Source organism: Apodemus sylvaticus, chromosome 19, assembly GCF_947179515.1.
Source record: "Apodemus sylvaticus chromosome 19, mApoSyl1.1, whole genome shotgun sequence".
In the NCBI taxonomy this organism is placed as follows: Eukaryota; Metazoa; Chordata; class Mammalia; order Rodentia; family Muridae; genus Apodemus; species Apodemus sylvaticus.
In genome coordinates this window covers 19045603-19189781 of record NC_067490.1, presented here as the reverse complement: position 1 = coordinate 19189781, position 144179 = coordinate 19045603, and the positions used below count along the sequence as shown (strand labels likewise).

Genomic DNA, 144179 nt, shown 5'->3' with positions numbered 1-144179 from the left:
GCAAATAAATTCTTAAGGAAGTGCCCAAACATGATAGTTGTATAGGAGGCCCTCATCGTTTTAATCCATCCACACCCTGCATTGGCTGCTACCACGAGTGAAAATAGGCAGTTTCCTGTCTAGCTTCCAGCTAACCTGAAAATTCAATTAAAGAGCATCCTTCTGACACCACAGTCCATTGATGCTCAACTGTGCACGTTCTGTGTGGGAAGGGCCAAGCTAGATGAAACTAATATTTTGAGAGTCGCATTTTGCGCTGAAATAGAAATTGAAATAGGAATGTACTTTTTTTTGCTTGCTTGCTTGCTTGCTTGCTTGTTTTGGTAGGGCTTTTCTGATAGGATGTTGTGAGAGGAAATGGTTGTGTTTATGATCAACGTGTATTTCCCCAGCCTCCCTCACTGCATTCCTGAATGTGCTCTGTGAAATTTATGGATCAACTTTGGCTTTCAGTGGCTACTTCCTGTCCTGTTTCTCAGAAGATCTTTGGGTAGTTGAAGGTTAGAGCCACTGGGACTATTGCTGACTGGCTTTCCAGGGTTTCTCTTAAATCAATCGCAGAGTTTGGTGACAGACTTAATGCTGTCCTAGGAAGAGGGTGCATCTTACAGGGCACTGTGGCAGGCTTGGGGAAGAACCCTTGGCTTCGGTTTCTGAAGCCTTGTTGTATGGGGTTCCTTTTGATAGTGAGCATCTCCTGTCACAATGTGTCCCCAAACTCTAATTAGGCAAGCCATTCATGTCACCCTTTGGATATGCTTACGTGACACCAATCTCTTAAATTCTTGACACCGAAAACATCACACACACCAGTGTTGCCAAATCTCTGGAGCAAATTGTCCTTAAAAAGCAAACACAAACAAGCAACCATACCAGCAACAACAAAACCGACAGCTTATTCAGTCTCCTGGTAAAATTACAACTTGGGAAAAAAAGTAAACTGGATAGAAAGAGACAAGATTCACTGAGTGGCAAATGCTGTCAAACACTACGGCCTCTTTCAAGGCTCCTGGGGGGGGCTGCTGGTTTGTCTGCTTTTGTTACTCCTTCTTGATGGCATTACCGTCTGCATTTCTTACCTCCTTGGAACATATTTCCTTATTGTTCCAGGCCTTGAGGGATGTGTGTGTGTGTGTGTGTGTGTGTGTGTGTAGGGAGTGTCTAGAAATGTAGACATTATTTTTTTTTAATAGTCTTGAAGGAAAGAAAAGGAGGCCTCCATTTGTTTTTGAGCTACTAAAGAACAGTTCCTTTCCCTAAGGCTTACTGCAGAACTAAGAACCCTAGAGACAGGATGGGATGTGCTCCCTCCCTCCTTCAGGCTCAGAGCCGTGTCCTTGAGGTGTTCAGCATTCACTGGTAAGAGTTATTTCATGCATTTTAGCAGCTGTTCTTTTTAAAATTTTAGTTCTATTGCAGTGACCCTCAACCTTCCTAAAGCTGTGACCCTTTAACTCAGTTCCTTATGTTGTGGTGACCCCCCCCCCCCCACCGTAAAAATCAATGTCATTGATACTTCATAACTATAATTTTGCTACTGTCATGAATCATAATGTAAATATCTGATAGGTAGGACGTGTGTATGCAACTCCCAAAGAGGTCTCCCCACAGGTTGAGAACCACTGATCAACTGGAGGCCCCGGGGAGAAATAGAAAGGTTTATCTGTATGTAGTTGTTTGCACGTGCACACATATACATATTTGTGAATGAACATGCACTTGTGTAGAGTGTTGTGGAGTCTAGCGGTCCATCTCAGGTCTCTCAGGCATTGTGTCACTTACTTTCCTGTTGCTGTGATAAAACACTGTGACCAGAAAGGACTCCAAGAATGAGACCTTTATTTTGGTCACTGGTTCCAGAGGGATAAGGATTCACGACAGCAGGGACGCGTGACAGCAAGAAGCCGAGAGGTTACGTCTATTATCACCATCATGAAGTATAGAGTCCACTTCTATAATTAAGATGCAGCCATGTGATCTCAACATCCACCCTCAATGATGGATGCTTCTTTTTCCCAGCAAGATCATACTTCCTAAACCTCCTCGTCTAGTACAGCGACCAAGTGTATAGGAGGCCTTCCTCATTCAAACACAACCATGCTATCTAGCCGTTTGTTTACTCTGGCCTGGATCAGGTAGGTTGGTAGCCAGTTTATGCCCATTTGTCTCCGCCGCCTGGTTCTGAGCATGCGCTGTCCCTCTGAGCATGCGCTGTTGCTCCAAGCTGTTCCGCATGGGCTGTGCAGATAGAAATCAAGTTACCACGCTTTTCCGTGTAACAATCACTTTGCCAATTAAACCATCTTCCCAGCGCGTAAGAGAACCTTTCTTAAACTGAAGTCATTTTTTGAAGGTTTCAGGATGGAAAAGGGCTCTGGTTAATCAAACGGCTCCTCTAAGATACTGGAGCCAAGTTGATCCATAGTTTCAGAGAATGTTGTTACAAAGTTCTTTCTTTAAGTGAGGTAACCAGCTCCAAACTTCTAGGAATCCTGTGCCTTATGTATTTAGTGTGTGGGACACTAAGGGGCCTTTCCAGATCCAATATTATGCAGAATCATTGATTCTACAATGTCTCTCTCATGTATAAGGTATTCTATTTGGGCCTCAGATATTTGCCCCTTAGGAAACTCATTCCATTAGCAGTGCCGGTCATTTGGGGTTTCTGTAATTATACATATTAACTCCCCTCAGGCAAATACCTCTCCCACCTTCTAACTTCTGTGGAGCCACATACTCTTCACATGATGGGTATTTAATGTGTAATATTTCTAGATAATTGATTTTTTAAAAATTACACACACACACACACACACACACACACACACACACACACACACATATATATGGACATACACAGTGAATGTGAGTTGTGGTGTGTGTGGGTAGGTCAGAAGAAAAATTGCACAAGTTATTTCTTTCTATCATGTGGGTTCTAGGTCAAGCTCCATGGCCTTCCCTGTTTATATGTTTTTGTCTCTGGGGCTTCTCATCCTTGGGTGTTCGGTGTTGTACAGATTCTATTGTCTTGACCAATTGTCTGTAGAAGATGCTACTGGTGTGTGGGGGCATCTTTGATAGAAGGCACCATGATGATCTGATAGTGTTCAGGTCCAGGATCAGGGTGGGATGGTTGGAACCTTAGATGTTATAACCAGGGAAGAGCAAAGGCTAAGGAAGTACTTTCTAGAACCTTCTCACATTCTCAGTTCTTGAAGAAACTCCTCTCTGCAAACACCAAAGTGATCAAGGGTCCTAGGCAATATCTATGACTTCATAGTTCTACTTAGATATCCAAAGGTTCATATGAAGTCAGAGTTCCGAAATCTAAGTCATGGTCTCTTATCTGATGTCACTGCTATGTCCTTGTTGTTCTAAACAACATCTCTTCCATTTCTCATGACATCTCTTCCATTTCTCATGACATCTTTTCAGCTACCGCCTTTTCCCAAGAGCTTCTCATTTCTCCTCCACGGATTGCCCTGATCTTCAGCCCCAGTTCCTTCTCTCAATTCCAATCCAGCCCACATCTCAGTCATCAGAATGTATATAATTATGGCCGCTCCCTCAAAACTGTAAAAACTCAGCATCCCTCGGTAGGTCAAGTCAAGGGGGGCTTGCTACCTTACGGCTGGCAATCTGAACCTTCCTCTTCCTAAACATACATCCCACTGTGAATGCATTCTCGCAGACAGCAGAGAGAAAATGGAAGTTAAGAGTTATCTGTTTCTTAAAAGGCCCAGTGTTGGAAAGGCTAGGAGAGGAACACGTTCTCAAACTGAGCAATATCTACAACATATGGCTAAAAGCAGAAGAGTTCCTGGGCCGTGGGCCATGGCTACACTGAGGGAGTGGGGCAGAAGTTTTGATTGAGAACTTTGATTCCCCACAGATTGTTTGGGTCTTAAGAGAAATTTGGAGAGGTGCCCTTCACATCAAAGGCTGTTCCTTTTGGCTAATCGATTGAGTATGTTGCGCCCATCCTCCCTTGAGCCTTCCTCCCCTCCCCAACTCGAACATATGTCTGATTCTTTCATTGCCAGTGATTTGGAAGCTTGGGACAATAAACGTCCTTTTTGGTTTTCTTTTCTTTTCTTTCTTTTTTTCTTTTTTTTAAGTACTAGGAAGGGTGGTCCTGGGGGCCATTAGTGTAGCAGAGCTCGGCCATGATTTACTTTTCTCTGAGAAAATATACAAAGTTAAGTCAGTCCTTCCTTATCTAAATATTATCTCCATAATTTGAAAATAACTGAGGGAAAGGAGCAGACCCCACCATGCTCAGTCTGTTCACATCTGCAACAGCTGCCCAGGCCTCTCCGAGCAGATTTTTGTTCTGTTCTGCAGGGCTGATTTGAAACTCAGGCAGAACATGAAAGTGAGCAAATTTACCCCTGGCATTCAAAGAGATGCTTTTGGTCAAAGTGTTTCTGACCATGACTCATTTTCAAAAGAAGCATTGAATTCACTTTGTCATCTCCGTCTGGATCGGGCTCAATCGGTCCTTTTACAATTTTTAAAATACCTATATAGCTAGGACTGCATTTATTAGACTCTGGCTATTCAATATTGCATTTCAATGTATAAAAGTCACTGTTCAATTGAATATCGAGGTTTTTCTAAGGAAATAAACCTACAGAAAAGAAATTTGCAAGAATCTAAAATAAATGAGTTTGAGGAAGATCAAACTGTCCCTTTGGCTGTTTCAAAGATCAAACGAACTCTTCTCTGTAGAAATCAGGAGCAGTTTGAATAGCTTCCTCTCCTCCACTGCAAAGCACTGCTTGGCCCTGTCATTGATAGCTTGGGAATTATACCATAATGGTACGAAAGGCCATGGGGTAGAGAGATGATGGTTTCATTCTCTAGAACTTTTGCACCTGAAATAACAAGCATTTTAATTAATTTAGTCTGAATCCCAGGAGAAGAAGCTCTGAAAATATGTCCTGTGCTCTTTTAGGAAGGGATGATGAAAGTCATGTTGGACTCAAGAGGATCTCCTGGGAATTATTCTTACAGGTCCCACCCGAGGGAGACTATAAATAAGAACACCATTGGGTCACGCCTTCTAGAATCCTGCCTCCCCTTAGGGAGGAAGTTACTTAACCTCACCCCATTGCTTCCGGTGAAAATGGAGATAGCATGAGATAGCTCGTTGGCTTAGCTCCTTCCAACTTGAGCCACCATGTTCCTCCAACTGAGTGGGGAAATAGGCAACCAATGTTGTACATCAGCACCTTATAGGAAAACAAGAACAAAATGTTGAGGTGAATGAAAGCCATAAAGCCTGGCACATTGTTGGAGCTGCAGAGATAGCAGGTCCTCTTCTTCCTTTGTTCTGTGATCTCTTAGGGTTTGGGGTGAGTTGACACGAACAAAGGTCTTGCCAGTCACTACTGTATCCACATAGGCCTTGCCAGTCACTACTCTATCCAATTGCCTTCTTCCCCAATTTCTTTTTCTTTTTTAAAAATCATTTCATTCATTTACATTTCAGATGGTATCTTCCTTCCCTGTTACCCCTCCACAAACCCCTCATCCAATCCCCCTCTATCCCTTCCCCTTTGACTCTATGAGGGTGCTCCTCCACCTACTCACCCACTCCCACCTCACTGCTCCAACATCCTCCTATGGATGCGTCCTCCTGGAGCATCAAGCCTCCACAGGACCAAAGGCCTCCCCACCCACTGATGTCAGATAAGGCCATCCTCTGCTGCATATGCAACTGGAGCCATAGGTTCCTCCATATGTACTCTTTGGTTGGTGGTTTAGTCTCTGGGAACTCTGGGTGGTCCAGATAGTTGATATTGTTCTTCCTATATTCCTCTGATTTCTTATCTCCAAGGGCCTTAGGACAGCACTGTCCCTTTCTGCCTGCTGAAACTGTTCTCTTTTGGGGGAAGATTGTCCAGGTAGCTCCCTAGGAGATGTCTACAGTCTGAAAAAGCTGGGTTTCAGGGTTACGAGGCATTAGAGAACTGGAGTTAACTGCCAAGTCTTATATCCTAAGATGGTTCTCTTCCATCTTAAACATCAGCAACCACAGTCACCATTATGAACTTCCTCAGAGTTGGAAAATCCAAACTCTCATCTTCTGGTCTGAGAATACAAAGGTCTCTATCAACGCTGGAGACCATGCTCACCTGAATACCCATTACTGCGACCTGTTTGCTTGGGTCAGGGTTCTAGGAAGAAGTTCTTTGTTGATACTAGCCACTCACAAAGTAGTTTATTAACTAATTATGCGTGAGAAGACAAAGGTTCATATATTAGTGCATCTGGTGGCTTAAGGGGAAGGGGAGATTTCTGCCAGTTTAGACTTTACACAGGCTGTTTAGCAGAAGGAGTTTTCAAAAGAAAAGCTAGAATAGTGGGCTACGGGCAGACATCCTAGGAATCCTACCTCAAAAGAGGTCCTCAGACCTGAGTAACCGCGAGAGGTCATTCCTCTATTTTCAAGTGGGAGACCAAGGAGGTCATCTTTAAACTGATACTCTTGAACACTGCCCTAACCTGTGATGGTAAAACTTCTGGGTAAAGGAAGTTAGAGGAACACCCTTTGTGGGACTTAAGATGCAGGGAATTCTGGGAAATGTGGCCATTTTTTTTTTTTTTCAGTCTATGAGAAGCCTGGCATGGACTGGTAAGGACCACTTATAGATTCTACCACATAAGCAGGGCAGTCAGGAGACCATGCTTGTGGGAGAAATAGATGGTAAAAGGACTGATTTGAAGCCATTTTTCCTGGTCTCTTGATGTTGCCCAAGGTTGATTCTTCAGGCAACACACTTTAGGGATTCCACAGCAGGTAGCCATTATTTTTCCTTTTGGATAGTTGATCTTGAGGCTTTCATATCTACTTGTTGAATATATCTCCTCTGTGTCCTGCATCTTGGCATTGATGGTGGCAGTGGTGGTATTGGAGCACTTGAATTCCTTCCTCAGCAAAGGAAGAAAGGCAGGCTTCTATTTTGGGATCCACCTTCTACCTCAGGCTGCTGCCTGCTTAGCTCAGCAAAGACCTCAGAATAATGAGTGGCAAGAGATGGGTACACACATCATTCTTATACACAAGGTAACTGTTTTCCCGATGCAGAGAACCAACGGGAGCCAGAAGATGCTGGATTTGGTGGGTCCTGGGGGCCTCTGGGGATTTTGAAAGCTGGTATAGTCTGTGACGCTCTCCCTCTACCATCTTTTTAACATTCAATTCAGCCAAACACCTTAAGCTTTAATAAACAGCTTCTCCTTTAATAGTGTTGACTCCAAGCTAATAAGGCAACGGGTGAATCAAGCGAAGGTAAATTTTCTCATTAACAATTTATTTAACTTTGTTGAAGAGAGCAATTTCAACTTCTGCTAATTGAATCTGTAGCAAAATACAGGCATCCATTTTACTACCACCCTCAGGACCTTAATCAAACTCCAGGAAAGGTAAAGTCACTCTCACCAGCAGAGGAAGAGCTGAAAATCCAGGATGGGGCTGAAGGTATCAGAACATTGTTAAATCCCAGAAACGTTAACAGGCTTGTCACGCTGAGGCAGAGACTGGCATTCTGAAGTAGTTTGAATATTATTTGATGATAGAAAAATCCTGGCAACATGGAGCTGGGGCTGGACACCTATCAGCCTTTGAAGATGCTGGTTGGAGTATTTGGGTGCTGTGTTTAACTTGTGTAATATCTCCCCATGAAACCCGGAAAAGGCCGCTAGGGAGGCTGGGAAGAGGAGCTACCTCTTTCAGCTCATGTGTGCCTGATGCTCTGGAGGTGGCTGTATTAGGAGTTGGGTAAGGAAGGGTTGAACACGATTGCCTAAAGTGACAGTCCCTGGGGCAGAGGGCATGCAGCATATTTGCGATGGAGCAAGGATTGAATTAAAAGGGATTTAATAATTCTTCTATTAAAAATTCTGCTTTTTCAGACTTTCCTCTGGAAGCCTTATTAAATGTGTATTATTTCTTAAGTGATTTTTCGGGTCCTTTATTTTGGATTTATGAGCATCAACACATTTTAGAAGGTATTAGGGAGCTGTTCTGTTGGGGCTTGACCTCTAAATCATTTACCCTTTTCAATAACTCCTTTTCCATTATACGTTTATATAGGAAACAAGAGTTTGAAAGCATGGACTGCGTGCTAAGAATCGTTATAAGGCCTAGAAATACGTTGGTGAGTAAGAGAGGCTTTTGACTCACCCTCTTTGTGTTGTGGGGACATAAAAATTAGCTTGGAAATATCTGTACAATTATAAAGCTTTGAGAGATGGGATAGTATTTGGAATAATCTTGCCTGTCCATTCAAGTCTACATGCTGAGATACAGTCTAGAGAGGAGAGGCCTGGGAAGAATAGTTCCTCTGTGGTGCATGTGCACATGCATGTGTATGTGTACATGTGTGTGTGTGCATGTGTGTATGTGTGCTTGTGTGTGTGTGTATATGTGTGCATGTGTGCATATGGGTGTGTGCATGTGTGTGTATGTGTGTGTGCATGTGCACACACACACATGTGCATGTATGCCTGCAGAGGGGTAGCAATGGAGGCCAGAAGGCATCCTAAGGTTTTTTCCCCTTTGGTTCTAGTCACCTTTTTCTTTGGGTCAGTGTTTCTTATTGGTCTGGACCTGGCCAAGTAGGATGGGCTGGCTGGCTAGTGAGTCACAGGGGTTCACATCTTCCCTGTGCTGGAATTATAAGCATATGCTACCATATTTGTCTTTTTTTTTTTTATAAGAAATATGGGTTCTGGAAGTTGAACTCAGGTCCTGGTGTGTGTAAAGCCAAGGCCTTCTTTTGGGTTTTTGGCTGCTGCTGGTGTGTGGCTGCATTTAAGGTAGACATGAAGGCGGGTGACCACGCTCAAGTCATGTCCTTACTCATCCTCATCATCTTCTCCCCAGATACCTGTCTCATAGAATCATGAATTTATCAGTTGTCCCAGGTCTTTAGGTCGAGAGAGAGAGAGAGAGAGAGAGAGAGAGAGAGAGAGAGAGAGAGAGAGAGAGAGAGAGAGAGAGAGAAAGGGTCACAGTGCTATGAAAATCCTTTGGTTCTTTGAGAAGCACATTTGTAGTCTGAGTTATCTTTCCTCTCTACAGTGACAAAACACCATAGCAAAAGAAACTTCAAGACTAAACAACCTGTTTGGCAGCCTAGAGTTAGAGCAGATACTAAACCACAGTGAGGAAATCAGGGCCCTAGAAGCAGCTGGCCACATTGTATCACAGTCAAGCAGAGAGTCCTGAGGCCACATTGTATCCACAGTCAAGCAGAGAGTCCTGAGTGTTTACTGCTCAGCCCACTGTCTCCTTTTTTTATACATTCTAGGCCACAGCCTAGGGAATGGTGACACCCATAGCAGGCAGGTCTCCCTACCTCAAATAACTTACTCAAGATATTTGCTTACAGGCCTCCCTGGGTGATTCTAGAGCTCATGAAGTTGACAACTATCACCTATAAAGCATTTTTTTTTTTGTCTGTGGCTCATTCTCAGAGCTGGGACCAGATAGAGCAAGTAAAGGAAGCATTGGCAAGTGAGTCCTTTGAATCAGGATGAAAATGATAACCAAAAGGTTTGGAACAGAATCTTGGACCTACCTGTTAAGCTGGAATGCTGAGGAAAATGACAAAAAATAAAATAAAATAAAAGCATAAACAAAAACAAAGCAACAACAACAACAACAAAACAAAAGCCAAAATGTCAGGATCCAGGTGGCCAGGAAAGTGGATATTTATGCAGATCATTTATGGACATGTATAGGCATGTCCTGTGTGAGACCCATGGGCAGTATGTAGCTGCTACAGCTGAGTATAGTTATCACCAGAGCCCAAGATAATATTCAAAATATACCTAAAAGGTTGATGTTTTGCTTTTTGGTTTTTTGTTTTTATAATTTTATGTGTGTGTGTGTGTGTGTGTGTGTGTGACTTGATTGCACATTTCTCCAGCATCAACTTTTTAGATGACAGCATCATGCCATGGAATCCAAAGTTTTGTTATATGTGAAAACCGCGTCTCTACATGTTGCGGGTACCCACATGTCAGTTGAAAACTTCTTGTTGGGGTTCATACCAGAAGTGGTCAGCTACAAGTGAGTCCCCAAGGACAGCTTGTCCATTCCACTTATGGTTTAGGGAACCCTGAATAAAATATATAGGAGGAGAGTCACAATGCAATTTCCTCTTGGGTGGAAATAGAGTTAACCCAATACAGAAGACAACTGAGTAATGATGAGACAGCTGAAGACATTCATTAAACCCCAGGGTTCAGGTGATTATTGTTGCTTAGTAACTTGGCACAATCCAGAGTCACCTAGAATTCAAGCTTCTGCGCATGCCTATAAAGGATGGTTGGGTTAACTGAGTTGGGGAAGCCTGGCCTCAGTGGGTCACGCTATTCCCTTGGCTTGAGCCTCCAAGGGAGGGCAGGGGCATCAGTGCTTTGCTTCTTGATGGTGGATGTAACAGGAGCAGCTGCTTGAGGCAATGATTCAAAACAAACTCTTCCCTCGGTTGAGTTTTCTCACAGCAAAGCAAGACAGAGGGGTAGCTAGAGTAAACAGTTCTTCCTCATCTGACAAGGGGAACTGGAAACTGGCACAGTGGGCAAGGCCATGTGACTAGGCAGAGCCCCACTTAAAGCCGAGTCTAAGTCTCTTCGTTATATTTTCATCCTCTTTCTCCTTATGACCTACTAATATTCTAATAGTGTATAAATAAAAGCAAGAGATAAAACAGAACACTGCAGGATTGTTGATACATTGTAACCATCTCCCTGTGATTTCCTTATGGGAGGGAGAAGCTGCCCCTGGCTAACTCTCTTTTTTGCTTTCTGACCCTTATAGCACAAGGGTATTTCTCTACATTCACTACATTTATTTCCCCTGCACACAGTTACATTTCTCCCATCATCAAGGTAATTAAAATGGCAGGAGCCAGGAAGCACTCTAAGCAACAATGTTTCACCCATTTGCTTACACAACTGCTGAAGTATCTTCCAGCCACAAATCAGAAAGCCGTATTTGCCTGTCTTCCTGGGAAATCCGAGAGAAATGGGGTTAATTCACCGCTAGATTCCTAATTAAAACTTGGTGTATGTGGTGAGTTGAATGGAAACGGCCCCCCATAAGCTAATCTGCATGTTTAGTCCTCAGCTGATGCACTATTTTGGAAGGATTAGGAGGTATGGCCTTATAAAAAGAGCTGTGGCCTTGTCGGAGGAGGTGTGTCACTGGGCGTGGGCTTTGAGGTTCCAAAAGCCCACACCGTATCTGGTGTCTCTCTGCCTACTTTCTGTGGATCAGAATTTAAAACACTCAGTTTTTGCTCTAGCACCATGCTTGTCTGCTTCCCGCCATGATGCTAATAAAATAATTTTCAAACTGCAAGCAAGTCTCCAATTAAATGCTTTCACTTTCCATTATAAAAAGAAAGTGTGTGTATATATGTGTTCACAACAGAATAGCAACCAAGACAGTACATTTCAAGCTTTACACACACACACACACACACACACACACACACACACACACACACAGAGAGAGAGAGAGAGAGAGAGAGGTTCTATTGAAGACAACATTGAGAAAATGTGGCTTGTGTATGATTTTCTTGAGAGTAAGAAAGGTTAAAACACAAACACACACACACACACACACACAGTGGGAGAAAAGGAGAGAGAACATGTGGCTCTGTTCATTTTTGCTTACTTAAAAAATAAAACTCAAAAACATCTCCAAATGTAGTATAATCCACTTTCTGATGCTAGACATTATGCGACAAGATTTTGTGCAAAAGGAATTTGCAAAGGAGCACTTGCATCAGACCACTTCTGTGGATTAAATCTGCAGTTCAGCACATTAAACTAAAAGTGTACAAGGCGCTTTGAGAGCCCTGTCTCTTTGTGTGTGCATGGCCCCTATTTGAGGGCAATATTAAGCAAGATTGGATTCCAGCCATTCTCTTTAAAGAAATTTAAAGAAATTAAGGGAGGATTTTGTCTACCTTCCATTTGTCTTAGAAATGACTAAAACCACTGAAGAACATGAAGGATGGTCTAGCTAAGCAGTTCTGCAGAATCTAACGTCCTTTCATAAAGAGCTGCCACTGTCTGAGGTAGATGGATCATGAGAGACGTCCCTAAGGCAGACTACCTACACAGCTCCCTTCCACAGGCAAACTCACCCAGCTACAGCTTAGCGCTACATTCCCACTGTGCAGAACATCTGGATGGGAAGCGTAGCATCCACAATTCAGATGTCCTCAAGATGGAAGGGATGCTGGACATTGTGGAAAGCCTGGGTAGCATTAACTGCATCCAACAACATGGACTACAGGAGTGGATGCTTGCAAGGCCAAGCCCATGATGTTTCTCTTTCCTGATGCTTACATACTGGATTCTTTTTTTTTTTTTAATAAAATATTTTTATTTTCTATATTCTTTGTTTACATTCCAAATGATTTCCCCTTTCCCAGATCCCCCCTCCCCATATGTCCCATAAACCTTCTTCTCTCCATTCTCCAATCACCTCCCTCCTTTTTTCTCTGTCCTTATATTCCCCTCCAATGCTAGATCAATCCTTTCCAGGATCAGGACCCTCTCCATACTTCTTCATGGGAGTCATTTGTTATGCAATTTGTGCCTTGGGTATTCAGGGCTTCTGGGCTAATTAATATCCACTTATCAGAGATTGCATTCCATGTGTATTCTTTTGTGATTGGGTTACCTCACTTAGGATGATATTTTCCAGATCAAACCATTTGCCTAAAAATTTTGTGAATTCATTGTTTCTAATTGCTGAGTAGTATTCCATTGTGTAAATATACCACATTTTCTGTATCCATTCCTCCTTTGAGGGACATCTGGGTTCTTTCCAGCTTCTGGCTATTATAAATAAGGCTGCTATGAACATAATGGAGCATGTGTCTTTATTGCATGCTGGGGAATCCTTTGGGTATATGCCCAGGAGAGGTATAGCAGGGTCCTCTGGAAGTGTCATGTCCAGTTTTCTGAGGAACCGCCAGACTGATTTCCAAAGTGGTTGCACCATCTTACAGCCCCACCAGCAGTGGAGGAGTGTTCCTCTTTCTCCACATCTTTGCCAACACCTGCTGTCTCCTGAGTTTTTGACCTTAGCCATTCTGACTGGTGTAAGGTGAAATCGCAGGCTTGTTTTGATTTGCATTTCCCTAATGAGTAATGAGGTACTTCTTAAGGTGCCTCTTGGTCATCCACATTTCTTCAGGTGAAAATTCTTTGTTTAGATCTGTACCCCATTTTTTAATAGGGTTATTTGGTTCCCTGGGGTCTAACTTCTTGAGTTCTTTGTATATATTGGATATTAGCCCTCTATCAGATGTAGGGTTGGTGAATATCCTTTCCCAATTTGATGGTTGCCGTTTTGTCCTTTTAACAGTGTCCTTTGCCTTACAGAAACTTTGTAATTTTATGAGGTCCACATACTGGATTCTTGAGAGCTTGATAATTCTTCCTCGCACCCCAGAATCCAGGCACCACTGGAATAACATGCCTTGTAGCAGTTTTGTTGAGTCTGATTCACCAAGAAAGCCCAGTTGTGTGGTCTTAAACATGAGGGTTGTGGATTGACAGGCAGAGACTGACCCTTGAGGCTCCAAGTGCCTATAAGCCACAGGCTATCTCAATAGTCCTGAGGACATCTGAAAGTGTGTATTGTAACTTCCAGTTTTCCAAATGCCGAAAAGTTCCCGGCGGTGTGGCGGTTGCCTGGGATACCACTTAGTGTTGACAGCTCTGGTCCTTTCCTGGCAGCTGAAGGTCTGCATGGCAGCCAATGAGAGAAGAGCATTCGGCTCTGAATTTTCCATTAGGCTGGTGATTCATTTGGAAACACGGATTTTATGAAGGCTGTGAATTCGATGCAATGCGGTTGTTGAGGTGTCTAGATTCAAATTGGATTCCATTAACTTTATGGAGTGATTAAGTACCTGAACCATCAGACTTAGGGATTGACTTTATATGCGTTCTGAAAGCACTTTTGAAGACTGGAAGCTTTGATGAGTATAATTTGATTCAGGAGTTTGGAAGAGGAACCTGGAGAGATGTCACCTCCGATGTATTGAGGATCTGAGAACAGAGTTCTATAGAGGGTGGGGTGGTCACTCGCATGTAGGGTGAAGCTGCTCTTCTGCATGCATTTTTTTCTCCCTCTAGAGACCTTGATTTTTATAGGAAGATTTAGTGGACTGCCATGACAGTCATTTTCCAACATTAAGCCACCTGAGTATTAATTGGGGGCTCTTATCTATGATGCCAATTAAGGGTACCAGAGAGATAGATCAGTTGGTAAAATACTTCCCTTGTAAGCAAGAGGCTCAAGCACAATTCTGAGAACTCATGTTATAAAAGGTCACGTGTGGTGGCATGCACTTATAATCCTCACAGTGGGAGACAGGTGCCTGGAACTTGGTCCAGGGAGAGACTCTGCCCTCATTATAGAAAAGGGAGATGGTGCCCGAAGAACCATTCAGCTCCGCCCCCACCAATTTGCATACATGTGTATACATACCCATACACATGATGGAGCACACAACTTGCTAAAAAAGTGGGTGTGGGATCCAGGCTTCACTGACTCCTTTAGAAATAACTACCATGCTGTTACTATGCATGTAGAGCGCGCACGGTTGGTACCCAGATCTAGATCTCTCCGTAGCATTGCTCAGTAATTGTTCACTTACGTTCACCCGGATGGATATTTATGACATGGAAATTATCAGTGGTGTGAAAGTCACACATGCCATGTTAGGAGGGAAGAATGTGGGCTGGCAGAAAGAGTGAGTGGCATATGGCGATTCCCCGAAAATGAGCCCGACATCTCGCCAGAAATGTAAAGCACTCTTTAACATGGAGAGGTTAAACAGGGGAGGCACATAGTTCTTCCATGTCTGGGGCAGTCTTCATTCCTGTAGAGCAGTGCGACAGATATTGTAATTTCTGTCTTCCTCTTGAAAGATTTCTTTGTGTTGAAATCATTTAAATTGTAGCGCATTTAGAGTCGAGAACAGTTGAAATCAAATACCTTGCTCTGGTTGATAATTTGGATTTATTAATTCATGATTTGTTCAGAGCCTTAGCAATTTTCTGTCCAGTTATTGACATCGTCTGTGTTGATTTCAAAGGGTTGCTTCTATATCAAAGTCACTAATTTTAATGCTGGTGGTATCTTCTCAACTTTGCTTCTTTTATGTTTATGGTAAATTCTTATTCTTTTCCGTGGAAAGGTTTAAAATTTTCCACATGAATATTGAAGTTTATTTCTCCAAGGGCTGGAGAGATGTCTCAAATGTTAAAAGTGTATTTATTTCTTCTTTTGAGAATGTGCTTAAGTGTCCAGGACTTTATGTCCATCACATAAATGCAGGAGCCCACAGTGGCCAGAAAAGGGTGTCAGGTCTCCTGGTGTTACACTTAACAACAGTTGCGAGTTGAGTGATGCAGGTGCTGGGAACATCTAATTCCAGACATCTGTCCTCTTACGTCCTGAGCCATGGTGGCTGGAGAGATGGCTCAGACATTAAGAGAGCTTCTTTGCTCTTCTAGAGGACCTAGTTTCTGTTCCCAGCATACATGACTCTCAGTTAAGAACAGGGGGTGGAGTTTGGTGATTCCTAGCATTCATGTCAGGGAGTTCATAATGGACTGCTTCTGGCCTTCCTGGGTACCCATAGGAGGTACACATGGTCACACATGCACGTCCACACATCCAAGAAGATAAAATAAATCTTAAGAGCTTTGTCTTTTTTCTTGTCCTTTGCAATAATACTGTATTAGTTTCGTTAAAGTTCACCACTCTGGAGAGAAAATGAAGCCCTCAGATTTCCTTATGCCTATTTTGTAGTTTTATGTGTTCTGTAAAATTCCCACACATGAAAACACAAATGTTAACATGTTCCCCGTATAATTGTTTTAACATCATTCCTTATGGGATACGTTCCCACCGATTCCTTGTTAACTGTCATTAGATGGACTAAGTTGTATGTTTGGTAATAGGCTGAGACATTAGGTCAAATCTTTGCGGAATAGCTCCCAAAATTACAGACTTTTCTTCCCCCACCCAAGAAATGCTTTCATAAGATAAATCTATAATCCTTGGCAATTTTGAAGCCCTCCAGTGTGATTTGAGAACTTGGTTTCTATTTCTGTGTGATATCCTTCTAAGAATTTGAGTTTTTATGTGTTTACCTCTGGAAAAAAAACACTGCTGCCCTGGTTACTGGTGAGCCTTCTCGTGTCTTCTCTCCCCAACACTGCCTCATTATTCACAGCAATCTCAGACCAACACCAGCAGATACAGAAATACTGCCTGAGACATTTCCAGCCATTGAATTTAAAACCCAGTCTTTCTACTATACTTAAACACTGTGCCTTGGAGAGTGTCCTTTAGAAGAATATCATTATTTTCTTTAGATAGCTTATTTATTTATTTATTTATTTATTTATTTATTTATTTATTTTGCTGCCACCTCAGAATATTGTAAGGGATTTTTCTCTACCCTGCTCTGTTCCTAACCATTATTAATTTATATAAAACTTAAATGATTTAAGTGTCATCCTACATCTTACGATGTCTGCAGAGTCGCTTTCCTCACGGGTTTTCGGTTAAGTAATCTTATTATTTACACATAATAATGATTTCAGCTGCGGGTTAATTACAGTTCTAATCTCTACATGTTGTCTTATTGCAGTCGTAAGGAAAGCAAAATAGTGGGGCCTGGGAGTAGTCAAGCAGCCAGCGAGTCTGTCTGCCATCTGCTGCTTCTTCCACAAAATATTCATGAAGTACCAGCTCTGAGCCTGGCACAGGCGCTTGTCCCAGAGAGATCACATCAGACGAGATGGGAACAACGTGCTCCAGAACAGGGGTTTTCAACCTGTGGGTCGCGACCCCCCATGGAGGGGCAGGGAGAGTTGTAGATCTGATACTTACAACACGATTCATAACTGTAGTCAAATTACAGTTATGAAGTAGCAATGAAATCATTTTTATGGTTCAGGGGTGGGGGGTCCACCATGACCCTAGTACTGTATTAAAGGGTTGCCGAATGAGAAAGGCTGAGAACCACTCCCGCTCTAGAGCATAGGCTGAACTGGAGGCCAGCGGTAAACAACAGCATGTGGTTAACTCTTGTCACACCCATTAGCTCAGTTCCTACTAGAATACACCTGCTATTCAAATTTTAAGGCACCTTGAGATATTCTTTAATGGTGTACTTTTCTGTGACAATTGGTTTGTGTGTGTGTGTTTGTGTGTGTGTGTGTGTGTGTGTATACACATACATGTATGGATATGTGTATGTGTCTGCATGCGTATGTGCATGTATGCACATGCATGTGTATGGGAAAGCCAGAGGTTAACCTTAGGTGCCATCCTTGGGTTCTGTATTCTGTTTTTCTGTTGTTTGTTCGATGCTTTTAAGACAGGACCTCTCACTTGCCTAAGGATCTTTCTGTCTCCGATTCCTCAGATTACATGTGTGTTCTTTGTGTTTTGGTTTTTAATTTTTTTTTGTCACCTACGTGGTTTTGGAGGGAGCCCAAGGACGCACCCTTAGCTTCTCAGAAGCAGATCGCCAGGCAGCCTCACTGATACCTGTCACAGGAAGAAAAAAATTAGTGTGTAAGGCTTCCATCACTGTCAGAAATATGGGAGACAACAACCTAAGCACATCTACTTGCTTTGGCCCCTGTGTTGAGAGGTCTCTGTTTATATCACCTGTTTCCGATGTTCCTGGGCTGGGTCCAGTGCACTGCTGTGCACGGTACAGGAGAGCAGAGCGGCACAGCTCCTGTTGGCCAGGAATGCCTACCCCAGCCTTCTGGGCTCCCAGCTTCTGGGAGGGCACCAGCCACCTTCAGAGTTGTTCGTATCTTCCCAGCTGCCATCTTAGGTGACTGTCTTCCAGAAACACCCTCCCGATGGGGCTGAGTCGGCCTTAAAGTTGAGCCATCACAAACTACTTGTACGGAAAACGGATGAAAAGAAGATTTCTCCTGCACAGTCAGGATCAAGCACCCACCACCATCTTCCTTGTATTTATCTAATTCCACCTCAAGACAGTATAGTAATATGGTATGTGAGAGCTTCTGCCTTTTGCCTTCTTAGGTCATAAGAAATGTCTCAAATGTCCCAAACGTACGGCATGCTTTTGTCTGTCTCCTCAGTTTGGGCCAGGACCCAGGTGGCTTTGTAATGTCGCTGGTAATCCATCTGGCTATCCTTTTGTGGAAATTCTAGGGAATACATGGGTTTTTGAAGAGGCCTTGAATAAAGTAGCTGAATATGATCGCAGAATACTGGATAAAATTAGTGATGTCTCTGTCATCCAAGCCTCAATCGAAGGTACTTGCCCACCAGTCAGGATGAAACCAGTGCCCTACAAACTGAGGAAGGTCCTTACTCTCCTTTCTATCTTTCATAGATCTGTTGGAACAGTAGCTTCTTCCTCTGAGACAACCTTAAAAAAAAAGCTCATATCCACACACATTGACAATGACCATCAGTAGTAACATAGTATCTGAAAACAAGGAAGGGCAGGCTGTAGCTATGCCCTCGTTATGGGCAGCACCTATATATCTTCCTTCCACATCTAAGTTTGCATCTAAGAACAGCCAGAGTGTTAAGACATTGCTGGTGCCCATGCAGCAGCAGAAGATTATCCTGAACACTGGACATGATCACAGCCCACCCTGCTAACAGAACCACCATTTTGTTCAAGGACTGGCCTGACCAAGTGTGAGGAAGCCGTCTTCAGCCCCAGCTGATGAATCCTGCCTCACCCAACTCACTGATAACTTTCTTCCCTTTGTCTCTGCTCATGTGACATGGCTTTGGCCAAAGGAGTACAGGAGGCTATGGGGAAAGTTACTTTTGTTCTTAAATAGACACACGAGGGGCTAGGGAGATGGCTCAGGGCTTAATAATATATATACTCCTCTGCCAGAGGACCAGAGTATAATTCCCAGCACCTAGATCAGGTCACAACCATCTGTAACTCCATTATAGGGGCTCCAGGGTCTTCTTCTGTCTCCTCAGTACCCCCAGGCCCTGAGAGACATGCTTGTGCACACACACACAAATAAAATGTGTTTTAAAAAAAAGAGAGACACAGTTGTGGTAATGTTTTCATTTCCATCGTTGATATTAATTAAATTTGTCCCTTGGCATTCTTCTACATGTATAAAATGCATTCTATGTTAATATTGTGGTTTTAGGTTTGTACTATTGTCTCATAAGATGTAATTAGGCAATTCTTGGGTACTGTTTTTATAATTACATATGATTATAATTATTTCAAAATCAGGAATTTCAATTAAAAAGAGAGAGAGGCCAACAAAGAGAAATCTCTTTTTATTTGAGTCTACGAAGATGTGATTGTCGCCCCTGGATAAAACGGGGACAACCTTGTGGATGAAAACCAGGAAGCTGACTGTGTGCACCACAGCAAGAGGAAATCAGGGTTCCCAAGGACGCCCCCAAAGCTCTCTGTGTTCAAGTTTTTTCCTTCTGGTTATGCAATATGGCATACACTGGTCAATGTTTAAGCCATTTCGAGATTAGATTTCACTGCTAGAAGTGCTCTGTGTGAGTTTCATCACAACAGGTAGACAACTGGTTAGTGGGTGTGTTTGAGGGAGGGAAAAAAAATCAATTTTTTTCTATTTCCAACTCTGAGCATGCTGCCCTTTCCTTTAAGTGACAGCTGCCGACTTGCAAAGAAGAATGATGTTTCAGAAGTCCATGTCAGTCTTCTGAGCAGGATATAATTTATATCTATGGCAGCCAACATATCAATGCTCGCTTTAGTAAAGGCCTCGTGCAGAGACCCGAAGTCTCTTTAGTATGTAATTTGTAGTGAATTAACTAGTTCATCAACTAGAGAAATGTCCTTAGCAGAGGGTAAAGAATGTCAGCAAATGGGTCATTTTAGTTATAAACTTACTAGTCTTGCTTACAGGAGAATAGGTTGTAGGGCAAGTGGGTTGTGTGGGCCAGACAGGCTTGGTGAGGTTGAGTGGGCTCAAATCCTAGGAAGCTCAGAGATTTGAGAAGAGCAGGAAGTAGAGCTGCTTCCTCCTGTTCCCTGCTTTGGAACACATAAGTACACCAACCAAGAGAAGAACCACAGGTCCTCAGTCACATAGTGTAGCCCCTGGAGGTTTTCTGCATGCTAATGAGGTATCTAGATAGCATTAGCCTTCGACCAATGACCTTGACTTCATGGATATCCTAACGCCCTTCCTGCAAGATGTACTACATAACCCACCCCAAATAAAGTGTATGAATTTACATCCACCCCTATAAAGCAATATGAACAAGCACGGGTCATCACAGAGAGCTGCTTCATTAAAGATGAACCCCGGGGGAAGGCCTTTACTTAAAGGAGCCTAAGATACCAGAAGAAGGTCTTTTCTCTTCTCTTACCTCTCTGGTACTCAGCACTCGCTCCCAATCAGAACAAATCCTGCAAGGCCTGGGCTCCACCTTCCCCGCTAGCATGCAGACAGCCCAAGGGAAAATGTGGGCCTTGAACCTCCATTCCTGACTTCCTCACCAGTGACATCAGTGGCATCTATGTACCCAGACGGGAGACTGGGAACTACAACGTTCTCCCCTTTTGGTTGGGGTGTTCTGGCCAGAAGGAAAACTCAAGCTGTGGACTTTCTCTCTGTTCAGGCCTTTTTCTGCCTTCTCCAGACCAGTGTGCAGACAAATTCTGGATACCCCAGGCAGAGAGGCAGTATGTGGTACCACAGAAGGTGTGTTCCTGTCAGAAAATTCCTAGAAGTAGAACTCATCGGAGGACTGGGCCACCTATGCCATAGACAGCCAGCTTGAGAGAGAAACTCTAGCTAAGGTGAGTGAAGAAGCAGTTACTTCACATGCTACAAAGACACACAGGCTTCTATCTAATGAATTAGTCAAGTGTCACATCTCTCACAGTGATGAGGAGACATGCTGTACAAGTTTACACAGAGATGAACACATTGATCCAATACAGTCAGGTTAGGCAGAGGCAACGATAATCAGAAGATGGCCTCTCTAAAGACCAACTCCCTAATGCCCACCATGTGCAGAGCAGTTTTGCTTCTCCAGACAATGGTTGTTGTTTTGTTTTGTTTTGTTTTGTTTTCATCGTGGCAGGGTGACATTTGAGACTGTGTTGGGCAGGGCAGTCCAATAGTCTGTACAATAGAGAGGCTGAGAACCTCCTCCAGCTGCTCAGGGTACAAAGCTGGGTGTCTTAGCAGTTCCAACCCGATGCTCAATACTTGGGGATTATTGGAGAGTCTCAGGTCTTCAGACCCTAGTACACTGAAAGGTCAAAAGACTAGGTAATGGTGTCACAGACAGACTGCATCATCCTCATTGTCATCATTCTGCCACCAGCAGAGCCAGGAGGAGAAAGAGGAGAAGGCAGAGGAGGAGGAAAAAGAAGAGGAAGAGGAGAGAGGAGAAGGAGGAAGAGGAGGAGGAGAAGGAAAAGGAAGAGGAAGAAGGAAGAGGAAAGAGGAGAAGGAAGAGGAAAGAGGAGAAGGAAGAAGAGGAGGAAGAGGAGTTGTGAAGAGAGGGAGGGTATGGCACATTCAACAGCAAGGAGCAAAGGCAGATAGGCAAGGACTATACCATTCTTGGACCTCTTAATATCGAAGTTGCCCTTTGGAGAGCACTACCGACTGTGAGGAGGGTCTTTCTTCTCAGATAATGCTTCCTGGAAATGTCCTCATAGACTTGCCTAGAGCTGTGTCTGCGGAGAATCTCAGATTCTGTCAAGCTGATGGTCAGGGATGAAGGTCAGCAAACGCATGGCCTTCTTGGAACTGAATCCTGTGTGCCACATCCATGGGTTGGTTCCAACCAGTTCTGCTTCCTTGGCAGACAGAAGCAGTCAGGAGTCTGGGAAAATAGAGTGAAGACTTTTCCTTTTTGCGAATCTCGACTACTATAAATTTACCATGACCGATTGGCTTTATCCTGTCCCCAAGATCTAATTACAGCCACATAGAACACTGAAGAGTTAATGAAAAATAACAGCCCAAATTATAACACCAGAAAATACCAGAAAGGAAAGCATTGCTGGTACTAGGAGCAGCTGGGAGACTGGAACCACGTGATGGAAGGGTGGCTTCTTTATTCAAGACTAGCTAATTGACTGACTGTATTATGGTGCTATCTGTAGAAATGTCAGTTCAACTGGAATTACAGGTGTGTTATGAGCTGCCTGGTATGGGTGCTTGTTAAGGAATTTTAATTCAGCAACATGGCTGCTCTGATAAGGGCATATCCAAAGATATGATACAGCTGGAGTGCAGACACACCACACACCTCTTATCCCTCTGGCTGGAACACAAACTTGACCTTACTACATACCTTTGATCCCAAACAATGATGTCTAATTGAGGGGCAGACAAAGTGATGAATTAGAGAAAGATTTGACAGAATGAGTCAGAGATAGAATATGTTCAACTTACACAGGAAAGAAAGGAATGAGAGGCTATTTAAAGAGGAGTGAGGGAGAGAGAATTCAGTTTGATTCACTTCAGTTCAGTTGAGTTTGGAGCAGGTCAGGTGCAGTCTTTCCAAGCAAAGCAATTCAGTCAGAAGCCAACAGAAGCCAATTTGAATCAGTCAGCTTGGAGAAGAGTTTGAGCCAGAACAGTTGAGTCGAACTAGCCAGCCAGCATTCAGAAAGAGCAAGAAAGGTGAGTTTTTTCAGCAGTAAGTCTCAGAGGCTGAAATATTCTAGGTCTAGGTCAGCAGATGGAAGCTGGAAGATTAACCCTTCAAGTTCCTGTCTTGCAGAAGACTAAGTTGTACTGAGGCTAGAAGGTTCCAGACCTAAGGGTAGTTAGAAGAGAGGAGGAAACACTCTGGGCTCAGTCCAAACTGTGTATTCTTGAAAGCAGGGTATGGCTCGTGTATCTCATCCCTTCATCTGAGGAAATAGAAGGGGCGTTCGCATTTATAGTAGCTGGAAAACAAAGTGGGCCCTCTGCAAGAGCCTTGGGTGAGCTTAACTGCTGAGCCTTTTCCCCAGCACTGAAGTTTTAGTTCTAAAATAATTCAATAATACTCTCTATTTACAAAGTGAGTATATTTTCAGAAAGTTTTGAAAGATTCTTCCACAGAATTGAGAGGAGTGTGGGGGGATACGGGAATGTGAGACATCTACCCCTCCTTCAAAAGGGTAAGTGCTCTTATCACTGTCTTCTTCATGACCCTTTACTCTTTAGTTTGCAAGATAAGTATATTTAATTTCTTTTGTGTTGTTTATAAGGCAGGGTCATTTCATTAATGACAAAATGTGGCCAGGATCATTTTTCTTCCTAATTACCTTGTTTTATTCTGTTCAATATTCCCTCTTTTAATTAATTATTAGATCTTATTTTTTTGTAGAACCGTTTTAGATTTGTAGACAAATTGGGCAGGTGTCTCGGACTCACATAGTCTCCCCACCCCTCCCTCCCAGTTACTACTAATTAGTAACATTGTCACTAACCTTACAATAGTATGATGCATTTGGTGATGAAGGATTTTCTTGAGCAAACCCATTATTTATTCATAGCTTCTATACTTCCTCTGTGCTCCCCCCCATCCAGTGACCAATGCACACGAGGCCATCCTATCTCTTTACACTCCTTTTGGAAGTGATATTTTCTCATCCCTCGCTTATTTCTGATGACCTGTGAGGAGAGCATTGGGCAGTATCTCTGAGGTAGAGTAGCTCTCTCCAGTGGAATTTTCTTGGTATTTTTCTCATGGTATTTTCCCTTCCTTGGGGAGGGGTTGTTAGCCTCATGACTTGTGATGTCTATTATAGACCTGTCCACTCATGTGAAACAGTGTTGATCGTGGATGTCCACCAGGAGGGGTTGATTCCCACCTCTCTCTCTTCTGCATCTTGTTCTTTGGAAGCGACTCACCTGGCCCTTCCTTACTCAGTGGGACAAATATGGCTCCATCTTCAGAACCATATACCTACATAATTTATGTGTAATTCTCCTACAGGAGAAATTTCATTGATGATTTTGTAAGTAGAGGGGCCAATTACATTTTATGGGTCTCATGTGTTGACCATTTTGAGGCAACACATCAGCATGCTCTATGGGACAAGTAGAGTCAAATCACCACGCTGGGTAGAAGCACTAGAAAGAGCACTTGATTGGGAGTGCTAGTGTTTGAGATGGGAAGTCAGGACAGACTTTTTTTTTAGGATTTATTTTTTTATCATATGTAAGTACACTGTAGCTGTGTTCAGACACACCAGAAGAGGGTACCCGATCTCCTTACAGATGGTTGTGAGCCACCATGTGGTTGCTTGGATTTGAACTCAGGACCTCCAGAAGAGCAGTCAGTGCTCTTAACAACTTAACCAGCTCTCCAGCTCTCCATCCCCAGGACAGACATTTTATCAGGGGCATGGTCCTGTATCTACTCCTCTCTCTCAAAGCTGCTTGAGTAACAAGAAGTTCTACTTGGCAACGAAGCAGAAAGGCTACTCCTCTTGTATCCTTCCTTTTTGACTCTGCCCATCCTCTTTTTGACTCCAATCTTCCTCTTTGCTCTAAAATCACCACTCCAAGCTACCATCATCAGAGCATTTTTGGCTGAGTAGACTCACGTTCCGTTTCTGCCTTGTGCATTTCTGTCCTTCATTTATGTCATTGCTATTGTATGAAACCACCTGCTTTTCTACTTATTTGTCATCTGCCATTGGATGGTGATCATTTTTAGCTGCATGCAGTCAAGGACTTTTGTCTTATTCACCACAATACCAAGAAACTGCCCCAAATGAATTAGATTAGATTCAAAAGAAGATGCAGACGTCAGGCTGACCATTGAGGACAATTCCAGGGAATGTTCTCAGAAGCTACAAATTAATATAAATGCAAAAGTCCTTGCATATATAAATTAATATAAATGCAAAACTCTGACCAATGGCTGTACTTCCACAGTGAGGGGAGAGTTCTGAAAGCAAATTGTATTATTAGCATCTGATCTCTGTTTGGGCATTTGCAAATTTCAACAAGATGTGCTCATTCTGATTTAGACTTTTTTTTTTTTTTTTTTTTTTTTTTTTTTTTTTTTAGGAAACTTAAATTAGTAGGTAATCTGCTTTCCATAAAGGAGATCTAACTTAGTTATTTAAAACATTAAGGAAAAACTCTTGATTTGTTTATGTCAAGTGGAAGATAGCCTCCTGGGACACTGAAAGATTCAGAAGAATAATGTGGATTAAACACCTGTCCCTCCCCTGAATTTACTAAATGCTGGTCATGTGAGTAGGTGTTCCAGTATCACAACTTTATAAAAAGGGTGGGGGAGGGGAAGGTAAGTTTTTTTTTTTTTTTTTTACTTTAATTACTCTTCACCACAAGATAGAGGGAGGCAAAGGTTGACTGTATCAGCTTTATGATGATGTGAGTTCAGGTTCGAAGCCTCTTTTACCATTTGCCAGCTGTGCAATAATGGGGAAATTACTCTAACATCCCCCACCTTCCACCTGTGTCCTCTGCAAATGATGTCCCACTGGATTTGAAGCTGAGGCCACTGACTTGCCTTTAAATATTTACTTTATACTTATTTATGTGAGTGTTTCCCCTGCATCTGTGTATGTGAACTGTTGTGTGCCTGGTGCCTGCAGAGGCCAGGAGAGGGTACTGGATCCCTGGGAATGGACTTAGGGCCCAGTGTGAGCTAACATAGCCATGCTGAGAACCAAAATCTGCCTCTTCTGCAGTTCTCTTACCCTCTGGGCCAGTTCTCCAGCCCCTGACCCACTAATTCTTAATTATGTTTGGTTTAAATTATGTCTGTGACTTAGGCTCCAACCAGCACTGTAAAATAAAGCTCATAATACCTACAAAGGCCTCTCATGGTTACAAAGAATATTAAATCTGCCTATCCATCCATCCATCTATTGATTTATCTATCATTGATCTATCTATCCATCCATCCACCTATCCATCTATCTATACATCCATTATCCATCCATCATCTGTCTATACATCCATCATCTATCTATCTATCAATCTATCTCTATCTATCTATCTATCTATCTATCCACTATCTATCATCTATCTGTCTGTCCATCTATCTATCCACCATCCATCTATCTATTGATTTATCTATCGTTGATCCATTTATCCATCCATCATCTATCTATCCATCCATCCACCTATCCATCTATCTATCTATCCATCCATCCATCCATCCATCCATCCATCCATCATCTCTCTATTTCTCTATCCATCCACTATCCGTCCATCATCTGTCTGTCTGTCCATCTATCTATCCGCCATCCATCATCTATCTCTCTATCTGTCTATATGCCTCACACTATTTTTGATTTGGTTTACATGCCTGCAATGCTTGCAATCCTTGACCAAGGACGCCATCTTTTAGGTCCACTCTCTAACCTGATTGCTGTGAGAACTTTGCTTAGTCATTTCTAGAAGGTTCCTTATTAACTCTCCTTGGTGTCTTCAGAGTCGCTGCTGTCTCTGGTGAAAAGACAGCTAAGGGAAGGCAGGCCGTTCTCCTACAGCTTCTCCTGCTTTCTATAGGAAGAGGAGCTGAGGGAGGAAGGCAGTCCCAGGTCTCTGCATGAGAAGCAAGCGTACTTCATAAGAATTCCTCACGTCTCTGGAGTTGGGTATTTAACAGTGCTGTCAGCTTCATCTCTGTCGCAGGAGAACATGTTCTGGGTGGTTCCTTAGATCTATCTATCCATCCATCCATCCATCCATCCATTATCGATCCATCATCTACCTGTCTATCTATCTTACTGAGAGAGCAAGGCCTGCCTTGATATCCAACCTCGTACCACCCAGAATGAGGTATGTGTACCTCAAAAATTCTTGAGGGACCCCTCTCCCTCCAGCACATTTGTGTCTCTTTCTAGAATATGAATATGGGAAAGAGCTTAGGTAGTGATTTAATTAATCTTCCTAATTATGGACAAACCATTGGCACATAGCTATTTTCATCTTGGGATTGTATTTTCATAAGGGTATTTAAAGGCTCGACTTTTCTTTTTTTCTTTTTCCTTCCATGAGTGTCTCATCATCCCTGTGCAGTATAATGGTTAATTTTAGGAACTCTGAGTTTGATTTGTATTTAAGATTTTTTTACAATCTATATATAGGTTGGCCTTTAATAATCATTTATACATTGCTTCTTTTTATATAGGTCATGTGTTCTCCTGGGAGGGTAACAAGATTAGAAACAGCAAATACAGTGCAGAATAAATTAAAATGCTTCAAACTGCATTATATAATTTCAGAAAATTGGTTTCACACTGAAACGTTTAAATAAGAAAAGAAAATGAGTTAAATAAGAAAAAAATAAACCCACTCCCTCAGTGCATAGCAGTATGGCCATTGTTTAGCAAGTTTGACCTTAGAGTGAGGATGTCTGGCTTCTCCTCCTAGAGTGATGCAATGCTGCATCAACCTGACCCATCTGGCCACTAATAGGTAAAACTATTATTATTTTTCTACATTTTTTTTGTTATTACAAAAGGCTGGTTTCATTCTTGTGGAAGAAGAATAATATTTATTAGTCAAAACACCATCCTAACAGTAATTATGTTTTCGTATATAACTCTCCAAAATCATACAAAGCAATGCTCTTACATTTGGCACTGTAAACTCAGAGGTGGGTGTGGAATGGGAGGGGCGGGACAACGCACTGCCAATCAGTCCGGATAACCGGAAGTGGATTCTCCCATCCTGCATGAAGGTAACACAGCGCTCTAGGCACACTATTATTCTGGCCGGTTTTGTTTGTTTCTCTGAAGTTCAGCATCGCTTTGCTTGTACTGCATCCTCAGGGTTTTTTCAGTTTCTCTATTCGCGCGTTGAAGACCTCTTCCTGTACTTGCAGTTTTTCGTTTATCTCGTTCTGTGGAGACAATCATATATATATATATATTTTTAAAAAGTGGTTATGATGGAGATATCTTTGGCTGCACATTGTCTTGTGGTTTTGACATACGATAGTGCCTAAAGACAGACATTATCCCTCACGCACACCTTCCTGTTTTGCAGACAGAGCTGTGTTCCAGCCTGTGGTGATTGGATAGCACTTTATCGTATTTCTCTGCACATTCCCAATGTAAAACATGTCCACCGTGGACAGGAAGTGGTATTTGGACAGCCATTTTTTACATAGTCTCATGGTGGAAGATAGGATAACTGATCTGCATTTTCCAGACGCGTTTGCCAGTGAGGGCTGAATCAGAGAAGCTACTCTGGACTTGGTCGGTGCGGTGTTGTGGGCCCCTTCTCCCCCTTGTTTTGGCCTGTCCTCTAATGTCCTCTATATGGGATTCCTGGAGCCTTCAGTGCATTTAATAATAACACAAAAGAATCTCACAATTAGGATAGCTCTCATAACTAAGAGTATTCATCCTACAATTCTTGCATGCATGCCATATATATAGTTGATATGGGAAACATATATAATGTATAGTTAAATTATATTAGTATATAATATATAATATATAATGTTTAGGAATAAATACACACATATATCAATATATTTATATTTATGTATATATGTAATATTATATGTTTTATAATATATAAATATATATTATATAAATAACTATTATATATATTAATATATAGTTGATATGGGAAAAGACAAAACAAAACCTCTCATAAGCAATTGGTGGCAGGCTTTAGGGGTCATGGCAGCCTCTGGAGATGATACCATGCACCCTGTGCACACTAACATCGCTACCTCTGTAATTCCAGAAATGCAACTCATTACATTTGCACATTATCTCAACGCTAGAGGCTCGGGAAATGCTTTCCTTTTGATCAAGGATGAATGATACAGTTGCATACAGGGACAACACAGTTGGGAGGCTTGTTACTGTCTGTCGGAGTGACTAGAGAATAGGACAAATGTATGGAGAACACTTTAAACTCCTGTGTGTGACTGAGTCAAAGTCTAGAACCTTTAAGCACGTCACGTAATTTGACATCTTCAGGCTGTGTTTTAAAAAGGGGAAAGACCCCAGTTTCATGAGCAGATATGATTAAAAATATTTTTATGTTTATGTAATTTTTAAGAAAGTCATTGTAATAGGTAATTTTGAAATGTTTTCCCTGATTACCATTTTAATGAGGTTGGTTTTCACTTCATGGGAAGAGTTGATATTTCTAACAGCTCACATTGGTGTCAACAATTGTAGATTTGGGATTTATGAGTATAGAATGAGGCAGGGCTTTTAAGGTTGTTGTGGTTGTTGTTGCTGTTGTTGTTGTTGTGGTTGTGGTTGTTGTTGCTGTTGTTGTTGTTGTTGTTGTTGTTCTTCTTCTTCTTCTTCTTCTTCTTCTTCTTCTTCTTCTTCTTCTTCTTCTTCTTCTTCTTCTTCTTCTTCTCCATTTCCTCCCCCTTCTTCATTGTTTTTCTTTGTTAGTGGTTGAGTGGATGAGGCAGGAGGAAGGAATAAATGGTCCCCTAGTTGTCCTCTTTCAGGGATGCTCCCATGCAGTTCTTTGGCAGAACTAAAAGGATCACGGCTTGTGCACTATCATCTAGTCCATGGTCTGGTTTGGCTAGATCCCTCTGGACAAGCCCCGCAACCTTTTCGACTTTATGTGGAACACGGAATAGTGCAGAGTTAACGCTGTGCCTCAGTTTTGCATTCATAATCCCAACTCCCGATTTCACAATTTACTTCACTAACGGCACAGTGCACTAAGGTATTATCATGAAATATTAAAAATTATCATGCCTTACGAACTGGCACAAATTTATGGAATAGTGCACCATGTAGGTGTTGACACGGTCTGAGGAAATAATTTTGACCCAGTTCTGAAGGGTTGGGATGACACGTTGTAGCCGGGAGGTGGGCTTCTCCTTTCGAGGAGGCACTTCCGTGTCCACCCATCGTCTCGTGATTTTCAGAGAAGCATGGTGGGGCTTCCACCTCCCAGCTTCTTCGGCATCTCACTGAGGTTTTCACAAGGATCTGGAAACTCTTCTTCTTGTGTTTCCCTGGGACAGTTTATCACACTCTGTGTGGGTTTCAGAGAGAAGGTTCCTGAAGGTCACATGTGGCTAACAGGAGTGGAGAAAACTTACAGGTCTTCAGACCTTGGTGGTTCGTGCGTTAGTTTAGCTACAAATAGCAGAGTCAGAACGAAAGGAATCCACGTCTACCCAAAGGATCCCTTGGCTTGCTGTCTCCTTGTTCTTCTTTACAATGCTGCTGAGCAGACCTGTTACCTTCAACTTGGGGCTGAGTCTTTTTCTGTCTCCTTTAGGAAATGTTCTGAAACCCCTGCCCCGTGATCAGTCGCTTTCACCCACCACAACCTCGGATGACTTTTCTAACGTGTCATCCAAAGCTGTCGTAATGTAACTTACACAACATACATAACTTTTGTAATGTAATGTAACATAAGACTTCATAAACCGCAGAGTGGCAAGTTATGGTCACATTATTTTCCCACATTATTTTATTCATTTGCTGTGTCAGGGCCAACAGCCAACCTTTAATGCCAGAGTCCAACATTCTCATTCCCAATTTTCTAAAATATGATTCTTTAAATACATCAAAGTTGCTTCCATTGGATCTTTTTTTTTTTTATTATGCAGTTTGGGGCCAAAGTAATTTCATTTCAAATGTATCTTTAAAATGAAAATATCTAGACTATATTGGCTTAAAGTGTTTGGTCTATTCCGTGTCATTTTAATTGACATCTGAGGGCCAAGAGAACTTCATTCTTAATACATCTCTGAAATTCCGAAGTGAATTGTAGGAAAAAAGGAAGTGGGTAAACATAAAAATTGAGGACTTACCCTCCATTTTGGGAGGTTCTATATTAGGGAAGTGGATATTGGCTTGGAATCACGACAGAGAACTAGCTCTGATCTAATGTGCTGAAACATGAAGTCTCTATTGACCTTTTCTGCAAAAACTGCAATAACACTGTGGCTTTTAAATAAAGAGGAAGAAGAAAACCATGGAGCGATCACAAATGCTGAGAGGAAAAAAAAAACTGTATTCACTGAGTGCTTATGTCAGATTCGTGCTTTCAGTGTCCACGCAGGAGCAGTTTTGAAAAGGGGCGTGGCAGGTTTTAGAACAAGGATGTCTTAGAAGTGGAAAGTAGCTCAGCCCATCGACACAGGACAGAACTGACGGGAGGCTCAGGGCAATCATCAGGGCATTTGTCCAAGAGGGAGGTAGGCGAGGGGGAAATCCCAAGGCCACAGGTGTATTAACGGAGTAGCCTGCACCCTGCGTTAGACGTGTGTGTGGTTTCCTTGGATGGCGCTGGAGTTGCAGCCCGGATGAAGCTCATAGCACCTGCTGAACCTGCTAAGCCTGGGAACCATCGGCAAATGGCAATCTGTCTGAGTCCCATTCTTTTGATTTGTGGTTGGAAGCGTCCTCTTCTCTTGCGTGGAGCTTAGCAGGATTGCAGAGAGAAAATACACATGGTGGTTTGCTATCTTGAGACGTTGTAGAAATCCATTATCATTTTGCCATCTTGCTGGGGGGGGGGGGGAACAAACCAGCAGTAATTTGGCCCATGCTGATTAGATCCGCCCAGTATGGAGAGGTTCACAGTGCCTATAGGGTCTGCGGGTCTCCCTTCTGCTCCACGTCCTCCCGCTGTGCATACCGCACTCAAGTGTGGAAGTTGTTGAACTTCCAGGGTGGCTTTATGCTGAAGAGAACAAACACATAGACTAATCCTGCTCACTCTGTCAAAGAAGGGAGGTACCGATGCTGCAGACTCTGACGCTTTTAAAAGAAAATCATCAGCGGAGGGTTAAAAAATACACAGCTCCCTTCACAGAGCACGGCTTTGGTAAAGATGGTTTCAATTGTGGGTCCTGCAAACAATTCTCTTGCTTGTCTGGTAGTTCCTCGGCGATAATTTCAGAGCTGTGGGATTTGCAAAGGAGCCCCGGGCCATGATTATACGTAAACTATATTTAGAGGAAATGTTATCAAATCTAAAAAGGAGGTATGTTCCGAACTCAGCTTAATTCAGCTGCACTCTGCCCTTCTACACAGTAACTAGTTATTACGCTCACAGGGCCGTTAACAATAGGCCTTTGTGTAAAACGTGTTCTTCCACTGTTTCTGGTAAACACTAAACACCCCTTATTAAGCTGGGGACTTTGGCTGATTCTGTTGGCACCAGGTCATTAAACGCTCGTGTAAATATTGCAATAACGATTGACGATGAAACGAGTAGCAAGGTATGCTAGGGACAACCGAAGTTCTTTTGCTCTTCCCAAGTTAGTTATTAATACAGTGTGCTTTGTTTATGCGGGCCCCGAGTGCAGATGAAAGAAATAAATAAATCTTCCCCTCAGATGTATAAGTGTTGTTGTGATATATGGTCATTTCTCAAAATAGGCAATTTACATCGTTTAAGCATCTGGCTTAGTTAGGAAACACGTGGATTCCTGTAAGTCATTACGTGAAGGTAGCAGTAGGTATTTGTTCCTTGGACAGAACGGCCAAGTATTAAACACAAAACTACCCTCCGAGAGGTGACGGACAGCTGCCTACTACTTATTTGGCAGGGCACCCTTGGCACAAATGGCTTAGCAATTAGTGACCTAAGAAGACAGGAAGTGCCTGAGAAGAATTGCAAACCTGATGCGGTGTGAGGTGACTTAGTTAAGCACGCTGTGGTTGTCTTTTTAGGAGCCCTGGTCACTCAGCTCTTGAGTAAGGCCTGTTTACAGTGTGGTGTGGCTCAAAGTCTTCACCTGGGGCTCCTTGTCTGGGGTCTTGGCGGTGAGAGGTTTGGCAGGCTGATAACACATGGCACATGAGGTACTGCTGGCCGGCTCTGTTTTTTATGATCTTGCTGAATCCAGAAGACTCAGCAGAGGCTTATGTAGCCTTGTGATGTAGAGTGTGCAAACCATAAACCCCATCGCTCTTGCTTGGCCAGAGCAGGGCAGGGTTTACAGAGGTCGAGGCTGACACTGCCTAACTCGCCAAGCATAACGGGGGGGGGGGGGGGGGGGACATCACCGTCCTTTCTCACTCAAGTACCTGCATGCTCATCAGAACCTCGTCGGTCACTTGCTCCAGGGCTGATTTTACGTCATCAATGGTGAAGCCACCTAAGGGATCCTCCTCTCCCATTTCGCTCTCCAGCAGGTGTTCCTGAGAACCTTGCTCTTGATCTAGCGCCTAAGACAGTGGAAATAAACACATTCAGGCTCTGAAAGGAAGGGATATTGAGGGGAGCACTTGAGTGCTCAGGGATTTATGTGCAACCTCAAACTCCTCCACCATGTGGCCCTACCAGGACCAGGGTCGAACTGGAAGGAGGCACTGATTTTACATTACCACCTATCTTAAGGGATGACGAGAGACTTGGGGGGAATCTTAGTGGTGAAGCCTGGGCAGGATATGGGGAGGAAAAGAAAACAAACCCTCCAGACCACCATCATCTGGCCTGTGTGTGAATCAAGTCTAAAAGGAATATTGGCCGGGAAAACCATCAGAGGCAGGGGCAAAGGCATGGCCAAGCCTACCTTCTGTTCCGTGTCCGGCATTGGCAACGGCTCGATGTAGGCTGAATACGTGTCCAGTGAGATACCTTCTTCCAGGGGGGCTGGGAAAGGGGAGTCAGCAGGCTTGACAACCTCTATGGTTTGCTGGAAAAGAAGAGCTTTTGGTGAGGGGGCTGTTCCCTCCCAGGACGGTCATGCAAAATTTGGTGTCTTACTTAAGTACCATCTGCTTCAAGCCATTGAGTCAGTCGCCCTCCTCGTTGCCTCCATGCACCATCTCACACTCACGACTAGCATCATCTTCTTAACATTTCTGGACTCTACGGTTGAGGGTTCACTCAGTTGCCTCCATCTCTGCACCATGCCCCTGCCTCTTACTCCTGTTTACTAGCTCTTTGTAGGGGGAGAGCCATGCCTCAGATCCCGTCTATCTGTCTTCCCCATTTGCAGCAGAAAGTTTGGTCCCGATCGAGACAATTTAGCGGCATGCCGGAGCTCCTGTAGGTACAAACAGACTGGCTATCACCAGCCTGGGGCAATAGGGCCTGCCTTTGCTGAGGACCTGGGTTGGAGCCTCAGGACCCATATGAAAAATAAAACAACCGCAATAAAACAAAACAACAACAAAAAAAACCCAAGCCAAAACAACAACAACAACAACAACAAAAACAAAGCTAAACATGGTGCTATGTGGTTATAATCCCAGTCCTGAGGAAGCAGAGGCTGGAAGGTCCCTGAGGATCATTAGTAAGCTCCAATGTCGGAAAAGAAAAAAAAAAAAGAAAAAAGAAGAGAAAAGATAAGACAGTGCTATACAGCAAGGATATATATATATATATATATATATATATATATAGAGAGAGAGAGAGAGAGAGAGAAAGACAGACAGAGAGAACCTAGCAGTGGACACACTAGAATTTCTGAGGCTTGATGTATATATAAGACCAGCACACAGACTCGACAGAGGGACTCATGGCAAACTCATGACAGAGTGGGACTTCCCTGCAGGCAGCTGGTGGTACGTTGCCAACAGGGTGCAGATGCAGTGGAGGAAGATTGTCAGAAACAGCACTGAAAGATATGGAGAACCTTGGACGGCAGAGTCCGTCTAGCCACCGCGGCGTGGCGTGGAAGAGGAGATGGGGTTACTAAGGGCATCGAGCCTCTGCATCTTTTAATCACTTCCTCTTGTTCTAATTCTGTGATTAGCAGGCAATGTTTTTAGCCATAATTTAATTTCCCATCTCAGTTGATCTGCAAAGACATGGCCACTTGGGTGTTCTGGTTTTTATGTCTTCTACATACCTCAGTAAAAAAAAAAAAAAAAATCAATAGCTTGTTCCAATTTACATAGCAAACACTCATGAGCTCGTCAGTGAAGTTCTGAGATGAAGTCACTCAGTGCTCTGCTAACAAGAATTGGACCTGAGGATACGGAGTTTGAAGAACTATGGAAAATCATCCCCTACCCCATTACCATGTTAGGACACTTTTGGGGCGAGAGAATTGCACAGGCATTTCTAACTTCTCTGTTATACCCTATCATTGAAATATTAATATTAATATTCCTTGACAGGTTTTGGATAGTGTTAGAGAAGAATTTGGTGGGTTTCTCAGCATGCATGCATTTGGACTGAATTCATCTCATTAATTTTTGCATGAGCATACGAGAGGTTGCCATTTAGTTAGTGGTTGACATATAGAGGCAAGGGTATTCGCAATGGAGAGGTAAAGGGATTGAGCCAAGATCAAATAATTATGTAGTGACGGCAGTCGTATTAGAGCCCACGGCAGTGGCCCTAAGCTTTGGATGTTTTCCGTAAACTGTAATTTATCATCAAGTGGTCATCCTGGGAAATTATTGATATTGCTAGGCCTTTAATTTTTATTCTGGTGGATGATGTCATTCCTGATGTTTATCTCTGGTAGATTAAATGTTCACTAGAATGTTGAGGAGACATCAGGACAGTAGCGTTCTCTCCAGGTCACTTTCTTAAATGTTCACTAGAATGTTGAGGAGACATCAGGACAGTAGCGTTCTCTCCAGGTCACTTTCTTAGGGTGTTATTTTCTGCTGCATGAGGGATCAAGAACCCACGTCTCTTAACTGTTATATGAAGTCCCCCCACCCCCATCATGATTGACCTGCGGGAATTGGAGACCCGGGAAGGAATGGGGTGTTAGCTTGGAGGCACGGACTTTAACTTATGGTGAGAAAAACACAGTGTATGTAGTGCAGGGTGTGTTTGGGGGTGGCAGTGACAACCCTGACACTGGAAATGAAGAATCAGAGTTCACTGGCACTGAGCATGCGCTGATGGGTGGGTTAAAATTGCTTTGCATTTCAAGCAAATAGGATGCTGTCTTGTTTACTATCACCATGTTCCTGCTGTGCTCCGGGCACACAGGCTGGGGTCTTCTGCTTGTTGACCCTCATCTACTGACATTCTTTACAGAGAGCCTCTCCTTTTGATGAAGCAGAGGCCACGATCTGCCCTCTGCTGTCCTGGTCCTTCTCAGATTCTGCAGTTTACTGCAAACAGGTGGTTGTGTTCAGCACGTCTTATATTTTCTTCCCCACACCTCTGTGGTCTGGATTGATCAATTGACTTCTTTTTAAAAGATATGTGTGTGTGTGTGTGTGTGTGTGTGTGTGGTGTGTACCGGGGTGTCTTGGATGCCAGAGGAGGGCCTCAGATCCCTGTAGAGCTGTAGGTAGTTACAAGGATTTTTGAGGTACCGAGCATGGGTGTTTGGAACTGAACTCAGATCCTCTAGGACCCTACCCACTGAGCCATTCTGCCCTCCCTCCTTTCTTTTTTTTCACTCTGCCTGTCTCTCCCCCTTCTATGTGTATGTGTTTATGTATGAGTGCATGTGTGACTGTATATGAGTGTGTATATGTGTCTGTGTACATGTGTATATATGTAAATGTGTACATTTAATGTGCAATTGTATGTGTGCCTATGTGTATGCATATATATGCAAACTAGCATATGTATGTATATGTGTGTCTGTGGGCATGTATAAATGATGTGCATGTGTATATAAGTGTATACGTGTATGAGTCTATGTTGTGTTTCACTTGTGTGTGTATGAATGTGTGTGTTAATGTGTGTGTGTGTGCCCTAGCACACGTGTGGAGACTTGGGTCTCCTCTGGTTTCACATTTCCTTTCTTTGAGAGATCGAGGCTTCCATTTATTCCCAGAAGCTGAAATTATGGCTGACAGTTGAGGTTTTTCTTTCTCTTGATTTTTTAAATGTGTGTAGTTCATATAACTATTAAATTGATTCAATTCATGCACAGGAGGGGGGGGGGTGAGAGTTTCTTTTCTTCGCCTGCTCTGCATACTGTTAATGAACCAAACCGCAGCTGTTTCTCTCTTTCACGAAGAATTAAATTTAGCTGTGTTAGGCAGTAGACGAAGGTGCAGTTTTAAATACAGAGTTTGAAATAAACAAAAGGCTCCCAAGTATCACAGTGAGTTTTTCCTTATGGAAAGTGGTCCCCTTCCTTAAAAAACAAGTCCAAGGGAAATTGGAATCAATAATTGTGGTGAGCACACGGAACCGGCAACCATGCTTAAATGAAGCCGTCTGATGCAATACTTTCTTTAAAAAATACAATTAGGCCTTTGTATTTTTTTTTTTAACAAAACCTCATGTTTTACAACATTGCTGGCTCTGTAATAAAATCTATTTAAAACCGAGAGACATGGTCAGCTTTATTGAGTTAGATTTTTCTCGGAGAACATTATAATTTCCTCAAGTCTATGAATAGTTGAAGCAAATTAAATAAAGCCAGTTTTATAACTATTTTTATACATTCCTGTAGGATGGCAATTTTCTCATGTTTCCCCCCCCCACTCAAAAGTCTGAATATGTTACCTTTTAAATCTGGAAAAATAAACCAGAAAACGGAAAAAGTATCTTTATTTTTTTTTTTTAAACAAGGCAAAAAACAAAAACCTGAATCCTAACCTATTTGGTCTGAATTTACCCATCTCATATCCCTTTCCACAGAAGATTAGCACCCATGACATTCAGACCAAGAACCAAAGGGAAATGCTTGGACTGACTTGCCTTAGGCATAAGGCTGAGCTTAAAAGGTAGTACTCTCTGATAGATACATGTATCCATTTGGCCAAATGACTGGGTTTGCTTGACTTTCAAATACCCCCTAAATATAACTTTGGATGTCAAGCAATCAATGTGTTTCTCTTGCCGTTTCTGGATGCTTGCCCGCAAACAGATATAATAAAAACAACCACTTTGCTTCATGTGAACTACATAACTATATATATACATATATACACATCTATGTATATATATTCTTATTATGATCAGGCCATTTGAACCAAGGTGAGCACATTAAAAAGCTCTAATAAACAGGAGAAGAGATTTCTAAACAGAATAATGGACGGCTAAGCGAACATGCAATAAATAACATCCACAGATGTGGTCACTTGCAAATTAGTTTTGCATAACTTACTTTCTGCATTTCCCCCAGATGTTATCTGTTACAGGGAAATTACCTGAAGCTGGCTATATTGTTCTTTGTGTGCACATTAGATTTGCGTTATTTGCGATGGCTTGTGATCTGTGTTTAACTTGACTTGTGCTACGGTATTTAAGGAATATCAAATGAATGGCATAATTTAATACTCATCAGCACAAAACTCCACCATCAAATATTGTGTCTTTTTTTTTTTAAGTAAGCCCTTTACTTACGAGCCAAATGAAATCACTAGAAATCTTTTGAAATGTTGTGTTTTCAATATGAATTGGATAGCCACCATGGGAATAAATGCTAGGAATTTCAACCTCTTCTGGAGGGTCAGTTTTGCTCTGAAAATATGCTTATAGGGAATAAGACTCCCTTTCCAGATCTTCATGTGCCTGAGCATCCTGTGAGGATGGGATGTCACATGTTGTGGTACACTCCATTCCTTCTCCTAGACGATGTGAACTAACATACCAACAGCATTGACTGCCATCATCCACGCATCCTCCTTGGAGAATGGGTGAGCCACGAGAGGCTTGTGGGTTATGTTTGTAACATTATCCTTACGGTGGTACATTTGCAGATCTGTTATTAGATCGTCTGTGATATTAAAGAATCTAAGGAGACGACAACATTCTATTATTTTGAGTGGTTAGAAAAAAGCAAGAGTAAAAAAAAAAAAATCTACTTCTGTTGTGAGCCAAAGACAAAAAAAAAAAAAAAAAAGTGGGCTTGCTTTGAAAAGACATTTGTTTGGAATTGTTGAAGGATGACTTCATATGTAAATCAGAACTTACTAAAATATGTCAAAAGTTTCAGAAAGCGAGCTTGGTTGCCAACTTTCTCCACTATTAATGGAAGGGAAAAGACACACACAGAAAAATTCCTGTAAAGTTTTAACTGTCTACCCTCCCCGCCTCCCCCCATCCCTCCTCACCTCTTCCCCCACCCTGCTCCCTCTTCCACCCCTACTCCCCTCCTGCCCCCAAGGAGAGGCATGCCTAGTTTACAAGTCTAATGAAGAAGAAGTGCTGTGTGCTTATGGAAAAACTTTAACAACAACAACAACAGCACCACCACCAGGAATGGTGCCCTGTTGCCCACAAAACACTGCATCTAAATGACACCTGCAAGGCCACAAGAAGGCCATAAACTGAACGTGAAAAGAGGAGATTCAAAGGCAAAGATGACCAGAGAAACTTCTCAATCCATTTCTGGAGTAGTTTTCCCTTTGTGATCCACCCCTTACAAACTTATCACTATACCCAATGCTGCAGATACCATTTCCTCCTTTCCCCCTTCCTCCTCCCTCCTCCTCTTCCTCCTACCCTCCTCCCCTTCCTCTTCCTCCTTTAGTTTTTTTTTTTTTTTGAACTTGGAAATGCACAAGCAGCAGATTAATTTTTCTCTCCTATGCTTAATATGCAGTATTTACATTTCGAAAAGGTTCAGAACGTTGCCAGGCTCCTCCTGCAGGCTGTGAATTGACATCTAAGAAAGAGTGCTATTTTTACCCATGGCACAGGCACCCTGGTAGTTGGAACGGTTATAACTTAACAGAGCTTCCAGAGACCAGCAGATTCACACACTTGCTAATCACCTAAACCAGGACTAGGCTACTTCAGCACAACAAGTCCAGACAGGAAATGAAGACGCCCCACTCCAGCTGAAGTTGCAGGGAAGAATTTAAATTGGCAAGCCCCAGCGAACCAATTTGCAATCTGGTTTAGGGTACACCAGTTAATACCTTGGGCCCATTTTTTTTTTTAAAAAACAAATGTATCTTGACTTGGTCATGTTAATCTTAGGCTTGAAATATATATATATATATATATATATATATATATATATATATATATATATAAAGTTAGATAATTAAACTGATTCTAGAGTCTTTTAGAGACTTTTGGCATTTGCAAGGGTTCTTCTGTTGGGGTTGGGGGGCAGTGACACTATTTGATAGACCCTGACTGTGCCTCTCATCAGGACCACAGATCACCAGACGCTTGCTAATGAATCCTACCTCTTCTCTAGGTGTCAGTACAATTTAGAAGCAGAAGATGTTTTGGTCTGGCTCAGGAACAAACATTTCCTGAGGGGTAGAACTGTTCTTCAGATGCCCAGATATTTTCTAAGGACTCAATAATCTGGAAGACAGAGAGAGCTGAATTATAGGCTCTGGGCTTGGCGCTGTTCCTAATTGTGTGATGAGAAGAAAATCCCCAGGCCTCAGTTTATTTATCTATAAAACAAGGGTAATGGTAATTGCTACCTGGCTGCTATATCGAATTGTTTCAAGCACAAATTAGATAATGCGGATAAAAATGCTGGGCGTTCTTCAAAGGGAGAGGTATTATTAAACCTTATTATTATTTATAATTACTGCTATTATTGAAGGGATCGCATTGCTGATGGGGGTCATTGGAAGACAGACTACAGCAGCCACATTTGAAGACGTGGGTCTGTTGTATCTGTGTTCAGTAATGTCGCATGGGCCGACTGATACACTTCATAGGATGAGCTGTCAGGGTGCCATCTATTCAGTGACAGTCTCTCTGATGTCAAACGCACCAGGAGCCACCTCACTGGATGAGTTCCCTGGACCTAAGATACATTCTCTTTGGTAGCCTTGTGTATTTTGCAACATTTGTGTTGCCCTATCAGATGTTAAGCAACAATTCCGCTTTGCAGAGGAGGGGGTATTTACTTTCTCCCTTGCCTAATTTATCAGTCTATCTTTTGTTTTTCTGTGTCAAATGTGGCCTTTGATGGCCTGGCCTGGCCTTCCCTTGGTCCCTTTAACACATTTTTTTTTTTTTTTAAATCTAAAGCAAATTGTTTGAGCATTAAAAGGCAGGCTTGCAAGGTCTTTCTGGTGAGTGTGGAGTATCAGTGATTTTGAAAGTACTAAATTTGGATTTGTACTTTTTTGATTCTTACAGTGGCTATCTGGCAACTTCCTCAGGGTGAGAGTCGAAAACATGGTTATAAATAGCTGGGAAACACCAAATGATTTTTCAGAATATTTTTCTGTGGACCACCTGCAGTGTGCTTGTTCACCCAACCATGTTATACTCTATAATAGGGACTCAGGAATAATATGAAATATTAAAAAATTAAATATTAAAAAAATATTATGTGCTTCCTTGTTGGCTTTCGTTTGGGGTTTTGTGTTATTTCTGAGAGTTTTAGTATTAAAAAATTGAAGTACGTGGGCTGGAGAGATGGCTCAGTGGTTAAGAGCACTGGTTGATCTTCCAGAGGTCCTGAGTTCAATTCCCAGCAACCACATGGTGGCTCATGACCATCTGTGATGGGATCTGACGCCCTCTTCTGGTGTATCTGAAGACAGCGACAGTGTATGCACAATACATGAAAATAAATCAATTTTTTTAAAAAATTGAAATATGGTTACCTCTTTTTTAAGGGTTTGAACTTAAACAGCACCGTCAGTCACTGAGTCTGAAATATAAGGTAAGGTATTATCATAGCGGAAAGCCTGTTTTGAATCATCAGATATAAACTTAAAATGTGGATTTTACCCTTTCTCCTTTTGCATTTCCGTTGGCCCTGAGGAGGGCTTGCATTCAGATGAAGCTACCTGGTAGGGTTTTCAGATTGGGGAATATTCTCTCTTTCCCTGAACAACTACCTACTTACCTGTGGTTTGCAGAAATTACTGGAGACAACACATCACACTGGATAGAAGTAGAACTGCAATGGAAGATACTAAATCTTTTTGGTTCTATTCTTTTTTGGGGGTGGGGAGCAGCAGGGTGGACAGGGATCCTCTTGTTATTTTGACGGCGTAAAGTCCCTGTGTGAGATGAGGCTGAGGCAGAGTTTATTTGGAGGAGGCGTTTTTCTTAACTTCAAAGAGATCTGATTGAACTCCACCTCAGCCCTAGAGTCATCAGGAAAATGGGAAGTGGGAAAAAAAAAAAAAAACCTTCTTAAAACCGTAGTAAAATGAGTTTCAGCTAGAAATCTAGCTTTCGGGAGGCTAAACGTTTAGGAAGTTTATAAAGTGCTAAGAAACTTCGAGAAAAGTCAAAGCAGTGATTGTCCCTGACGTTGAAGACCCGACATATCTATTTTAAGTAATCTGACATTAAAAAATGTGCTGACAAATATAGATTTGAAAAACAACACAGGAAGTTGTAAATCAGCCTGTAACCCTTAGCATCGAGGAAGCAAGAGACCACGGAAATGTAGCCATTTGCTTTAGTCAACCCCAGCCCTTCTTTTAAACTAAAGAAACTTTGCCAAAGGCATGATGTTTACATTTCAGATTTCTTCCCCCCCCCCCCCCCCTTACTCCTAGTTTTTGTGTTTCTCTCTTCTCCAGTAGGCCCATAAATTATTACTAGGAAACATGTTGTCATAGCTATAAATATTTCCCTCTCTGGTTAGCTCTCCATGCTCTCCCTGCTACCTGGTTTAATATCTGCTAGTTGATTCTTTAATTGTATTAGGTGCAGTCTTCGGGCAGGAAGGGAAAGGGTTTCCTGTGTCAGAGACACCACTGCAGTTCAATTTCTGGATCTTGTTACTGTAAAGGCAGATTCACTTTGTAGGAGCCTGGCTCCTTCCTCTTTCGCAGTCAGCTCTTTATTCTATGTAGAGGGTGTGTCTGCGTGGCAAGCATCGGGGAAATCATGAACTTCCTTGCAAAGAACAGGCTAGAAGAAACTTTAAGGTTCTGGAGTTTTCCGTCAAACAAGGCACCTCAGAAAGTAAGTCAAAGCCGGACTTTGTGGGCAGTGTGGTTTATACACACAAAGTTCTCTAAGAAGACCTCTTGCCTATATTTAGCAGATTCTGCCGGTTTAGTCTTAAACACAGCTCTCAAGTATTTCGGTGATTAATCTAGATTCTAGGCTGGAATGTTCTAGAAATCTGGGCTCCCTTTACCCCACTTCAACCCACCAGAGCGTATACTGAAATCCTAGTTTGACTCCTCCTGCTTCTACTGAGTGAGACTGAGAGCAGTATCTTTGTGAAGTCCTTCTGAACTGCTTTAGGTCATCTCTGTTCCGGTTACAGAAGGCACATTCCATGTTGCTGAATTTCAAACGGCCTTTGCTCTGTTTACACAAAACAGAAGCTGCCCAGACCCAGTGTTTTCCTGTAGTGATGTAGCGTATGTCAGCTGTACATTCCATGCATACTGGAGATTTCCTGGGCAGGCCTGGGCTCGCCCACTTACCCTGCCTGTTTTATTGTCTTCTCAAGTCTCCTTCTCTCTCCGGCTTCTTTACCTTACTGATATCAGTAGCTTCACATCTACTGGACCCAAAGTAGAGCTGTTATTCCCTCTGCCCCATCTAGCACTCAGTCCACCAGGAAGCTCTTTGGGGACAACTGATGAGAACTTGAATCTACGTGTGTTTGACAATAAACCCGGTACTCTCCGATGCTTGGTTGGTAATTCCAACACTACACTGGTTCTAGGTTGACTAGAGTATTTGTCTGAGGTTTAGGGGTAAGGAAATGAAAGCTTAGAAAAATAAGTGCGCGTGCGCACGTGTACTCTCTCTCTCTCTCTCTCTCTCTCTCTCTCTGAGGATCTGAAAAAGAGTTCTCAAGTATATTCAGAAAGAGAACTTGTCCCCAGATTAAGCCCTCACTCAGCCTAAGTAATGCATCAGTGATTGAATTTTCTATTAAACATGGCACTGTATAAAAATCACTGGGGTTACCCCTAAGTCTGAGCGCAGGACTAATCTGCAGTCAAATAGGAGAGGTTCACCAGTGGTGATTGGAAGGCATGCATTGTTCCTCTAGCCATTTGCCCCATCCAGTCCCTGTCACTGTCATCTTTGTTGCTTTTATTGTTGTTGTTTGTTTGTTTTATTTTATTTTGTTATTGTTTTTAACTGGGATCACAGTTTTCTCTAGGAAGAGGAATATGGAAAACCAGCCAATAACTTAGACAGTTCGGAAAACCTTTTTTAGGAGTGGGCGTAGTTCTCTGAGCTGACTTCTCCCACCCTGCCCTCTATTACACTTAAAATCTATTTCGATATTTTTAAAATGAACACTTAGTTTCAAAAACAAACTTTCTGGAGGCCATTTAAATCACAAATGGCGGTGGAAGTGGGTAGGGGAGCTAATTTTACTTTATCCGGAGATTGACTAAGGATTCTTTTGGTGGATTTTGAAAATTATTTTTATATATTAATGATTGAAATTAAATATGGCCTGGTGACTCAGGACCGGAGACAGTGGGAAAATAGTTTTCTCATGGCTGGATAGGATTTTCAAGTCAAAGCTGTGTGAATGAGATATTAGTTCTGTTGGGGGTCAGTTTCCTTGCCTCTTCTGCAAGGAGTCCGAGGATAGCACCAAGCGAGCCTCCCTCCTAGCTGAGGGGTCTGGGGTGTCCTGGCATTGTGTCGGCTGTCCCATGGGGACTGTGGTACTGATTTTGTCCTGTGGATTTTAGACTCCCATTTTCACTTTTCAAATCATTCCCTTCCTCCCCACCCCCATCTCCCATGGGGACCAGTGGAGAAAAGTTTGTAACACTCCACTGACTGTATTTGAAGATCCAGCACTGTGGATGGTGTGTCATCACAGTGGACAACAGGTGTCATGGTCACAAGTGAGGGGCAGACAGCAGCCTGGAGAGCACCTCCTCATCACTGATTCTAGGGCCCGGGTAGCCTATAAGATGGAGATGCAATGACTGTCCAGCCCAGGGCTTTTAAGTGAGATTTAGATCAGTGTGTGAAAAGTACCTGCACTTTGTCTGGCGAGTAGGAAAATGTAAAAGGATGCATATATTAGTGTATGCATATGTGCAGACAAGTGGCTGATAGTGAGACAGTAATGGTATTTCTACAACAACTACCGGGTGTATTAGTCAGGGATCTCTAAGAGTCACAGAACATATGCTAGTCTCTATATAGTTAGGGAATTTGCCGATGACTTACAGCTTGCAGTCCAATTCCCCAACAATGGTCAGCAGCAGCTGTGGATGGAAGTCCAAGGATCTAGCAGTTGCTCAGTCGCACGAGGCAAGCAGGCAAGGAAGAGTGAGTCTTCCTTCTTCCAATGTCCTTATGTAGGTCTCCAGCAGAGGGTGTGGCCCAGATTAAAGGCATGTGCCACTGCACCTTTAATCCCAGATGATCTTGAACTTGGAGATCTCCTTGTCTTAATCTTCTGGGATTCATAGCCACTATGCCTCAAGATCTCCATGTCAAGATCCAGATCAGAAACTTGTATCTCTGAGCCTCCAGATTAGGATCACAGGTGAGCCCTCCAATTCTGGATTGTAGTTCATTCCAGATATAGTCAAGTTGACAACCAGGAATAGTCACTACACAGGGTAAACTCATGGCCCATAAGTCTCCATTGCCTGACATCCCTGACAGACATTAGAGTTTTAAGATCCTCCTCTCCCACTGTATGGTATCCACACCCTGAGCTCAGGCTGTTCCTTATTTGAATATCCGGTGATGCTCATTCAGTTTTAAGGTTTCTTCTCGTGATTAGATTCCTATGAGGGTTGCCTTACACTATGTGGAGTTACATAAAGTGAAGATATGCTGGCAGGAGCCTGAGACTTTAGGAGGATGGAACTCGCTCTCCAGTGAGGGACTTAGAAAGTCTGGAAGACCCTTGAAGGGCCTTTCTGGTTTTCACTCTTGTGTGAACCTGGCGGAGGTATGAAGGGTTGCTAGCATAGTCCCTGGCAACGGAATATGGTCCATGGCAATGGAATATGGTCCATGGCAATGGAATGTGGTCCATGGCAACGGAATGTGGTCCATGGCAATATATTATGGTGCATGGCAACGGAATATGGTCCATGGCTATGGAATATGGTCCATGGCAACGGAATATGGTCCATGGCAACGGAATATGGTCCATGGCAATGGAATATGGTCCATGGCAATGAATATGGTCCACGGCAATGAATATGGTCCATGGCAATGGAATATGGTCCATGGCAACGGAATATGGTCCATGGCAATGGAATATGGTCCATGGCAATGGAATATGGTCCATGGCAATGAATATGGTCCATGGCAATGAATATGGTCCATGGCAATGGAATATGGTCCATGGCAACGGAATATGGTCCATGGCAATGGAATATGGTCCATGGCAATGGAATATGGTCCATGGCAATGGAATATGGTCCATGGCAATGAATATGGTCCATGGCAATGGAATATGGTGCATGGCAACGGAATATGGTCCATGGCAATGGAATATGGTCCATGGCAATGGAATATGGTCCATGGCAATGAATATGGTCCATGGCAATGAATATGGTCCATGGCAATGGAATATGGTCCATGGCAATGGAATATGGTCCATGGCAACGGAATATGGTCCATGGCAATGGAATATGGTGCATGGCAATGGAATATGGTCCATGGCAATGGAATATGGTCCATGGCAATGAATATGGTCCATGGCAATGGAATATGGTCCATGGCAACGGAATATGGTCCATGGCAATGGAATATGGTCCATGGCAATGGAATATGGTCCATGGCAATGGAATATGGTCCATGGCAATGAATATGGTCCATGGCAATGGAATATGGTCCATGGCAACGGAATATGGTCCATGGCAATGGAATATGGTGCATGGCAATGGAATATGGTCCATGGCAATGGAATATGGTCCATGGCAATGAATATGGTCCATGGCAATGGAATATGGTGCATGGCAACGGAATATGGTCCATGGCAATGGAATATGGTGCATGGCAATGGAATATGGTCCATGGCAATGGAATATGGTCCATGACAATGGAATATGGTCCATGGCAATGAATATGGTCCATGGCAATGGAATATGGTGCATGGCAATGGAATATGGTGCATGGCAATGGAATATGGTCCATGGCAACGGAATATGGTCCATGGCAATGAATATGGTCCATGGCAATGGAATATGGTCCATGGCAATGGAATATGGTGCATGGCAACGGAATATGGTCCATGGCAATGGAATATGGTGCATAGCAACGGAATATGGTCCATGGCAACGGAATATGGTCCATGCCAGTTTACTCCACTCAAGGAAACTGCTGATATTTATGAATCAATGCTGTGCATCAGGCACTCACAGTTATGCAAGAGCAGCCTGCCGTGTGCTACGCTGCTTCCACGTACCTGGCAAAAGCTAACATTGCCTCGCTATTCAAAACCGAACAGGGACAAAGCGGCCATCTCAAGATTTCCCCTGCTAGAAATGAGAAACCAGGACGAGAAACGATTGAAATAATAAAAGGTGCACTGTGAAACTGAGCGATCTCATTAATTGGGTTAATCTAATTATACGGTCTGCAATTAAGCCTTAACATATCTGTGATTGTGAGCCTTGTAAACACCGGCCACCCGATCTTCATCTCTGGTGCTGAAGGTGTATTTTGGGGAGCAGGGAGCCTATCAAAGTGCTATGAAAAGACACACTCTGTTTCTTTAGCTTCTGGGTGTCCTCATGGGGTTTGATGGTGAGGTGTATATAAGGACATTGGGAAGACAATACTCTACATTCCTAAATCAGCACTCTTCTGTACAGTCTATGCAGTAGCTGGTTCACCTTTTTGCTTATTGGTGAATAATTTCCCTTTGGTCTCAGACATTAGAGTATATAGAACATTGTAACCGATCTGTTCTTTTAGCAGGGCCTTTTTCCTCCATCACTATATAAGAAGACGCTTTATTATGTTAACAAGAATTTTCTAAGGTGTCTGCTGGTGTGCCTCTGAACTCCACCATTCCCCCAGCATCTGTCAGATTTCATCACCTCCAGAGGTACCTCTACCGATTACCTTCTCTGAAGTGCCATCTCTCGGAGCTTAGGTGTGAGATCACAGAGCAAAGCTGGTTGCACCAACAACTGCCGTGATAATTTATTGTAAATTATGGTTTTCTTCTTGTTTGCAGAGAGATAAGATATGAGAAGTGTTTCTATTTAAATTCATTTCCTATCATTTCAACATAAATACCGAATAGCTCCATGGGGGGAGGGAGGTGAGAACACAGACTATCCCTTTAATAGGTTCTAGTGACAGGGAAATTTATTTTTCAGGCTATGGGCAGCAGTAACAGCATACTGCCCCAGGTACTGCACCACACAGCACAATTAAGACAAAACCCAGGTGCTTTGCGTGGTGCGTGGAAGTTTCCGGTTGCCGAACAGAGACCAAGCCTGATTTATAGGATGCGAAACGGGAAATAATTGTGTTACAAGTTGGTCTACAACAAAGCTTTAATTCACTGTCTGACGCTGTAAACAGCTAATCCAAGAACCCAGAACCAGCCATGATAGGCTACAACTGTTTCCCCGCGCAGAAGGCACGCCCCCTTTCACGGATGGTCTGCAAACTGTAGTCTGTATGACCCCAGTTAGAAGCGGTGGAAAGGCTTTAACCAAGTTGCTTCTCTAAGAAATGAAAAACTCATGAGTTATATTATTAAAACCTAGAACTAGATGGCAGTGAATCACACATGTAGTTATCGCCTTTAGATCAACCAAGAGAGTGCAAATTGAGCCCTAAAAGGCGCCTTTGGCCTAAGTGCACTAACAAGACAAATCTCGATAAGCAAGACTTTACTATCATATTTTCTGCTATGATTATTAGACGGGAGTAAAATGTATGGCTGATAGAAGTGAAGGGTTAACGTGGCTGGCCGTGAGGCGTGGAGCGTGGACCAGGATTCTGTAGACTTCTCTCGGCAGTTTGGCCGGGGGGTATTGTGTCCCGGTTTTGTTCTTACGCATGCGTGCTTGAGACGGCGTTTGAGCGATCTTTAGAGCATCTGCTTATGGACCATGCCCACAGCTCCTGAGATTTTATTTTTGGAATTTATTTTATCTCTTGTTGCATATGTGTGCGTCTCTCTGTGTGTATGAGCACGTGTGAGTGCAATGTCCAAAGAAGACAGAAAAGGGAATCAGATGCCTTGGAGGTGGAGGTATAGGAACTTAGGAGTTGGGCGTCGCGGCGTCCAAAGGTCCAAATTCCAGTCCCCATGATTGACTCTTAACCATGGAGACATATCCCTGGCCCTTTTGTATCCCTTTAAACTTTTTCCCACTTCTGCTTTTATTGTTCTTTTGGTGTGTGTGAGTGTGGTGTGTATGTGTGTGTGTGTTTGTGTGTGTGTGTGTACATGTGTGTGATGAGTGATGTTGATGTCAAATCAAGCTGTTGCTAGGTCCTTTGTGATCTTGCTAGTAAGTTCTACATTGTACTATACACAGTTTTGCCTCTTGTGTAGGATTTAGATATGATCTGGGCATCTGTCATATATTAGGTATGAAGTAAGAATTCTGTCCTCACAGGGTGGGGAGTAGCGTAGAGGTCTGGAGATGTTGTTAGAAGGCTGGAGAAGGAAACGCATCGATGCTGCACATAAGGGCTGCCGGCAAGGGCCACCAGATTATTTATACTTTATGCCAGGGACAATGGAACAGTGTGGCAGTTAGGGACAGCCACAGAGGAGGAGAAGGAAGGGCAAGGTATGGATGGGTCCTGAGGACACCTTTGTCAGACAGCTTTTTAATCATTGTCTGACCCAAAGTCAAAGAAATGAATGGCAATAAACAACTTAGAAAAAAAAAAAACATGTCGAAATAGATTTGGCTCTCTAGAAATTTCTGTAGAACTATTAATCTCTGAGACACATTTCTTTGATTATAGAGAACAAAAGAAATACTAGGTTGGCTAATGATTATTTTTACTTAAAATGTTTATCCTTAGCAGGAATGATGATAGATTAGAAAAACACACTCGGATAGCTAAATATTAAAAATAGAATCCAAATACTGGTAGCTACTGAAATGCATATAGTTAGTCCTTCTCCCCAGCAGATCTTGACAATAAATTACTGACTATATATACACACGGGAATAGCACTAGAAGGTTTCAATGCTTTCAAAGGACTAGATATTGATCCTAGAAAAAAAAAAACGGTCCAAATAGACAATTTACTTAAAATGTAAGTTGCCATTTTTTTTTAAATTTTTGAAATATTGATCTCATCTACCTCTATTGTCTTTCTTAGACTCATGCTGCGTGGATAAATTTTTGTTTTTTTCACATGAGCTCCCAGGTGATCAAGGGTTGCTGTGTGTAGGTGTGGTTAAAAGCACAGCAAGGTTCCTCCTTTGGAAGACAGTGCCTCTGGCTCTTTAGCGCCTCCGACTGTGCAAACGTGTGATTTGCAGGTATAGGCCTACCATCTGCAGAAGACTTGAATTGAGGATGCTTGTGGTTATCTGGGAAATAGCACCTGTCTCGGACCAGTCTTGTTTATAAAACATTTCATCAAAGAAATTGTTTCTGAGCTGCTTGGTGACGTTGCTAAGGCAACACTCTATTTCTCAGGCTTGGGTTGGATGCTATGTAAATGATATGGCAACAATAATTTTTAAAGGCTGGAAAATAGAAAATGTTTACCGTACATGCTTAAGGTTCTTCCGGTAAAATATTATTTTTTATTACATTCTCACAGTGTGACTGTCAATGACAGAAATATAATTTTTTTTTTGTTTCTTGCAATGATGTTAAAATTTGAACATTTCATTTCAGGGTTTATTTCAAATAACTGATTTAAAATTTTTCACATCCCCTGGCCCACCACTGCAGGTCACGTGTGCCTTTAAAGTCATGTGTAACTACTCTAAGCATTTGCCTAAGGCTTTCCTATATATTTTCTCCTTTTACAGAAATAAAAAAAAAGACCACCATGTTTTTCAAATTTATTTATTACTATATATGTCAGCATATATAGCATATACTATATATGTCAGCATATAGAGATCTGGGACTCAGCAGTGAAGAGCACACTTCTTACTTTCAGAGAGGTCTCCTTTCGGTGTGTGGTTTTGCCGCGAGGTAAGGATGACAAGAGAAATAATGATTCAAAGTATATGGAGAGAGTATCCTAGAAACACGGTGGTGCACCATCGGCAGAGGAGGGAAGAGAGCCCAGAATTCTGAGAAGCTTAGTGAGCAGGTGATGCCCAGCGCAAGTCAGGGTGAGTTAAGAGAGTGCCACCAGGGTCGAACAGGGTGGAAGATGGAAACTGGGGAAGTAATGCCACTTTAAAGAACAGAGCATTCCAGAGCAAAAGATTTACATGGAGTCTGCAAAGACACGAAGCCAGTGGGTCTGGGTCCCGGCCCAGCTTTGACAGCTAACGGTCACGGGACCTTTGAGACCCCCCCTTATCTGATCTCCCCAAAGCCTTAGGTTTTTTTCACCTCTTCCAAAGGTAAGCAGTCTTTTGGTTGACAGTCATGCAGTCAGCGGAAGCAATTTCTTGGAAATACATCAGAAGTTCCAAAATTAGAACAATGAAAAAATTTTTTAAAATGCTGCTAGAATTTAACAATGACAAAGTAGTTTAGTCCAGTCAAGGCTTGATAACATTTAAAAACACAAAAAATATGAATGTTTGAAATGCTTCAAATGCGACTTGCAGACGTGTCTAGAAGTCAGTGTGTGCTTGTCTTTTGTTATGGCTACGATAAAAAGATAGAGGCAAAAAAAAAAGTGAAGAAGAAGAAAAATAAACCAAGGAGCCTATTTTCCATATGTTTGAATAATATCCAGCAATTTTTTAAGGAATGAATCTAGCAAAAGTTCCAACAATGCAGTTCCCTCATTATTTGCCGAGAGGAAGCCTCTTGATTAATGTAATTAAAGGGTTGCTTGTAACTCAAGACTCAATTAAGAAAATAAATTTGGCCTTATTACTTTGCTTCCAACTGGTGGTTTTCCTAGTGTGATTTTTGAGCTAAGATCTGTGGCTGCTTTGTTCATGACACATGAATTGTCTTAGCACATCCTTTCCCCTGCTGTGCATATGATTAAGAAAGCAGAGGTTAAATAGTGCAGTAAAGAATTGGGTAAATTCATTCTATTTTTGCCACAGTGGCTTCCAGTCCCCTCCCCCCTCCTGCCTCTCCCTTTAGGGCTGCAAGAGTGAAGAAACCTATTATCTTGTCCTGAAATTATTTAAGATATGTTCTTGTGCTCAAAATATGTCTTCTCTCACCTCACGCTTTTCCTCTACACCGATTTTGTGGTACCCGTGCTGAAGGTATGAGATGAACTAGACAGGATACCAGATACGAGTGCATCCCAGTGTTTATTGAGTGCTGGTACATGCTGGACATCTTGCTAAAAAATTCGGATGCTTTTTTGTTGTTTTATTTTTTTAACCTTATGATAATCCTAGGTGTGCATCCGTTCTCACTCTCGAACGAGGAATAAGGGGCCAGGAGAAGCTGTACTGATGTTCCAAGGCTCCCAGAAAACAGGAGACAGAACGAAAGCTGTCTTTATCCTCAAATATCCTGGAACTCACTCTGTAGACCAGGCTGGCCTTGAACTCAGAAATCCTGTAGACAGGCCTGCCTCTGCCTCCCAAGTGCTGGGATTACAGGTGTGCGCCACTACTGCCTGGCCATTATAATTTTTCTATTAAGGAAATTCAAATCTAGTTTTGGTAGAGCATCTTGTATGGAGTTGCTACCATACCTGGGTTTAATTTCAACTGTAAATAAATCTTGTGCTTAGTAAGTGGGGACCGATCTATTCTTGCCTTCCTTGTGTTTATGGCTAAACACAGTGTGGACTGGTGTATTCTGGGCGAGTGCTGTGGGATGTGAGGCGAGACCGAGGGGAACACATGACAAAGCCACCTGCTTTGCTTCTCATAAGCATGGCCAACCATTGTTCCGGGTCATAGTGTTGATATCCATCCAGTTGTCAAATTGAACCCTGGGAAGCTTCTTTGATCCTCCCATTTTCCTCCTTTGCACCACTTGATCAGGGAGTCCTTCTAGAGCTGCTGTGGACTATATCTACAAACAACTTCTTTCCAACCTATTATGCCTCCACTCTGTTCCAAGACATCCGAATCACAGCTGTCATGAAGGTAACATTTGGTCTTCTGAGTTTCCTCACTTACCCATGGACAATAACACCCAGAGCAGACCACAACAAGATTGTTATCGAAATATACAAAAGAGTGAGTGGTGTGTGTATGTGTGTGTGTGTGTGTGTGTGTGTAAATGTGTATATGTGTTTGGGTGAGTGTGCATGTGGGCATGTGTGTGGTGTTTGTATGTGTGTGTGTGTTCAAATGTGTGTGCACATGTGTGCATGTGCATGTGTGTGAGCTTATGTGTGTATGTATGTGTGTATGTTGAGTGTGTACATGTGTGTGTATATACATAAATGTAAGTATGTGTATGTGCTGTGTTTGTGTGCCTGTGTGTATGTGTGGTGTGTGTATGTATGTATATATGTGTGTATGTGTGGTGTGTGTATGTATGTATATATGTGTGTATGTGTGGTGTGTGTATGTATATATATGTATGTATGTGTGTATGTGTGGTGTGTGTATGTATATATATGTATGTATGTGTGTATGTATGTGTGGTATGTGTGTATGCATGTATGTGCACAGGTATATGTATGTGTGTGTGTGTGTGTGTGTGTGTGTGTGTGCATGTGTGTGCTCACTGGTGTGAAGGTTCGGGTCCATGACTGACCAGTGGCACCACTGTCACAGCGAGCTGGCTCATCACAGTGGGGGAGAGTCAGTCACCTCTTGGCCAAGATGCAAAGATAGACAAATGGACCAGGATCACACAGGTCCAATCCAGGGTATGCTGTTGCTGACTGAATGATCTCCTATAGGCTCCCTTCCTGCTCAAGAATCTTCCACAGACCCCTCTTCCTGAAGGATTCACCAAATTGCAGTAACAGCATTCCAGGGACAAAAACATTTAGACCCTTGGGAGACCACAGTTTGAGTCACAGTATGTAAAATGTACAAATCTGAGTACACAGAGTAATGAAAGAATTGATGAGTTACATTTTTTTTCAGGACTTGAACATGTATGTTCTAAGAAGACCCAGTTTGGATCATAGCACTCTGTGTCTTCATGCCTTTTTAAGCCCATTTTATTATTATTATTATTATTATTATTATTATTATTATTATTTTACTTATTCACTTTATATCCCACTCACTGCCTTTTTCCTGGTCACCTCCTCCCTATTCTTTTCCCCAAGCCCCTCCCCTTTTCCTCTGAGCAGGTGGGGGTCCCCTGGGTATCCCCCCAACCCTGGCACATCAAGTCTCTTTGAGGCTAGGTGCTGCTTCTCCCACTGAGGCCAGACCAGGCAGCCCAGCTAGAAGGACACATCCCACTCACAGGCAACAGCTTTCGGGGCAGCCCCCACTCCAGTTGTTCAGGACCCACACGAAGGCCAAGCTGCACACCTGCGACATATGTGTGGGGAGGCCCTAGGTGTGTGCTCTTTGGTTGGTGGCTCGGTGATGACTTACATTATTATGAAGCTAACAAATCTTAAAAACTACCAAACTGAATTTCATCAAACGTTGATGGCTTTATTTATATTTAATGCTACGTTTCTGCAGGCTTTTTTTTTTTTCAGCTTCAGACCCCTATCATACCTGGCAGTATTGAAATATTTTCCGTCGACAGAATAGTCTGTCTTTCCTCTGGCTTGGCTAATAGGAACATTTTAAACCACGAATGGCTTAGGGACATCTCAGCCTCAGAAGTTCTCATTGGTAATTACCAGTGCGTTTTAGGACGGATGCGAAATATCAGCAGACATTAGTGAGCTGCCTTCAGATGCGGGGGCGGGGGTGGGGGTGGGGGTGCAGGGATTGAAGGTTCTGATCAGTTGAGACGGTCTGCATTCTTGAGTGAAAGACAGCCATTATCCAATTTTGTGCTGATGCCCCCATTGTGCGGGCCCGCCATGCATGTCAAGTGATCTCATAGATAGTAGGATTCTTTTCACTAAGAGGGAAGAAAGTTTAAAAGGCTTCTCCAGTACTGCCTAGTGAGCTACTCTTCTCCGTTAATGACTTTAAATGGATTGAGAAGGCTGCCCACTGGTCCTCTTCTGGGCGTCTCTTACGGCTTTACTGCTTCTCCCTTCATAGGAGTTTAGGGAAATCACACTTTAGTTTTTGTCGTTGGAGTGACTTCTGATGATTTATATTACTCTTGCTTCCTTTTTTATTATATGTTGATTTTTTCCCTCCATTTGTGTGTGTATGTGGTTGTTTTGTTTTGTTTTGTTTTGGTTTGGTTTTGGTTTCTCTGTGTAGTCCTGGCTGTCCTGGAACTCACTCTGTAGACCAGGCTGGCCTCAAACTCAGAAATCTGCCTGCCTCTGCCTCCCAGGTGTTGGAATCAAAGGCATGTGCCCCACCGCCGGGTGTTTGTTTGTTTTTTTTTTTTTTTTTTTTTAATAAACCAATTTTCAGATGACAAAAGATGCCTTGCGTGGAGACCCAAGTCAGAAGACATCGTTTCTCACTTGTTGAACTAAAACATTCCACGAGTCTGTCCAAATTACAGTCGAGATGGTATATTCAAAAACGTATTGAATCAAATGTTTGCATTTCATTTGCACTTTGGTTTTCTTTTTCTTTTTTTTTTTTTCACTCCGAGTCTTCAAAAATATATTTTAGAGTTCTTAAAATGTCATTTAGCTCATGGCAAGACTCGACTAGCTTTTCACGCAGCTGATGCTTGGAAGAATTTCCCACAAGCCTTGAGTCTAATTTCATGATCTTCCCCCCTCTGGTTTCTGCTGCTCTGTTCATGTGTACCCAGAGTCTGGCCACAAAGGATATGGTCACACAATGGGTGGGACCTTGGTAGGAGGAACCTGTACAAAGATGGCTGTGAAAAGTTTACTGGGCGAGTGTCCTGCCTCCCAGGGGAATTGATAACCTTTCCCAGTGCTTTCTTGTGCTTCCTGCCTAGTTGGTGTCGCCTTTCCGCTGGGCTTACCCAGCCCACCACCTCTCGTCCTTGGCAGGACACTGTCGGTGTTCTGCAGTCTCCTTGTGTAGAATTTGATGCAGTCAACACTAAACACAGCATAGCAACTTTTCTCAGCGTTATGACAAAATGCGGTTTTACTAATTATGCTGACGGTATAATCACTCTGTTACGTAATGGCTCTTCCAGACTCTCCCTCAGAAAGGCGCCGACTTTGATTTGTCTTGAGGTCCCAGAGCAGCGGTTGTCATTTGTTGCCACTTTATAACTATAATTTTGCTAGTTATGGATCATAATGTAAATATTTAACATTTTTGATAGTCTTGGGTTACCCCTGTGAAAGGAACATTTGGCCCCCAAAGGGGTCGTGACCCTCAGGTTAAGAACCACTGCCCTATAGTTTTACATCCAAGTGGTTGTTAACTTTGGCATCAAATTTTCTTTACTGTATAATAGTTGTCCCTCCCTTCTTATTGTTATTGCCACATCCTGGCTAAGTTTGGTTAATTCCTTCTTTTGTATCTCCCTAATTAGTCTCTCTCTCCCTAATGGCTTTCACTTCAAAATGCTGGGTGCACCAGAGACAAGTTATGTTCCTCAAAATACTCCTTTTCTAACAGTCTCACGCTCAGAATCTACAAGCTAAATTGCCATCAGTTGCTCGTAGATCAGTGAGCTCTTAGGATAGACAGACTTTTAAAGTGACGCCACTTTTCCTAAGAACTAAGGCTATGTTTATGCTTACCAGATAGATTTATTCAGGTGAGTTGGCCTGGAAAGCCAGTTGTAATTTGATGACTGTCTGTCTGGCTTGTAGGATGTTTTCTAAACAGACAATGTACATTTTCTTACTTACTTACTTATTTATTTGTTTGATATTTTCTTTATTTACATTTCAAATGTTATCCCCTTTCCTGGTTTCCCCTCCAAAAACCCCCTAACCCATCCCCCCTCCCCCTGCTCACCAACCCACCCAACTCCAGCTTCCCTGTCCTGGCATTCCCCTATACTGGGGTATCGAGCCTTCTCAGGACCAAGGGCCTCTCCTCCCTTTGATGTCCAACAAGGCCATCCTCTGCTACATATGCAGCTGGAGCCATGGGTCCCTCCATGTGTGTCGGGAGCCGCCCGAACGCTCCTACGACCTCCATTACAAGATGGCGCCTACATCCTGTTCTTGCTGAGCTGTAAACAGGCCGAGTGCGCATGCCCGAGCGGAATTTCCCGCCACTGAGTCTCTGCCTACCTCGTGGCATCATATGGGGTGATGAGCCGCAGCCAACCAGGGTATGCCACGTCCAAGGCGAGAGGACCTGCCTATATAAGACTTGGGTTCGCGCTCCCTTCGGGTCTCCGCCCTGTAAGCTTATGCTCTCCCTCTCAAGATGCATTAAAGCTTTCTACAGAAGGATCCTAAGTGTGCCGAGTCGTTCTTGCTGGCGAGACGGAAGCGCAGGACACATGTGTACTCTTTGGTTGGTGGTTTAGTCTCTGGGAGCTCTGGGGGTACTGGTTAGCTCATATTGTTGTTCCTCCTATGGGGCTGCAAGCTCCTTCAGCTCCTTGGGTCCTTTCTCTAGGTTCTCCATTAGGGGCCCTGTGCTCAGTCCAATGGTTGGCTGAGAGTGTCCCCCTCTGTATTTGACAATGTACCTTTTCAAGGGGGGATGAGTATTAGTCTCAAGCAAGATTGTGCAAAACCCAAGAACTGACTGCTTGTCGTGAATTAGTTTCTCTCCCATGTATTTGCCGTCTATACGTACTATCCTTCGAAGAATTAAAAACATTGATACTGATTTTCTCTGGGACACTGATAGAAAAGATTACTAGGGTAAATGTAATTACTAGTAAAGTGTTATAAGTAAATATTCTGTGGCCACCGTAATGACTTAGACGGCAGAACAGAAACAAGAACCACTTACAATTAGAAATGTCCATTTGCATATAAACAGCAAATGTCAAATTCCAATTCCACCTTATTAAGAAAGTAAGAACATAAGAAAATGCAACCAGAGAGAGCACAGAGGTCCTGGGGTATCTCTCTCTCTCTCTCTCTCTCTCTCTCTCTCTCTCTCTCTCTCTCTTTCTGTGTGTGTGTGTGTGTGTGCTACATATGATCCAGTTTTTCTATACTCCTGAAAATAAACTGCTCTAAGTAATAGTATCAAAATTGTAAGTGTCTTTATTGTTTTATAGATCGGAGTTTATTATCTCTGCAGTCACACTGATTGCCTGAAATTGAAAATGATTTTGATTTAAATTAATAGCGTCATACTGTATGTAATTTGTAAGAAGATTTAAACTACCACATAATTTATTTTCCAGTGTAGTTGCTAAGATATAATATAGCATATGTTAGAATAATTCTTTTGATAGGGTAATACCGAAATGTCTCCTTTTCTGGTGGTGATGGGGGGTGCTGGAGATCATAGGCAGGGCTTAATGAATGTCTCAGAAAAAAAGGTATTTTGAGGGAGGAGAACATATAATTGATGTTTTGATTCTGACCCTCTAATCAAATATTTAAAATAATAAAAATATTGAAAGCTATGGAGACACAAGAAATGGCCCAGAAGATAAGGACGCTTTCTGTTGCAGACATGCGGGTCTGAGTTCAGATTCTAGCAATTGCATAAAAGCCAGGAAAAAGCCTCATCTGTCTGTAACCTGCACGGGGCAGAGGGTTTGCTAGAGACTGTGTCCCATGCCGTCCCCATAAACAGCAATAACATACCACCCTCCAAAGTTGACTGCAAAAATCTGTTAGGTCACGTGACCTCGGTTTCCCTAACTGTCCCCGCTATTAACAGTTTTTTTTGTGGCTAAGAGAACAAGAAATGAATGCTGAGAGAAGATACCTAGACTCTACTGTCAGATCCCGTCTGTTCTCTGTATCCCTAGTGGCAAAATAATAAACTATAACTCCCTATATTATTCTATCACCAGAGGAGGGAATGTTAGGAGGACTTATTTTAGCTGATCACATCCGGTTACAGCAAATTACGGCTTAAATATGGTTAACTGATTATTTTTTTTAGCCAGACACTAAGGGTGTTAAGCCGCTGCGTCCAGGAAGTGCTGCGACATGCACCAGTCCTCTCTTTTTCGTTGTGCTCCATGAGACTCACTCCAGTGACCAGGTTTTGCAGACAGCACGTTTGTACTTCAAACCACAAAACTTCCCACCTGTTTAGGGAAAGTCGGAGCTCTGCCTTCCGGCACTTTCTTTTTCTCTCTTCTGCTTTCCTTACTCCCTCATTCAGGATTGTTCTAGTTCACGTGACAGGAAACGCAGCGAGAAGAAGAGTCATTTGGGAATAAACAAAATTTCCCCAAAGGGACTGCAGTGCTAAAACAACATTAAAATTCCCAGTTGAATCTTGTGCTGTGGAAGGAAGACCTTTGCTTTTTGGACAGGACCCCTCTGGGACAGTGGGGTGCTCCGGAAGGGGTGTGTGTGGAGACCAGGACTATCAGGATCAGAGCTTGCAGCTCCCTGAGACTGGCTTGCCTGGAGTTTCTTGGTGGGAAACATAGACTCTGTATTTAAGGATCGCAGTCACCCAGTCTTGATGATTTCACTTGTGTGACGGTGTCCAAACTAATTGATAGAGATTGCATTATTATCCTGGGGTCTAGGAAGGTAACCATCTCTTGGATGCTGCTTAGCTTTCTGGAGAGGGCACACCCTAAAATATGGGATGCCATGAGGTTCATCCTGAATCTATTTGAGGGACGTCGTCTAACTGTGACCCAATTTTATCTTTTTTATTTTAAGTCTGGTCTGTTAAATACTTTGGATATCACTCTTGTTTCCAATTTCATTTTTCTAGATTTATTTATTTATTAAAAGAATCATTTATTTTATGTATATGAGTACGCTGTAGCTGTCTTTAGGCACACCAGAAGAGGACATCGGATTCCATTACAGAGGGTTGCTAGGAACTCAGGACCTCTGGAAGAATAGTCAAAGCTTTTAACTGCTGAGCCATCGCTCCAGCCCCTAGAATATTTTATTTTTAAACTCAGAAGGCAAAAGATGCCAGGCACTGAAATTATTTAGCCTAATATTTATTTATTTTAAGTTTCATCATATATATTCAATATATACAGCTCTGGGTTGTATCTGAAAATACAATGATATTTTCATACAAGTGTGTATTATACATTGAACATATCCTCCTTGCCCCTCCCCAACACCAACCTTCTTTTTCTGCGATTTTTTTTTCATTTGGTGACTCTTTGAGTAGGTTGACTTTCTCAATTCTGGTCCCACTAATTAAGTCTTTTGTTTGTTTGTTTGTTTGTTTGTTTGTTTGTTTTAACCAAAGGAAGCCGACACAGTCCCAGTCCCAGTCCCAGTCCCCGACTTCGCCACACACGTTCTCAAGCTATTTTTGTTTTGAAGAGTTCGTTCTACACTTCTAGCAGGGATGTGCTTACTCATAATCTCTTGATCATGGCTACGGCTTCAGACAGAGCTGAGCTCACCTCTCAAGTTTTGAGCGCAGCAGTTACCTAATAGTCTGTAATTACAGCACATTTAGACTTTGAAAAATCCCATGTTTTCCCGTTTCCATTCGCAGGAGACAGATTTAAAGAGATTTACATGAAGAGACCAAAAAAGAAAAAAATCCATTGTATTTTAAAGTCAAATGCTGTGGGTAGCTCTCCTGTTTTCCTTTGAGTTCCCTTTAGTCAACCCCACTCCTTAAAGAGATCCGCAGTGGTTCTTAACCTGTGGATCGAGACCTCTTTTGGGGATCAACTGACTCTTCCGCAGGGAGCTGCCTAAGGTAATTTGTATATCAGATATTTTTTTACATTATGATTCATAGCAGTAGCAAAATTACACCTATGAAGTATCAATGAAAATAATATTATGGTTGGAGGTGACCAATCATTCTCTAGTGGTTCTTTAACACCTATGAAGAAGAAGGTAAGTTCTGAGCTTTGAGTAGTTAGTAGGGGTCTTCAGCATTAATAAGTTTGAAAAGGGTGCACAGGGAAGCAACAGAAGAGAAGATGCAACAGGAAATAGAGGCTGAGCTCCTCAACTGGGGGATTCTGCATAGACTGAAATCTATTCAGACATTTGTAATCAAGAGGGAAGAGATACTGGGATGTAAGTGAGTGCACGCATGCGTGTGTCTGTCTCATACAACACGGATCACATTTCCATACCAACAAAATTGAGCATAAGAGAAGGATCAGTTTTGGTGAGAAAAATGTAAATGTAAATATAAATAAATATAAACAACTGTGAATAATATAAATAATATAAATACATGTAAATATAAATAAATTATTTTGAGACAAACATCTAATTCTGGGCGAAAAAGGTAAGCTTCCTAGTTGGGCTAAAAGTTTAATGGTTTAAAAATGTAATGGTTACCTTTTACATATTTAACGAACATAAATAAATACATAATCTAATTAAATTAAACTTCACTGCTCCCTCTCTTTGTTGTGATACAAATCTATGGTCTTTAGGCTTCTAATGGGAAACCAGTTTTAACTGAACAAATATTTTTTAAAAATGTCTTTACTGAAGAATTTATCTTCCTGCTTCAGGGTCTGACTTTTCTGGTTGCCCCCCTTTAGCACTTAATTATTTAAGTTAAAAATCAAGGGGAAAACTACTTCAATGAAATAATTAAGACATAAAGAGAAAAGCTTGTCTCCGTTTCGTGGATGTTGATCTACAAATCCTAGGAACTGTAAATGCTTTCTGGATTTGAAAAGCAGCTCAACGTCCAGTTTCAAATGGAAGGAGTGACTCAATCAGATAGAATTTCCGTAATTCTGAAAGCCTTTTTTTTTTTTTTTTTTTTTTTGGCCACTTCGGATGGGAGGGGCGGGGAATCTTTCTTAAGGGCAGGCAGGTGAAGCTTTACGCAAACATCCACAGGAGGGCGCCACAGCGTGCCTCTGCTGTAAGCTGCCGCTGTGGAGGCCCTTCCTGCCCTTCTCCAGGATTTGATGAAGTGTCTGGGATAGAGTGTGCATTCCCTGAACTGGAAAATTCTATGTTGTCAAAACTCGGGATGATAGGTTTCATGTGAGTTTGCTTTTCTCTATCGGTTTAAAACGACTGGAAGTAATTTAATCTTTCTTTGGGAGGCAATGTGGTCACTTTATCTTAAAACACAGTAAAATGGGTGAGCCTCATGCTTTAAAGGAAGCTTTAAAAGCTAAACAGGTCAAAGCCACAGCATGCTTGCAAATGGCTGGTATGTGTGCGAACAAGCTAATTAATCAAAACTGAAGACATTACAAAAGTGCACTTATTACTTATAATTAGGATGTGTTTATAAGTTGCTTGCCTAGATCCGCATTATTTTCAAATGATATATACGACTTATAATGGCATGTTTAGCTAACTAGGTGATAGGTAGATAAATCGATCTTAGCAAATACAGAAACCGAATCAAAATATAAATTGTCGAGTGGCTCTCTCTCTTAAGTCGTAAAGATTCTGGAAACACCCACTACAATGTTTGTGGTAGATATTTGGCCCGAAATACAGATTATATATATATATATATATATATATATATATATATATATATATATGCCTTTTCCTAATTCACAGTTTCAGTAGTATAGTCTCAAACTGTCCTCTAAGAGATAAGAAATGTTAATATTTTACCAGGTTTAAATCAATATAAAAGTAATTATGATCTTGGCAGTTACCATGCGTCTTTGTGAGCCTGGCCTTATTATTCTGAGAACAAACAGAGTCTTGTAAGTCCAAGACAGCTGCATTGAATGGACAAGTTCATTAAATCTGAGAAGGAACAGGCCTGGTGGATATCGATACAGATTATATGGTTCCAATAACTGTTTATATAACATACACATTTCCAGTAAGAAAACCATTCATCTCATTATGGATTTTGCTCACAAAATGTCATGTGGGCTCATCCTAGCAACGGAGAGGAAGTGGGGGAGGGGCCTTGGGTATTTTGAGAACCTCTGTGGTAGGATGTAGCTGCCTTACGGTCAAATGTTGATAGGCTAGGAATTTGTAGTTGAAACAAAATAACCTAAGTGCAGTTTAAATCGGGCAGCTTTTGGGAGTCTGCATTCCTTATTAGAAACTGATGCTATCAAGGTTTCATACAAACGAGCCAGCAGAAATGTCTGAGTGGGTAAAAGCCCTTGCCATACACAGCCCTAAATTCCCATGGCAGATGGAGCTGATTCTTGAAAATTGTCCTCTGATCTAAACACACATATATACGTGTGCGCGCGCGTGTGTATACACACACACACACACACACACACACATTCTCTCGCACACTCACACACATACAAAAATACACTCACATATACACACAAGATGTACACACACACAACATGCACACATGTGCACACACACATACAAAAATACACTTATATGTACAAAGTATACATATATACACACACATATAACACACACACACTCAAACACAGACATGCCCACACACACATATCCACACACAAACACATATATTTCATACACAGAGACATCATACATAGACATCATACAGATAATACATTTATTAAAAAAATTTAAAATATCATACACATGAAAACACTTGCTTAGGTAGAGAGGCTGGTTGACTTTTGACGGTTCATGCATGGCTTGAAAACTTAAATTTGCTAGTAATTAAAATGCTAGTTCACTGCTTTCCCAGGGAATCTAGATACGCTGTCTAAATTTAAATATCTTTTCTTTTTAGCTCCCGCTGACAGACCTTTATGTCAATAAATAATTCAGAGGGTAGATTTAAAAATACAAAAAGACTTGGTATGTACTTATACATCATATTATTTAAAACGCTGTTCTGTAAATTTGGTAACTTTTATGTAGTCAGATACTTTAATAATTCAACCACATTTAGCCAGTTTCCTTTGGATTTTTACTCTACAGGCTTATTCTATTTTAAGTCCTATAATATTTTATTATTGTGCAATGCTGGGGTTTAGGAAGTGCTCTAGCTCTGACTTATGCCTCCCTCCCCTTTACCCAGAATCTAGTTCATCTGAAACCTTAGGAGACAAGTTCTTTCTTTAAAATCTTAATAGAGTCACTGTTATGAAATGTCTTGGCATCAGGAAGTCAAAGTAACTCAACTTCGGAGTCAGCTTCCACTAGATTTCATATCGTTGTATGATATCAAGATATTTCTTGCACACAAAAATGTTTTATGGATGACATTTTATTTTGTTTTGCCTTTCCTCTCTATCCATTTCTTCTTTTCTTGTCAAAACTTTTACCATTGTTATTATTTCTGTGTGTGTGTGTGTGTGTGTATGTGTGTGTGTGTGTGTGTGTGTGTGTGTGTAGTACCACTAAGCCTGAGAGCCACACTAATCTACAACTATAATCATAAATACTTAGATGGCAGTTTGACAGCATGTCCGTTTGACACACGAACTGAAATAGCAACCTTCTCCCCTCTTGGCTTGCTACCTTCCCAACAGTGGCTCTAGATCATGCTTACGTGACAAGATATGACTTCCTTCTTGTCAAGCAGCCCTTGAGACTGGTCCCACAGTGGTTGGTTACCTGCTAACCTCCCGACCACCATTGCACAAGTGGGCGCATCTTGCTTGGCATCAGAGCCGGCTGCCAGCAATGCCATCAATAACTTTCTTCTCCTGTCATTTTCTTATTTTTTTTTTAAATGTCATATATTAATTCTCCTTAGTAATGCACTTCATAAGGACATTGAATGCAAGTACGTGATGTATTTTGACCATACCCCTGGTCTTTTTCGTTTCCCTAGACAGTGACACATCTCCTTTTACGTCATATATACATACATGATTTATGTATCAATGTAAAATCTAGGGCGCATGGAGGGAAAGCATATTAGCCATACCGATTCTGGCTTAACTCCCGTAATACCACGATTCTAAGACCATCTCCTGTTCATCCATCTTTCTGCAAATGACGTAAGTAATCCCACTTTCCCTTTGGGCGAACGAGATCCCACTGCGTGAACACAACTCAGTTTCTTTATCTCCTGTCCTGCTGAGCGTCTGGGTTGGTTCCATACCTCAGCAACTGTGACCAGAGTTGGGCTCAATAGCCCTGTGCAGGCATTTGCGACATGCTGACACACAGTCCTCTGGGTTTCCTTCAACTTTTTATTTTTCCCAAGTAAGGGAGTTGGGTTTTGTTTTATGGTTTTTGTTTTCCAGAAAAAAAGTCAAGATAAAATCAAATTGTGGTGCCAGCAAAAGGCTCTAATTTCTTAAGCACCATCATTGTGAAAATACATTTAATTTCTAAGTTTGAATTATTTCAAACAATCAGAAGTTTGAGGGGCAATTATTGGTTTTCTTTTAACATGAGAAAAATAAAATAAAATAAACCCAGAAAGCCATAGTCCTGGATTGTACCTTGGCTTCCCTTTCAGCAGACGGACATGACACCACCACGACTTTGTAGCTAGGACATCTGCTCAGTGACTGACACGAACTGCCCCAGGTTCCCCAGATGCTGAACTTGGGATTTAGAAATCTCATAGTGTATTTTGGTCAACATTTTTAATTTGACTTTTTTTTTCCCTTTCTTGATAACTTTAACTTGTCAAAATAATATCTGATGTTCTGAACAACCAACAGGGGGGACAAGCTTCAGGCTAACGTTAGCCTCCCTGCTGCATCTCAGAGTTCAGGTCTTAAAGCACACGGTTATTTGTGCCACTTATTTTTATTAGTTGGAAAAGGTGATGACGGTTGCTTTGTGTCTGGCGTTTACAAGCCAAGAGCTAGGTGTGAAATGTGCTTATTTTATTGTGGCAAAGTCTCAGTTTCTTTTTTGTTATTGTGATAAAAAAAAAAAACTGATAAAAGCAACTTAAGAAAGAGAGGGTTTGTTTTGCTGTGATTGGTTTAATTCACTTAGCACGGTAACTTTAAGGTTTATCTAATGTGTGGAGTGTTTTTATTTTTAAAGATTAAATAGATTGTGTCCTCCTCCACATTTCCTTTATCTATTGGTGGATGTTTCCCTGTCTTCTTATCTTAGCCATTATGTGTTGTACTCAGGAGTGAACAGGAAAGGGCTAATAAAACACCTTTGAGACTCAGACTCGGATTCTGTTATTTTGGATAAATACCACAAGTAGGATTCTGGGTCATCTGGTAGTTCTACTTTTCACACTGTCGGGAATCTTCAGGTTGCTTCCTGTAGCAGCTGGGACCGGTTCCTACTTTCGCCAACAACATGCAAGTGAAGCAACATATCATTGTGGTTCTGATATGTGTTTTGGTCATGATTTGTGATGGTTGGCATTTTCTCCCGCATCCTCTGTCTGCTTGAGATTACCTTGAAGGAGTGTCTTAAACCAGATTTTGAAAAGGACAGCCACAGTTACAGTAATTAATTCAGTAGACTGTGCTGTGCTGTGTGTGCTGTGCTGTGCTGTGTGTGCTGTGCTGTGGTTGTCTGCGCTGTGCTGTGCTGTGGTTGTCTGTGCTGTGCTGTGCTGTGTGTGCTGTGCTGTGTGTGCTGTGCTGTGGTTGTCTGTGCTGTGCTGTGTGTGCTGTGCTGTGGTTGTCTGTGCTGGGCTGTGGTTGTCTGTGCTGTGCTGTGCTGTGTGTGCTGTGCTGGGCTGTGCTGGGCTATCGCTGTGCTGGGCTGGGCTGTGGTTGTCTGTGCTGTGCTGGGCTGTGCTGGGCTATCGCTGTGCTGGGCTGGGCTGTGGTTGTCTGTGCTGTGCTGTGCTGTGCTGTGCTGTGTTGTTCTAGGCTATCACTGTGCTGTGCTGTGGTTGTGCTGTGCTATCGCTATGCTGGGCTATTGCTGTGCTGTGCTATGCTGTGCTATGGTTGTCTGTGCTGTGCTGTGCTGTGCTGTGCTGTGCTATGGTTGTCTATGCTGCGTTGTGCTGTGCTGTGCTGTGCTGTGCTGTGCTGTGCTGTGCTGTGCTGTGCTGTGCTATACTTTGCTGGGCTGACTCACAGCCTCCAGGACTTCCAGGTAAAGCTTGAGACATAAGCAGGGTGTTGCACTCAAATTATTTTTCTGAACTTTCTCAGAAGACAAACATGGAGAGATGTCCCAGTATATTTTGTATTTTTCTATTTATCTGTCTGTCTGTCTATCTATCTATCTATCTATCTATCTATCTATCTATCTATCTATATGTCTGTCTGTCTGTCTATCTTCTACCCATCATATATCATCTACCTATCTAATCTAACATCTATTTATTAATTATACAACTATCTATTATCTATATATCATGTATCATAAAGCCATCTCTCTACTTACTTATCATATCTACCTACATACCTAGATATCTATCGTTGTCTGTGCACCATCTGTCCTCCCCATGCTATCTATCGTTGATTACCCACTCATCTGGTATCTACCTATCCATCTATTTGTCATCTATCTACCAACTGTTGTGTATTGATCTATGTCTACCAATGTGCGTATCATGAATCTATTCTCTATGGACTATCATCTTAACACTTCCTAGTTTATACCAATGTCACCAACACTCCCAAGTTTATTCTCATCTCTTCTCCCTCATCTAGGACTCCTTTTTCTCTATAGACAAAGACCCCCATTATTTATGTGTCTATTTCCTCACTTTTGCCCATATGGAGCAGCAGTTCAACGCTGTGGCCAGTCAGAAGCTTGACCCTAGATATATTCTCCCATTCGTTTTCTCTTCACCTGGTCCAGTCTCCAAGAAGGAGAAGGAAGGAAGAAAAGAGAGAGGAAAAACGGACTCAGTATCCCAACTCTGGCCTCTCGAGTCCCAGGACTGCTGCTGGATGCTCTAATGTCTGAGGGCTGGCTGGGGACAAGAAAGCAGGATGGATGCAGGCCCCTGACAGCTGTGCAGATGAAACTTAGCTAAATCTCCTGAAAATCCACTTTCTGGAGAAGATGTCATCAGGTTAGCTGTGTAAACACAAAAAGAACCCAGCATTGTCCAAATTCCTCCCCTCATAATCTCCAGGGCTCAAAACTTGTTGTGGTTTTTCTTTAAATATGTGTTAGGAATATGGAGCTAGTATTTCCTTTCGTGAGTTGACAAGGGGTTTGCAAATGGTCTTACTTATGATGCTAGACTTTAGTGCTCTGGCTCTCCCTAGAGATCTGCCATTGCCTGGTGACACACGGCCCTGCTTTGTAATTCTGACAGGCCGACTCTGGTACTGTCCATATGTCCAGGAAAGAAAATTTTGGGGTCAAACATTTGAAAATTGACGTGTCAGGCATTAAGGACATGTACATAAACATAGGTCAGAACTAACAGTGTATATTTAAAACAAAAAACAAACAAGAAAAGCAGAAAAGACAGTAACACACCAAAAGGCTTTCCGTGTAGAAAGGAAGACTTTAAAAGCATCAGAAAGGCAAATCATATTTTTAGAGACACCCAAAATGGTCCTGAAACAAATGGGGTTTCAAAACTGTTTAGTCCCAGTTCCCCATGATCTACAAAACACTGATGTTTGGGGACATATTGATTTCAAGGTTCTAGCAATAAAATCTAGATGTGAGTCTGTAACAGATACCAATGCAAATGGTGTGTGTAGGCACTGACAAAACACCTCGCCTGCACGCTATTAATGTTTTCCATAATTACACCGTGACTTGAACAGTTTAGATCCTGTATCAGTATTCAGAGTCCAACCATCTACTTATTTTCTCCACGGGGATATTTTACATTATCACTGTTTAGGTACTCAAAATTATTTTACATTTTTTAATAGAGTCATTTTGATCATCTGAAATATCAGAAAATGTTCTTGCTTAACAAAGAGGCACAATGCAGGAGATTGAGAAAACAATAGACTATCAGGGGAAATATTCCCATTTTGCTTGCATTTTTAGATGCATGGAAGAACATAATTTTTAAAACAACCTCTGCTGGTTGAAGAGAGTTATGGATGAAACATACATACATACACACACATTATTTATTATTATTATTATTATTATTATTATTATTATTATTTTGACTGGGGGGTGTTGTGTGCAAGGGTTTGGATATACATTCTTTTCTGAGCTCTAGAATTTTCTGAGCTATGTAGTAATTAACCTGAAGTGATTTAAATAGCTTTCTCCAGTATTCTGAGAATGTCGCGGAGAAATCTTACCATTGTTAAAATTATCCTCAAGATTTATGTAGCAGAAAATTTATGGATCTTCTTCATCGCAACTAAAGGGCTTTGGAAATTTAAAGTGTTTATAAATTCCAGTTGCACTCACATAGATATTAAAATGATGTTTTTTTTTTTATCGGTTTCACGAAGGCAACTGGTTTGACTCAATAAATGTTTAATGAGTGTTTTCCTATGTTTAGATCTGTAGAACTGTCAAATAAATAATAAATAGCCATACCTTTAGGAAGCTTATCATCTAATTGAAGGCAATGAGTCAAAGATCGTACTCTGTTATTTATGTAAGCGCCGCTCGCTGTGCGTAGATCACCTTTCCCTAGGAATGCTGGGTCAGACCCGTTCACTGGCTACAGAGTGGACCCGGAAAGTTCCGATGCTTCCACGCTGCTTCTATGGTGTTGATTCTGCACAGAGGCTTTTCATTCCTAATTGTAAGCATTATTTTCCGATGGGATTTTATGTGCTATGTATAGTGTCAGAATTCATCGAGGGTTCTCTTATAAGCTAAAAAATATGGCATTTAAGGAACTCCCATAACTACTGAAAATGATGTCCTTTCTGTCAGCCAGGAGATAAAAACAAAGGTTGTTTATGTGCATGTGTGTGAGTCCCATGTTAAAGGCCACCAGAGACCATTCGCTGCCCAAGTGCAGCAGGTGGATGGACCGGCCCAACCAATCGACATCAATGAGCCATTTCAATCCACTTTCTCGGGGCTGTGTCACAGGGACATGAGTGACCATTCCATGTGGTCACTCTGATGGCTAACTCTTGCTCTGGGGATATTCCGTGGACATGTTTGAATTTGTAGTTCATCGGCTATGTTGTATGTCAGAATCTTCCTCTGCCCAGTCCAACTTCTCCAGTCCCGTGCCCACCCCGAGACAACCCCCCTACCCCCACCCCCACACCACCCCCACCCAGTTCCCTTCACAGTGATTGATTCTGAATTCCATCATGATGTCCGTTTATGGGAAACCAAGTTTGCAACTTGGAGTGCATCTAATTTGAAAACAAAACAAAACACTACTTATTCATAATGAAGGGACTCCCAACTAGTGCTCTCTGGCTACCATCTAAATTCTACAAGAAGAAGTTCAGGGCCATGCCTGCCAGGAAAATAGCATGCATTCCCACAGAGAGAAGTGGCCTCCATCTTCGGGGTTTCAAAGTATTCAAATCTTCGGAGTTTAAGAGTGGTTCTCAGCCGCCCCATTTAAGTAGCATTACCACCCTCAGTTTAAGTTGAAAATCAAACAAAGCCATTTCGTAAACACGCCCTTATGTCATTACCATCCCAGGACGGACCACCGTGACTGTTCTAAGTCAGCTTTCTGAGGCACAGGAAAGCAGTGACGAAATCTGGTGTTTGGTTTATGACACAGGAAATCACAGTCATAGACATGTTTCCTTAAACTGTGTCTGAAATAACTCTCCTCACCAGTGAGCGTTCCAAAGTGGGCCTTCTTTAACCTAGTGGTTTTCTCTAAAACTGTATTTGAAGCATAATGGGATACAAATTCATTCTCCAGCCTTTCATCTGCCTGTTTTTCTGAGCTTAATTATTGTTATGATTATTAATTATAATTAATAACAATAATAATAGGAAATCAATTTCTAAGGACCTAGGAGGCATGGGCAGAAATATTGTGCTTGTGAGAAGTAGTCCCAGACATTTAGGTGGCAAAGTTTCCAGTTTTTACATGTGGAGAAAGATTCTATGCCTTTATAATAGACTTTGTGACTTTTCACAATTAATTGGTAAATATTTCCTCTTGAACTTCATTGCTTGAACTTTTTCCAGTGGCTTTCCTTCTCGGAGGAGTGAAGCAACAGTTTGGTGGGTTATCTTGACCCTCTTGTCATCATCTGCCTTCTGTCCCCAATTTATGAAAGTATGACAGTAACACCCCCTCCCCCACATGCCGACCTCTATTTTTGTGAAAATAAATAGGTTTAATTATGGGGCTGTATGCACTAGGGTTCAGTTGCCTGACAGAGGCATCAGATTCCCTGGAGCTGTAGTTACAGGTGGTTGTAAGCCACCAGATCTGGGTGCTGAGAATCCAACTCTGGTCCCCTCCAGGAGCAGTGCAGGCTTGTTGTAACTTCCAAGTCATTGACCCAGACCCTGACCTTTGATTTTGTTTAAGGAATACTTTCTTCATGGAAAACTGTTTTCATTTTTACAAAATAACTCATAACTTATTTTTAAATGTAGTTGAGCAAACATTTTCCCACTGAACTGCCCGTTTTTAAAAGTTCTGCAGTGGAGCAGGCCACTTGACTGGCTGACATAACTCTATATTTGCTATAACCTGCCTTTTGACCCTGACCTTGGAAATTAAAGCACTCAACACACATCGTCATGTCATGGATGCAGACACACACCCGGATTCTAATCTTTGCTTCCCGTCAAAAACAATAAATACTCCCTTTGTAGAAATCCATGCTGATTTTATGGAAAACAAACAGGGAGGTTTCATTTCAGGCCCACTCCAAGAAAAATCGTTTCGATGTTAAAACTCAGTTCAAAAGAGGCCATGAGTTTGAAGAAGAGTTGGGCGGGGGAGGGTGTGTATGTGGGAAGCCTCGGAGGGAGGAAAAGAAAGAAAGGGAGAAATGTACTTGAAAGACAATCTCAAAAATAAAGAATAACAATAAATGAGGTCGTTCAAAATATCAAAAACAAATAAACCTCAGCAAAGTTCCCTTTTTCGTCATCTTTATTCCCGTAGCCAAAGGCTTCCGTCTGTTTGTTGCGCTAATCCCGAGCTGAGCTGTGCTAACAAGCACTTAGAATGGAGTCTCCAGTTTCTCCCAAAACAGGCACGCAGAGCATGCTCAGTCTCTTCCCTGTTGCTGGGTTGAAAGGTCATGGCCCACTTCCGGCTTCCAAGTCCTGGCTTATGACGTCACCCATCTCCACCTTCTCCAAGCGGATTCTGGAAAGGTCCGCGGCGGTAACCTGTCTAAATTCTGTCACTTCTGCTCTCAACTCCCCTAACATGATTTTACTTTGCACCTGGATTCCTGCCTTTCCTAGCCTCCGTAGCTTTGCTTTATGACCTCGAGCGAGGCTGTTAAGCACCTAAATATCTGATTATATTTTTTTCCCCAAACACATCACGGAGTTCTCTTGTGCCAATTTCCGCATCCCGCCACTCCCCCACCCAGTTTTCCAGTTTCAGCATCATCCGGTATTGTACAGAACACCCTATAGATTTGATTGCTCAACAAACGCCTCGTAAATATGATTCCTTTCCCCTGATAATAATAGTATATAATTGGCTCCATAGAGATCACATTTTTTTCCCAAGCAAAGTTCCTATTAGGCTTCCTAACCCCCGAGTGGGTGTTTTCAAGGTTCTTAACATCATGAAAATGAAAGTAAAATGAATCCTGCAAAGTTCTAACAGGCTACAAGCTAATTTTTGTTTTTGTTTGTTTGTTTGTTTTTTGTTTTTTTCCAAGACAGAGTTTCTCTGTGTAGCCCTGGCTGTCCTGGAACTCACTCTGTAGACCAGGCTGGCCTCAAACTCAGAAATCCACTTGCCTCTGCCTCCCAAGTGCTGGGATTACAGGCGTTCTCTACTACTGACCGGCCGTTTTTTGTTTTTTGTTTTCAAAAACGGAATCCGTGAACTACCTGCTTCTGTGGGGTGGGTAAGGTGGGAAGGCTAGATTGTAATTCAGAGAGCAGCTGTCCCTGTCTTCTGAAGCTGTCCGTACCTGTGAGCATTCCTGAAGCCTAGATTTCCTCCCCACCCAGCTGGTGTGCATCAGAACGTCCTGTCTTGGAGCTGTTCAGAGCCTACAGGATAAGTTTTTTTTTCTTCCTGGTTCTTTTGCCATCTTTGGTTATTTTCCTTCCAACCCTTGCAGGCAGGTAAGTGCTCTAACGGAGGCCAGCCACACTTAAGAGCTCAGCAAGTGGCTGGGACTGGGCTATTTTCCTTATTAAGTGTGCCTTCTTTTCCTCCAATTTATGCCTGGATAATACTTAGCATTATTTTCTGTATCCATGGCTAAAAAATATAACTGAGCATAAAGGAGAGACCAGTGAGCCAAATTACCTTGAGAGGAAACATATTTCGACCTATCAGAGAGTGTGGGTTTCAGTAAGCATTGCGCATGCAGATCCTAAACTAACTTCTCTGAGCGGAGACGTCTCAGTTCACTAACCTGAAGTTAAGAGTTTTCAAAATAGAGATGAGTTCAAAAGTTATAAGGGCCCCAGAGAAGGGAGAGACCAACGGAAAGTTCCTGAGGTAGAGGTGTCTGGGAAGGGGGTGAGGGCTAGGGGAGAAAGGTCTTTTCCGTCGAGGAGATTAATAGTCCGGGAAAGAGCGAGGCTTTGAGATGATCTCTGGTGGTACATTGGACAAGTGTACGCTGAGGTGCTGAGGTTGGTGGATGGACTGGGGATGGCGGCAGATTCCCCGAAACCTCCCCATGGGGAAGTGGGCTTTGTTTCTGTTCCCATGGGGTTCTAACTAGCTACGGGCCCCTCTCTCTGACCACAGTGACGCAGCCAGTGCAGATCTGGGCCTAATCCCCCAAATTCTGCTTCCTCCCAGGTGCCCTCATTTCAGGGAGCCTAATATTATTTCCCCGTGAGTTTCAACTATGGACACGGGGAGACTCTTGAGACCATAGTACAGTGTGGTGAATAGCCAGCCCCATTTGTTTGTGTTTTCTTGATCTATAATAAATCCGACTAAAAAATTCTATCATTTGGATATCTACATTTGTGAAGTTCTGGCCCACTTCTAGGTGGGGGTTTACTGCTCATTGTTATTTATTTATGTAACTGAGTCTTCTGCCATACACAGTTTATCTTTGAGTTTCTTCACGATCTATGTCCCTCGTGGACCCTTTGGTTGACAAGAATCCCTTCATATCAAGTTCAGTTTAACAACTTAAACAAAAACATTTGCTTTTGCCGGGTGATGGTGGCGCACACCTGTAATTCCAGCACTCTGGGAGGCAGAGGCAGGTGGATTTCTGAGTTTGAGGCCAGCCTGGTCTACAGAGTGAGTTCCAGGATATACAGAGAAACCCTGTCTCAAAAAAAAAAAAAAAAAAAAAAAAGCAAAAAAACCAAACCAAACCAAACCAAAAAACCATTTGCTTTTAATTATGAGCATGTATGTGTGTATGTGTGTGTGTGTGTGTGTGTGTGTGTGTGTGTGCTTGTATGTGCACGTTAGCTCAGGTTCCTAAGGAGGCCAGAGGAAGATGTTGGATCCCCTGGAGCTAGAAGTTAGGTCTTCTGAAAGAGCAGGATGAGTCCTTAGCCACTGAGCCTCTTTCTAGTCTGAGTATACCAGCTTTTTCACAGTTAGTGCTGTGGTATGAGTGTGTGCACACGTGCAAGTGTGTGTATGTGTGCCCATGTGTTTGTGTGTCTGACTGTTGAGGGCTATAATGCTATCTTCTAGAAGTTTGAGTAGTTTAGCTTCATGTTGAGATTTATAATAAATATCTCCTTAAATTGTGAGTTAAAGGTCCAAATTCATTAATTCATTATTTTCCTTGAGGAATATATTTCTTAGACCCTTAATAATTTACCAAAAATAATGCTTCTTTCTCTCTACAATCTAGTGGTATTTAGCAGGTGACTATATAAGTATGGATTCAATTTTCTCCCTTATTTTCTTTTGCTTATCTACCTACATTTATGTCATTATGAATTCATCACTGTTCTGAAATTGCTATCAATTTTAACTCTCGGGTCGGTAAAATACAGCCTCTAATTTAAATCTTCAGCATTGTTTTATTTCAACCTATTCTTTGCCTTTCTTTCAATTATTTTTACTCACTTTTAAAAGACTTGTTTTTATTTTTAATTATGTACTGGCTTGGGAGGGAGTATGCACACGAATCCAGTTGCCGGTGGAGGTCAGAAGAGGGTATTGGAGTCCCTGGGACGGGAGTTGCGGGACAGACGTGGGTGCCCGGAACTGACCTAGCGTCCTCTGCCAGAGAAGTACTTGCTCTCCATCACAGATGACTTCTAAAGACCTCCGCCATCTCTTCGCACACTTAAACGCCCCGATGCCAAGGTAAGGATCCAGCGTTGCTTGCCACGCTTTGTCGTCTGTGCGTGTATGCGCCCAGACATCGGCAATGAGACATTTTATGCCTTCTTACGTTATTCTAAGCCCACCTTACAGTTTTATTTTCTAGTTGCTTCTCCCTGGCTTGTTGAAGAGTTCTGTGTATCTGCCACACGCTCGACTAGCTGATGGGTTCTTTCACGGGTTTCATAATTTTCTTCACATTCTTCTCTGTCTACATATATGGTGGCGTCACGCGTGACAAGCACGGTTTCGGTCCCCACTCTTCCTTCTGTCCTGCGAGCCTGGGCGGAGCTGCCAGTGGGGACGGAATGAGCATTGGCAGACAACATCTCTCTAACTCGGAGGGGGCGTGGCTTCAGCTGGATCTCTGATGATAGTGCAGGACCTGGCCACTGTAGCGACCTTTAAAGGCTACTCATCCAGCAGGGCATTTCTCTCTCGGTCCGGGTTTGCTAATACACGGTATAATGACTGGGTGTTGGGTTTGTGGGACAACTGTTCTGCCGTTCCTGAGAAAAATGACACAATCCCTCATTATTAGTGTGTGCAGCTGTCTTGACTGATCCTCCTTGCGTTCTGGAAAGATGCCACGGACATGGTACATTCCTGAGTTTGATCTCTTAATATTTTATTTCTGGTGTTTTTGTCTTTTTTTTTTTTTCATGCATTCTCATAAAGGACGGCACTTAGAGAGTATTTTTTTTTCTTTTACTGTCCTGGTCAGGTTTGTCCAGTAGAGTCATTCTGTTTCTACATACCCTGTAGGGACTTCCAATATTGAATTCATTTCTTTCCTAATTATTAAGTAATATGGACTTGGATGGTTTCATTGTGAGGGAATTTTGGTTGAGTTTCTTTGATATACAGCTATTAAAATGTTCCAAATTTTATCACTTTTACATAGTGTGAAGATCAGCGGTGATGTTTATATTTGTATGTCTGCTGTCCGTAGACTCCTGGTTTTGCTGCCGACATTGTAATATTTGCCTTCTTTATATTTTTAAAACCTTATTGGGAGCTTTCCAGTTTCATTAGTTTTTCTGCAGAGCCGTCCCACCACTTACTACTGTTGTTATTGTACGGATTTTATTTAATTAATTTCTGCTCTTATGTCTTTGACTTCCTTTCATATCCCTTGCTTCAGGTTCAATCTGATATTTTTCAGCTTTTTAAGACTATATTTACTTTTATGTATGTGGGTACTTTGTACATAAGCATGGTTTACATAATGTGGATGCATGTGCACCACACATATGCAGGGGCTTGAGGGGGGCTTGAGGCAGGCACAGGGTGGCGTTGGACACCCCTGGAGCTGAAGGAACAGAGGGTTTCGAGCGGCTGTGGAGGGACCAACCTTGGTCCTCTGCGAGAGCAGCCAGAGCTGATGATGACGGAGCCGTGGCTCCAGCTCCTCAGATTTCACAGTTTTAATTCTTCATTGTCTCAGGAATCATGTTTTTGTTGTTTTACTTGCCAATGTCTGTGAACTGGTGCCACCTCAACTCCAAAAGAGGGTAGAAGTCTCAGACCTGGGCCCTGATCCTTCTGCCCCAGATATAGACGCTCTGCATCTGCAGAGGTCGACCTGTTGCCATGTCTCTTATTCTTTTTGTTTTGTTTTGTTTTTGTCTTTTTAATGTTCAAAAATAAATTTAATCTGAAGTGAAACCTTTATTTAATCAAATCAAAACATTAAAGAACATGTATGCAAATTAAATATCTTTATGGTTATCTATAAACATGTAAATACTAACGTTTCCAATTTGCTTCATAGATTCAGTAAAATTAAAATAAAAACAAACAAATTTTCTCATAGAATTTGACAGTAATAGTCTAAAATCTATATGGGATTATGGGTGCAAAAACTAGACTAAATTGACTTGAAGGATATTGGTAAAGGAGTTAGATATGTACCATTAGATAAGACTATAATAGTTACTGCATAGGCACTTATATAGGTAAACAGAATAAAGGAACAATTTTTTAAAAAATCAGATATAATATTAAGCATGATTATACCCTTTATTGGTAACAAATAATGGGAAAGTGATAGTCTGTGCATCTGAGGCAAAGAGGTAATAATCTAGATAAAAAGACACAGCAATCTCTTCCTAAAGCTGTAATATATATAACTTTTAGATCTATCTGTGTAATATATAGCTTTTAGATCTATAATAACCTGAAGGTAAACTGTCTTCCTAAATATATATTAGATGTATAATAAAATAAATGTAAAAAAATCAATGATAATATTTCCAGAAATAAATATACAAAAATATCTTCATGGCCTTAGGTCAGTTAGGGAAAATATTTATTGACCTTAACAATAAATAATTGAATGTAAGGGTAAAAGTCTGTGAACTGAAATTAGGAATCTTATCAAGTCATCAGGACTATAGACAGGAAGGGCACAGAGTAGATGAGATACTAATTATATGTAGCCTATGAAAAGACTAGTGTTTAGAATATATAAAGACCCATTATAAATAGATAACAATAATACAAATAATACAATAGGAAAGGTGGTCTAAAACTAACATTATTAACCGTAACTGTAATTTTTAAAAACATTCTCATTTGCCTTTATTTAATTTTTTATGTATGAAATAGTACTGTTTATGTTTATTTCTCCTCTACCCTTTGTACTTTTCTTTTAGTATTTTTTTTTAATTTTTTTATTCGATATAATTTATTTACATTTCAAATGATTTCCCCTTTTCTAGCCCCCCCCCCACTCCCCGAAAGTCCCGTAAGCCCCCTTCTCTTCCCCTGTCCTCCCTCCCACCCCTTCCCACTTCCCCGTTCTGGTTTTGCCGAATACTGTTTCACTGAGTCTTTCCAGAACCAGGGGCTTCTTTTAGTATTTTTATATCTGTATGTTTCCCTCCACTGCACCATCTATACTTATGCCACATAATTTCAGTGTTTTGTATTATGCAAATGCTTTTGATATTCATTTACTTTTTACTACGTCTCTATTATCTCTGATATTGGTGGCTTCTTTCTTCTACGGTCGCCTGTTTCCTGCTCAGACAATAACAGCAGTACCACTTTTAATGAGCTTTCAAAAAGCCCCTTATTACTTGAACATTGATCTCTGCTCTTTAATATTTCGTCTGCTCGGCACTATTCAATCTTCTCTTATTTGCTAGAATTTCAAGTTGAAAGGTGAGGCCATAGAGTTAAGAGCTTCAAAAAAATATATAATAGTTTTATTTATTCTTTGAGAATTTCATGCATGTATGTATGTATTCTGATCACATTCACTTTTCTACTCCTCCCAGATCCCTGGACCCTGGATTCTCCTCCCAGCCTTCTGTCCCCTTTCCACCATCCCTCCCCTCCTCCCTCCCTCCTTCTCTTCCTTTCTTTTTGCTTCTTCTTTCCATAACCCATTGAGTCTAATCTGTAAGGTCTAAAAGCATGTGGAGGTGGGGCATCCAGTGGGGCGTGGTCAGCTTACTATGGTCACGCCCATAACAAAAACTGACCTGTTTCCTCCTGTCTACTTACAACTTAAGTTTTGTTTTGCTCTTGTTTTCAGATCTTCCAAGCTTCCTAGTTTTATTTCTTGTATCTTGTATTTGTTTTTGTATTTATTTCTTGTATCTTGTATTTGTTGAGAGCTGTTGTTTGTACACGTTTGGTTTCTATTACTGACTTTTAACTTGATGCAGCTGTGATTACAAACCGCTCTTTGTATATGTTAAGAATTTGGAATTAATTCAGGGCCTGTGTCAGAGTCCAGGGTGTGGGCTGCTTTCTTTGTATCCTTTGTTTGCTTAGTTGGATGTGTAGACTGTGTTGTTCTATGAATGTCAATTATGCCCGACCGTTTGCTAGCTTTAGTCAAATTGTTTACATCCTGGCTAATTTTATCTTGCTAGTCTATCAATTATTGAGAGGAGGTGTTGAAATCTGTTCCAATTGAAGATTTATTCACTTCTTGTAGTTCTGCTGAGCTTCTCTTTCGTGCAATTTGATTGTCTGTAACAATGTACAATGTTACATGTACATTGCGTGTAGAAGATTGCTAGGTATTCTTGTTGATGTGGCCTCTTTGTCACTATTAGAGTAACTTTCTCATTGGCAGTTTCCTAGGCGTGACAGTAACTGATGATTACAAAAATCACTGGTGCGTTTCTTTTTATTACTGTTACCTGGGTGTTAAAGTTAGCATTTGATTGTCAATTTGCAGAATCTAGAATACCTGGAGACTGGCCTCTGGGCAAATCTAAGAGGGATTGTCGAGATTAAAGTTGGCCTCTGGGACCAGCTGTGGGAGGATGTCTTGATTATGCTAATTGAGCTGGGAAGCCTGCCCACTGTGGGCAGCACCGTTCCCTGGCTGGGATCTTGAATTACACCAGTGGAGAGAGGAAGTTGAACAGGGACCCATACATTGCTGTCTTCTTCCTGATGGAACTGGCTGCTTAGAGCTCCTGCTTTCTTGGGCTCCACATGACGATAGACTGTACCCTTGAATTCTGAGTCAGAATAAACATTTGCTCCTTTAGTCATGTTGCTTTTGACAGGGTGTCTTATCACAGCGACAGGAAAAGAGACAGACATGCCCCCATGTGTGTCACTTCTAGTGTGCTTGTTTTTGAAGTGCAGGTCATGAACGCTTGGTGTGGTTGGGTCGCCTGCTTAGAGCTGTTAAATGGGTTGGTGCATTTAATGTGACAACTGATTAGGTTGGGTCTGAATCCACTACATCATCGCTTCTGCTTGTTTCTGGTCTGTTTTCCTGCCTTCTTTAGGATTGAAAAGAGTTACATTTCATCTGTCCTTTTCTATTTGCTTCTAGGCGCTAGGTTTTGGGTAATTATTTATGTGGGGACACTGTACACCCTCAACTTGATCTAATCTACTTTAAATGATGGTCTGCCCATGTTTGTGCAAAGTCACTTGGAACAGCTTTTTTTCCCTCATCTCTTTCCTGTTGGTGGCTATACTAATGCTCTCTTACATTTTAGTTTCTGTAGGACATAAATCCAACAAAACACTGCTTTCATTTTTCCTTTAGACAACACCCTATCTTATTAGTTAGAAATCGATCTACACTGGGGCCCGTTGCTTCCATGTTTCATATAGTTGTAGATGTCTATCACGTCTACATGCGTGAAGGACATGCCCGAACATTTTCTGTAATGCGGATCTAACCATAATGAACTTTTAAGCTTTTGTATATCAGAAAAGTATTTTACCTGTATTTCACAAAAGCCTTCATGGCACACATGGTTCTGGACTGAGGGAACTGTGGTCTAAAGTCTTCAGCAATAGCTCTGCTCTCTTACCCATCTCTGGTCCTCCAGAAGGGCACAGCATGGTCTTATTTGGGTGTTTTTAACCTTTCTTTTTGTTGGTGGTTTTCAGCATTAGTTACTGTGGCTTGGTTCCTTTTCAGTGTCTCGTGTTTGGAGTTTGTTGGGCTTCTTGGATTTGTGAGTTAATGGTTCTCATAAACTTGGATACAAATCTCTTCAAATATCATTTTTTTTCCTATCACCTCCCCTTTTTCTCTTGCCTGAGTACAGTCACAAACATCTCTCTAGTTGAAGTGGCCTATGGTTCTGTGACTTGTTATCTCTCTCAGACAGGCAGGGACGGGAGCAGATCACTTCTATCCGGCCATGGACTGAGTTGTCTTGGGTTGTGTATTCCAAACTTGCTGAGGTGAGGTGCTGACTGTTGACTCTTGACTCAAGGTATCGCTCCAGGCTCATCCCACTATCCTGTTTTCCTGCTTTCCTCTGGTTTCTGAACTTTAACTATGTTTTCTGCTCTCCTGTATAGATGTTCTTTTCACAATAAACAAGCTATACTGGTCATAGCCCAGGACCTGCCAATACCTGGAACAGAGCACCTGTGCTTTGTGACCTTACCCTACCCATGCAACCTTTTCCTGCTTCCTTGTCACCTTGATCCCATCTGCTTTTGTAAGCCTGTGCTCTGGTCTCAGGAATGTTGTCAGTAGTTCTATTTGCTTCTCTGCTTTGTAGGGATAGTGCCCCATTTTTCTCATTCCTGGCTTGACTCCTCCATCAGTGCACAAGCCATCTGAGAGCAGGGGACCTCAACTGAGGAAATGCCTTCATGAGATTAGGGAACCTGTAGGATATTTTCTTGATTAGTGAATGATGGGGGAAGGTCCAGCCCATGGTGCCATCCCTGGATTCTATAAGAAAGCAGGCTGATCAGGCCATGTGGAGCAAGCCAATAAGCAGCATCCCTCCATGGCCTCTGCATCAGCTTCTGCCTCCAGGTTCCTGCCCTGTGTGAGTTCCTGTCCTGACTTCCTTTGATGATGAACCTTGAGTTGGAAGAGTAAGCCAAATAAATAAAGTGTTTTGTCCTCTACAACTTGATTTTTGGTCACGATGGTTCATGATCACAATAGAAACCCAAGCTACGATAGTGTTTTGGGGGAGCAAGTGGACTGTGCCACCAGACTCGAGAACTGGTAAGGCCGAGTGAGCCCAAACCTCCTGAAACGCAGGATTGAGGACAGTAGACACTGGGCCATCACCCTGGCCAACTCTACCTGCTCTGGAACATGTGACCCACTGAGGGGACCATGACAATCAGTCACACAGGGAAAACCCCTGAAACCCTTCCCCATGCAGATGGAGCATCACTAGCATCTCAGACCGAGCCAAGGGGAAGCACCTACTCCTGGATCCCACCCTTCTCCCCAGGGCTTACAAAGTCCCCATCCACATGGAATAAATTGCCCAAGTCATTTTATCAAGAATCATCTGAGAGTGACTGTTTTACTGAGCTATAATACTTTGGGGGAAGAAGCATGGACCTTAGACCTGCCTGGCAGGCTGGGCTCACGTCCCTGCCATCCCTGCTGATTGCTCTCCAACCAGTTGCTGCCTGCCAGCCGCCCATCGCCATAGCCCCTGCCTCTGCCTCTGGCATTGGTGCTGCCATGGTAGCGGGTGAGAGCTGGGACCCCAGCTACCAGAGACCCACAGAACTGGAGGATGATAGCATCGCAGAGGTCCTGACGGTCCTGAAAGATCCCAGGCCTTGAGATGGGCCTTGGGAACCACCCCCTTCCTATTTTCCCGGTTTAGAAAGTGTCCTGGGCTAGCTATGACATCAGGATAAAAAGACATGCAAAAGCTAAAATGATTGGGTTTGGGAGGAAGTTTTTTTTTTTTACACCAGAAAAATATGGAATTATTTGTAAACTTTTATGCTCTATTGTTAACATATTCTTACTGTTTGGGAGAGTGAGGACATTTTTGCATTGATTGCATAGTCAATGAGGATAAATGGTGCATGAGGTTCAGACTGTGCAACTGATCACGTACAGTCTCTCCAGTGAGCTCTGAGGGCTCCTCAAAGAAGCAGTCACAAGGTCTCCATCCCTGCCTCAGGGGGATGGCTGCCCAGACCTGCACATAGTCAGACAGCATGCATATAAAAACATACACATAAACACACACATATGCAGACAACATACACATAGACACATCACAGACAGCACATACACAAAGGCAGACAGGATATAGACACAGACGACACACAATCATGGACATACATACAGGCAGAGAGCATACAGGCATAGACATGCACATAGTCATACTTGATACATACAGTATACAGACACACACATAGCATATGAATAGCATGCATGCACGCGCGTGTGCGCACACACGCACACACAAAATAGACACACACATTAGGCCTATAGCACGCAGACATAGATACACATATAGATAGGCCTCCAGCTCTCTCTGCGGGCACCTCTGAGACTCTGAGGAAGCTTACCATCAAAAGATGGTCATCACTATCTGTCTCCAGGGACATACAGACACAAATAATATACACAGACACACAGGCATAGATGTAAGCAGTCAAAGACACACAGGCACACAGATACACTCAAGGACATATACACACAAACAGACATGATCACACATCTACATGTAGTATACAGGTACACACAGACACATGGGCATACACACACCCTCCACACACAAACACACATCCAAAGACATTACACAAAAATAAACATAACCTCACATTTACACACACACACACACACACACACACACAAACACAAACATGCATCCAAAGACATTACACATAAATATAACCTCACATCTACACACAGACACACAGGCATATACACAGGCACATAAACATACACACACAGAGACAGACACAAGCACATACAAATAAACAGGGACACACATTTATATGTACATATATATGCACACATATGGATGGGATATATATACAGGAGCACACATGTACTTGTGCATGCACACACACACACACACACACACACACACACAGATTCAGCATCTCAGCTCTCCAATCACAACACTGTATTAGAATTAGAAATCTGCACCACAGAACACAACTACACGCAATGATCTCAATGGAAAAACAGTGGCCAACCAAACCTCTTCTCATTTTTGGCAGCTATGTGCACTATGTGTTTAAGCCATCTTGCTGGGTTTGGGGTGCAGAACCCTGACTTTCTAAAGTGCGGGGTGCTCACCGAGTCCCATGGGATGTGAGGAGTGGCCCTCACCACCGCCACCGCCACTGCTGCCTAACTTACATCCATGAGGAATGACAGGGAGAGCGTTTCATCCCTCCCCCACAAATATTTCCTTTCATCTGAAAAAAAAATGTGGGTGTTTCCAAAGCCGCTGAGCACACACACATCTATAAATGAAGGTGTCCTGCCCCACCCCCATTTCCACATCGGCTTGGGTTTGCTGTATGTCAGACCCTCCTGTGCTTCTGGACTTCCAGGGGAAAGGAGGGAAGGGGTTGTCACTGAACCGCTCACTGTAGGGGGATGTGAACTGTTCATTTGTCTTAATTTGAAAGGAGAAGTCAGGGCACTAGAGACGTTAATAACATTTAGAACCTTAGAGTTTTGTCTCTAATGGTTCAGTGGGTGTTTGCATTGACTGTTGGGTATAAAATAGATGCTTTTGAAGGCTCTGTCTGGTTTTAGGAATTTGGGTAAAAGCACTGTGCACCTACTGTGTGTGTCTATTATGAAGTTGTTTTTTTTTTTTTTAACTGGGTTTTTATGGTTAGGGCATAAAGGTTAAAAAACAATGCAAATATTGTGGTCATGATTTAATGCAAGGTGACTCTCTTAAATGGACTTAATTCCAAATGTCTGGCTTTATTTTAATTTTAATGGCTCCATGTCTAAGCAATAATCTAATTTAAGCTTTTTGTTTATTCCAAGTAAAGTCAGACAATGTGTGCATTTTAAAAGAATAATCCTTGGGTGACATGGGTTGACGTCTCCCATTAGATATGATTAGGTGAGCCTCTTTGGGGTAAACACTTTAAACTGTCTCTTACAATTTGCAGAAACACAAGTTGTAGAATTAGCTGTGTACTTTCTTTGCCTCTTCAAAGTTTTAACGGCTGAATGTTAACTGTTTTCCATGTCTATTCATTTTGGATTTATTGCAATAACTTTCACAAGTGGGATCGAGTCCAAATTCTTGGAGCATTTTAACCATAAAAGGCGTAGAAGTATTTTGCAACCCCATGGGGCAGAAATCTGATATTTAGGAGTTTCATAAAAGGAATGGCTAGCGTGTGGGCTCTCAGGATGAGAGCTTTGTCCAGCAGCATATCACGAATGTTTATTTCAGAGCCTGTAACGCATCCAGCCTCTGAAATACTAAAGGCACGAGAGGAAGAGAAACAGATTTATGGCATTTTCTGTACTTCTACATATTTCAATCACTGTGTAATTTATGCCTTGTAATACTCCCAGAGTGGAACTGTGCTGTGGTCTTAATATGTGCACATTGAAATCTAACTCAAGTGTGCAGTACTGGGGGTGAGGCCCTTCCAGGTGAATGGGTCCTGAGGCCAGAATCCCTACCCAGATAGATTAGTGCCTCATCAATGCCAGCAGAAAGGAGCTTTTCTTTCTAGTGAAGACACAGAAAGGAGGGGTCATCTACAGAGGAAGAGAAAATGAGCCCTCTGGAGATACTAAGTTCCTTGACCATGGACTTATGACTGCGACTTTGGGTAATATTTGTGTTGTTTCTAAGTCACCCAATGGTCCTATTGTCTCAGCAGCATGCATGGACTGAGACAGAGGGCATGTCCCAAGAAGGAGGCGTAGGAGAGTGACTCTGATTGTAAAGGTGGTCTTTGATAAGGTGAGATGAGGTTGGGGTGGAGAAAAGGAGAAGCTAAAGCCATCATTTGTACAGTAGCCTCCTGAAAGTCATGCATTCAATCAACTCATGTGGTGGGGAGCATCTGCTCTGTGCTGCTCTGGGTCAGGAACTGGGGGATAAAACGAGGTAAAGGACAACTCTCCACACCCAGATGTGCAGCAGAAGATGCTGTTCTGGGCTTCTGGTCCTGCAGGAGGAAGTTAACTTGTTGGGTTAACTGAGCCACTTGCCCCTGATGGGCGCCATCTTGTTTATGCTTGTGAGGACAGGAGGCTGGGAGATGGATAGAATTCCTCTTTCTTTGTAGAGGAGATAAAAGAGTTGCAGAGATTAAGGAAATCACCCATGAGGATGTGTGAAGAGTGCTGACCTTTGACCCAAACTTTTACATTAGCTTTTGTGTGTGCCTTGTTGCGCCTGATTTAGGGACTACACCTCAGATTTTCACATCATAACCACTGGGCACAGGCATTGATGATGGGTGTTGATTTTTACTGGAAATATCCCCTAAAAATAGTTAACTGTGAGCGGGCAAGATAGATTAAGTGATAAAGGTTTTGCCATGCAAGTGTGAGGATGTGAGTTCGCTCCCCCAAATCTACATAAAAATCTAGGCAATTGTAATCCTGGCACAGGGAGGTGGGGACAGGTGGATGTGTGGGGCATTCTGGTCTAGGACCTAATCAAGTTCCAACCTAGAGCTGCTCTCTCAGTAAAGACTCTGTTGGCTGAACCTGAGGAATGACATCGGATATAGCCCTCTAGTGTGCGTATGTACCTGCAAACAAACGTACCTCCCCCAACCCCCCCCCCACAAAAGTATTCCATCCCAGTACCTCTTTCTCATTAATAGTATAGAATTTCATTCAGGGATTAGGAAAATACAAACATGTCAATGTCTGAGTGGGGACCGCCACCCTTATCATGGTCTCCGTTGCAAGCATGGTTCCAAGCACCCCATACTCAGGAGCTAGCTTACAGTGCTCAGTCAGTATCCTGGTGACCAGTGATGGTGGAGACACTGTCCCAGGCAACTTTCACATCTTGATGAGGGCACTGTCAGTGGTGAGGTCAGGAAACAGTAAACTGTATTTATGTGCATTTAACTTCTTGAGCTGTCAGAATCATTCCTTCGGCCTTAGGGCTCATCGACCTAATTGTTGGACAGTCGTGAGTTAAGCTGTCAGTCAACCAACTGAGCAGACTAGTGGCTGATTCCTCTCCTGGGTGATATAGACATATTCTCAGGTTCCACAGGAGCACACCAGCACTTGCATCCTGTCCGAGCTTCTACTCAGCTCTCTGACAGATCCTGACTCTCCATGCCAGACTTTCCACCAATCCTGCACAGTGTTATATGGATATCTCTCTCTCTCTCTCCCTCTCTCCCTCTCTCTCTCTCTCTCTCTCTCTCTCTCTCTCTCTCTCACACACACACACACACACACACACACACACACTCACACACACACACAATTCACGCACACACACTCTCACACACACATACACACATGCACTCTCTCTCTCTCTCTCTCTCTCTCTCTCACACACACACACACACACACATACACACACACACATGCACACATGCACAGGCATTTGTGCACACACATACAAACTCTCTGTCTTTGTCTCTCAAACTTCTAATAAAGAAACAAAACCTAACAGTAATTGAGGTGGGTTGAGTAGAGAGACCATTTATAGAAGACTAGCTTGGGGAAAAAATAATATTATGTACCTCTGCTCATCCCTGGGGTTATCAGGGTCAGGGGTGGACCAGATTCCATTATCCAGAGAGAAGAGCTCATAATAGGTATTGTGGTTGCCTGTGGAGGAGTCTCAAAAGACAGTGACTCCAGTAGCGAAGCAGGTAAGAGTAAAACCACTTCTTTCCCACTGTCCTTGTTTATGTTCCCAGTGACCCAGACAGAGGCTGGAGGGGGAGGAGGAAGGGGAGATGGAGGGAGATGAGGAAGAAGAGGAGGAAGAGGAGGAGAAGGGAAAGAATGAAGAGGAGGAGGGGGAAGAGAAAGAGGAAGAAGAAGAGGGAGAAGAGGAAGAGGAGGAGAAGGAAGAAGAGGAGGAAGAGGAGGATGGAGAGGCAGAGGAGGAGGAAGCCTATTTAATAAGGGTTCCCATGCAGGGTAAACCTGAGGAATATGGCAGGGTAGGAGAGGGGTAGAAATGAATCTAGAAAAATAAACAGAAGATGACCAAGCTATATTCTGTTACATGTATTTTTTTTTCTTTTTTGAATGTAGACAAGTCACTATGTTGAGTTGCTGCTGATCTGCCTTTGTTTACTGAAAACAGAACAGTTAACTATTCGGCACTTTAGCCAGAGTTTATCAGAAGAAAATGTTTAACTTTTGAAAAAAAATGCATTTCTAGCAGTTATGCTAATTTGTGCTTAATGATCATATTATTTCAAATACATTCATTATTTATCAGGGGCTAATGAACCACATTCCCCTCTCTCTCTTCAGCTTTGGCTGTAATTTAATACATGTAGCGTGTCCATTTTCACACACTGGGTGTTCGGGGAAAGCACACGTAATAGGTTAGCATTATTTACTGTGGGAATGAGACCATCGGGAGGCTCTTGAGTGGAAAGCAAAGAAGTTGAAAGGGTTGTAAGAGTGATGAATATTTAGAATAACTTTTTACGATGTTATTTATGCCGTACTTAATTTTTTAAGGAGTGTATGTTTGGAAGGAAATAAAGGCCAACCGGGGTCCATTTTGTGTTTTAACTGTTGAAACTTTGGAGGGTTATCAACACGTCACTTAAGGCTTGACCCTACAAGTGGGAGCCATGATCTTTCATTCCAACGTGACATTTTGTGTTTTAACTGTTGAAACTTCGGAGGGTTATCAACACATCACTCATGGCTTGACCCTACAAGTGGGCACCCAAACCCTTCGTTCTAGAGTGACTCTATCACCTAACCAGTAAGCATCTGGGACACTGGTTAACCATGCAAGCACTTTCCTGGGTTCCATGGTCTTTAACGTGGTGCCTATCTCCTCTGGCTGCTTGGGAGTGTGTGTGGCTTGAGAGTTAACATATTTGGATGTACCAGGCAAAGGGCAAATGCTCTGCTAACTTTCCGTGCCTAGCATTTGTGCCCAGTTTTGCACTTTATCCTGTCATCTCTCCCCAGCACCACTGCGTTCAAGTGGATTCCCTCCATCCACTGATCCTAGACCAGAAAGCCTGATGATCCAGCTTGTTCTACTCACTGGAATCTTACCTCTGTTTGTGAATTACATTCTCATGGACTTAGTAAGTGGATGTTGCCAGTGTTCTCAAGGCAAGCAACCAGGGCCGTAGTACCAGCTGATATCAGAGTATGGTAGTCAAAGTATCTTTACTGGAAATTAAGGACCAAACCCCAAATCACGTGTAAGGATGGTAGGCACACACATTTACCCAGTAAATGCGATGATGACATAGCATAGGACTGTACTCAATACCCAGACTTGGAAATACTTTTCAACTGGGGACTGTTTGTTACATCAAGGCCCTTGCTAGGTTTTCATTGTACCATAGCCCTACCTGTGTGAGAACATAGGTACATGCCAGTTCCCATGGCAGAAGCAAAGGGCTATGCAGCTCAGGTTCAGATATGAGGCGAAGTGCTTTGGCTGTCAGGTCAAAGCCATGTTTATAGAAAGATTAGCTCTGGACACTTAGGTATGCCTCTCCGATCTTTGGTGTGAGTCATTAAGACATCAACCAATCAATCAATCTGGTCTTCTATGTGAGTCATTAAGACATCAATCAATCAATCAATCAGTCAGTCAGTCAATCAACAGATGGTGGTTTCTTCATATACACCAAAAGAGATTGGCAATTGAGTTGTGCATAGATGTTTGCTGAGCATCTATTATGTGCAGTGGTGTTGAACTGTATACCTGGACTAGAATCATGGAAGTTGTCTTAAGAGGGATGGGCAGGACAGCATCCAAAGCAGCCTGGACAGGAATAGACAAGTAGGGACATAGAGATAAGACTGAAAATTTATAGTTGAGTTGCTTCACGTGTGAAGGGGGAAGGCATATGTTATCTGGGAATTTGCAGCAAATTACTCAAACCTGACCACTTCAGTAGATGTTTAGAGACATGGAGTCCTGTGTAGTGGGCACCACCAGACAGGTCTACCAGGACTCTTAAGGTTGTGATCAAGAGATCAACACGACCTACAGCTCTCACTAGGCTCAGCCAGGAGGGATCCCTTCCAAGACCATGCACATGACACTGTGAGGTGCCATGGGATCTCTTCAGAGGTTCATGAGTGTCCCTATGCCACAGAACAGGCAACAATGCACAGATGTCCAGAAAGCAACCATGTATGCCTATTGCGTGGCTGTTTCCTCTAAGACAGGCACCTTTCAGTTCAAGGAAGCTCTGTAAGACAGAGTTGACAGCTCAGAGTAGCTACAAGAAGTCTCTAAAGCTGGCCTGATTCACAAGGCCTCTCCTTCCCAGAAGTGATAAAGATGGCTGAGAGCCCCTCTCAGACAAGACAAGTTGCAAAGAAGGTTCTGAGACCCGAGCAGCTGCTAGGAAGAAGCAGAAACCAGCCCATTTGCCTGGCATCTGAGCAGACAAACTGAGTCACCTGGAAGCAACACCACAATCTGCCGAGCTGCCTGCAGGCTGTCAGTGAGCTCCAGGTTCCCAGTTCTGTGAGCTGTCACTCATGCTGGGATGGGCATTGTCGATGCAGCTGACTTCGAGTCTTTTCTGTTCCTATAGGTAACCGCTCAGCCGTATTCCAGTAATTACTCCCAAGAAAGCTCACTGCCTTACTAAGTTGGACTTTGTTGGCATCCATACTCTGATCTGTCCTGGGTTTCTGTCTGTTTGTATTGCAACCCCAAGCCCCCCCCCCCAAACATCTTGTCACCTGACAAGACAGTGATGTCCCATTCAGCCACTGCAAAGAATGGAATCATGTGTTTTCTAAGAAAGGGCCTGGGTCAGGAGTCCCTGTGTTAAGAGGGAACTGCCTGGCTTGGGGAGACAATATATGGTACATTTCCTCATACACATGTCACTTAGGGGTTAAGGGAAGACATGAAAGCAGAGGGACACTATTTGAGAAGATGAAGACGACCCACTTAAGGGGAGGCTGAGGGTGAATATAATGATATTACAATATCCATGCATGTAATATGACACAATTCATAACTTTCACAATTAATACACAGTAATGAGTAAGAAGCAACAAAGGGAGAGCACCCAAGAGGTCATCACAGTTTCTGTAGAGATGAACTTTGGAAGAAGCATCCCATCCCTTCCACCCAACGCTGGAAGCCAGACACCATGACAGCACTCTTTCAAGGCAGGAGTGTGGAGAACTTTTAAATCTAGCATAGGGAATATGGGTCAAATCTAGGTCCTACAGGAGACCCCCTTTTTAATGTAAACTTAAAAATAATGTAAAGGACAACTACTTTCCCTAAAGAACATCTGAACACTTCTCTGCTTCTCTGTATCTGTCTATCTGTCCATCCATCCATCCATGAGTCCGTCTGTCCATCCATCCATCCATTATCTACCTATCTATCTATCTATCTATCTATCTATCTATCTATCTATCTATCCTCTATGGACAATTCATTGTCTCCTATATTTTTCCAGGATACAATTCTAAAGCGTAAACACAGATCACTAAGGCATACATGTGTGCACACATGAGTATGTGCATACATGTGTGCCTGTGTGTGTGTGTGTATGTGTGTGTGTGTGTGTGTAGCAGAGATAGGCTCTGGTCAGATTACAGATTACACATAAGCTAATGGATTAAGGGACAACATCCTGGTCACACAATAGCAGTGGCCTATAGGGGCCATGTAGCCTCAGTGAGGGTTACTGGAGTTGGGAAGACAGAGAAGACACATGACCTGCCAGACTAAATAGTAATGTACAATGCTTACTTAAGGCAGTTTGATTTTTATTTAGGAATAGACCATCATTCAGCTCTTGATTTCCAACCCTAAAACATCAGCATGAATAGATTTTTCATCAGAATTCTCCATCTCTTCAGTTGAAAATTGTTGATTATTTAAGTTATTGGCATTTACTAAGGGCTAAAGAACTACTTAAGTTATAGATGGCTTAAAGTGGAGAGAGAAAGACAGACAGACACACACACACACACACACACACACACACACACACAGAGAGAGAGAGAGAGAGAGAGAGAGAGAGAGAGAGAGAGAGAGAGAGAGAGAGAGAATATGAATGAAACTCTCTTCTGTGTGTCTCGGGCATGCACATCTTGAAACAAGGGCATGAGGCTGCTTCTGCCTCTTGAGACACCATGATGCCCAAGCTGGTGTATGAGACCGCGAATCCTCCACACCTGTCAGAGAGTCTTCTTTTGCCATAGTCTTTTGGTTAGAGTTTCAACCAATAGAAAGATGGGTATCAGGTCCAAAACTCAAGTATCCATCCGTGTCTTCTGCCCTGGCATGATTTCTACCCCCTCAGACAATGCAGAAGAGGCTGCTTTATCTGGAAACTAAATCTGGGGTTATTAATGGAGTCTGTGGGCATGTGATCACAGAACAGAAACATGTCAGCTCTTTTTTTTCCCCCCCAAAGGCATTAGGCCCTCTACAGCCTGCCATCTATTGGCCAGATAACATTTTAAATAACAAAATGATGTGGCCAGAACCCTTGTTGTCCAGATCTTACTTTTATTGCCATGGACACTGTGTTGTGTAATTTATACAACCTGAATCTACTAAGATGATTCTCCTACTCAGATAGCTGTGGAGCCTTCATCTATGACAGAACCTTTGGCTTTAGGGAAAAGCACACGGCCTAATCATATGATCATGAAATGCAGCCCTTCAGGGGGAACACAGGCACTTCTGTAGTGACTGAGCCTCTGAAGAAATAAGCAAGGGAGACATGATGCTAAACCGTGAACAGAAAGAGGATGAAGGAAAACTTTGATATCGACGCCTCTACTCTTAAAACCAGACAGCCTCACGTTGACTGTTGAAAACCACTTCAGTCTACAGAGACAAAAGCCAAGGAGAAGCCAGGCTTACCCAGAACACTGTCAACATGGGATGACTGTTACCACCAATTTGATATATGTCTTCCAGGTCTGCTGGAACAACAGTTTCCCCTAATATTGGAACATCCCATCTTGCAGGGAAGTTCTGTAAGTAGAGAGGTAAACAACTCTCTCTCTCTCTCTCTCTCTCTCTCTCTCTCTCTCTGTCTGTCTTCCTCTCCCTCTCCCCCTCCCCCTTCCCCTCCCCTTCCCTCTCCCTCTCCCTCTCCCTCTCTTTCTCCCTCTCCCTCCCCCTCTTCCCCCCCCCCCCCCCCCCGTCTCTATCTTGGTCTTTTTCTCTGGCAAACTCTAACTCTCTCTTTCTCTCTTGCTCTGTCTCTCCCCTCTCTCTCTGTCCCTATGGTAAAGGATATTTAAGTATGTCATGATCTATGTTACTTTCTTCAATATTGCAGGCAAATGCACTCATGCATCCTCATATTTCTGCCCCTTGGCTTACTACACACTTGAGATAAACTCGGGGCAGTATAGACCTAGACGAAGGCAACCATATTTCAAAACTGCCCAGCTGTCAGTGGGATGGATGCTAGGCCATATCTGTTCATAGTGGTCCAGTGTGGGGGTGCTTTCTACCACACTCTCACAAGAAAGGGTGCCACAGATCAAACTTTTCAGAATGTAGACTTTGATGGGCATTTTTTTTTCTTTCCTGAGGTGGGAGATTTGAGATACGGTCTCTCTATCACCCCGGCTCACAGTGAACTGACCAGCTATCCAGACTGGCCTTCAAGTGACAGCCCTGCATGCCCGTAATATCACACCTACCATGAGGACTTTTAATGGTGTATTTCCTTGAGAACTGAAAATGGTGAAAATCTTTGCATGAGTTTATTGGCTATTTAAGTATCTTGTGCCTTTTTAAAAAAAGTATCTTTTCTAAATGATCTGTCTGTGCCTGTGTCTGTGTTGGAGTGCCTGTGGAAGTCAGGGACATCAGATACCCTGGAGCTGGAGTTACAGGCATCTGAGCTGCTTGCTGTGGATGCCGTGGACAGAGCTCAGGTCCTCTGAAAGAACAGTGTAGGCTCTTACACAGGGCCACCTCTGCAGCCCCATGAACATGTTTTTGATATTTCCATCAGCGCAAGTCTTTTGTATTAATTTGCAACATGGAATAGCAGACAACAGCAACAGAGTTACTTGCTTTCTGTCGCTTATTTATATCACAGATTTTGCTTTAGAAGTTTGGTTTTTATATTTGTCTAGAGTAACCTCCTCCCCCCAGATATAAGTTAAAAATTCTCATGTAGGCAAAGACATCTGGGATCGTGACATTTCAAAAGGTGTTCCACAGAAAAGAAAAATTTCATGATTCAACATGAATAGCAGAAAATACTTTCTTTTAAGGGCAGCTTCTGAGCCCTCGGTAAAGGATTTGCCGGACAAACAAAATCATATTTCTAAAATGTGGCGTTTTCAAACCAGACGATGAAATTCTGCTTTCTTTGTTCTTCACGCCATCCCTTGGTAAAATTTGGAGCACCAGTTGAATGTAGGTAGGGCCACCTGGAGCAGACCAAGAGACGTGATAATGATTGGTCTTTAATAAGCTCCGTGGTGGGGAGCTAGGGTTTTAGAACTTAGCTTCTGAGGAAGAACACGGGGTTGCAGATCTCCATCAAGGATGTCAGTGCTGAGGGCAGAAACCTCGCAGTGGTAACAATTCTCTCTCTGACTTTCTTCGCTCCATCCCTCCCTTCCTCCTTCCGTCAGTGACAATGGCTCTAAAGCTGCACGGTGAAGGAATAATCACTTTGGCTTGGCCAAGAATTGATGCTCAGCCCCTGAGGCCTTATGCATCGGTGAGGGGTGAGGGTGGGGCCTGTGATTGCCTTGTTCATTCAGAGACCAGACTGCAGAACCTCTGCGACAGATGCTACAGTCATCCAGGGGGCCAGAAACACTTGAGTGTCTGACTCAGGCGCGGAGGTACCAGGCAAGCTGCTATGGAAACCATCTTTAACTTATGCAGCTGCCGTTTATCAATTGTTTGACTGGAGACAAATTCGACCAAATTTCTCAGAGACGACCAATACTTAAGGGAGGGTGATTGTTTTTCAGAGCTTGGAGGGAAAAGGCCGAGAGTGAGGTTTGATGAATTGTAGGCTGTAACATCGACCACTTTCTTTAAGTGACAGATTCTTCGGTCACTCTGTCACTCGTGTCAGGCAGGGCGGATAGACTTATTTCAACACAACAGTTTCTGATGGATTTTTTTTCTTAGTATACTCCCCATTCCGCTGGGTCAAACAAACTGCACACTGTGTGATATTCCTTCGCAGAAGCTTGTTAATGGGCTAATTTAAGACAGAAACCTCTTTCAAGATTAAAGAAAATCATCTGTGTAAGTTTGGGCATTATTTTTAAAGATTTATTTTTAATTGTGTATATATTAATGTGTCTCTGTGTGGGTATGTGTATGTGAGTATAGATGCTGGAGGTGGCCACAAGGTGGCGTTGGATCCCCTGGAGCTGGAGTTACAAGGCATTGTGATTTTAATAGGAGCATTTTAGGGGTAGACTCAAGGGAAGGTATTGATAGCTACCCTTCAATTACCTCTTCCTTTCCAGACTTGAATGCTAATTGCATTGCTCTCTTACCCACAAGACAGTGGCTGCAGCGGATGTGACAGAAGTTTCCCGTTTTGTTTATCCAACGTAATATGTTAAGTGAATAAAAGAAATTTTAAGTTTCTGTCTTGGTATCCCCCCCCCCCCCATGAGAACTACAATGTCATTAACACCCATAATCTGGGTGGCTTTTGAAATCAGAGGGGGGGGGAATGTTTTTGTTATTTTACATCTGCTTAAGAGCATGGACTCAGAACGTAAAATTATATCCCGTTGGCATCCACTGAGCTGGAAGAGCTCCGAATTCCTGAATTTGCTGACCTGAAGTGGGATTATTTTGGGATTTGAAAGTCTGCTACAGTATAACTTCAGGCAAGGTAGGCACTTAGGTGTATTTATGATTCTCTTTAAATATCTCTGTGCCTCTATCACATGTATAATAGTCATGTCCGGGCACAGCACTGCTTGTCAGGGGCAGGTTTCTGCCAATGGCTACATGGAAGTGCTATGGCCTGCACTGTGACCACACTTGCTACAGTGTGAAGGGCTTCCATGGGGCCACACCAGGGGCCCAGTGGCACTAGGGGCATCCAAGTGGCAGAACATCCCCTGTGGAGTAGTAACCCTGCTGGCTCCGCCCTTTCCATCGCAGTTCGGAAGTTGGGAGAAATATTGTAATAGACCAACTCTTATGAAATTTTTCATTTCTCAAATGCACGCATTATGGGCATGTTCAAGCACGCTCACGTGTGTATGCACACATGTGTGCAAGCACATTCATGACGACCTTTGCGTGTGCCTGAGGTTCAAGGTCTGCTGTGTCGTCACTCTGCTGAACTTAAACTGAATAAATATTTTAAGACTCGATACACAGCTCACGGTTTATGAAAACAATTCTATCGTTTTGTGTTTGTGGGGGGGGAGGGGGTTGGTATGTGACAGTAGAATATGCCAGCTCCACGCGCTATAAGTGACTCTTCAGTTAGACCCAGTGTTGTAGTTACAAGTTAACTGCGGCAGAACCGTTGTAGAGCATTTAAATTCATGGGCTTGAGAATACACCCGTTCTTTTCCCATTTAACCTTTCTCTTGTAAAACTCCAGGTGACGTCCCTCGGACCTGCTGTATGTCTGTCAGAGTGTCAGCGGTGAGCGTAAGCATAAGCCTGCTCTTGATTTACAAAACGTTCCTTCTGTGATATCGGCTGGGGTTCTTGTCTTCTTGCACAAGTGGTACTCGAAGGCCTTCACGTTAAGTGCCAGCATTGATCTGGAACAGACAGGGCAAAGCGCCTCTATCCATTTCCCAGCTTGTTCCCACTTAGACCCTGCTCCCGGAGGCTTGCCGCCCAAGCCTGAGGACCTGAGTTTTAGCCTCAGAACAAGCACATCAAAAGCTCGGCGTGGTGATGTATACTTCCAGTGTGGGAAATGGATACGCAGGACGCCAAGGCTTACTGGTCACCCAGTCTAGCCTAATCGGTGAGATCTAGGCTCCTGCAGTCTGTTCGTGTTTTCTGTGATGGATGACTTTAATGTGTGCTGGGTTCTGGTTATGGGGAAATGGTTGCTGGTGGTGGCAGTGCTGTGGAATTTTGGTTTAGAGGTTAGAATTAATATATTGTTGATTAAAATACTCCAGAGAGAATCTTTAACTTGAATTCAGTTCATATGAGGACCGATTTCCCAAAAGGTGATCCTTTGGGGTGAGGCACACACCTCTTGGGGTCACCTATACTTTCTTTTCTCACTCTGTTTCCCTGTTCATTAGGGACCTGGTTCTTATTTTCTAAGTGTCTTTGCCTCCTTTATAAAAACAGACAGATATTGTTTCTCGGCCTTCTGGCTAAGATCAAGTGTAAAAAACAAACAGAAATTAGATTTATTTTTTATGGTTAATTGTGTGTGTGTGTGTGTGTGTGTGTGTGTGTGTCTATGTCTGAGATGAGTGCAGGTGGCTGTGGTGACCAGAAGAGGGCACCAGAATCCCCTGGAGCTGAAGGCTTCTGAGCGGCCTGTTGTGGATGCAGTGGACCCAAACTACCATCCTCTGCAGAAGCAATGTGCTCTCAACTGCTGAGCCATCTCTCCAGTCCCAGATTCATAATGTTTTGGGGCTGATAGCTGAGATCTCAAATACTTAAGTTTAAAAAATAAAATAAAATCTTGCCTTGTTTTCCTAGTTCTCCGAGTGAGGAAAGGTTAGGGCAAGGTGGATTACAGTCTGCTGATATGGTATGTGTCTGCCACGGGTGAAGAGGCCTCGAGTGAGTGAACTCGGGTTAGAGTCATGAATAAGGTGGAAATCTAGCATACAGTTACCCCAGCTGATACTAAATGCTGCTTTTCTAAATACTCATATGTGCCGTGTGCTAGAATTCTACACATGACGTTCCTATCTAAATTTTATAATGACGATAACAAGCAATATTACTTAAGCAATGTTGAGAAATCACAGGGCCTTCCCATAACAGACGCCAGGGCAGCTGTTGACTGAGCTTGTGCCTCTTCTTTTAAGACCACGCATGCGATATTTCAATCTCTCCCTTCAATTTCTTGCCAGGTGATTAATGGTCATTTATGAGCCCATCTGAACAACCCAGAATAATTCTGTTCCCCTGCTCAAGTTCTTCCACGTAGTCAGATTTGCAAACCTTTCAACACTGATAACGGCTTTATAAGGTACACGGACTGGCACGTAGTTATTACCCAACGCACAGCTACAGCTAGCTGGTGTTCAAATCTCTGGTGGTCTCTCAGCTAAGCTGAGCTTATGCTTTGACTGTTTCCCTGCTTCTTTGAAGGAGAACAAACTGGCCTGTTTTTTGTTTTGGTTTTGGTTTCTTCCATTACTAGAACAAGATACTCAGGGCAGCCTAACTTTATGAAGAAGAGTAGTTCATTTGTTTCATAGTTCTACAGCGTTAATTGCCCCGTTGGGTGTGACTAAGGTGAGATCCTAACGGAAGACAGCGCCACCATGGCAAGGGTGTGTGGGAGAAAGAGCTCTCGGCTTCCACCAAGATGTCAGTGAGACATTAGGTTCCACAGTCCCTTCTGAGGATGCTTCTCTAATGAAGTATCCTCTCGCCGGGCACTGCCCTGTTCAGGGTCCCCTCAGCTCCACAGTGTCTGCTGCCCTGGCGATCGGGAACCCACACGGATCTTTGATGGACACACTTAAACCACATTCAGGCCATACCCTGTGCTCCGAACAAAATGTCTGGAGTGTACTTGGAGGAGGCCAGTCATTTCTATCCATAGGTCCCTCCTTCCCACGGTTTTATTTCCCCATATTGTAGTGTTTTAAGAGTCCATGTCACAGGTCCAACACAACCTCCCATAACCAGGACTGATCACTGCATTCCCATGACACCCCAACACTCATCTGAACCTCCCATATTCCCAGCCAGCGAGTGGTTAGTGAGAAAACAGTCAGAACATTTGACCAGTTCAAAGATCCAGCAGGAAGAACTGGCAGATAGATTTCTACGATTTTATTATGGAGCCAGTAATACTTGGTTATTCCTCTTTTGTTTGGCAGTTGCCAATCAGCATTGCTTGGGTCTACTACTTAATTAGCAGACAGAAAATGGGAGCATCGTATGTCATTCAAAATTTTCATTTATGATCTGGATATATCTATGAATAGAGGCATGTGTATTTCACTCAAATCCTCTATCAATGGTTAAGAAAGAAACTCAGGATTATCATAGTGGTTTAGGCTGTTGAATCTAAAACATGCCCCCTGACTACCAGAGTCTCTCATTTGAGTCCAGACTCCAGGACCAGCAAAAGCAGTTACATAGTAGTGGCCCAAACGCCTGCCTTCTCCATTAATCAACAATCAGGTATTTGCACCAGAAGTCATTCGAGACTTCCATGATACTACAAAATACAGGATAGCTGCTTTTGCGGGTCCTTTGCATTTCTGTGACTTTTCGGCCTGGAAGGCCCAACGCCCTTCCGTTAGGCACACTCTGTCACTCTGGCCAGCTTGGAGCCAACACAACAAACAATAAACAAGCTGGTTCCTGTCTACTTCGTCCATGTGACTTTTCCATGTTGGAGGATGTCATCAGACCTTGGCCTTGCAGGGTAGAGGAACATGGGAGAGGCAAACTCTGTGACATGCTCTCCGTGTCCCTAAATATCTGCTTCTGCTGACATGGAAGCAGTGTCACTACCCCAGGTTCCCTATGTAGACGGTACAGGGTTAGGTTCTTTCTGCCTGGTACTTAATCTTAGGAAAGGAGGATAGATGGTGGGGTTCCCTCCCCACCATTAATGACAATAGCTATGCCTGCCACTTGTCCTTCTAGGAGGCAGTGGAGCTACTTAAGGAGATGGAGCACTGTCAGAAGGACTTTCCCTAGCACCCTCCTCTCATTGAAATAGAGCCCCACTCAGGATTCTTTCCCAGTACTTGCACTTTTATGACGTATCTGAGAATGCTTCCTGGCGCGCCATAGACCATTTACTGTAAGACCTCCTTGTTTCCATTTGTTACCCAAATGATTATTTAGGGTTAATTTCAGGAGGACCATGCCCTCTATGAAACCACAGGCTGTCACACATTAGAGAAAAGCGGCACGTGACCTCCTCCTTGGGGGGACATTCCTGTTGAGTTACTTGACTCTATGAACCCACAGGAGACACCGGAGAAATTCACAGGATGATGGATGTTTGTGTAATGGGAGCCAAGATTTAGCAAGAGAAGGTCAGTTGAAATTAAGGGAAAAAAGGAAAAAAGAAAAAAAAAGCCCTCAGAGGCTGTGTGTAGTGAATGAGCCCAAATCCTTTGTTAGAAACTCAATGCCAGGTATCAGGCTTGTTCCAGGGAAGACATGAGGTTGGAAGCAGGTCTTACAAAGTAGCAGAGGAAAACAACAGAAAATCGAGAGAGAGAGAGAGAGAGAGAGAGAGAGAGAGAGAGAGAGAGAGAGAGAGAGAGAGAGCTGGACTGCTCCACCTCAGAATGTCCTGACAGGACAAGAGAACCCTATTAGACAGTGGTTTGTCCAACAATCTGAAAATAGTTAAATACACAGCTAACAGTTTCCCCTACACTCAAAGTCGGCTTATTTTCTTAACCGGAATCTTACCTGGCATGACTATTCTTGTTTTATTACTGCGTGGTTGTATTAACGCTTCAACAAGCATGACCCGGAGTTGCTTTGAGCAGTTCCAGATTCAAGTCCATTGAAGAGCCCAGCAGAGTCTCCCCCACCTTCACTCACCTCGGTCCCGATGACAATTTCTTCCCTGGTGGAGTAGAACAGAAACTCGTAGAGCCTGTAGTGCTGGAATAAGCTGAAATATGAAACACACATGCGGTTAGCATACGTGGGCAGGGGGAAAGAAGAGAAAATATCTGAGGCGAAGGAAAAGGGCTTTGACCAGGCTGGAGAGAGAGTCAGCCATGGTTCAGAAATCTTTCTTTCACTCCCAAAGGATGCTGCTTGGGGATACTGGGAGACTCGAGTTTTGCTTTTTAAGATGCCAACAGGACAATGTGGGTCTTAGAAAGTGTCAGGGGATCCATCTGTGACATGGGGGAGGGGCAACCAGGGATGTGTCTCTAGAGTAGAGAAGCATCCATGGTAGCTATTCCCAACCCGTGGGTTGCCATCCATTGTGTGCACGCAGGGTCACATATCAGATATCTTGAATATCAGATATTACATTACAAACAGTAGCAAAACTACAGTTATGAAGTAGCAACAAAATAATCTCATAGTTGGAGGTCACCATAGCATGAGGAGGTGTATCAGAGGGTCGTGGTGTTAGGAAGGTTGAGGACCACTGGTCTAGTGTGTTTCTTAGATTGGAACCTAGCACCTTCTTAGGCAGCGGCCAACTTCACAGCATTGGCTGCACTTTGCCCTAGACCTGACTCAGTCTTGGTACGCACCTGGGTGGGATTTTACATCCAAAACATCTCACACCGACAAATGTTTTAATATTAAATCAGTCTCTAAGAACACCAGGAAAAATAATGGCCTGGCAAGGTCTGAAATTTGTTTCTGAGATGTGTGACCTTGCTGTGGGCTGGGTGGTCACGCATCAAAGGCTGGCATATGTTAAGGTGGGTGGGTCATTTCCTTTTCTTCTCACCGGAAAGCTAGGTGGTCAGTGACTCCGGACTATGAAGAGCTCAAAGTTCCAAGTTTGCAAATAAATATTTCTGCTAAGTTAAGAGCTTGGCGATGTATCGTTGAGAGTTAAAAATCTCACCAACATTAGAAGAGCTGACTTCTAATATCCTGTTTGTGATAATATTTGACGTTTTCTAATTCTCTTCCTGCTGGTTGAGAAAATTAATAGACTCATAATACAGCAAAACACCCAAGAACAACAACAACAAAAAAAAATCGTCTTAGTGGTTTTCTCTTTCACTCTGGTGCCTTTCTGCTATTTAAGAAAATTGATTTTAATATAACTGAGAAATTAACATTTGGAAAATGTAGCTACAGAGCATATGTAATAATGGCTGCTTCTGGATGCTGTAATGGATCAAAGTTTCAATTCATTTGAAATCAGTGGAGAAATTCTCGGGCAGCTGGGCCCCTCTGAGTCACATTAGCAGTGGGGCTTCCTAGGAGCACAGTCTATTAAAGAGTCCTGGCTGTGTGGGCCCAGTCAAATTTCCTTTCTTCCTTACAGACCTTGAATACTTGTGAATACTCACAAGACTAACTTAGCTTTTGGCATTGCCTTGATCTGTCGGCTAGAAAAGCACACCGAGATTAGCGAGCTCTGATAATTCACTGAAACAAAATAAATTCGAGTCCCCCATCTTTTATGTTGGTGAGAGACTTGTACCGTCAGAAACATCACAGGGGCAATAACTGATTTTGTGATGTAAAATCATTAAATACTGTATTTGGGGGCTAGCTTGCTGCTCTCTAAATCAGTGGTTCTCAACCTTCCTAAGGCTGTGACCCTTTAGTGCAGTTCCTCAAGTTGTGGTGACCCCCCCCCCCATAGGATTATTTTCATTGCTGCTTTGTAACTGAACTTTGCTTCTGCTCTAAATTGTAATGTAAATATTTTTAGAGACAGCGATTTGCCAAAGGGGTCCTGACCCATAGTTCTAAAAGAACTAGAAGAAAATCCCATTTTGCCCATCTTGGCCACCTTGTACTAGACACGGAACATAGGGTAAGAGGCTTCCGCTTGGAAATGCCATAATCTTTCAGTCTCTGTGTCCTTGTTGCATAGAGGGATGGGGTTGCCCCGTGTCTGCTGAGAGGATGCCGTGGAAACAGCATCTGTGACTTGGATGTGATGGTCAGTGATGCAGCAAGGAAGCAGTGCCTGGACCAAGGAGGCAGAGCCTGGACCAGGACCAGGATGTGCACCCAGGGGAAGATATTCAAGGGGACACATCCTGAAGAGCCATCCCCTCCCTGCCTCTCTGCACCCTTCAGCTTCTCCAGGGAACAAATAAAGGCCTCCCCTGAGGACTAAGGGGCAGCCCAGTGTGGGAATGCATTTTCTCTCTCTCCCTCTGGGCTTCTGTCTGACTCAGGCTTCTAGATGGTGTTGTCTAAGTTGTCTGGCCAGTGTCATGTGTTGTTGGGCGCGCAAAGTGGGAATGGGGCTGGTTTTCTTACAGTGGGATAGATGTGGTTCTCAGGGGTGGGGGGAAGAATACTCAATGAATAAAATTTAAACATTTGCATTTCTAATTGCATGTATAATATACATTGTTAATTAGATTGCATAGGCAGATAGCACTGTGTGTGTGTGTCTGTCTGTCTGTCTCTGTGTCTGTGTGTGCATTTGTGTCCTTGTTTAGATTCCCTAAGGAGACAGAAGTAGAACCCCCAGTCATGGGGAGAAGAGACTTTGGGAGTGATATTTCCAGAGCACAGGTTAAAAATATATCATTTAGACTAAAGCGAGAGTGTCTAAAATGTAAATTTACTGACAAGGTAAGTTTCTCACTATCCAGTGGCTCTTTCCTCCTACCTGCAGCATTCCCTCCCAGAGGAAGAGTTTTGTAAGACTCAGGTAGACAATAAATCATCGAGGCTGAGGAGATCCTTAAACCAGGGGCTCAAGAAGTCAGGAAAAATAACAAGATTCCAAGGCCCCACTCTAAGGCAGGAGAAGGAATAAGTAGCCACTGGAGAGAGTCCCCAGCAAAGCTACCTGTCACATTGTGCAGGGAGTGCGAAGGATGTGGCTTTCACAGTTGTCACCCATGCTGGAGGTGGGGGTAGGGTGAATCAGCTCTCTTTGAGTCACCCATGCTTCTGTAAGAAGTTCTAATAAACGCATTATTTCACTAAGCTAGACTTGGGCGGAACTATTTCTTTGGTCTGTCTCTTCGTTCTCTGGGGTGAACAGACATTTGTCCACGTGTCTCCAGGAATGGTCATGGGACGCCATGGGCTGTGGTGGTAAAAACTCCTTCCCTGGGGTTGAGTGTGGCTTTCAGTGACCAACAGAAAACCAGGCTGAACTGATGCACACATACTTTTGATAGGTTTAGTCATCAGCGTATTTATAAAACTTAATAATCGTTGAATTGAACATGTTGTGTAATTTCACTCCTACCAAGTTTCTATTTGTGGACCCATGAGGGATTCTTAACCACTCTGGAAAGACACACACTGCTTCATGCAACTCCATTATTGGTTCCAGATATCCTAATAACTGATATTTTATCTTTTGTGTAATAACTATATTTAAATGCATGGATCACAGTGTGGAGATGTAGCAGTGTTACATTTGGATTTGCTGTATTTGACTAATCTCTTTAAATAGTCTTCTCTTTACGAGATCTAAGACTGGGCATGTGGAGCTGTTAAGATGTGTGCTGAGGAACATTGCTTGGGAAGATGATGAGCTGAGACATGGAAGGCAGCTTGTCCCACACTGTCAGGAGAGGGTCATCATGGCGTGTGTGGGGGTTTCAGTGCTGAACTTAGGACTCGGCTGTAAGAATGTATCCTGCCAGAGAGACGGCATGTGCAGATGGCTAAGGAAGCCAGTGAAAACGTGTACGGTCAACTTACCCTGTCTGGGGATCTGAAACCCTAAGAAGCAGAGGGCTTCAGTGCATAGATTCTCACCAGTGTGCACATGACACACATGTGTGCTTGAGCATGTGCATGTGGGCCTGTGTGCATGTGTGTGCCTGTGTGGGTGCAAGTTTGTATACATGTGCATGCATGTGTGAGTGGGCACGCATATGTGTGTTCATGTTTGTGTGTATATACATTGTGTGTGCATGAGTATCTGTTTACATATGTGCATGTGTGAGTGTGCATGTGTGCACTGTATTCATGTGTATATGACATTGTGTCTGCACATGTGTGTACATGTGTGCATGTGTGTACACATGTGCACGGTCATGTGTGCACATATGTATACATGAGTGTGCATGTGTGTGTGCATGTGTGTATGTGTGTTCACATGTTGATGCCTGTGTCTGTGTATGTGTGTGCATGTGTATGTGTGTTCAGGTGGCAATGTGTGTACATGTGTCTGTGTGTGCATGTGCATGTGCACATTCAGATGTGTGCACATTCAGATGTGTGTAATCCATGGTGAGTGTTAGAGGTGAGAGGACAGCGATGTCATTGGTATTTAGGAGCTGGTCTTCGCTTTTGCTTGTCACACTGTTTGGGACGTGCTCTTTCTTGTTCACTGCGACACAGGCCAGCCTGGCTGCTCCAGAAGCTTCTGGGGATTCTCCTAGTAGCACCTGCTAGCTCCCTATGCGTCTGTCCTGGTCTTCTGGCACATCTGGCTTTTTTTTTTTTGTGGCTTTAAGGATTGGAACTCAGGTCTCAGGTGTCTGTAACAAGCAATTTGCCAGCAGAGCTGCCATCTACCCAGCTCTGAGGGCAGGCTCCCATCTATTTCTCCATCTCTACCTACTGCAGGATCTTGTCTTGCTCTAAAAGATGTGTACTTCTATGCCTTTCAGTGAGACTAGCACATTAGGAGACAAGCTTTGTACTAACAAAATAAAATAACACTGCATTAAATGCTATCTTATATAAAGTACTGTGTTATATGCCATTGCTATGCTCCGCCAGAAATCAGCGCTATTATATTAAATGCACTAACATTTATCAAGTTTCCAGATGACACTCAGAACTTTGCCATGTGAATCTTGAAGCTGTGTAGGGCGTTGGGTTGTTGAAGGATGCTAAAGGTAATGCTGGGAAATAGACCCAGTTGAAAAGAGAGAGCAAGGAGACTGCGCACAGATGTAGTTAGTCGGAGGTGACTTATATCTACTGCTGCTCCAGTGTTTGCAAAGTCTAAAAATGTCTCTTTGGAGTGAGGCATACCTCATGCACACATGCTTTGTGATGAGCTCCATACACAGATAGATTTCAGGCTGGAAGATGGCTCAGCACCTGCTGCACATACCTGAGGACCGGCACACAGGTCCCCGGCACCCATATAAATGCTGGGTGGACATGGTTGACCCACACATAGCCCATTGCTCAGGAGGTGGAGACAGGCTTTCCCCGGGACAAGCTGGCTAGTTGAATACGCTGAATTGGAAGAGCTCTGGGTCCAAGTAAGAGGTTTAGTCTCAACCAATGAAGAGGGGAGCAACCGGGGAAGATAAGAGACCGCAGACACATCTGCATGCATGTGTTCCTGTATAAGCAAATACACATGTATATTACAACAAACACAGGTGAAAAAAATGGGACGGATGTCTTGCTTCACTAGTGGTGATATAAAAACACTTCCACAACATAAAACATCATTTTCGAAGTACAAAGTATGACTTTCTAATGGGTTAAACTGGTCATTACTTCAAAATATCTTAGGGTATTTAACAGATTTGATGAAATAGATGAATCTCTTCTTTTTATTTCCATACTGGGGATTGAGCATACAGCCCTGTGCTTGGTAGGGGCGAATCCCCTATGAAGGAGCTACACCTCTAATACTGTTGAGATGAGGAATCACGAAGTTGCTTATTGAGCTCACATTGTAATAACTCAAACTCCCTACCTGGGATTACAGGCCTCTTCCATCTCTCTCTCTCTCTCTCTCTCTCTCTCTCTCTCTCTCTCTCTCTCAAGATTTATTTCTTATTATATGTAAGTACTGTAGCTGTCTTCAGACACTCCAGAAGAGGGCGTCAGATCTCGTTACAGATGGTTGTGAGCCACTGTGTGGTTGCTGACTTGAACTCAGGACCTTTGGAAGAGCAATCAGTGCTCTTAACTGCTGAGCCATTTCTCCAGCCCAGTGATTTTTGTTTTGTTTGGTTTTGTTTGGTTTTGTTTGGTTTTGTTTGGTTTGGTTTGGTTTGGTTTGGTTTGGTTTGGTTGAGACAGGGTTTCTCTGTGTAGGAAGGCTGTCCTGGAACTTGCTCCATAGACCAAGCTGACCTCGAACTCAGAGATCCTGCTGCCTCTGCCTCCTGAGTGCTGGGATTAAAGGTGTGAGCCACCACCGCCTGGCCTGCCATAACTCTTGTGTTGCAAAGACAAATCATGCAAAATCAACTTTTAAGTGGAAATGAATGTTACTCTTTAAAATGTAGATGTGTCTCCTTGGATAAAAACCAGCCACCTAAAATGTAGATCCATTATAACTGTATTTAGTTCTGTTAGTAAAATGCTGTTAGGTGCAGACTCAGGGACGAAAGGTTGTCCGCAGTGGTGATTACAGGACAGATGACACCATGGCGTCATCCAGGAATCGTCTTTGGGAACTCAGAGAGAAGGATGCTTGGGTCCCCACTTTCATTTGTCATATGCATAAGTGAGTATTCCCTCCTTTCTAAACATCAACTTGTGTTCACGTGGGTGTGTGGATGCTTCTGTGCCTTTGATACGTATCAAGGGACAGCTTGGCGGAGTTAGTCGATTCTCTCCCTCTCCTATGCGTTCCCCAGGGATGGATGTCGGGTCACCTGGGCTTGGTGGCAGGCACCTTTACTCTCTGAGCTACCTCCTGAGCCTGGGTGCTGTCTGCTCATTGAGTAGTTACTGCATAGGCTCTGTAGCCATCTGGGTTTCTACAATTCCAAGTTGTCTTTTACGGAGGCCATCTATAAGACCCAGAATGGTAGATCCATGGGATGAGTACACCTCCTACCTGATTTTTAAGTAATCGATGATGGCGTTGGCTTCCTTGACGTCAAAGACGTGGAAATTCTCATTCCTCCGAGAATGGTTTGGTCCGATTTCTGCCATCACTTCCCCCAGCCACTTAATGCTGTCCTCTAAGGACATATGCAGTGCTGAAACCACAGTGAGGGAAGAGGTTCTGTTATCCTGATAGCTCTTGGGGGTGGGGTGGGGAGGGGTACAGTAGTCCGTGCCAAAAATAAGTATAAACGTTTGGAAACATCCATATGTTTTATTCCTATCAAAAAAAAAAAAATCTTTAGGCCAAGTTTTCACATAACCACACCCATTTCTAGCCCAGAAAAAGGGGGTTCTTCTTATCAACCTTCTTTCCTGAGTTCAGCACTGACTTCCACAGTGGCTGAACCCATGATCTAGTAGATCACGATTTAGTAGAGCTAAATGTGCTCCAGCTTACCTTGTCCAGGATTTGAGTTATTTCTTTGCAACAGATTAACCATTGCTTTTTGGGTGAGTTAGTAGTGGCTGGACTTGTTGTCACTGTGACCATATATACCCATGGTTGTCTGGACAGTTCATTTCCATTTTTTTTTTTAAAAAAAGCAAAACCAAGAATATCTATCTAAATACCACTTCTAAATGGAAAGGAAGATTTTTAAAACAAATTTTTAAGGGATAGAAAAGAATATAGAAAACTTAGAGAAAAGCTGGCTGTCATAAGTGGCTAGGAGACCCAGATCATGGGTTCAGCCACTGTGGAAGTCATTGCCGAACTCAGGGGAGAAAGTCAATAAAAAGAACCCCCTTTTTCTTGCCTAGAACTGGGTGTTATCATGTGAAAATTTGGCCTGAAGATTTTTGATAGGAATAAGACATATGGATGTTTTCAAACTTTATATACTTATTTTTGCATTTTATGTATTATCTATCTATCTATCTATCTATCTATCTATCTATCTATCTATCTATCTTACAGGGTGAAGTAAAATTTCATTGAATTGTTTCTCTCCTTCCATCAGCGGGTTTCCAAGGACCGAACTTGGGTCATCAGGCTCGGTGGCAGGTACCTTTACCTGTTGAACCATCTGGCAAACCCTTTAAATATTTATATCGAAAATAGGAATTTTTGCATGGAATATCACTGCCATTACAGATGTTCAAGCCTGTAACCTTTTTTTCAAAGGGCCTTGGTGAGATTGTCAGACCTGAAAGGAAATGATACAACTTCCTCACCGTGACTCACAATAAGCAGCTTGGTGGTTCTAGAAGATTCTCAGAAAACGACAAATACACAGCAACAGAACACGTGTGCACACAGCCAAACAACAACAGGACTGTGCAGTCTCTTTCCCCTGACACTTGTCTAGCCGAAAACCAACATAAATATTAATAACCTCAGACCTAACTCTATGGTGTTTTTGGTGAAAAAAAATCAACATGTACAATTTGTTTTGATTGGTGGGGTGTGTTTGTTTGTTTGTTTTCTTGTGGCAGATAGAATATCATCTGTAATCTATATGCCCTCTTGCCTCTCACCTTGGAGATTAGATGCTGGCAACTGGAGCATCCAGACAGTCTTTTCTGTCACGGGTAGGTATGCATGCATATAGTTAAGGCCTAGGTTAAATATTAGGGCTAAATGGAATGTTAAGGTCTAGGTAAAATGTTAAGGTCTGGGTAACTGTTACCTAGCTAGCCTTCTACTATAAGGGAATTTTCTCATATTAAGTTACGAGGAAACCCTCTAACACCAAGATTGATTAAACATTCTGTTATGTTCTGTAGATCTGAAAACTAGCCACGATAGAAGTCAGTAGAACTGTTTTGTATAATTAGCCACAATGAGCTTGGACCCAAACCAACTACCCAGCAGCACTTCCTGCACCTGTGTATAAGCTTTTATGGTATAGGCTGCCCCTAGAATAGAAACATAAGAGAGACCTGCACCAATGTAAGAAGCTATTTAAAATAAAAATTCCATTTTAAATACTGGTCAAGTAAAGTTTAGGTTCCCAAAACCTCCGTGGGAACTGACAACCTACTTGACAGAAAGAGACATCTACATGGGTAACTGACATCCTGGTTGGCAAGTTAAGACAGGAATGTTACACAAGTTCCATCCTAGCAGACAAGTGAAGACATGACTATTAGATAAGGTAAGTCCCCTGCCACAGTTGAAGACCCCAACCAATGGATACAAGACAAATATACAACAAAGACATGTCCCTAAGGAAATCCCCTATCCCTAAATCCTGTCTGGTAAAATAACTTGGCACAGATGTTTGTGGATTTGGGCCTAAAACCCTGCAGGATCTTAACTCTGGGCCCTGGTTCATTTCCCAAATCTGGACCATTGCCCTGGTCTACCAGTCCTGGGGCACATGCTCAATAAACTATCCCTGTCTGACTTAGATCAATGTTTGTGTGGTTTGTGAGGCAACTCTTGGACCCCAGCACACACAAAGCAGAGGTGGCCAGAGGCAGGGTTGAAAGGTCTTGGGAAAATGTGTACGGGCTGAGTGTCAGGAGAGGTGACTCTTAGCTGTGATGCCAGGCTGAGGTACCTGCAGGGATTGAAGGCTGCAGCCCAGAATTGAAGATCCCGTAGGAAACCATCAATAAACACCCTCCTGCCTGCACTGGGAAGGGATTTTGTAGGACAAGGTTGAAGATAGAGATGAACTGTGAGAACATATACTGAGAGCTGCTTCAGATGCATATAGTATGACTGAGCCGGGCACCTAGCCTCCCCACTCCCCTTTCTCTGGAAATGCACATTCAACATGTGCCACCTATCAAAACCCACTGATACAATTTTTAGAAAGACATGACAGGTAAACACTAGCTTACGATTGATTTAGTTCAAATTTTCTTCTATCTATAGCAGTTACAAAGAAATGTGAAATAATTTGAACCCCACTGAGCACTGCAATAAATATACCTGGTGCTGGGAGTAGGCCCTGGAAAGCCCAGGACCCCAGACATGACTAGGGGTAATCCTTCTGCAGCCACACCCTCCTACAGCTCATGATTAGCACGCGAGTCACACAGAACTGCAGGACCAAGGAGCTGTTGTTTACCATCTTGGGTAAAACATAGTCCAACTGTACATTTCTCTACTCACAATAAACCCTGAAAAACCCAAAGTGGGAGGGGATTTAGGAAGGAAAGATGGATACTGTTGAGACAGGATGGGAGCATGCCATCCTAAGTAGAAAATCAAACTCATTAGTTCTAGATGCTGAGAAAAAGGGACCTTAGGTTATTGATTTGAATTCTGGGTGGAACCGTAGTTATCAAACACAGACTGCCTCCGGTTCTGAGGCTGCTACTTTGGATAGCCAATGGCTGACCCTTTAGAACTGTTTCGTGGCGCCTCCCTCCTGCCTTTCTCGAGGTGATAGCTTTGAAAGTTAACAGGTGTTACTCTTTCATGGATCTGACTGAAGTCCCACAGGGGAGTGACAAGACCCAGAGGGACTAAACCAAATGCATTCTGGGAAACCTAGGTAAGGAAGGAGACTCCAGATTTCTAAACAGCGGTAGGGTGGGATTAGATAAAGGGACTGTTACTAGCTATAAACTTTATCTAACTCCTGCATCCAAGATGAAGATGACCATGCCGTTGTGGTGGAGACATAGGAAGTGCACTGGAAACCCTTGAACAGCTGGAGCTCTTTCGAGTTGATGCTTCCTGTACCACCTTAGCACATACTGCTTTGTGTCCTACACTGAATGTGCTGTTTCCAAGGTGTTTCACTTTTCTGTCTATTGGACGTGTAGTATTTCAACTGAGAACCAGCCTCAAGCTTGTTTCACACATGCCATTCACGGGGTGTGGTTCTTTCTGGACTTTTCCATATGTGTCCTTAGCACGTACCCATGTGTGGCCCTTTACCTATGTGCCCTCGGCTGTGTGGAAGCCATACCTAGCCCTTTGCATTATGAACCTTCCCTTTCATGTAGCCATTTCTGGGCCACGATGTATGTACTGTTCCTGGCGTGCATCCTTTCTCGTCCATCGCATGTTCTCTTGTTTAGCATTCTGACTCAGCCACATCAAATGGCCTTTGACAGTTTAATTCTCCTTTGAGTGACTTAGTGGTCAAGGTTTGCTTTATATGCAGATCTGGCCTGAGAAAGGCTTTCTCCAGCAGCATACCGCATTTCCCACATCCTCCCCAGAAGACTTTTTTTTTTGTTTATATTTTTACTTCTAAAACCCATTCCTGCTGTGTGTTAGGTTTGTCTTAGATTTTCACAGCCGCCTCTCTGAACCTAGTACCTCTGTAGCCTCTGTAGCTAGTGCCTAAGTACTAGCTAGCATTCAAGTGTATGCCTCCACACTTGGCTTCACAGACCATTGTTTTCCTGTATTCTTTCTGCCTTCCTGAATACATATACATAACAATGCACTCAGATTTTTATTTTTTATAAATCAAAGTGCATAGTGCTTCCTGTTCTTTTACTCCAGTAATATGTCCACAGCATGCAGAAACCGTCCTTATTTTTCCTTTTTTTCTAACTGCATAGTATTCCACTTTAAAGACAGATGGATTTATTTGGATTTCAACATAGTCCCAGATATACAGAACTTGACCAAAATATCAGCGTATCCTCAGATATCTGTGGTGTGGGGAATTCTAACTAGAATGTCTTTGGCGAATCCACAAAGAGAACCTTAGTCTCACTAAGAATTCTTGGAGGATTTACCATTCACTGAGAAATGAGCTGCCCCTGTTTTATCTAGGAAACAAGCTCGCTGTCCTTATTAAAGGGGTCACAATGAAGCAAGCACCTTGGCTTTTTAATCTACACACGCTACATTTCCTCCCCTTAAAATGACAGTGAGGAATCACACTTACTTTGAAGATTATGAAGCAACATGTCTAGCAAAGTCATAAATTTTGAGTACTGGTCGATGGAGAAGTTCATTTCCTTGGCCCAACAGAAGCCAGACACATAGTAGTCCAAGAGGATGGCATCTCGCAGGCAAGTCTGGAGATTTTTAAAGTTCAGAAATACTCCCATTTTTCTGTCACAAAAAAAGAAGAAAAAAATGCAGATGTTGAATGAGATTGAATAGTGACCGGTTCCCAGAAGTTTTGAAAGCAAGTATTTTAAGGAAAGTTCTAGAGTGTTTCTCATCTTAAAGTATTCAGTCATAGCAGAGCCTCAATGAGGAGAGGGAGAAGAGAAAGGATTCAAGGAAAAGAATGGGGTAGATCTCTCTCTCTCTCTCTCTCTCTCTCTCTCTCTCTCTGAAAACAGACTGTTAAGTATTCTGTCCTTTTCTGTAAAGAAAACAAGTTGTAAGTGTGTGTGTGTGTATTCTGTGAACTAATTTTTATTTTAGTAATTTATTTTTTTACTTTCCTTTCCAATAGCATCTCCCTCTCTACTTCCAGTGCCCCCTCATGCAGATCCTCCCCCTTCCTTCCTTCCCTTCTCCTCTGAGAATGGGGAGCCCCCTCTGAGTATCACCTGCTTCCCACATACACACATTACCCAACCTCCTGAACACCAAGTCACTGCAGGACTAGGCCTAGGCATATCCTGTCCCCCAGAGGCCAGACAAGGCAGCCCAGTTAGAGGATCCACAGACAGGCAACAGATTCGTTCTTTAACATACTTCCTTTCTTCGAGTCTGTTTCTTATTGCTTCTTTTCTGAGCCGGTTAGACCATTTATTTATTTATTTATTTATTTATTTATTTATTTATTTATTTGCAATCTTTTCTTCTTCATGATCTCCTTCTCTCCAGCTTTTCTTAGTCTGTTTTACGCTCTCGCTGCAGTTTCACAAGTTGTGGCACAACGTTTGCCTGCCTTTTCTGTGTGTTCCTGGTCACGTCTTTTCTGGTGCGGCCTTTGTCCCTTCTCCGTCTGTATATGGATGCACCATCTCTGCACACGTTTTCCTCACGGTTTAGTTATCTTTGAGTGAACTTAGTCGATGTCTGTGGGCATCTGCCTGTGGGAAATGAAAGGGATGTGGAGACCTGGCTACAGCACAAACTATTAGCTGCTTCCTGTGTCGTGATACAAACGGCCTGGTACTTCCTGTGATCTGACAGCAAACTCACAGGCGTTTCCTGTGTGGAGTTACTTTCTGACAATTCTTTGAACACTTGGTTGCTGAGGTAAAAGAAAAAAAAAACAGCTCATCTTACTGCAGTATAAACAGATATGTCTGCTCCAATTCTGCACACCCCTGTCCTGCCCTGCCACTGGGGCTTCTTGGCACAGCACCTAGGGATTTTTTTTTCTCCCTCACTGAAGTGTCCTTCCTTCTAAGACCTGTAGCTGTGTGCATCTCCCTCAAACCGTTTCTGTCATGTCCAGATGATCTGTGATAACCGTGGGGCATCGTCAAAGCTCAAGGCTCGGGCCTTCAGTTTAATCGGTTTTCCTTGCTGCTTGCATGTGGTTTCTTGGGACACGCTGAGTGGGTACCTGGGGCAAATGCACCCTACCATTATCAAAAGAGGAAGCCTTTGTCCATCACCGTATTTAAACATGATAATTTGAACAAGTTTAGAAGTTAATAAAGTGTTTTTTAAAAGTGTGTAATGAAATGAAATCAACATCCTTCTCAAGTGCTTGATAATCTGAGTTACGTGGGGGCAATGAAGAAAGAAAGACACCAGCCCTACGTGAAGTCTGCTGACTTTAAGCGACGACCTCATCTCCCCTTCCCTTCCCACCGTGCCACACGATGCCATTCCGCCTATGAAACTGATCTGAGAGGTGGACTTTGCTGTAGGTATCTGATTATTTTATTAATTCACAAGGACGAGGTAGCTTTTCTTACGCTGAACGACAATCGAAAGAGAATGAATGAGCAGCTTTGATTGTTACAGTCCTTATCTAAAATCACCCATGTCAGGAAACTTAGAAGGTAGTTTGACTTACAAACTGAGTTTGATGGAGACATTATATATAAAATATAGGTCTATATTTATGCATATTTATGTGTGTACATACGTGCAGTGTTTATGTATACTCACCCACTTAAAAATGTTTAATGTGTATATGTATTGTATATGCATGCGTGTGGCAGTCAGAGGCCCACTTGCTAGCTGCTGTCTGCCTCTGCGTGATGGGATTACAGGCAGTCACCATGACTGCCCCACTTTAACATGGTAGCGGGGTCTCCTTATCCCAGGGCAGGGTCAGCCCTGGGTACACTGGGCATTTCCTCCACCCGTACTGGTTGCTTTTACAAATGGTTTTCTAAGAACATTTGTGTCATATGTGTATGTATGTGTGTGCGTGCATGTTCATGTGTGTGTGTGTATGTATGTGTGCATGTTCATGTGTGTGTGTGTATGTGTGTGTATGTTCATGTGTGTGTGTGTGTGTGTGTATGTGTAACATGACTATTGACCCTTCATATTTTGGATACAGTATTTACAAAGCATCCTGAAATTCAGTTTTATTTTTGTGAAAGGAAGAAATTAGGTTATTCCCCCCCCCACACACACACATACTTTTTTTTTTTTTTTTACCAAAATGTTCTAGAATAGTTGTTCTAGTTTATAATTATCCTGTTTGCCTTTATTTTAATTTCAAATGAGTCTTGTGCTTACTGACGGGGATTTATTTTATTTTATTTTAGATCACAATTTCTCTTCGGCAGTTTCCTTATTATTGCTATGTGAGATGCATCAATGGATTGATTAATCTTGCCTGATTTGTTATGTTAGATGCACAATGAATTGATTAAGTTTGCCTGAGGCAATAGGTCGATTTTTTTCAATTAAACCGCAGGACGCACCCTAGTTTCTCAGTTCTTTATATAAAAATGTCCTGGACAATCTCTGCTAGAATTTGGTTCTGAAATCCTGTATTTTCCCCAGACTAGGTTCTGATGGCTTGTCTGTTCAGTTCTGAAATCCTGTATTTTCCCCAGACCAGGCTCTGATGGCTTGTCTGTTCCTCCAGCAGCTGCTGTCCTTCCCTGACAGGAGGCCTGCCTGCTCATTGTCCTTCCGGGGTCACTTTATCTTGGACATGAAGAGATGTCTGAAGCCTCATCCTGCTGAAACGGGAAAACCTGTGCATGTATCACATGAAGCGCAATTCTCTTCTTGTTCTTTGTGTTTTGTGTGCAACCCAGTATCCTCCCCTCGCATTAAGATGCGTTCATTGCTGTGAATTTCCCTACATTTATCTTGCCACAGACTTCATTTTCGGCAAAGCAGATTCCACACCAGCTTCCTTCTTTATGCTTAGAGTCTTCTTTTAGTTCCTTCATGTGCATATCTTACCAGCTCTTTAATCTCCCGCCTCGTGGAATAGATCCAGTCTTTAATCATGACTTTTGGTTACTGTTTCTTCTCGCTTCTGTTGATTTTTTCTCTCCTGCCCATGTTCTCTTCATCTGCTGTCTGCATTCTGTGTGTTCCTAAGTAAATGTGGATACCTGGACGTGTTCCTTGTTTTCTGGTTTTATTTTTTCAGTGAGTATTTTCAACGATGATGTTTTCAATCTTATTTAGGTAACTACTCTCTGACCTCCCCCCTCCCCCCCCCCAGCTTTGGCCCACACTCTCCCTCATTCCCCCCTCCTTTCTTCCCATTTCCTAGTACCAGGGGATTCCTGCCTCTGGTTGATCCTTAGAGCTTAATGTTGACTGTTCCACTCTGCCACAAGTCATTGTACTCCAAAGTAGGAGATACAGGGAGTCGTGCAGAGCAAGCTATGGCCGCTGCTGGAATGCAGGTCCTCCATGTTCTACTGGCCAGTTTGGTTGTGAGGGAGGATGGAATCAGAGAGAGGGGAGGGAGAAAGAACCAGACCAGACAGTGTGGGCTGATGCACAGGAAGGGAAGGAGCTTGGTGGAACCGTGATCTGGCCAGGGGCAATGCAACTGTCTGCTTTGCCACATCAAGAGTGTCAGCAAAACTGCGTTGTCGTTCCTTCATGCTTGGGAACTTGAAACACCTTTTTCTCTTCTGAAGGGCATCGCCACAGAAGCTAGCTCTGCAGACCAGCTCAGCAGCTCAGAGCAGTCTGGCTGCAGTAACCATGAAGGCATCTTGGGCGACCTGGTGAGGTGCATAACCACTTGAGAAGCGGAGGCAGGGGTGTTTCCTTGAGCTTGAGGCCAGCCTGACTGATGGGGTAAGAGACTCGGTTTCCAAAACACAGTCAAACAGAACCAAAGTTACTTCCGTGTTTATAAAGCCTCTTCATAACTATCCCCTATCATTTAGAAAGGTTTTAAAAATTCTTTTGAATTTTCTGGGTGTGCGCGGGTGTTTAGCTTGCATGTTTGACTGGGCACCACTTGTATGTGCAGTAACCAAGGAGGCCAGGGGATGACATTTGATCCTCATGCCCTGGAAGTGACTTACAGATGGTTGTTGCCCATCATGTGAATGCTGGGAGTCAAACTCGGGACCTCTGTAAGAGCAGCTGGAGCTCTTAACTGCTGAGCTAGTTCGGAAACATCTCTGTTTTGTTATTTTTTATTTTTTAATGTGTGTGTGCTTGTGTGTGTGTGTGTGTATTAAATGAAACTTTAGAGTAGATTTGAACGTATCGCTGAGTTATTTATAGATAAATTGATAGCAGTTAGAAGTCATGAGAAGAACACTGTGAAGTCTATTTCAAAATGTATTCTGAATAATCCCTCCTGTCTCTTGGGTTGCCTGTTGGTATACAGACCAAAACTCATAATTGTGAAATGTAGGGAAATATGGTGATTTGTTGTAATTTATTTAAGTAGGTTTATAGCTTTTCAGAGTGCATAATCTTGGACTATTTTGGTCACCCGGGAGAGGATAATTAAATTATACTACTGTCTTTTTTGAAAAATATATAACTATCACTTACAATAATGCTGTTTTAAATTGAAAATGATTGCAAACACATGTAGATTATTGTTACAGGAATTATATTTAAAAACATGAGAAAATTAAAAAAACAATTGGCTCCCAAGATAGCGCGGTCCTAAAATTTGACATCCCTTTGCGTGATCTCTCTGTTCGGATCGCCGGCCATGTCAACCGGCTTTAGACACAGCCGTTGTCCATGTTTCCTATACGGCTAAGTTTTGTGCTGTGTTTTGTGTCTTTAGGTATTTGGCCAGGTGGCCAGGGCTGTTCTGGAGTGTTTTGAAAGCCAGGCTGGCTGTGAGCTGGTGGTGAGCCTATGCCGCTGTCCCAGAGCGACCTGCTTTGTGATATCCTTCACTGATGGCTGAGACGCTGGCTGTGTCCTGGGCTTCATTCCACATATACACCTGATGTTCAAAAGTATTTTCTGAATTTGGATATGCAACAACAGAGCACAGTCAATAACTGAAAAAAAATGTGATGTATAATGTAGGATTCATAATCACAGCATAAGTCACGAGGTGGTTAAAAAACACACAATTCTAAAAACAAAACAAAACAAAAACAAAACCCTAACATTGTATTTAAAATTTGTTAAATAATAGATGTTTGGTATTTTTAATGTTGACATTTTACTTACTATTCATTACAAGTAAATTGGAAGCTGGATTAAATATCTGTCACTTGCCCTGATTTATTCTCACTTAGTATTGAGTATTGCTGTGCATGACAAAGACCACTTTCATATTGTGGCCTTCAAGTGGGAGAAACTTTGTACATAAAATTTCAATGTGTATTATTAATGCCGTGAGTAATTACTTGAAATGAATTTTTAAAATTGTATTGTATTTATTTGTTACCTGTGTGTGTATGGGTTGTGTGTGTGTGTGTGTGTGTGTGTGTGCATGCACAAGTGTGGAACAGTGAACAACTTACTGAGGTTGATTCTTTTCTTCCTCTGTGTAGTTCAGGGTTTAAACTCATGCATCAAGATCCATCTGTGACCAGGGGTGTGTGTGTGTGTGTGTGTATCAAGATCCATCTGTGACCAGTGGGGTGTGTGTGTGTGTGTATGTGTATGTATATGTGTGTGTATGTGTATATGTGTGTGTGTGTATATGTGTGTGTATGTGTGTGTGTATATAACAATCCCTGACCTAAGAATCAGAATTCTCAGTAAATATTTATTTTGTAAAAATGGTAAAAGTGTTACAAGAAATCATTTAACACTGGTGGGAATTTTAATTCTCTGGACAACTCTTGGAAAGCTGTAGACAGCAGACAGTGGGGTCCAGTCACTGAGATCCTTTCCCAGAAGAGTCTGCAAGCATTGGAGGTGAAGTGCATCTTGGGAAAAATCTGCCAGTGTTACTTGCTTCTCGTGATGAGCTTTCTCTTCTCAGATACCCCTGCCACACGTGATGGATGTCATAGCTCCTTCTCAGGAGGAAACCGCTTCAGCGCCACAGCACTTGTGAAGCCTATCTGCGGTCATCGCTGATAGAGTCACTTCCTATGTGTTCATTACGGTCTGTGACACCTCAGTTGTGCCCTGCGTATTGGCTTGCAAAGACCAGGATTTGGGCACAGGTTCTCGAATCACATCAACCCAGGACTACTCTCCGTGGCCAAGCAGGTTTCCACTTCAAGGTGGGATAGTGTTTTTTAATGGAGGACTAAAACATCTTCTTTAAACTAGTTGTGTGTGTATCTGTCTGCCTTGAGGGCTATGTGCCAATGAGTCAGGTGCTCACAGAGCCAGAAAGAGTTTTGTGTTCTCTGGCAGTTAGTTGCAAACTTCCCAATGTGGGTGTATGGAATGGAACATGGCTCCTCTATAAGACGTGCTCTCGGCCACTGAGACTTTCTAGCTGCTAATAGATATCTTTAAGGAAATCATACTGATTGACCTATCTGGCTAATATCCTAAATAAATGATATGCCCTAGTACTGTATACCCAAGAGAGCACAACATTAGAATTACTGTGACAAATTCCATCTTACCTCCATTTTAAAACAACACATGCTGTAAGTGTCTAAGAATAACATCTTTTTATGATAAATATCATTGGTAAATGGCTAGTGTGCAGAACTTTCAAAATCATAACTGTGCTGGCTAGTTTCATGTCAACTTGACACAAGCTGGCGTCATCTGAGAGGAGGGAGCTTCAATGTAGAAAATGCCTGCATAAGATCAGGTTGCAGTCAAGCCAATAGGAAATAGTCTTAATTAGTGATTAATGGGGATTGGCCAAGCCCATTGTGGGTGGGGCCACCCCTGGGCAGGTGGTCCTGGGCTTTATAAAGCAGGCTGAGCAAGCCATGGGGAGTAAACCGGTAAGTAGCATCTTTTCAATCATCTCTAGCCTCCAGGTTCCTGCCCTCTTTGAGTTTTTGTCCTGACTTCCTTGAATGATGATGAACAGTGATATTGAAGTGTAAGTTCCCAAGTTGCCTTGGTCATGACATCTGATCATGGCAACAATAACCCAAACTAAAACAATAACCTACTTAACTATTAATGCTAGTGATGTATTTACTATATTATACTAATGGAGTTAATGTTAGAAAGGGATGCCCTTTAGATTATTGGACATATCAACAGTTTTGTGCATATAAGAGAAGAGGACACAGGGTAGATACAGGTGGCTCTTGGTTAATATTAACAGATAGGTTTCCAATGCATGTTAATCACCAGCAAAGGCTCCTGTACTGGACAGAGTCGATTACTCTTGCATTTATGTGTGTGTGTGTGCTTAAGACTTGACATATTTTATTACATACTGTAATAGCACATAGTTCGAAATAAAAGCTTAATTTGTATAAATAATGCACCGTGGTCACTTAGTGATGAAGGCCTAGAACTGGTCTCTACTTGACTGAGACTCTGGAGTAACTTACTCTTGAATTCCATCTTCGTTCTTTTCCCCCAACAAGTCAGTGATCTGGTCAGAGGAGAGTATATCTGGAGACAGAATCCTTTCATTCTCCTGGAATTCAATATTTTTCTATTAAAGCAAATCAAAGAAGAACGAGTTATCTGGACCATATGTTTTGAGAATACTGACCCCAATGATATAAACACCTCTAATATTGTTACTTTTCTTTTCTGTTCTTATGTGATAGTGGCTCACCTCTGAAGAGTCACATGGTTAGATGGCTAGGCAGCCCATCTCTAAGACATATACAGAGCTGAAGCTGCCTCATGATTCAGCAGACACCGACTGTCTACATAGTACTTATATAAATTCTACATATTCCCGGTTGAACTGTGGGCTCGAGAGAGGGGAAGTGAGGAGAGGCTTGTTCACTCCAAAGAGTTCAATGCCGAGTCAGGAAAAGGGACCACAGATGAACAAAACCTGAGCCGAGCATGGTGGGGAACAGGGGTCAGGATGGGGTTCATCTGAACACAATGTGCGCGTGGATTCAATTCTCAAACAGCCGGAGGGAACATTTCAAAGAAAATGAACATAAGACATGAGGTGCACTAAATGGGGCGGGCGTTCAGTCTCTAAGGAAAGATGAAGACTGGAATATGGCTGGATTTCACAGAAAGGGGGTCCGTGAATGACCCTTCAGGATGGGCATAGCCAGGACCCTGCGCTAAAGACTCACAGCGGTGCGCAGGCGCACAGGCACCGGGGATGAGAGATCGTCAGGTGGGCTGTGCTCCCTGCAGGATGTTGTGGGAGGGCCTGAGTTTAAGGAGACAATATTTCAATCAGACAGAAGGTGTTACTTTCTCTTAAATGTGTTTTGGCCACATACTTCCTTTGTTAGGACTAAAGTATACTTGTTCTTATCCTGATAATTCTCTTACAAGCCCCTCCTGCCTTCCCTTCTGTTTGGAATTTTGCAAGCCCCACTAAGTCAGCATGGGTTACACGGGGACTGTTGAATTTCAGCTTCAGTCCATGGTGGTGTGCTTGCTGGGAGAGTTTTGAGGAACTGGGAATTTAGAAGAAGTGCAGTCGAGGTGATGTTTTGGTGGCTGATAAATTTTATCACCTGAGCCAACTCATTTGATCTTAAATTTGGATTCAGAAATTTTAAAAATCATTTTCTATGTCTGGATACTCACAGAACGACCACAATGAGACAGAGCAAGAGAGAGAGAAGTACACAGAAAATGAAAGACACAGACACACAGATCCGGTTACTTGGCGAGAAAAATTCAGCGTAGAAAAAAATCTGGGTTGCATAGAGAGAGCTATATAAGGTTTAAATAGATACAAAGTTATATAGATATAAAGTGAATCTAGTCATATCAACCCTTTGACAGTCAGAGCTGGAGCAATGACACCTTATACCAGAGCCACTGTTCTTACCAAAATGTGTGGGTTTAAGATAATTATCTTTTAGCAGAGTTTGCCTCTTTTATTAGTTTTAGTGTTAGTAATGGCAGCAGTTAAACAAATATCTGTATTTCTGGACCAACTTTAAATGAGGCCTCCTCCCCTCCTCCTTTCATATATATATATTTGTATATATGAATATATGTATATAAATATATACACACATATAGGTATGTATTCTATTATATATATTTATATACACACAGACATATATATATGTGTATGTATATATATATATATATATATATATATATGTATGTATGTATTATATGCATTTTCTATGCTGCCTTGCACTAGAAAGAGTATTAGTGACTGAAAACCTTTGGTCTTTCAGTGTATACATTCCGATCAGTGTATACGTAGCCAGAAGATACAACCCTGTCTCTGGTTCTCTGTGCCGCCGTGTCTCCAGCTTGGAAGCTCCAAGGCTACACCGCACTGTTAACTCACATCTTCCCACAGGCTGGATGTTGGCATCCCTTCCAACGTCAACATGCTAAGTCACCGATTCGTTACCAGATAACTTGCGTCTGACTTCTCCTCGGGCTCACTAAACACCCCACATTGGTGGTGCTTCACATAGGAGATTCTCTAAAGAGCCTCATTCGAGGAGAGACAACGGATGTGTCGCACGAGAAAAGAGGGCTTTCCCAGTCAGAAGGAACATGAGCTTGTCCACAAACGCTGGAATTTGAACTGGGGAGCAGCGCTGTGTTAAACCATAACAAAGACTGCGGCAAAAGAAAAATCAGGAATACTGTTGCTATCTTTATTTTAACGTTTGATCCATTGCAGCCTGCACCCACCGGATTTTATCAGCGTGGTCCACTGAAGCATCCATCGCCTGGCTGCATCGCTAAAGAAAATGAGTATCTGCCGCAGCAGGTGGCAAAACATTAGGAAAATATAAGGAGGTGGGAGATTTCTTAGGAAAATAGAAATTGTCAAAACTTAGTGGGGACACCTGGGGGCTCCCAGAGACTGAACCACCAGCCAAAGAACCTATACCGCCTGGACTGAAGCCCCATGCACATATGTAGCAAATTCCTTGGTCTTCAGGGGGCTGGCCCTGACTCTGTTGCTTACCTGTGGCTCTTGGTCTCCTAACTGGGCTGCCTGGTCTGGCCTCAGTGGGAGAGGATGTGCCTAGTCCTGCAGTATCTTGAGGTGTCAGGGTGGATTCCCGGAAATGAAGGGAGTGGGGGGATGGACTGTGTGATGGGTGGGGGACTGAGAGAAGGGGTGGCTGCGGTTGGAGTGTCAAGTGAACAAATACAGAAAACGGAAAAAAAAATATTTAGTGAGAATAGAGGGGAATATGTTCTGACCAAACGGGACCCGAACTGGATTCTGCCTTTTTTAAAATCAACATGCCCGTCTGGTATCACATTTGGTCCAAAACCTAGGTTAATCAAAACCTATGTTGATAACTTCAGGCTTTTGAGAGTTCAGCTTTTAAAAGCTGCCCATCTATATAGAAGATTCCAAAGAGCTACAAAGAGAATAAAGAAATCCAAATCACTAAGGAACTTGGACTGTCATCTGAGTTAAGAATCGATCTCGCAGGTGCGGATCCCACTGTGATTAAAGGTCAGTGATGGACCATCCCCAGGACAGAACCTATGACAGGGACAGGGAATGCACATTTATGTCAAATTCAACATGGAGTCTGTGAATGTTACACGAATACTGACCAGGTACCTTTGAAACTCAGCAGCAAACAAAGCACTAGGTAAAATTAAATGGAAAAAAAAGACAGAGCCAGGCTAGAGACTATTTGCCAAAACTAACAGCCACCATCACAGGGAACACGGGGACAGCAGTCAGCGCCGTCGAACCGAGAGCTGGAAATGGGATCCAGACGAGCAGCTTTACTGTAATTCGACATCAGAGCTATTCTTCTCCATTATGGTAAGAAGATAAGAAAATGAAATATTCGGCTTAAGCATTAGACACAAAGGAACAAAAGGGCCTTTATTTGAAGATGACATCATAGTGTCCTTAAGAAGGCTGACATTGTGCTAACGCTCAGCTAGGAAACGGGGTAAGATGGTTATACATAACATAAATACACAAAGCCGGCTTCTTTTCTCCATTTGAGAAACTAATTAGAAATGGAAATGTCCAAAGTTATTGAATTGTGCTTTGTTCTGAGTATAAGAAAGGCATAAGCAAAATTCTAAAACCCGGTCAGAGCTTGAGGGATAAGGATTGGTAAAAGATACGTAGCAGAAACTCCTTCAGACTCAAGGAATAAATTCCTCTCACATCATAAATGTAAAGCAAAGACAATTCTGAATTCCAGTGGGATTTTCCCAGAACTTTACAAGATAACTTTTAAATTCTTAAGACGGGGATACAGACGCTTGAAAGAAGTTAAGATGGTGGCCAGGGCCTTCCCAAACTAGATGCAAAAGTTCAATATGTAAATGTTGTTAATGCTGATAAAGAATGGACAGACTGGGGAGATGGTTCAGTGGGTACAGTGCCTGCCATGAAATCACCAGGCCTGACCTCAGATCCCTGGAAATCACTTGAAAATCTAGGTGGTGGGTATTAATAATCCCAGTACTGCAATAGCTGAGACACGCAGATTCCTGGAACGACACAGCCAGAGAGTCTAAAGCAGCAGTTCTCAACCTGTGGGTCCCGTCCCCTGTCCCCATGGGCTATCTCCAGGAATGTTTACATTATAATCCATAACAGTATCAGAATTACACTTAGGAAGTAGCAATGAATATAACTTTATGGTTGGGGATCACCACAACACGAGGAACTGTCTTAAAGGATCGCAGTGTCAGGAAGGTTGAGAACAACTGGTCTTGGGGAATTGGTGAGGTTCACATCCTAGTAAGAAGAGGCCGTCTCACAAATTAAGGGCGTAAGTGACTTGAGGAGGACATATGATGTGGACCTCTTGGTAAATGTAAATACACACACACACACACACACACATACACACAGACAGACAAACAGGCAGGCAGGCAGACTAGTCAGTGGAAAAGAATAGCAATCTAAAATGCATAATTTGCACATACATAGCAAACCTGTATTCTGTTTCAATGACTAGTCCACTCAAATTACCTCTGCCTGTTCTGTGTGTGACGGGAGGAGACAAGCTAGTATTGTGATATATATACATACATATACACATATACACACATACACATATATACATATATATAATATATGCAATACATATATATATATGTATATATATATACATATATATATATCCTGCAACATGGCTCAGCTCAGTGGGTCAGTTGCTTTGTAGCTCAAGTCTGACCTAGAGTTTTATCCTTGGTGTTCACAGTGGAAGGAAGGAACTGACGCCCCAGTGTTGCCCTCTGACCTCCGCATGTGCCCTGTGGCATGTGCAAGACCCCCCCCCCCCCCCAAGAATTTGGACTTCTTAAAGACTTGCTCTTAGGGCCTAAATCTTTTTATATCAAATGACTGAAAATGAGTTGGGCTCACCGGAGAGGAGGGCAGAGAGATAGCAGGATGGGTTAAAGGGGTCTGTAGCCCTAACCTCAGGAAGAAACAAGCCAGGCTGTGTCCCTGCATCCACATGCTAATACAGATGGTGACATTTTGAGGTCTAGTTATGTTTATCTTTCTTTTTGTCCACCATCGCACAGTCTGCCCAGGTTGACCTGTATCATGCAATGGTTCATCTACATTGACCTATCATAGTTCAATCATAAGAAGTTTCTAGGGTGATATTGAAAATTCGGAAACCTGAAGGCTTGTTATTCACGTTGAGCCCGACAGGGTGTTTCTGAGGACCACTTCTAACGTTCTAGAGAGCCATCAGAGTATAGGTAAGTCTGCCCACAGATTCCCACCAGACATATTGACAATCTCTAAGACAAACTTCAGCTGTAAGATAATGTCTGCAATCTGGTGATTTATCAGAGGGACCACGTTCATGTCCCCTGTTGGGGATGTGCTACAACTCATACTCAGCGACAAGGATCAATCGGGACAGAAACATTTCAGTCCCTATAGCTCTTTCATGTGAGCTAAGCCATAGCTCTTCTGAGAATTAGCTATTTTATTATTTTATTTTATTTTATATTTTATTTTATTTTATTTTATTTTACTTTATTTGGGAAGGCTGAAAGAAGCTGAAGGGTGACCCGGTAGGAGGACCAGCAGTCTCATTTAATTGGGACCCCCAAGAGCTCTCAGACACTGGATCACCAAACAGGCAGCATACACCAGCTGATATGAGGCCCTCAACACACATACAGTAAGGACTGCCGGGCCTGTGTTCATTCAGCGATGATGCACCTAACCCTCAAGAGACTGGAGGCCCCAGCAAGTTTAGAGGACGGGGTGGGGTGATGGTAGTGGTGGGTAGGTACATCCACATGGATACAGGGCCGTGGGGAGGATGTATAGGATGTGGAACAGTCAAAGGGTGGACAGGAAGTGGAGGGAATAAAACATGGAGTATAAAAATTAATTAATTAATAAAAAAAGAGTTGGCATTTTTGAAGATACTATTTATGAACTAACTGGCCAGGAGGATGCAGAATTTTATTCATAAGCTATTTTCACACAGGTCTATAATAGCTACCCTTTATTTTCAATTTTTGTTAATTTTTTTCCTTTTGTCTTTGCACATTCATACAAATAAAGGCTGAAAGTTTAGCCTCACATTTCAAAAGGAGGTATTTTTGTTCAACATTATTGAAGAAACTGGACTTCATGGTTTAGATACTAGCAAACAGAGCTCATGGGATGTTCCACATAAAATCTCCTCTCCTGGTTCTGTGCCCCACGCCCTCTGCTCAGGGCATCTCAGTGTAGACTATAGTTTCTAGTGACCACTTGGTCTGGCACACGGCGGGCTGCCTGTGCTATCAACGTGCTAACGTAAGTGCCTGAGGACTTTCTATGTGAGTAGGGCAGCCATTTTTGTTCTCCACATTGCCCATCCTTAACATATGGAGAACCATAGCGATTGTAGCTTGTGGTTTATTTCTGATAGCCTCAGCCAGAAAATAAATGGTTCATTCTTGCATGCCTCAGTCAACTGACTAGATGGCCTTCGGGCTGAGTCAATTTAGATACAGAACTTACCAGAAAAGAGACCCTAAAGTGAATCACTATTAAGAAATCTGACCCAAGGGTCTTTCTTCCTCAGCAGCACTGGCACTGGCCTACAAGGGTCTTTTTGCCATGTTTTGTGCCAACTTCAAAGTCCGGAGGCAGCCCGGATGGGCAGTCCCAATAGCGGACCATCTTGCTGTGTTCTAAAAGGACTCGGTTTTTACAGGGCTGGAAAATGGAAAATGCATCTCTGAATATTAACTAACTGCTGTTCTTGGTTAAGGGGTACTGCTAAGTAAGCCCAGGGAGCAACTGGATTTCTTCAGTTTCTTACTAATAAAAAGATTGAACTAATAAAAATTGAGATATATATTTATGTATATGTTCATGTTATATATATTAGCTCAGTCTTTTTTTATTAAACACTCTCCCTCCTTCCCTTTCTCTCTCCCTCCCTCTCCCTCTCTCCTTCTCCCCCTCTCTCTCTCTTCCTCCCCCCCCCCTCAAATACTGATTCATTAAACCTCAAATCACTGAATGTTCTTAGAAAGATCATTACATCCACTGGTAAGTCAGCGTATGGGCACAAGGAAACATATAGTCATAGACTATTTTGTATATGTTTAAATGGCACAGAATTTAATTGGAAAGTTTCCTATGCTGGTTTAAAAATTATGTTAACTTACATTAGCGATCACAAGGGAGAAATGAGCTTAGGATCCAGTTTATCATGTTAAAATGTGCATTTAATGTATGCTAATTTTATTTAGAGAGGCTCACGGGAGAGCCAGCAGGCTTTGCGGTCTGCCTGCAGTACTAGGGGGACCCGGCGGGGGTGGGGTGGGGCTGGCTCGCTCTCTGGTTGGAGAGGAAGTCATGAAATTATTGGCTTTGTGCTTCCTGAGTGCTGAGTCTGCAGCGAATACTTATCTTCTTCACAAAGACTGTTGTTGTTTAGACTAATATGGAGGCTGAACAAAGCTGTGTTAATTAACACTTCATTATTCACTCTTCAGAGTCTTTAAAAAAAAAAGAAGGAAAAAAATAACATCGTGGAAACAGTACTTGATAGACTCAGTGGGGAGATTTAAACATTAAAAAAAAAAAAACCTTAACGGATGCACTTGTGGTTAAAATCTTAGGAAGGTGTGTGGCACCTTCTGCCAAAGCTGAATACCCGACCCACAAGGACCAACCATCAAGTGGCCCTCTGACCTCCACAATGATCTCCAGTCCTGGGACTTTCATCTACCCACCCACAAATAAGTACAATAATAATAAACTTTCAAGAATTAAATCTAAGGGCTAAATGACTTACAGTCCAGCACCCATTGAGAGGTGGTACTAGGAGAGGGTCTTAAGGTGACCTTGTGTTACCCAAGAGGTCCCTGGAGTACCAGGGACAAATTCACTATGAGCCAGGAGGCCAGAGGTAGAGCAGTCTCTCAACTCAGGGTGTTTGGTCTTGTCTCCTGGGCCGGGGCCAGGTGACAACAGAAACTAACCCTGACTCACTCAGATCCCAGCAATCTTTAAAACCTTTAGAACAGTTGTTGATCTTCACAGTCAATCAGTGGCACTTGCAAAAAGGCGCTGGTCCCCTTTAAGATCAGAGATTACGTTTTTTTGCTTTTCCAGTTGAAGATTTGCATAGTTGTGAGGCTGGAACTTTCCAGAGTAAACTCACAGGTTTGGTGGTGAGTTTGGGGGGGTGGGGGTGGGGGTCCTGGGAGCCCCTGCCTCAAGGTGCAGCTTGCAGGCCATTACCCTTTGAGTCCCCGTGACTCTGGCCTTGACCTTGAGTGACCTTGGTATTAGCTGACGACCCAGTCCTGGACTGCCGGGAAAGGGAGGGGGGCATACCTCAGAGTCAGAAGTGCTGCCTGCTGGCGTCACCCCAGGGGTGGTCAATCCCCAGGAGGTCAATCCTGTGGACGACCCTGCCACGTTTTCTCTAGAGGAAGCAGCCCTCATCGCCAAGGCAACCGGGGTGGGAGGCAGTGACGCCTAACCGGAGCTCAAGCCCCGCCCACTCATGGGACCCGTGAGGCCACCTGCTGCTCGAATTACAATGGAAACTGAGAAACCTTAAGTAGCAATTCCGGTGTTGACACAGAAGGCTAACTCTAAAAGGGAAACGATAAAGGAGTTTGGAGCTTTGGCTCTTGATGGCTGATCTTAAGCAATTTTTGTAACGTTTAAAAGTCTGATCGTGGCGTTGTGGTCTTCAGTAGGAAAAGCTGACCCTAATTTTAGAGGCGTATATTTAGCTAGTGATGGAAGCCACAATAGGCAACTTAGGCAGAGACTAGTGAATTCAAATTGCAGAAGAGGTGGGGTTGTCTCCTCTCCCAAGTGTTTGAAATTTCCATAATAAAAAGCCTGGAAGCAACAAGGTATTATATTGGGAGTGTGTAGAGCCTCCATAAGCAAGGGGTTTGTAGCCTGGGCTGAAGATGACCTTGAATTGCTGATCCTCCTACCTCCACCCCCCCCCCCAAGAGCTTACAAACATGAGCATCTTACCCACTTTATGCATGCACAGATTGAACCCAGGGTCGCCCAGGTGCTAGGCAAAGACACTAACCTCTGAGCTACAAGCCGGACCCTACTACATATTTGGATTTTTTTTTTTGTGTGTGGGGGGTGGGGGGGCAGGGATTAGTCAATGCTTCCTTTGGCTGTGGGATGCACCATACATTTACCTGCTTGGAGGCTGCTATTAAAGATGCTTACTGTCAAATCCAGACACTCCAGGGGTCAGTTCCCCCACGCATAAAATAAAATCACAACCACTAAAGGCCTCAAAGCTTTCCAAAGAGATTGAACAGATGATTGCGTTACATGTTCAGGGGATCTTGGCACCTCCTAGTGTTCATAGTGCTGGTGTTTGTATTCAACTTTTCCTGGCTGGATTCAGGCTGTGCAAAGTGACCAGTTTACCAAACCAGACTGCTGCTCTCCCGTTGCCTTTCAGAGGAAATTTAAGATGTTGCTTTACTTAGCTTTATAACCATGTCTCTCCCTCAAGTGTTTTTGTAGTTTAAACAACCCCAATCCTGGTATAGCCCACCTGCTAGCTTAGTTCACATACGCTCCATCTCTTCAAGCACATTGTAATGTCGCTTTTCCTTGGAATTTTCACTCTACCAGGGACTGGCTGAGTTGTCAGTACAAAGGTATTAAACTCAACAACATTGCTGTGACTTTTAATCCCATTTTAAAGGGATTTTAGAATGTGTTCAATTAGTGAAAAATACCGTCAATTCGTAGTTATTGCCAGACTTAATACTTCCAAACTCATTAAAGTGTTTAATATTTTTTTCTCTCTTTTGTTCCTTTTGATCTTTACTCCAAAGAACTGGAACGCAGCTAGCCACTTTCTGTGAAGTTAGAACGGTTCACATTCCTGCAATTTAGGGCTTGCTAAACTGCAAACACATTTATTTCTCCTAAGAGCAGTTTGTGGTTTCCTCCGATGATGGGACAGATTTAACTGCCCCTTAGCTGTTTTTGTCCTCTCTTTTGGCAATTTTGCAACTTTATTTCTAGCTTTGGACCCCAGAAGTAGATGGAACATTGCACTAAAGACGGAGTCATTGATGGGGCGTGGTACCTCAGGAAACATGAAATTCCAAATGTTACCTTAATGCGTTCAATGTTATAATTTATAGAGAAGTGGGTTTGGAGGCTGTCATTTAATTTTATGAGGCAGAATGTTCACACCCCCCACCCCAGTGTAGAATGGTGTTTAAAGCCCATTAGCCTGAAGGTTTCTTTAACTTGGAGAAATTTGGGTTGATGTCAACCTCCCACTTTTTGAGGAGACAGGCCAGTGAGGAAGATATCACACCAGGCCGTCTCAGCTAAGGCTTCCTGATCAGGCCTTTCTTGAATGGAGAATATTGATTTTGGAGTTTCCAGCCATTTACATTATTTTGTAGTGTTCCCTGACTTTTGGCACGTTTATAAAATGTGGGATGGTTTTGATCAACCAATAATGGCTGATCATTGAGCTAGATAGACCCTTGCTGTAATGAAAGCCCTCCAGCCTCCACATCTGTAGTGAGGAGTATTTTCAGAAGTTTTCTAATTCAAGTATAGGTTGCCTGTTAAGGGAAGGGTGTGCTTTGAAACCCCAGAGAAACACGCTGGGGCTCAGGAACAAGTTAATTGGATGATGAATTTTGACTGCTTCCCAGAGCACTAAGTGACCGAACACGGTGACCCTGAGACTTGGAGGTATCTTTTTTATAAGGGCTAAACATTTCCATGTCGCTCTTTCTGAGTCCATTCTCCCTGGTTCATGTTATATATCAGTCAGGTTTTTCAGCAATGGACAGAATAATGGCACAAATGAGAGTCACAGTGTCCTACGCGTGCAAACACTATCATTCCCAAGGATTTTAACTGAGCAATTGATACTAGGGAACTTCTTTAGAGGATCAGGCTAGAAACACTCACGTTCATCCTTTAAAGGTAGTGAGAGGAACCAGAATTCTGATTTAGCTCCAATTTAAACAGTCTTTGAAATAATGCAAGGCTGTTTGGTATAAAAAGGAAAATCCATACAAAGCTATTTAACTGGTAAGTCATTTCCCTCACTCATCTGTTTAGTTTTCAGCAAGGATAACATTCTAGTTTGTATTCTGTTGCTATGATAAAAAACTCTACGAACAAAGTAAGGTAAGAGAATGAAGTGCTCATTTGGTTTACACTGCTAGTTTACAGCCTATCACTGAGGTGAGTCAGGGCAGGAACTGAAGTAAAGAACACGGAGGAAAACACGGAGGGACTCTGTTCCCTGGCTTTCTCTCTGGTGTCTGCTTTCTTCTGACTTATACATCTCAGAACCACCTTCTGGGGGATGGTGCCACCCACAGTGGGCTGGGCTCTCCCACATATATCAACCATCCACCAAGACAATTCTCTCCAGACAAGACCACAGGTCAGTCTGATCTGGGCAAGTCTTGCACTGAGGTTCATTCTTTCCAGACAATTCTCGACTGTAATAAGTTAGCAGTGAAGACTAACCAGTAGAGAACAGTCAGACAACTATGAAATATAGTTAAAGTTTTCACATCCTCTAGTTAACCCTTGGCCTCTAGCAGACCCTCAGAGGTCCTTGTATCTAACCTAAGTGGCTTAAGTCGATAGCTTCCTGGTAGGGAACTGATGAGATCTTATCCTGGTAAAACACACTTAGGAGATGACAACCAACCAACCAACCAACCAACCAATCAGTAAAGAAAGCTGGTGACCACTGTCAACCTTGGTCATCTGTGGACTCCATAGCTCTTCATGTTCCTTCTGCCATGATGCTCAGTACAAGTACACAGAAGCAAGTTCCCTGACCCAACCTCTCTGAAGTCATGAGCTAGAGTATGTAATCTCTTCCTTAAGTTACTAGAATCAGGTACTGTGGTCACAGCAACAGTAAAAGGAACTGATGTAGTGAATCGTCAACAGAGAAGAAGCACTGTTTCCTTGACTGAACCTGACCATGTCTCCTGTCCTCCATAGGCTTCTAGAACTGGACTAGAGACCATTCATGGTATATTCCAGAAAATAATTTATTGGCCATTTTATCTTTGTCTTGAAACTTTGTGGAAGACTGGCTTCAGAGCTGTAAGGCAAGGTATTTTGGCAGGAAAAAGTTTCAGAGGAGCTTAGCATTGGGGCTCTGGAATGGTCTTTGGAGGTCACTTGGAGCCATATTTACCCTTGAGAGTCAGAAGCCAAAAGCAAAGCAAAAAAAAAAAAAAATCTGAGGATTTAAATAACCAGAATTTTGGCAAGGAAGAAAGGTATGGAACAAGAGATTAGCACCATTACAGAAAGGCAAAGTGCTTCACACTAGGTCAGTAGGAACATGCTACACTCCATCCATCACTTGCCTCAGAGTATGAAATGTAAACGTCTTTAAAGTACCGTCCCTGGTGACAAGTACTTTGCTCCTAAAGAGATGCCTATGGAAGTGTTTTCCAAGGTTTGTTTTCCCAGGTACTCAGAGCCTGCTGTGGTTATGGTCCAAGGAAATCCAGCTACTGTTTGAGCTGGTGGTAGACCTTGGCATTATCCATGGAGGTGAGTTTGAAGGTACTGACAATGCAAATGTTTTAGAGTCATGGGATCATCCATTAAGATTTATGGAGTGCCTGCAAATCCTGGCAGTGACTGATAGCATCAGACCCTCACAGGGAGCCAGTATATGAAGTTGTCAAGTAGAAGTCTTAGGTGTGATAGAAACCTCAAGATATGTCAACTCCAAGAATGCAGACCATGTGTTGTGGACCGTCTCCATGAAAGGAATAGAGCTAGACTTTAGAGGAAGAACAACCTGAGTCACTTGGCATTCACATCACAGTGCCACATGCCAGGTGTGCCAGATGTAGCGCCCCATGACTTGAGGCTTCCCATCCATGATGGGCATTTGGGGCACGTCCATTCCTATGCTCTTCCTTTTGGATGGAATGTCTCCTCTGTGCCTTTGTTTACTGGAATTGCGCCAATAGTTACTTGACTTTTTTAAAGGCTCCGAATCCAACAGTTTGGCTTTAGTCTCAAAGAGGACTCCAAAATGGGATTTTTGAGCAATATTAGAACCATCAAGACCACCAGGACTTGTCTTGAATATATGATTCGTATTAGGAAACATCAGGTCCCTTTTGGGGCTCGAAGTAAAATATGCCTTTGAGTGTTGCGGTGGTGTATTTAGCTGAAAAGGGGTGACCCGTGATACTTAACCTTTATTTTAGACCCAGCTTGACTGGGTCTAAATAACTTAGGAGAGTTATGAGGCACATTTCCTGGTGTGTACTTATGAAGGTATTTCTTGACCCGTCCAGCAGGTCCAGTTATTCAGGGTTCTGAAGGGGTGCTACCTGAGGGTCAAAGCGGGGAGAGAAAGAAGGAGACTAGGCAAAGGGGGGTTCAATTGTCGAGGTCTCGTTTAATTTTCCAGGATACACAGGTTTTAAGCTTTCAGAGAAAGAGCTCGCCTCGAGGCAAGAACAAAGGAGGGAGGGGCATTCTTGGCAGTCTCAGCAGGAAGAGATAAGGGTCCTCCGGTAAAGACGTCTGATGTTTGCATAGTCTGGAGCATCCCAAGGTTATCTCAGGACTTCCCTTTGACCAGCAGTTCATGGGGAGAGGCTCTTCTTTGTTTTACTCAGGACCTTTGTCCTGTCAGCCCTCTGGGCTGTTAGTGAGGATCTATTATGGCTTCCCACAATTTCTGGAGAGGGTTAGCTGATGGAGGAAAACCCACCTGGAGAGGTACCATGCCTTGGGCTGAGGGTCCAGGTAAAGCAAAAGAAGAAAGATAAAGAATACTAGCTAAGGGTCAGTGTTCCCATTATTCTGCATCCCTGACTGCCACCATCTCATTAGCTCTTTGAACCTATGCCCTTTGTGCCATGATAAGAGATCCCCTTGAAATGGGGTCTAAAGTACACCATCCTTAGTAAGTTGTTCTGTCAGGTATGACATCACCATGAAAATACAGTGACTAATGCAGAAAGTGACCTTGCTGTGGTGGTATCCATTCTAAGAATGACTTCCTATAACCTAGGGTGGATGTAGCAGTGAGGTCCCAAAGAAAACTCCTCTTCAACATGCTCAACTTTCTCAGGTTGGGGTTAATCCGCACACACCTTCATTCTCCCTTTGTGCTGAATTCTTCTGATCCTCAGATAAATATTTAGTCTCTTTCTCTAAATCAGGAATCATGATCTTTTCCTGTCCCTGGGGATATTTAAAGATGGTTCTGTAAGGGACTCCCTTTCTTTCTGCTACGTTTATTGAAACGGTTGTTCCTCATTTGTCACCCTTCCTTAGCCACACCAAATCCAACATTCCCTACCTCCTTTGCTGTCTGGAAGCTGTGCCTTCAGGGGTTAAAAAAAGACTGGATCCTGTCTTTTGTGGTATGTGGACCTTGCTTTGCCTGTTCCCCTTGCCTTTTGTACCCACTCTAGCCTTGTCCAATAGGCCTGTGTATTAAAGGTGGGACTCTCTAGGATCCAAAAGATGGGACTACCATTCCTCTTGCATCATAGCTTATGGTTGGAATTGGCCAGTGAGAGCCCAGACAACTGGACAATCAAGGGTCATGAGTAAGGTCAGAGGATTCTCTCGGGTCCCTCCCTGCTGGACAACAGGTTAGCAATAATTGGGTTCTTACAGTAAAGATATGAAGGCAACTGCTCAGTCTGTCCATGGTTACAGATCTCTCTGAGTGTGGGTAACTTTTACCAGTGTGGAGCTAAGAATGTTGGCTCCTTTCTGCAGATAGCTTAGCCCTTCTTGGTGTCCTTCATAAATATTGACACAGTTATAGATGGCTTTAAATTAGCAAGCTATATCTGACCAGATGGTTTCATGGGCTGGAGAGATGGCTCAGCCTATAAAAGCACCTGCAGGTCCTGCAGAGGATGGATGTTCAGTTCCTACAACCTACATCCAGTGTTTCACAGAATCCTTGTCATTCCTGGTCCAAGGACTCAGATGTCCTCTTCTGGCCTCTGCAGACACCATAATTGCTTGCGCATAGCCATATAGACAGGCACATACACACACAGTTAAAAATAAAGATAAAGCAAAACCATTTTCATTATTGTCTCTGCTTCTAAAACTATCCAAAAGTAACTTTGTGCCACTTAATTAATAGCAGGAGACTCTTCTGTTCTTCAAATACATTTTCTGAGCTGCTGTTCCCTTGGGAATCCAGTGAGTACCTTGACTAAGCAAGAATTGTCCCCTTTTCTATGGGACCTCTCAACTCATTTCATATATATGTATATATATATTCTTGTTTTATCTGTTTTACATAATAGCTTTCATGCAAATTCTGTGAGAAAGGATTTTGAGCTTTAAAAAGTTTCGAAAACCACCAGATAATCTCGAAGGAAGCTTCATCTCCGAAAATTCTATTACCATATAATTTCCCCAAGCATCCATTGCCTGAACTGTTCCCCGCAGCAAATACACAATGTGACTGTTATTGAGCATTTCTGGCATGCATATACATTTATGAATCCAGGGAAGTAAAGTTACCTGAGTGGTTCAGCTGCTCACCAGAATCACCGTAGCGGAAGAGGGTGCTGCATCTCCCAGGGTGTGGGCAAACTGGCCTCATGTCTCATAGCTATGGATGGGACAGGCAGACAGACAGGGAATGAGCTCCCGGGATTCTGAGACAGGCCTGCCTGGCCACTGTCTCATCACATCTCAGTGCAGAGATGGGTTCATGGAATTTTTATCTAGACTCTTCCATCTCACGTTCTAGGTCTCTTTCCTCTCCTCTCTACCTCCCCTGGCACTTTTTTTTTTTTTTTTTTTTTTTTTTTTTTGGATTTGGTTTTTTCGAGACAGGGTTTCTCTGTGTAGCCCTGGCTGTCCTGGATCTCACTCTGTAGACCAGGCTGGCCTCAAACTCCGAGATCCGCCTGCCTCTGCCTCCCAAGTGCTGGGATTAAAGGTGTGCTCCACCACCGCCCTGCTTCCCCTGGCACTTTTTATAATAAACGCTAACTCATTTAGCATCTGTCTCTTGCTAGGTTAGCATCCCTAGTTTACAATAAGAAAAAAAGTTTGAGATGATATAACCTAACTCCTACCGGGAATGAGTCTTGATTTTACTAGGAGACCATTGAAGACAGACATTTCTTTTATAGCTCAAAGAGTGAGTTCTTACGGAGGATGGCCAAACTGGAGTTTACACAGTGGAAATAGGAAAACCTTTCTGATGCTGTCTTAGACCTTACTGTATACTTTATTCCATATACTCAAGTCTGGGGCTAAAACTGTGATCTCTTCCATTGCCTGTTGTGTGTTCCAATAAATATTTGAAGAGTAGTGATGAGAAATGAAACTAATCGATAGAAACTATTCTTGCGGCTAGGGCTTGTTCCCAGTCTCCATAGGATAGCAAACTTCACATGCTAATTTTATTTAACATTTGGGTGGGTCCTTTCCAGATGAGATGCCTTTTTAAATGTCTTCAAGGTGGGCTGCTCATCTGCATTGGAGAGGGTGAAGATGTTCTTGTGCATCTTTTTGAAGATTTCAACCCGCTTACGGCTCACAGTGCAGTTTTCCGTGTTATTGGACAACAATGGGAATCCCTAATTAGGAAGACAGTGTCTGTCTCTGTGCTCCGAGAAGCCAGGTCCATAAATGAGATGGGGCTGGTGTTTCCCAAGCCACAGATTATAGTCAGTGGGTGATTGACAGCCATTTTCAACATATGCTCTGACAGCAACCACCTCATGCTCTTCCGTGCTGTTACCCTGTGGGTACCAGGATGCAGGAATAGCTTGGGGACAATATAGTCTAGTAACTTCAATCACGTGATGTTTTTGACCAGTTCTGACCAGTTAAGTGACTGTAAGAAAAAAAATTCATTTTCATGAAGAAAAATTTTTTAGCAAAATCTTTAAATAATTCATTATGCTAGACTAAGTATAAATTTAGACTGCAAAGGAAAAAAAACAAAAGTTGAAAGACTGGGAGAAAAATAAATGAAGAAAAGCTGGATGATAGAAGGGAAGGGGGCTGAGAATTCAGGAGAAAGTTGACCCAGGACCATCCTGACCTTTGGCCATAGGAGTTTGATGTATTCTGATAGATTTTGTTTTGTTCTGAAATCACCCCAGGGATTAGTTGGAAGGTTGCGGAGACCCTGTGTGATCTTTGCCTTCCTGGTCTGTGGTAAGATGGCCTCTCTCATCTCTTCCGGTCATTAGACTTTCTGACAATAAGTGGTGTCATGATCACTGACACAGAGCTGTTGGTGCTGCTTGGTTATATTTCATGGACTGAACAAGGCAGAGATAGTAGAGAGACTTTAAATGACTAAGGGAACCTTTTACCTGCTAGTCCAGTCCCGACGGGTCACCACTCAGGGTGTGATAGTCTTCTTACCTGTCTCAGGAGAGCTATAGTGCTCAGTGGTCTCCATCAGCATTCAGACACCATGGTCTTACATCTGGAAATCAAGGATGACTGATAATAAAGTGTGATATTCTCTGGGGTCATCTTGCTGGTGTATCCCCTGAAACCACTGGCAGATCCAATGTCCCTCCCTTGCGCAGACAAAAAAATCCATTTTTCCTCTGGCCATACACCATTGGGAGTGGTGCCTGCCTATTTTCAGGTAGCAGGGTGTGTCGGACTCTGCATGGATAAGACAAGTTCTTCCTTCCCCCCATGCCCAGGGAGCTACCTGTTTTCTCCCTGCTGGAGCCCAAGTCAGGAGGGCTCCAATGACAACCGATGTTTGAGCTGTTTCTATATATGTAGAGATAAAATCAATATTTAGGCTAAATTTTCCATTAATTAATTTATTATTATTAACTTTATATCCCAATCACGGTCCCCCTTGGCACATCAAGTCATTGCCACTGGATCTTCTACAGCTCTGCCCCCCCACCCCCCCAGGCTGACAAGATGGCCCAGTTAGGAGAATGAGATGCACAGGCAGGCAACAGATTCAGGGACAGTTAAAGCTCCACTTTAACTCAATGCCCACTGATGGGTGCTCAGTGATACTATTATAAAGTGCTAGCAACGAAACACCAGTAACAGAAACGTCCTTCCCAATATGAGACAACTGGAAAACGTGTAGCTGACTATGTGCAGCAAGGTATTTCCTTAATTGCCCAGGCTAACCTTGACCTTGAACTTGCTTTGTTGACCAGGCAGTTTTTGAAAACTCAACCTTTCTCTCTCTGCTTTCTCAGTAGCCAGGATTACAGGCCTATATAAATGTCTAGCAAATCACATGGTCCAGTGGCTAGGTGACATTGTCACAAGAGCTTGGCTGGCAAACTAGACCCCTTCCTTCCCCTAAAACAAAAACAACAACAACAAAAACAACAACACCAATTAAAAAAAAATAAAAGAATAAAGCCTCCTGCAATTTCAAGATGGAAGCCAGTCACTAATGATTATCTTGGAAAGTATTTTTTGTTGGTACCTGAGAAGTTAAGATACACAAAGAGGCAGCATTTAAAAAAAGAAAAACGGGAAACTGTATTCACTGTCTGATGACTAAGACAGTTTTTGTCAAAAAAGGAGAACATGCTGACGGGGAATCAGGAGTGTGGGGTCTGGGGGAATTCAGGCATGCCCCAGTTCTTGGTCAGATAGGGTAAGCCTGGGAGGAAAAACAGTATCCATCAAATAAAGCTTATCATTTTTTGTTATCATACCCGACATTCTGGCTAACTGCTTTTTGTGCGCTATCTTCCTCAAACCTCGCAACAGATGTGATCACTGGGGCTTAAAGGAGTTAATTATTTACCCAGCATTTACAGAGCTATTTAGCGGAGGTGATGGAATTTAAACTCAAGACTATCAAATTAAGAGCCCATGTTACAATACACTGCATTGTGTCTCAGAGCAATCGTCTGCAAGCAGTATTCGGATGTTCTACTAATATTTAACTTGATATTCATTTTTAAGCACCTATTGTTAGTCATGTTTTCAATTTGTAATTAAAAGCATGTACTGAAATATACTATTATCCACACATGATCATACTGGAGGGGCCTCCATCTGTTAAATTTGAGTGTTAGGAATGTTTTGCTTGTATGTAATTTTTTAAATCCAATCTCCATGCCTTTGAAAAATGTATAAATGTTTCAATTTTTTTCTGATTAAGCAGAGTCATGAGACTAGGAAGATTGCCATGCAAGAACATAAATCCAGATGCCCAGCACCAATGTATCCAGCCAAGGGCTCTGGTGACCATTGTAATTCCCATGATGGGACGGCAGAGACAGGAGGGTCCCTAGGAATTAAACCAAGTTGGTGAGTAAGCTCCAAGTTTGGTGAGAATGTCTAAAAAACTCTTAGCTGGAAAATAACTGAAGAAGTCCTTTGAGATCAGCCTCTGATTACCAGCTATGTGTGCACACAACAACAGTATCTAAGTTAACAGCACAGGCAGGGTGACTTTAATATGACACCCTACGCCCATGTCATAGGTTTTCTTGTTAATGAGTTCTCAGCGATTCCATGTGGCTGGAACTTGTTACAGGGAAGCATACCCTACTCAATCCCTTTACATTTGAGCTGCTTGGAAGTTTTATGAGATAAGGCCTGATTTACCACAAGTAAAAGGGAGCGTGTGTGCCTGCCTATGTGCATGTGTATGTGTGCATGCATGTGTGTCCTGTAGCACATGTGTACGTATATGTCAATCCCACTAAACTGGGGAACAAGACAAGGTTGTCTACTGTCACCACATCTATTCAAAATAGTACTTAAAATCTTAGCTAGAGCAGAAAGACCTCTGAAGTAGGTCAAGGGAATACAACTTGAAAACGAAGAAGTTAAAATATCATTATCTGCAGAGGCTATGATAATATACATGAATGACCCTAAATACTCCATTAGGAAACTCTTATAGCTGATAAACACATTTAGCAAAGTGGCTGGGTATAAAAATTAACTCATAAAGATCAATAGGTCTCCTATACACAAATGATATATGGTCCGAGAAAGAAATTAGGGAAGTGCCTTTTACCATAAACTCAAATAATATAAAATATCTTGAGGTGGCCAAGCAAGCGAAAGGCTTGTTTGTAGAAATAGACATAGGCTTATACATTGAATGTTCGGTTTCCTCCTTGGTTGATGGATTGTATAAGAATGATTGGGGGTGGGCAGCTTCTAGTTTCTATCTGTGCCTGGAGCTGATCCTGTGCCACATAACTTCACACCCAAATACCATTAGGAGAGAGCTAGCCTCCCAGGAGTGCCAACACCTGTGAGCACAAGTAAGACCACAACTTTTGCTCAAATTCCTGGCCCAAGAGGGACCCACCCAGAGCCACTAGGACACAGGAACCTAGGAACAGCCAGGGACAGGATCTTTCCAGTTTCTGTCTGCACACTGGAGCTGACCCAGTACCATAGCTGTCCATACCCAAATTCCTCCAGGAGAGAACTGGTCTCCCAGGAGTTCTGACATACAGGCTTGCAGGAAGGACAAGCCACAGTAAGAGTCAGCAAGACCAGCTAACACCAGAGATAACCAGACAGTGAGAGGCAAGGACAAGAACATAAGCAACAGAAACCAAGGCTACTTGGCATCATTAGAACCCAGTTCTCCCACCACAGAGAACCCTGGATACCCAAACACACCAGAAAAGCAAGACTCTGATTTAAAATCACATCTCATACTGATGATAGAGGACTTTTAAAAGGACATAAATAACTCCCTTAAAGAAATACAGGAGAACACAGGTAAACAGCTAGAAGCCCTTAAAGAGGAAACACAAAAATCCCTTAAAGAATTGCAGGGAAACTAAACCAAACAGGTGAAGGAATTAAACAAAACCATCCAGGATCTAAAAATAGAAATAGAAACAATAAGAAAATCACAAAGGGAGACAACCTTGAAGATAGAAAACCTAGGAAAGAGATCAGGAGTCATAGATGCAAGCATCATCAGCCGAATACAAGAGATAGAAGAGAGAATTTCAGGTGCAGAAGATACAATAGAAAATACTGACACAAGAGTCAAAGACAATGCAAAATGCAAAAAAGTCCTAACCCAAAACATCTAGGAAATACAGGACACAATGAGAAGACCAAATATAATGATAATACATATAGAAGAGAGTGAAGATTCCAAACTTTAAAGGACAGTAAATATCTTCAACAAAATTGTAGAAGAAAACTTCTCTAACCTAAAGTAAGAGACACCCATAAACATACAAGAAGCCTTCAGAACTCCAAATAGATTGGACCAGAACAGAAATTCCTCCTGTCACATAATAGTCAAAACACCAAATAACAAAATAAAGAAAGAATATTAAAAGCAGTAAGGAAAAAGGTCAAGTAACATATAAAGGCAGACGTATCAGAAATACACCAGACTTCTTACCAGAGACTATGAAAGCTAGAAGATTCTGGGCAGATGTTATACAGATCCTAAGAGAACACAAATGCCAGCTCAGGCTACTATACCCAGAAAAACTCTCAATTACCATAGATGGAGAAACCAATATATTCCATAACAAAAAAAATTTACACAGTATCTTTGCACAAACCCAGCCCTACAAAGGATAATTGATGGAAAACGCAACAAAATGAGGGAAACTACACCCTGGAAAAAGCAAGAAATCTTCCAACAAACCCAAACAAAGATAGCCACACAAATATAAAAATAACATAAAAAATAACAGGAAGTAATAATCATTATTCCTTAATATCTCTTAACATCAATGGACTCAATTTCCCAATAAAAAGACAGAGAATAACAAACTATATATGTAATCCAATATTTTGCTGCATACAGGAAACACACCTCAGTGTCAAAGGATTTACCAAGCAAATGGTCCCAAAAAACAAGCTGGAGTAGCCATTCTAATATCGACTAAAAACAACATTCAACCAAAAGTTATCAAAAAGGATAAGGAAGGACAAAAGGAAAAATCTACCAAGAAGAACGGTCAATTCTGAACATCTATGCCCCAAATGCAGGGGCACCAACATTCATAAAAGAAACATTATTAAGCTCAAAGCACATATTGCATCTCACACAGTAATAGTGGGAGACTTCAACTCCCTACTTTCATCAATGGACAGATCATGGAAACACAAACTAAACAGAGATACACTGAAACCAAAAGAAGTTATGGACCAAATGGATTTAGCAGATATCTATAGAACATTTCATCTTAAATAAAAAAAAATACACTTTCTTCTTTTCACCTCATGGTACCTTCTCCAAAACTGATCATATAATTGGTCACAAAACAGGCCTCACTTGACACAAGAAGATTGAAATGATCCCATGAATCCTATCAGATCTCCATGGACTAAGGTTGGTCTTCAGCAGGAACAAAAACAACAGAAAGCCCACATACACATGGAAGCTGAACAACACCCTACTCAATGATAACTTGGTCAAGGAAGAAATAAGGAAAAAATTAAGGTAGGCAGTGGTGGCGCACCCCTTTAATCCCAACACTTGGGAGGCTGAGGCAGGCAGATTTCTGAATTCAAGGCCAGTCTGGTCTACAGAGTGAGTTCCAGAACAGCCGGGGCTATGCAGAGAAACCCTGTCTGGAAACAACTACAACAACAATAAAAATAAAAAATAAAAAATAAATTAAAAAAGAAAGAAAGAAATTAAAGATTTTACAATTTAATGAAAATAAAGACATATCATACCCAAAGATATGGGTCACAATGAAAGTAGTTCTAAGAGGAAAACTCATAGCTCTGAGTGCTTCCAAAAAGAAACTGAAGAGAGCATACATTAGCAGCTTGATAGCACATCTGAAAGCTCTAGAACAAAAAGAAGTAAATACACCCCAGAGAAGTAGATGGCAGGAAATAATCAAACCCAGGGCTGAAATCAACTAAGTAGAAACAAAAAGAACTATACAAAGAATCAACAAAACTGGGAGATGTCTCTTTGAGAAAATCAACAAGATAGATAAACCCTTATCCAGACAAATCAGAAATCACAGAGACAGTATCCAAATTAACAAAATCAGAAATGAAAAGGGAGATGTAACAACAGAAACTGAGAAAATTAAAAAAAAAAAATCAGATCCTACTACAAAAGCCTATAGTCAACAAAACTGGAAAATCTTAATGAAATGGGCCATTTTCTAGACAGATACCAAATGCCAAAGTTAAATCTGGATCAGATAAACCATCTAAACAGTCCTATAACCCCTAAAGAAATAGAAGCAGTCATTAAAAGTCTCCCAGCCAAAAATAGCCCAGGGCTAGATGGGTTAGTGCAGAATTCTATTAGACATTCAAAGAAGACCTAGTACCAATACTCTTCAAATTATTCACAAAAAGAAACAGAAGGAACACTATCCAATTCATTCTATGAAGCCACAGTTACACTGATTATTATCCCTTGGAGATGGAATGGTTTCTGTCTAACCAGGAACTTGTTTAATGTTCCAAATAGATTTTAAAAGCTGGTTGAGTGCATATTACTTTTAGCTTCAGAAGTAATATGTATATTTAAAAGGCCATTGTAAAATTTATTATAAAAACTATTATAAAAGACATACAACCATTATTTTGATGACTTAAAAATGTCAATACTGATACATTTTATTAGTTTAATAAAAAATTTAAAAAAGAATGATTAGGGGGTGTGGCCTTGTGTGTCACTGGGGATATGCTTGAGGTTTCAAACACTAATTCTAACCCTTGTCTTGCTAGCTTGATCTATATACCTTTCTACATATCTACCTACATGTCTCTATCTATGTATCTATGTATCTATGTATGTATGTATGTATGTATGTATGTATCTATCTATGTATCTATCCATCCATCTATCTGTCCATCCATCCATCTCTCTATCTCTCTATATCTATCTATCTATCTATCTATCTATCTATCTATCTATCTATCTATCTATCTATCTATGTATCTATCCATCCATCTGTCTATCCATCCATCTCTCTATCTCTTTATCTCTCTATCTATCCATCCATCTATCTGTCTATTCATCTATCTATCCATCTATCCATCCATCTATCTGTCTATCTATCTATCTATCTATCTATCTATCTATCTATCTATCTATCTATCTATCTACCTACCTATCTATTATGGATCAGATGTGAGATCCATCCATATCTATCTATCTATCTATCTATCTATCTATCTATCTATCTATCTATCTATCCATCCATCTGTCTATCCATCCATCTCTCTATCTCTTTATCTCTCTATCTATCCATCCATCTATCTGTCTATTCATCTATCTATCCATCTATCCATCCATCTATCTGTCTATCTATCTATCTATCTATCTATCTACCTACCTACCTATCTATTATGGATCAGATGTG

The 144179-nt window shown here is 42.5% G+C and overlaps 1 protein-coding gene and 1 long non-coding RNA gene across 7 annotated transcripts; one reads left to right on the top strand and one right to left on the bottom strand.

Moving 5' to 3' along the window:
- Positions 1–27566: 27566 nt before the first annotated feature.
- Positions 27567–128332, bottom strand: Cabcoco1 (ciliary associated calcium binding coiled-coil 1). 4 transcript variants are annotated; one of them, XM_052163498.1, is made up of 8 exons: positions 128194–128332; positions 119810–119916; positions 111928–112097; positions 107070–107214; positions 100217–100289; positions 33563–33685; positions 33075–33215; positions 27567–27931 (listed from the first exon to the last, which is right to left on the bottom strand). In XM_052163498.1, the coding sequence occupies exons 1-8, from the start codon at positions 128302–128304 to the stop codon at positions 27857–27859; spliced, it is 945 nt and encodes a 314-aa protein (XP_052019458.1). In that variant the 5' UTR covers positions 128305–128332; the 3' UTR covers positions 27567–27856. The 4 variants fall into 4 exon arrangements, with proteins under 4 accessions (XP_052019458.1, XP_052019459.1, XP_052019460.1 ...); XM_052163499.1 differs by having other exon boundaries at positions 119810–119898; XM_052163500.1 differs by lacking the exon at positions 119810–119916 and having other exon boundaries at positions 128194–128282.
- LOC127669495 (uncharacterized) lies at positions 113666–124625 on the top strand. 3 transcript variants are annotated; one of them, XR_007974374.1, is made up of 5 exons: positions 113666–113823; positions 115012–115565; positions 116030–116192; positions 117151–118558; positions 121601–124625. It is a non-coding gene; the product is annotated as an uncharacterized LOC127669495 (long non-coding RNA). The 3 variants fall into 3 exon arrangements; XR_007974373.1 differs by having other exon boundaries at positions 115009–115565; XR_007974375.1 differs by having other exon boundaries at positions 113668–113823; positions 115009–115128.
- Positions 128333–144179: the final 15847 nt, after the last annotated feature.

Coding starts and splice junctions, on each gene's coding strand:
- Cabcoco1 (XM_052163498.1), bottom strand. CDS start 128,304: ATGAGGGCTGCTTCCTCTAGAGAAAACGTGGCAGGGTCGTCCACAGGA. Junction 33,686..100,216: donor AAATTGTCATCGGGACCGAG/GTGAGTGAAGGT, acceptor CTTCTTTTCCAG/CAAACCATAGAGGTTGTCAA. Junction 27,932..33,074: donor AGGTTCTGATGAGCATGCAG/GTACTTGAGTGA, acceptor TTGTCTCCACAG/AACGAGATAAACGAAAAACT.